Source organism: Urocitellus parryii, chromosome 4 (genome assembly GCF_045843805.1).
Source record: "Urocitellus parryii isolate mUroPar1 chromosome 4, mUroPar1.hap1, whole genome shotgun sequence".
Taxonomy (NCBI): Eukaryota; Metazoa; Chordata; class Mammalia; order Rodentia; family Sciuridae; genus Urocitellus; species Urocitellus parryii.
The window spans coordinates 65,881,176-66,013,421 of NC_135534.1; the positions used below are offsets into that span (position 1 = coordinate 65,881,176).

The 132,246-nt window shown below is 52.1% G+C and overlaps 2 protein-coding genes and 1 non-coding gene across 7 annotated transcripts; all 3 read right to left on the reverse strand.

The window, feature by feature from the left end:
• Positions 1-5,105: 5,105 nt before the first annotated feature.
• Positions 5,106-12,389, reverse strand: Klhl35 (kelch like family member 35). Its single transcript, XM_026387357.2, has 6 exons — positions 11,503-12,389; positions 10,269-10,453; positions 9,414-9,532; positions 7,753-7,941; positions 6,151-6,339; positions 5,106-5,294 (listed from the first exon to the last, which is right to left on the reverse strand). The coding sequence occupies exons 1-6, from the start codon at positions 12,387-12,389 to the stop codon at positions 5,106-5,108; spliced, it is 1,758 nt and encodes a 585-aa protein (XP_026243142.1).
• Positions 12,390-17,441: 5,052 nt separating this feature from the next.
• Positions 17,442-99,416, reverse strand: Gdpd5 (glycerophosphodiester phosphodiesterase domain containing 5). Of its 5 annotated transcripts, none has more exons than XM_026387331.2 (18): positions 98,619-99,416; positions 69,322-69,391; positions 56,919-57,093; positions 43,080-43,183; positions 40,016-40,109; positions 39,333-39,392; positions 33,232-33,330; positions 32,842-32,935; positions 32,338-32,483; positions 26,737-26,819; positions 25,517-25,667; positions 24,827-25,045; positions 24,169-24,326; positions 23,732-23,879; positions 22,386-22,468; positions 21,820-21,834; positions 19,608-19,720; positions 17,442-18,435 (listed from the first exon to the last, which is right to left on the reverse strand). In XM_026387331.2, the coding sequence occupies exons 3-18, from the start codon at positions 57,033-57,035 to the stop codon at positions 18,287-18,289; spliced, it is 1,833 nt and encodes a 610-aa protein (XP_026243116.1). In that variant the 5' UTR covers positions 57,036-57,093; positions 69,322-69,391; positions 98,619-99,416; the 3' UTR covers positions 17,442-18,286. The 5 variants fall into 5 exon arrangements, with proteins under 5 accessions (XP_026243116.1, XP_026243117.1, XP_026243118.1 ...); XM_026387332.2 differs by lacking the exon at positions 98,619-99,416 and adding an exon at positions 87,019-87,040; XM_026387333.2 differs by lacking the exon at positions 21,820-21,834.
• Trnaa-ugc (transfer RNA alanine (anticodon UGC)) lies at positions 72,654-72,727 on the reverse strand. The gene has a single exon. It is a non-coding gene; the product is annotated as a tRNA-Ala (tRNA).
• Positions 99,417-132,246: the final 32,830 nt, after the last annotated feature.

Genomic DNA, 132,246 nt, shown 5'->3' on the forward strand with positions numbered 1-132,246 from the left:
ACTAATGCAGTATATATCTTAGGAGGATGGCAGTTTCTCTTAGGCATTGAAAATATTTAGGATATCAAAATTTTCATTTCTGATTTGAGAACAAGTCACATGAAATCTTAGGTTAGGAATGAGACTTATCAACAGCCTAACCTGGCTAGGTGCAGCTGGGCCTTTGTTCACTGAGCAGGGAGAATACTATGATAGATTTATTTCACTCTCCCTGGTGGGCCATCCACTGTCCTGAGCAAACTGCTCCTTAGCCCTTTGTGTGGTGAGCCAAAGAGCTAAATCTTTGCATCCAAAATTGCCTAGAGAGGACAGAGCTCCCTGGTCTTGTTTAAGGATGTTTTCCTTTTAAAAGGAGAGAATAGGCACAATGATAGGGCTGCTTTCCTCCTTGGTGGTTCAAAGGAAATGGATTGCTGACTCTATGGTTTTTCCCTCAACATACCAGGAAAGGTGGTCATCATTGTTCACTGTTTTGGTGCAATGGACACCCCCATTTATGTTTTAAGTCATTTTACAAATGATTTACAGAACTAAGAGTGATAGTAAAAAATAATTGCAAGGTTTAACAGACATTCAAATACTCAAAACTATTCAAATCTTAACAAATACAGCATACTTTTGAATATACTAGAAATTACTGGACCTTTTAAATGGATGAATTTTATGGTATGTGAAATATATTTCCTTAAGGCTTTCGTTCATAAATATATATCTATGTGAAGATACATGTGTGCGCATGTAAATTAAAACAGATAATTTCATGTATTCCTTGTCTTTGGAGATAAAATGAGCACTGTCCCTTAAATGCAATGAAGTAGTCTGCCATGCATGAAACTGGAACATATTCATCTTGTAACTACTGATTTCAGATTCCAAATACATCTCTAATAGGCTCTGATTTATCATTGTTTTTTTTTTTTAAAGGACAACAAAGGAATTGTCATGTTAGGTTTCTTTTCTTTTTTTAAAGAGAGAGTGAGAGAGAATTTTTTAATATTTTTTAGTTTTCGGCGGACACAACATCTTTGTTTGTATGTGGTGCTGAGGATCGAACCCGGGTCGCATGCATGCCAAGCGAGCGTGCTACCGCTTGAGCCACATCCCCAGCCCCTTATCATTGCTTTCACTGTTTTGTGTTTGCACTTGTATCCTCAGCATATTATACTTTGAAATTTTTGATGGCTCATAGTTTTATTGAAATGGCAACCATTTTCTTTATTCCCTAATTATAAAACATTTTTTAGACTTAAAAAGGCCAATTGTAATGATCAATCCATAGTTTTAAAAAATATCTAACTAGGTACAAGGCACATGCCAATAATCCCAGTAAGTTGGGAGCTTGTGGCAGGAGGATTGTTAAATTGGAGGGCCAGCCTCAGCAATTAGCAAGACTGTGTCTCAAAATATAAAAAGGGTTGGGGTTGAAGCTCAATGGTACAGCACCCCTGGGTTCCATCCCCAGTATTAAAAACAAAATTCTCTATCCCATCTGTTTCCCTCTAGTCACCTTGGGCACAACTGCTTTCAGCCTTTCTCTGCCTATGAATTGTACCTAGTAAATTATGATGCATAGTAACTGTAAAGAAGAAAAAATATTGTCACACCACTTTTTGGCAAAACAGGATGGACCAGGTTTTTGTTACAAAAAGAGCAATAAAATCTTCCTATTATGAATAAACTGGATGAAAATACCATTTTTTGTGTGTTTAGAAATAATTCATTCATTACCAAAATGAATCTAAGAAATATTTTTGTTTATGTGAATATTGCACCACCATTCTGGAGTGCTGCTATGTGTCTAATTCGTTTTCTGATTTATATGATGTCCTCTCTCAATTTTCTTCTCCTTTTTCATTATGACTAGAAAAATAAGAAATCCTGAATTATCAGTTGATGTTTCTGGACTTCTAAAAGATGATACAACACTTTGGGAAACACAATAAGGAAACTGAAGGATGATATGATAGTGATGATTTCATTTTTACTATTGCATCTTCCTTCTAGGTAATACCATCATCCTTCCATTATTATCTTAGTCTTGTCTAGCATAATTTGGATTAAATCATATGAAATAATTTTTACAATGATGAAATAGTCTTTCATGGTATAAGAGTGTCAAAATCTTGATGTGTTTTAAATTTATAAAAATCCTATGAATCTATGGTAATTGCAAGATAAATTGAGCTGCATTCTATATTTAAAAAAATTTTTTTTTTAGTTGTAGATGGACACGATACCTTTATTTATTTATTTTTATGTGGTGTTAAGGATCAAACCCAGTGCCTCACACGTGCTAGGTAAGCTCTCTACCACTGAGCCACAGTCCCAGCCCCATTCTATTTTTTTTTTTAATATTTATTTTTTAGTTTTCAGCAGACACAACATCTTTTGTTTTTGTTTGTGGTGTTGAGGATCGAACCCTGGCCGAACGCATGCCAGGTGAGCATGCTACCTCTTGAGCCACATCCCCATTCTATTTTTTACATATAAGTTTGGTTATTGTTCTTTAAAAGACTACTAAGAAAGAATAACATAAAATATCAATTATAAATTGCTAGAACTCAACAACTAGATTTGGGTCTGGGGGTTCTATTAAGCCTCTGTTCTCAACTGGGAGAGCATGTTAAACCTGCATGGCTGCTGGGTGTGTTGGTGCATGTCTGCAATCCCAGCTACTCCCACTTACCTGGGAGGCTGAGGCAGGAAGATTGTAAGTTCTAGGCCAGACTGGGCAATTTAGTAACACCCTGTCTCAAAAAAAATGGGCTGGGGATGTAGCTCAGTGGCAGAGCACCCCTGGGTTCAATCTCTAGTACTGCAAAAGCAAAACAAAATACTCTGCATGGCTAAGGGGTCTATCTATGCTTAAGATTTTCATGGTCTTCCTAGAGAATGGTAACAGGCTCTCTCATTCAAGAGTCAGCCTTGGATACAAAGGGCAGGGAAATCGGAGCCAAGGAGATTCTCTGTATGATCTCTAGCTAACCAATAAGTCCTAGGAGATTAGAACACTTGGTGTGTTCCCTTCTGATTATTTTCTGGTGAGCCTCACTCTTTAAGGGCTTAAACCCTCATCCAGTTAGAGGCTCAAGGGCAGACAATATCCTATCAGACCAGGATTTCTCGGGTGGAATTGATGGTAGTTTCTACTTCTTTCTATACAACTGTGGTGTGCTTAACAAGATTGTTTCCTTAGCAGAGCCTGGGTGAGGCAGCATGGAGAGCAGCCTTTGGAGAAGGCTGGGCCCAGGTTTGAATCCTCACTCTGCCACTGTTTACCATCCCAGTAACCTTAAGTAAGTCACTTCATAATTTGTGTGTGTGTGTGTGTGTGTGTGTGTGTGTGTGTGGTGCTGGGGGCCTAATCCAAGGCCTTGTGCATGCTAGGCAAGTACTCTACCACTGAGCTATACCCTCAACCCCACTTGACAATTCTGTTTCCTCATTTGTGAGGATAGAGGCAGATGGTGATAGTGCCTACCTCAAAGGTATAACGTACAAATCCAGGAAATTTGATTGAGTGTATTTTGTAAGTGGCCTTGTTTCAGGCACTGAGGGATAGAGGTGAAGCTCACAACAGGCCTTAGGGCCTCCTCTGGGTGTGTTTTAGGAACTTAGAGATGTCACATAAAAAGCCTGGGTTATATGCTAGATGATAAAAGAGGGGCAACAGATATGGAACACAAGAAGAGAGTGGGTAACTCGGGTGTAGGGTATCAGGTGTGCCTAGGCACACAAAATAGGAAAGAACATTGGCACTGGGGACAAAATGGTGAGCATGGAAGAAATGAGGCACTCTGCCTGGCACAGAAAATATCCAACTCGGGTAAGATGCTCTTTTTGAAAGAGTTTGCCCTGGATGTCCTTTTTCCTGGATAGGTAAATAATGTGGTACCTTCTTAGTTTTGTTCTGTTACTCATGGGGTGGGATAGGCAGGGTTGGTGGGTCTGGGCTTCCCCTCCCCTCCCCCTGCTGCCATTATCAGTTGTGTCCAGATGGTCACAGGCTCCCTAATCTGGGATAATCGGTGGGTCACAGCCCAGCTGGGACCTGGGTCTTTGTGTCTGGCTATGATGTGCCAGCCCCAGCTGGAAAGACTGCAGACAGGCCCTGGGGCTCTGGAAGATGGGGAGGGCAGGGGGTCTGGCCCTGTTCTGGAGGGAGATATGAGGAACAGATGATAACTCCTCTTCAAAAGGCAATCTGAGCATAAATAAGGGGGCTTCTGCAGATGGGCCTGGCCAGGGCCTCCAGCCTTGGGCTTAGCTTCAAAATCTGCCTGGTTTGTTTTGTTCCCTCTCTATTAAGCACACCCCGACCTACCCAGCAGTTTTGTCACTGCCCCTAGAGCCTCAGGCCACACCATGTGTTTATAATGGCATCAGGAACTTGTGCCTAATATTGATGTTGGGGATCTGGCAGGTCCAGGTGCACAGCCAGGCTGGCTGGGTTCTCAGGCCTGTGACTCTGGTGCCCTTCATCCTTCATGAAATATTTCATACTTTTAGAAAATGTCCAGTGCTGTTTTGAAGGTAAATGAGGTAATGAGTGTTTTATGGGCGGAATAGGTATCCCTCTAAAGTTCATAATGGAACCCAATACCTAACGTATTGTGAGGTTTGGCCTTTGGGGAACTCATGAAGTCACTTGAGACTAGTGCCTTTTTGAAGGGAGATGCTTTGCCCACTTCCATTAGGTGAGGTCACAGTAAGAAAGCGCCATCTGTGAAGCAGAACCCTCACCAGACACTAAGTCTGCTGGTGCCTTGATCCTGAACTTCCCTACACAACTGTGAAAAATAAATTTCTATTGTTTACAAGTTGCTTAGTCTAAGGTTATTTTGATACAGCAGCTCGATGGATTAAGATGGTATAAAAGTGCTTTGAAAACAATAAAAGCAGGGCGCAGATGTTAGGGATTGCATCTCCAGGCCATGGAGGCTCACTTTGGAATACACACACACCAACCTTTGAATGAGGTTTTATTTTCACAAGAAAAGGGGGCAGTAAGTTAAAGGGCCATTGACGTTGGAGGTTCCAGGAGGGGAGAGTGGTATGCCTGAGTTCTCCCTGCCTGTTCCTGGCTCAGGCAGTCCCAATCTGAATCACCTGCCCAGGCTCTGAACAATAGTAACACAGCCATGGGAGCTGGTACAGCGCTGCAGGGATGGCTGGGCCTCCACCTGCCCACTGCTGGGGTCAAAGGTGAAGACCCTATCGGTGCTTTCCCCATGATCATCCCGCCCGCCGAGGATGTGGACCTTCCCATCACACACAGTCAAGCCACAGCTCTCCTGGATGGACAAAGAGAGACAGTCAACTCTGGGGTCCAGCCTGGGGCTCCCTACTACAATCCTAGCTGACCAGACCAGATAATAGAAACTTTCCCTACAAACGTAGGGAGGTAGAAATTAGAGTTCAGGCTCTGGCTTGACCCTTCTTAAATGAGGCATAATCAGGTCATCTGCTCTGGGCCTTAAGTTTCCTCATCTGCAAAGGGTGAAGAATAATAGTACTTTCTTCATAGGGTACTCTTCCATAGTTAATGGGAATAAGTATGTAAAGCATTGTACATAGTGCCTTAGGAGGCATAGGCAATATTGCCTGGGATATAGTAAATACACCGGGAATGATAATCACACCACCAACACCTAAGAAGCCAGAAATCTGGTTCTTAGGAATGCTGAAGGTCAGGATTGGCAGGGACCACCAGTCCAACCACACCTCCCCATAGTCTCTGGAGTCTCTGGAAGGAGATAGAAAGTCCAGGAGACAAGGAACTATAGGCACCAGAGTAGCTGACCTGGACCTCCTGTTTGTGGTACTACTGGAGCAAGTAACTTAGCAGAATCCTCCCCCACTTCCCACTGCACAACATGTTGTCAGCTGGTGGCCTTTGGGGGTAGGAAAAAACACACTGAAGGGTCATTGAGATCAACCCTTCACTCAAAGATACAGCACTTGCAGTTCTAGGCATTGCCTTAATATGTCCTAATCGGTGGCCTTGGCCTCTCTAAGGCCAGCTGCCTCATCTGTGAAAGTTTGATCATTACTGGGAGGACAGAGCTAGAGAATCATGTACCATGTAAGATCCACTTTCCTGAATGGACCATTGATTGCCAGGGCCCAGGCTAGGGATCCTCCACTTACCACGGGACTGGGAAGGACAGCAGCCTCCCCCCAGACATCTGTGCCAGGGTCATAGGTGAAGATTTTGCTCAGGAGGCCCCCCACCACATAGATGGTATCCTCAAGGGAGACAGCTTCAAGACACCGCTGGGAGAAAGGCGCTGGTGACCGCAGGCTCCACTGGCCCTCCTTGGGGTCAAAGCACTGTACCTGAGGGGCAGGAAAGCAGTGGTGGTGAAGCTTATCTCCAAGTGCCCCATTGCCTGTGTCCTGCCACTTCGTTCCCCAGGGATACTCAGCACACCACCAATATCAACCAGGCTTGGGCTAGTGTCTGGAATGTAGAGACCTACTGTCCCTGCTATCAGCCTAGTTCTGCTTTCTATGTTCTATCCCCGATCCCTGGATGCCCTTTGTCAAAAGCCTCCTCATCTTTCAAGGTCCAGCTCAAATGTCACCCACTCCTAAAGCCCTTCCGGGTGTTTCCTGCCTCCTCCACCAAAGGAACAGTATCTTTAATGGAGGAGAAATTAGGTCCTAATGAGATTAATCATCTGAGCCCAATATCAAGCTGGGAGAGGTTCATGTCCTAGCTGAAGGTACTATCCATGTTCCTCCTTTTTCCTCAACAGAGATTTGTCCCTGGTTGTATACATTGTCAATCCTCTTTCATGGTGCTCTGGGTGTTCCAGCTAACGCACCTTGCAGCCTGCTGCTACAGGCCTTTCAGGGGTGCACACCTGTAGCTGGCTGCCTGTTTACCATTACTATCTTTCCTCAGTTGTATCCTTGGAGGCCTCCCAGAATAGCCTTTAATAAATGAGTGCTACATGAGAAGGTGTGGAATGGCACCAACCACTACTGGTGTCCCCTATTCCACTCCAGGAAGGTTTGTTGGAGAAATGGGGTCCTGGGAATTAGGAGGAGTGAGGGTTCCTAATTTGGAAAAAATTTGGGTACCAGGACCACAAGCTTGTGAGGCCATCAGGGGAGGGAGGGAGCAGCCATGAAAAGATAAGTTTTTATTCACAAAAAAACTAAAAGCTATAATAGATTAGTAGACTATAGTTCATCCACCCAGGGAATGTTACAGACACTGAAATGATGGCCATTAAGTTCTAAGCATGTGGAAAGTGCTTTTACTTAAACTAGAAAGCAGAATGCAAAATTTTACAGTTAAGAACATAAAACTAATACAGAAAAGCAAAAGTCAATTTGTGGAAACCTGGAAAGCAATATACCAAAATATTTGTAGTACTTATGCTTAGGTGGTGGGGCTGTTACCTTTCCTTCTAGACTTTCAATGAATGTATTTTTGGAGAGGGATGGTGAAAAAACTTCAATCCTACCCCTGCCCTCACTTAATTTTTAAATCTATGAGACCCATATGGATGGGATCAGCCCGAATACTCAAGTCCAGGTGTGCTGCTGGTGTGACACTCGGGTCATTTCTCTGAATTCATTGCCGTGCCTGAAATCTTAGGCTGACTCCTGGGCTGCTGATGTGATTGAGAAAATGGACCAGCACACGCAAACACCCAAGTTTACGGCTGACGCACAGTAAGCACCGCTGATTCCCTATAACTTCTAATGCCCCTTCCACGCCCCTAGATCTGCACCCACCTTGTCGGTATTGAAGCCATCCTGCCCAGCGCCCCCGATAACGTAGAGACGACCAGCACAGGTCGCCACCGCCGCAGAGCTCACCGCCTCTGGCAGGGGCGCGGCCGCGGTCCAGGTGTTAAAGAAAGGGTCATAGCGCTCCATGCTGCGCAGGCGCCGAAGGCCATCGAAACCACCCACCGCGAACAGCTGTAGGTGAGAACATCAGCGGCGGCGTCTGGAGTCAGGGCCATTGGCGAATCTGCGGCTCCACCGCTTTAGTCTGAGTGGGCAACTGTCACCACCCCAGCTTCCAAATAAACATGGGCAAATCTTAAGCACAGACACCACCTGGGCATCTTTCACCCAGTTAGGGAACTTCGCTGAGATGCTTCCTCTCCTTAATGAGGCTGGTCTCTAAAATGACTAATGAATGCAGATTACAAATACCTGATGCTTACTAATAACAGCTAGAGTATTACCACCTCCACTTAATTGATGCTAAAAAGCACTTCTGTGCCGGGCTTGGTGGCGCACCCCTGTAATACCGGCGGCTAGGGAAGCTGAGACAGGAGGGTCACAGCAATGACCAGGCGCTAAGCAACTCAGACCCTGTCTCCAAATAAAATACAAAATAGGGCTGGAGAATGTGGCTTAGTGGCATCCCTGGGTTCAACCCCTGGTGCCAAATAAATAGATTTTTTTCCTTCCTTCCTTTTGGTACTGGAGATTGAACTCAGGGGCACTCAACCACTGATCAAAATCCCCAGCCCTTTCTTATATTTTATTTAGAGACAGGGTCTTCTGAGTTGATTAAGGCCTTGATATGTTGCTGAGGCTGGCTTTGAACTCCCGATCTTCCTGCCTCATCCTCCAAACTATTGGGATCACAAGCGTGCACTGCTGAACCCAGCATTTCTGTGTTTTTGATTTCAGGATGTAGTTTATAAAGATAATTGGCAGAATTTTTTTCTTTTTTTCTTTCTTTTTTTTTTTTTTTTTTTTTTGTGCTGGGGATTGAATCCAGGGGCACTTTTATCACTGAGCTACAAACACAGTCCTCAAAAAAAAAAAAAAAAAAAAAAAGGGAGAGAGGGCTAGGGTTGTAGCTCAATGGTAGAGTGCTTGCCTCTCACATGTGAGGTACTCACTGGGTTCAATCCTCAGCACCACATAAAAATAAATTAATTAACTAAAATGTATTGTGTCCATCTACAACTATACACACATACATACACACACACACACACACTATATATATATATATATATATATATATATATATAATTATAATTATACTTTGAGACAGGATCTCCCTAAGTTGCTGAAGATCTCCCTGAATTACTGAGGCTAACCTAAACTTGCAATCCTCCTGCCTTAGCCTCCCAAGTTGCAAGGATTACAGGCATGCACTACCAACACCCAACTAGAAGTTTTTGTCTTAAGTGGAAGAGTCAAGTTTCAAACCTGGACTGTTTGGCCCCACAGCTCACACCTTTGATCACTAGCCTGCATTATTACAGTAATGGCTATTATTGTTAGCATTAGTATTATTATGTGATCCCTTTCCTTTCTTGGACCTCAGATCCCTTCTTACTTCTGGAGGTTCATAGAGAGCCTTCCCCCAGATGGTTCACATCTGTGTCTTGGGTCCCACGGTAATAATCACATTGTATGCCTACCTGACCCTGCACAGCTGCCATCTTGTGCCTCCACCTCCCCTTGTGCAGCGAGGCTACTTTGATCCAGGTGTGCAGATGGGAGCTAAACATCCACATATCACGGCTGTTGATATGACCCCCTAGGGAGAAATAAGCAACCGTTGCCTCCAGGCCCTCTTGCTATCCCCAGCACCCCCCAAAAAACAGAAACACAGACGCCCAAAGGAAGGGTTAAGGATAGAAAGTAGAAAGGACATCCTCTGAGCCATTGTAAGACCCTCTGATCCCAGACTGCTTTGAATGAAGAGAAGATCTTGAGTTAGGGCTCTTGAGGAACAGAATAAGGAAGAAAGAGATAATCTTCACTGGGTACCTTGGGTGCTTTGTACTCAGGGAAGCAAATGTCGGAGTGGGGACTCTAGGCAAGGGTAGGAGTTTCAGGAATGTTCTGGAGACCAGGGGAAAGCACAGCCATCTGCACAGGGATGGGGGAAGGGGTAGAGGGTAAGGCAGTAATCCTACATCACTTCTGCTTTCACCTTCATGATTTCATTTCTATTCTCAACCCTCCATGAGAAGCAGGAATTATGATACCTAGTTTCCTTAAGCAAACTCATGAGACGTGGGAGTTCAGGAATGACCTGCTGAATGCCTCATGTTCTGGCTCCCAAGCCCAGCACTTATGCTGCTGAAGGACACCACTAGCTACACCAGTGTGTCCCCCTGCTAGACTACATACCTCTTCTGCCAATATCTGTAGGTTCTATCAGGCAAAGTCCCGCCCCTGTCTCCCAACTGGAGGGGAAAAATAAAGGGGCGGTGTACAGGAGGCTCTGAGCCAATTCTGTAGGGCTCCTGCTGTGGCCCCGCCCTCACCAGAAACGTAGACGTCATTGCGAAGAGCACAGGCCGCAAACTCTGAGCGCGTGTAGCCAGGCAGGCTGGGCAGTGGGGTCCAGCGCTGGCTCTCTGGGTGGTATGCATCGGTGAAAGGTAGCTTCAGGAGACCCTTGCGGTCACAACCACCAATGACCACGATCACTTCAGCCAGGTCCATGAATCTGGCGTGGGGATAAACCCAAGGCCTGTTGACCAGCAACCAAGGTGTAGCCCTTTCTCACCCTCTTGCTGACCACACTACAGTACTTCTGCCCTTCCATACCTAAATACCCACCTCTCCAGGGACCCCACTGAACGCCATCACTGCCAACCTTCCCTTTGGTTACCAATGGGAAAAGGTCACGAATTTTATTCTGTTCACTTCTGAGTTACAGAAAAAAAAAGAAACTTTAAAAAGTCCTTCCCCATAAAAATCACCTCGTTTAATCATTATGACTATGGTAGGAGGTAGGGATTACTACCCCTTTTACAGGGGAGGAAACAGGATCACAGGCTACAGCTTGCTCAAAGCCAGATCCCATTTCGTCTGAGACGAATCCATCCTCTTCACACTTTTCTGGCTTCCATCCCCCAAGCCATCCGGTAATTCCTTTGAATAGGACTGCTCACTCTTTCAGCAAAGCAACCCTTCCCCGAACCCCTCCACCCTTCAGGCTTCTGATCTCACCAGATTTTCCAAACCCTTAACTCAGCGGTTTCCTTATTCCTTTGACAGTTAAGAATTATTTCTGCCCCAGTAAGGCCCTGGCCTTACTGTTAAGAGATTTAGTGGGTAAAAGTGTCATCCCCTTCTTTTGTCCTTGAGGTGACAGATTATCTTGGACTACTCCACCCTTAGTCTCCTGGTCTGGCATTCTGGGGATTGGGGTAAAACCCTTATTTAACTCTCCATGTCTCCGCCCATTTATATCAATCGCTAGTCACTGGGCTCCTAGAGAGCAAGGGTTGTTTCCAAAGCACTCAGAGTTATAGATGATCTGCAAGAAAAAGAGTGTGTTCCAGGACGACCTCTGTGCCTCTCCCAACTGCTCTGTTATCTCCTGGAGGGCAGTATTCTGGGCACTAGGCCTATGAAATGTTGCACGAATGACTGAATTTCATTCAAGACGCACGACTAAGTGAATTAAGTAATGGTGAAAGAATGAGTGGGTAGTTGAAGAACTCGGAACTAGCGGAGGGTGGGAGGAAGGGAAGCGGCGGCCGGCCGTACCTCCGCGGCCGGGCCCGCAGCGCGCCGGCCTCTCGGCCCAGGATGAAGCTGGCGCGGGCCTCGAGCAGCAGAGGACGGCACTCGCCGCAGGCCTGCAGCAACTCATCAGCTTCCACTTTCTCCAGGAAGTAGGCGGGCGCCAGCAGCGGGAGACGCACGTGCTCCAGCAGGCGCCGCAGCTGCCCGCGGCGGGCGGGCGCGTCGTGCCGCACCCAGCGCATGGCTGCCTCGAATACCGCCTCTTCTCGTGCCACTCCCAGCGCGGGGTCCGCCAGCAGCGCCGCCACTTCGTCGGGTGCCAGCTCCAGGAAGTCAGCGTGGCGTGCCACCTCGGAGAAGGCTTGGCGCAGCACGCGGCCGCAGCGCTCTGCCAGAGAGGCGAGCGAGAAAGCGGCGGCTACTCGGCGCAGCGCCAGGCTGTTGTGGGCGCGCAGGCGGCCCTCGAGGAAGCGAGCGCAGACCTCGCGCAGGCCCACCACTCCCAGCCGCTCGGCCAGCGCCAGCACGGCGGCCGCCTCCTCCTCGGCGCGCAGCCGCACGCCCGCGCCGTAGACGTAGTCGAGCACCACGGCTAGCGCCGCAGCCGCTGCCCTGCCTGTCGGCCCGCTGCCAGGCTCCTCGGGTGACATCTGTACCACGGGCACCACGGCGAGGCAGCGCTCAGGTCGACCGGCCCCGAACAGGCTGCGAAAGTAGGCGCTGCCCGCGCTGAGCGCGGCACGGTGACAGGGGAAGTCGCGGCCACCGGCGCGCAGAACCACGTCGGTGAGGATGCCATTTCGCCGATACGCGTTGAGGGTCTGCAGGACGCGCTGCGCGTGGCAGGACGCTTTGCACGGCGCCTCGCAGCCCCTCTCGGAATCCTGCGGCCCGGGGGCCTCCCGCATCCTGCAGGGTGGAGAACACAGCGTCGGGAAATTTTCCTGCGAGGCTGGCTTAGGATCAGGAGGCACTACTCGCGACCCAAACCAGCCACTTATTCTTTAGTTCGCTCACTGGTTTACTCTTGCACGCACAAACGTAACGTGTGCTTGGATTCATTCAGACGCTCTTCTAACCAGACTCGTGGCTCTAATCTAGCCTCTGCCCTATCCGTACCACCTCCTCCCGTCACCCACTAAAGCCATATTGCCCTTTTTTCTTCAGACTTGCTAAGCTTTTTTCTATCAGTCTCCGCAGGAGGCAGATGGCAGGCTCTCAAATAGGGTAATTTGTGGAGAGTCCAATAAAGGAACGGTTTACAAAAACCTAAGCAGTATTTAGGGATAGAACAGTGCCACGGGGTTACCAGCAGTAGGGAATCTTCATCACCAAGGTCTGAAGGAGGGAGGGTTCCAGGAACATGGACAAAATATCTCTATAAGGACGGTTCCATGACAGGAGCTGCAGTATTTGATTAAGGGTTTCAGGATACCCTAGGGACCCCAGTGTGTGCGTACGAATGTGCACACAGGTGCGCAATAATTATCTCCCTTTCTCCAACTTTGCTGCTGCTCTCCCGTAGGTGTAGGTACTTCCTGTTGACCAAACTCTGATTATATTAATTTAATGTCTGCCCCACCCTCACAGCACAGCATCATGCTATAGTAAGTGCTTAGACCTGTTCAAAGTCGAGTGAATGTAATGAAACAAGTATTTATTCAGAGACTTCCCAGAGGTCACAGTTTGGCAGAGGTCCCCTGGGGGAAGTATGAAGAATCTAGGGAGCTCACAGAATGGGTAGTAAACTCAATTTGAGGGGATTCAGGGGAAGTGTTCCTGAGGGGTCCTTCAAACTGAGAAGGCTGGGTAGAATTAGTGAAGCCAAAGGAGTAAGGGGAAGGTACCTACTGTTGTGGGGAAGTGGAGAGAACCTGGCTCTAGCGCTCTGACCTGGATTGGGTAAGTTGTGAGCACTCAGAGGGAACCTCCCCTTCAGAGATTTGCTGCTAGGAGCAAAGGAGGGGTTAGGGTTAGGGTTGTTTGGAAGAGCTGCACTCCACAGACTGAAGAGCTGTTCCCCACTGGTTAGGGTTTGGACCTTATGAGCATACAGCCCCTGCTTGCACCCCTCTAGGGTGGGGAGCACACCTTTATGTCTTATTCCAGGGAAGCTCAGCTCTGCACTCGACCCCTTGCCTCTCTCTCCATTTCTCCTGATCTCAACTGCTGTGCCACCTCTAGAGGTGAGATCTTGCCTGGTGTCAGCCTGGTTGGCTGGGCGGTGGACTCCCTACGGTAGCTTCACAGAAAGTAAGCTTCCCGGTGGACAAGGAAGTTAACTATATTTGCCCAAGTAGAGCAGGCGGAGCCCTGACTGGCTCTGTAGAGGCTCTGCATGCCTAGCTACTCTGCCACTGGCCAGGGTGGGGGTGTGACTTGGAGCAGCCAGAGACCATCAGAGGGAGGTAAGGCAGGTCATTCCAGTGTGTTGCCCTCAGTGTATCCTAAGCCAGCCCAGGATGAAGCCACACCTGGAGGTCAGCCTCATCAGGAAGAGGAGGGACTTCTCCCCCCTGAGATGTCCCAGGGCTGGAGGGGCTCCCTGAGAGGAGGGAAGAGGTTCTGTCCTGGGAAGTGCACGTGTACTTTTTCATTCTACTGTCCACCACTCTAGGTACTGTGAACTATGGACACAGGGACTTGTGACCCAGTTTCCATCCTGAGGATTCCCAGTCTAGAGCTTGGGGGGCTCCACCCAGTTGGAATATGGAAGGTAGGGCTTCCCAGGTAGGGCTTCGTCAGCATTCTTCCATGGGGCAGTAAGCCCTGGCTAAGGTTGTGACGCAGACTGAGGCCCCACCTGTGGAAGTCGGCTCAACATGCCAACGTCCCTCTCTGTCACCCCCACACTCACTCACATGTACACAGCTCAGACTTCTGATACCACTACCACACAATCAGTCAGCCCTGCATCCTGAGCCTTGCCCAGGGCTACCTGGCACTTACCTGGCCACTCCCTCTCCCAGAGGCTCCGAAGCTGATGCTTTCACGAGGACCACTCCTGATTGTACCTGCTGCCTACACCCCAGCAGCCAGGCTCCAATGTCCCTCCCTGCCGCTCTGCCCAGACTCCCACTCAGGCTCAGCTGCTGGAGGACAAAGGGGCTGGACACCAGCAGGAGAGGAGGAGGGGAGGGGGAGGGGGAGGGGTGGACGCTGGGCTTTTGTTCCACTCTTGGACCAGCCCCAGGAGGGGAGGGGGTGGGAGTAAGAGTGGGATTGACTGTGTGTGCAACTCTGGGATCTGGTATGCCTGGGATTGGGAGTGACCTGTGCTGGCCTTGTCCCCTGTGTGTGTGTGTGTGTGTGTGTGTATGTGTGGTGTGCCCCAGGTAGGCGAGGTGGTTGTCAACGTGTTGGTGTTCCAGTGTACCTATGTGTGAATGTGGGAGTGCATGACTATAGCTTGAGGTGGTGTGGACTTGTGGATGGATGACCACACTGCTGCAGAAGTGACCAAGAATGTGACTGCCACAGATGTGGATTGAGGTTTCTGTCCTTCTGCCTCTGTGTGACTATGCTGTATCCATGTCCCTGCTTGATGGCAGACGTCATTGTGGGACTTTGCCTGACTATCTCAGTATCTGTGTCTTTTTGTTCATTTTTATGTATGTCATGAGTGTCTCAGACTTGTGTGTGTTATGGGCCTATATATATCCATGGTGTGTCTGTGTGTGTGACAGGGGTCTGTATAGCATGTGGTCCTGTGCCTGTCTGGTGTGGTATGAGTGGGGGATAGGCCCCTTGGAGGGGGCTCAGTGGGGTAGGGCATGGTGTTACTGGGCAGGCTGAGTTGGGTGGAGAGGGGCTGACTTGGCCTCCTGGAGCCAAGGAAAGGGATTCCACAGGCTGGTTCTGGATGATTTGTTGCCTCTACAAAGGCCCACAGAGCCTGACATCCAGGGGTTGCCCTCTTGGAAGGGGACAGCAATTTGGGGAGAAGATTGCTTTGATAAGAATCTGGGTAGACCCTGGGCACCTGGGACCTGGTCTGTTGTGATGGTTGTGACCCTGATTAGCACTGCCCACCTCTTGGCCTGGCTCTTCATCTCAGCAGGCAGGATACACAAGATTCCTGCTCTGCCTATCATTATTGGGTTGCTTAGAAGAAGGTGAGTGAAAGCCCTTAGAGAGGCCAGGTGTGATGAGACCCTGATCCAGGCAGAGCAGGCTCAGACAGAATGGGGGCACTCACGGTGATCTTGACCAAGTGTGTGTCCTGAGGCTTGGCTAGAGTCTGTTCTGAGGACCTGCTCCAGGGAATGGCGAACTGCCCTTATATCGCAAAAAAAAAAAAAAAAAAAAAAAAAAAAAGATTTCCTGTGTGACTATTATTTAAAGAATGTGAGATATTTGGGGGTCTTCATATCTCTTCTTGGGAAGAAGAGACTGGGGGTTCACAGAGGGGCCTGGAGAAGGTGGAAAGTGGGCTCAGACAGGATGAGGCTCCAACTTCTGAGGTCAGAAGGAAGAAAGGAGTGGTTTACAGGGGACAGCCAGAGGTCTCGGGCCCCTTCTCTGTTTCCTTGTGAAGTAGGTTGCGAGGCTGTTCTCTACAGAGAAGGGGAGGCCATGGAGGGTTCCAGGAAGGTAGGTTTCCCAGGTTATATAAGAGGAATCAGGGTGGACCATGGCTGCAGGCTTAGATGGAGAGAAGCCAGGCTGTCTGCCCATCTAAGGTAGGACCGCCCTCCAACCTCCATTATTTGGGGTGAAAGGGTGACAGCTGGACTGGCCCTGGATTGGAGGATGGGGTATGGGCTGGCTGTTCCAGTTGGGACCCCAGCCCCCTCCATCCCCACTTTCCTCTCCTAAGATTCCAGGATGTCTTAAGGTTCCCAAGTGTGGCCAGTGGGCCAGGGGGAACTGACTAGATAGGGAAGGACTGGTGTGAAAGTTTTATTCTCTTTCCTATGTGGGCCTGACAGAGGTTGGAGAGAAGGCATAACATGGTGGGGGGTGTGCATTTTGGGTAGGGCAATGCCCCCAACCCCAACACTGGCCCAGCAGTTTCACTTGCTGCCTGTGTCCAGAGAAGAGGCTGGAGCTGACCCTTGCCCCAGGAAGAAGCATTTGCCAGATATTCAGTAGCAAGGGAAAGAGGGATAGTCCTAGAGATTAACACGAGGGGTCAACATTTGGAAGGGACTCTTTTCTTTTCCCTCAAGAAGGTGCCAGAAACTTTGAGGCCCCAAGAATTCCATCTACCCTTGTCTGGAGATGAGACACATTCCTTGGCTCCCGGGAAGTGTGGCATTGGCTTCAGGCAGGCTAGAGCTGGGGTTCAGCCTCACCCTTTCCCCTTGGGACACACCCAAGTCATACAGACCCCTGGGACAAACTCAGAGTTGAAGATCTGCCCTGACTCCACAGTGGACCCCTCCCTGCAGAGAGCACACACCCCAAATATTGAAGAACAGGAAGGGACATATGTGGTCCCCGGGCTGCGTTTTAATTTTTGGCCCAGGTGTTCCCATTATGCTAGGCATAGGGGTGCGCCTGCCTCAGGAAGGTCCAAAGCCCTGAGAACTCAAAGCCACCCCCTGTCATGGGGCAGAGGCCTGGTGAGGGCTTGTTCTTCTATAGGGGAGCTCAGAGTGCCTCCATATGGCTGAGGGACCAGCTGTCCCACTCCCCAGCCCTGCATTTAACTACCTGTCCCCCTCTGTTATGGAAGGCGATGTGGGTTGGAGCCAGTCTCCGTGTGGGACACTGGCTCTGCCTGTTCTAAGCTATATGGCCTTAGACAATTGCTTTACCTCTGGGGCCAGGGCTGTTAAGGACACCTGGCATCATGACTGACAGGGTAGGGGCTCAGCCATCCTGCCACCATCCCAGAGTTACTGAGAACATTTCTTCCTCAAATCACAGGGCCAGAACTGAGCCCCAAACCCAGTATGCTCTGTCCCCACCCTCCTGCTGACAACTCACAGACAGCACACATTAAGATGGCAGCTTTAATCATCCTGGAAGAGGCCCTCAGGCTCCCTCCACTGCAGGCCTACTGGCCACATGTCCACATTTCATCATGCTCAGAACACTTTTCCTAAGGGGTCTTTGCCCTGTGGCCACAGTGGGGGAACATGAGGTTGTATTAGTCTGTAGATCTCCTGGGCCTCAGGGCCACTTCTTCCCCAGAGGCCTGTTGGACAGTTGGGTGTGAGATAGACCAGCCCTAAGCCTGTACTTCTGGCTATCTCCAGCTCCTCTTAGGGGACATAGTTCAAGCCCTCTGGTGGGGCAGGGGCTGGTGGTGGTGGTGGGAGGCTAGTTGGGAAGGAGGATGTATCTGGATCACAGCCACCGGCTTTCCTCCCTGGGCAGAAATTCCTTGTGCTTTGAGACAGACATGGAGAGCAGAGCTGCCAGGGGCCAGGGGTAAAAGCTAGCCCAGGTCTTCAAGGCAGGATAAAAATGGAGAAGTCAGTTGCCCATGGCGTGGACAGGTAGACAGACACAGGTGGGCAATCACATCCTCGTTGCCACCATCCAGTGACCCATCAAAGCTTTCTGGCTGGGATGTGAGAGAGGCCTGTGAGAGCAGGACCAGGCCCCAGACCCCACACTTCCCAGAAGGAGCCCCAGGCCTGCAGGGGCATCTGAAAGGCTGGAATCCTGGCCCAGCTGGGCCTCAGGGGAGAGGAAACACCCTCCAAGAGAGGTCATGGTGACAAGGGGCCAGGCCCCAAGTACAGGCTGCGGAGCCAGCTCCCGGAGCTCTCGGTCCAACACGCTTCTGCCAGCTCTCCTGGGCTCTCCTGTTTTCTATGTCAGGTACAGGCCCAGACAGACAGGTCTTCTGCTAACGCCCACCCCGGTCTGTAAGGGTCTTGGTATGGCTGCCGCCCCCTCGGGAGCCCGCAGGCGTGGCAGTGCTGTTGGCATATGTGTCGTAGCTGCTGTCTGAACATACGGAGAGCTCATCGGAGACCTCCACGCCATCGCTGATCTCTGTTGGGCCAGAGGGAGACAGAATGTGAGTGGGGAGGACAGGGTGAGGATGGTGACAGGTGGGGTGGGAAGGGTGGCCTGCAGCAATTCCTAGTGGGGCCCTTAGAGACCCGGTGCAGCTGCTGGGTTCCAGCTGGCATGGAGCCTGGCATTCAAGGCCCTCCTGGTCTGCTGAACGCTCTGGCCTTGTCTCAGTATCTTATCCCCTGGAACTCTCCCCTCCAGCCACAGGAAGCCACCTGTGCCCTCTTGAGTTTGGCACTCTTAGTCTCCAGGGGATCTTTGTACATATTGGCCCCTCTCTTGGGAGGGCCAATGTCCCTGTGGACACTTCCTTTTCCTAAACTCTGACTCAAGGTCTTCTCAGCTGTGTTGTGTCCCCCTTGTGGAAGCTTCCTCTGAGTCCCCCAGGGAGGGATGGGCCTCTTCATGGACAGCCCCTGCTTCCTTTGGCCCTACCACATTTGGTGTGAGTTCTAGGACCCGACTAAGCAGAGTGGCTCCCGAACATCTGTGCTGTAGAGATGGCAGAATGCAGGGCACAGATGGGTTCAGGGAAGGTCTGCTGAGTGGAGCTCAGCCCAGAAGAATGCTTTCTGGTTCCTGGTGCCCAGGCAAAGTGTTCCCACACTGCCCCTACCAGGATCACCCTCCACCCACTGCCCGGGTACTCTCTACCGTCCTCCACACTCCAGCTACATCATCACACCAAAACCTTCCTTGCTGCCCCAGGGAGCTCTGACCCCACTCTCCTCAGCACCCGCATTGGGAGAGCTCCAGCAACCCTCTATTTTCCATGTCTGTCCATACAGCTGCCTGGGCTTGCCAACAGGGGCTAGCAACGAGTAGGGTAAAATCATTATTTGTGCGCCTGTATGTGAACTAGGGGAAGGAAGATGGACCTTCAAACAGGCCCCTCCCCGCCCGCACATCGCCCTTGCCCAACAACTGTGGTGTGAAAGGGAGCCACAGGATCCCGAGCTGCCTGCCTGTGGAGGTGTGTGTGTTTCCGTGTGTGCCTCTGTATGTGTGTGCCTCTGTATGTGTGCAGGTGTAAACCCAAGTGGGCTATGTACACCTGTCTGTGTCCCTACGTACATGCGCTGTGTGACATTGCTTGTAGGTGTGAGCCCCCGCCCAGGGACTGCTTCGCCTGTCTTCAGGCTGTTTACCTGAGAAGATGAGCTTCTCCTTCATGATGCTGACATCCCGGCTGGTCCGGCGCACTGCAGCACTCAGCATGATCTGCTCAGGGTTGTAGCTCCGGATGCCACCCAGGCGCCACCTGCAGAAATGGTCCCATGGGCATCAGGTCCTTCCCCACCCCTTCCTGCAGCACAGACCCTGCCACTTCCAGAGCCTCTCTGGATGTGGCTTGAGAAACCGGCAAGACTCATGTCCCACTGGACAAATAGGGAAACAGGTCCAGAGAGGGGCAGGGTGGGGACTTGTGTCAGAGTCTACTGGTTCTCGGCCAGGGCTCTCCTGCCTCCCTTTACCTCCAGAACCCTAAACTGGCAACCCGGCCCATAAAGATGGTTGGTTAGTTCTGTCTCAGGTGCCTCCAGTTATGCACCTGGCTCTTTGGGACAATCTCAGGGAGGAAGGAGCTTAGCAGGCATGACGTGCACAGGAGTCCACATCAATGTCAGGAAGTCCCAGCTGATGCCTCCCACAGCTCCACCATCATGACAGGCCCAGGGAAGCCAGAAGGAAACCCGGAAATGAAGGGAAGGGAAGGGCAGCAGGGTAATAGGACTGCTCACAAGTGATCTTCACAGGTCTGGGAGGCAAGGGCGTTAGAGCGACTTGGGGTGGGGGTGTCTGCTGCTCTGCTCCAGCAACCCTAAAGGGAGGGGCAGGCTGGAGCATGAATCCTCCTGAAGGCTGGGAGGGGCAGGGTGGTGGACACACTGACCTAGGGTGGGCTGGGAGGTGGGCGTGCATAAGACACGCAGGGACCAAGAGAGAGTGGGGAGGACTCCGTCTCCTGGGCCCAGCCCTGGACACTGCCTTCGCTGTAGTAGTCCCTCCAAACTAACCCCGAATCCCTGGCCTCCCTTGGATGTTTCCTAGGATTTAGGCAGAAGGATTCCTGACCTCCCCACCCGACCCCACCAAATGGAGCTAAAGGGCAGCTTGGAAACAAGCACCCAAACTTCTAGGGGACCAAAGCCTGCTTGGGTGGGTGGAAGGAACCAAGACTCCACAAGAAATCAATTGTGAGTTTCTGGATGGGGTCAGCACAGCAGAAATGGACAGACGGATGGGTGGACAGAGCAGACAGACAAGGAGAAAGCAGGAGGCAGAGGGGAAGGCACCTGCCCCCTGGCTGGGCTGGCTGCCCTGCAAATCCTCGGGGGTAGAGATGGCACCTCTTATCCAGCAGTGGGCCCCCAGCGCCAATCTCAGTGCCTGCCTAGCGGGTGCTAGACAAGGACTCGTTGAGTGAATGAACAGAAGAATGAGGCCCACAGGGAAATGATCTTTTCCCCCTGCCTCATCCCCCAGGTCGCCTTCTCCATGATGCTGCCCGTGACCCTCCAGGGACAATGACACTGTCCTGGTTGTATCTGAAGGACCCAGCACAACACTGGGCAGTATCGTGAGTGTCTACTGCCTCTGTGGACAGAGGAAGGATCAACTGGCTAAATGTCCCTCCCCCAGTCCCATAGCCAGAGGGCAGGTTCTCCTCCTAAAAACGCTGGTCAGTAAAGGTACCTGACCCAGGAGGGCCCAAGGCAGTTGATCAAGGGATACCTAAGACAAAGTGCTCATCTTAGAAATTAACATTAAAACCCAGCAAGAAGGTATCAGGCTACGGTCTCTGCAGCTAGTTGCATCTAGGACAGGAAGACGTTGTGGGGCTCCTCCCAGGGGAAGGGGAGAGGCGATGTCAGGGAGAGGAGTGGCAGTGGGGGTCAGAGACAGAGGAGGGAAGAAGGGATGGGAGAAACACAGAGTAAAGAGCGTGACGGAGGGAGGAGGAAGCCCAGAGAGGCAGGAACTTGGGGTCTGCACTGGGCAGGTGGCGAAGGCCCCCATAAGGTCTGGACTAGGGGGATAGGGGTGCTCAGGGACCCCCTCCCTGAGGGAGACACGTTGGTGCTGAGAGACAGGGTCAGGGACCTGTCAAGGAAACACTGGTCCCCACTGGCAGAAACTGCAGTGAGAACAGAGAGCAGGGGGACACACAAGGCAAGATGGGAAGAGCAGGGAGGGGGCCTGGGGAGAGAAGGAGGGGTGCGGCTTCAGGCAGGGGGTGTGTTGGCGAGGGTGACCCAGGCCCAGAGCTTGGTGCACGGCAGCTTTTCAGACAGAACTAGAGAAGGGACTGGCAAGTAGGGAGAAAGAGGAACAGGAGGAGGAGCACACTAGAATTACCTGATCAAGTGATAGCTGTGAGGTGCCAGAGTGCAGCAGAGGGGGGGAGGGGAGAGAGGAGGGACATGCGGCCGGATCAGAGCAGGATGGGACAGAGAGAGAACGTCAGTCAAGAATAAAACCCAGCCCCTTGGTTCCTGGCTGGGCTGGGCCCCCAGGTGGGCCCTAAACCCTCCCCTGGGCCCCACCCCACCCACATCCCAGCTGCCGCCCTGAGGGGTAGGTGGGGAGGCTTTCCACGGGCACAGGCGAGGGCTCGGTGCTGCTGGGAACCTGTGCCCCGGCTAACAGGGGCAGGCAAGCCGCAGAGGGCCGAGGTGGCCAAAGTCCACACAGCGATTCAGGACAGAGCTTGGCTCTGGGCTCCTAGCTGGGCGCTCATTCCAGAAGGCACCCAGCCTCTGCTGGAAGAAGGCAAGGCTGGGGGACCCCGGGGACTCCCATCTTCTCTCCTGGTCAGGCTTCCCGGTTGGCCTGCGGAGGGCTCAGGGTAGGTTCACCTGGCTGGGTGGGGGCTGGGCCTGTCAAGGGGTGGGAAGGCCGTGGAAGTGTCAGCGCCTACTCACTTCTGAAGCACGAAGATGCCAACGATGAGGGTGAAGGAGATCAGGTCGGCGGTGACCCACATGAGACAGTACTCGTCCGGGGGCTGTGGACAGATGGCCCGAGGCCAGCTTCCAGTCATGGCCCATCCAGACCGAGGGTCCATGGGCTGGAGGACCCCACGTGACCATCAGGGAGGGTAAGGAGGACCTTGAGGGGGATGGAGGCTTATGATTTTACTTTGTAGGAGTGGGCTCTGCGTACTGTGGGCCTCAGTGTGAGAGTGTGAGAGAGAGTGTGTGTGTGTGTGTGAGAGTGTGTGCGCGCATACTCAGGGTAGAAGTGATGGATGTTAAACCTGGAGGGTCCGTGGCTCAAAGCAAGAACCAAATGATGAAACAAGAGTACCGTATGTCTTAACATATGTGCATATGAATGTAAAGGTGTGATACAACTGGCCGGTGAGCTGTGAACCTGTGGACAGGTGTGTAGCACCTGTGTGGGGTAGGAGTATGCTTCACTGCATGAGGACTGGAGGGCAGAGAGCAGGGGCTTCCCCCCAGGGAACACTGAGGGGCTGGGAAAGGCAAGGCCCTGTGTGTAGCCTCAGGCTCCTGGGTCTCAGGCAAGCTGGGAGGGGTGAGCTTGTCACCCGCCCTGGTAGTGAGTGGTTTTGTGCCAACTCGGGAGGTTTTAAAGGATGAAAGGCAGGTGAGAGCTGGAGAGCAGGTATTTAGGGACCTGGAGGCTGCCTTGGGTTCTAATGTGCAGGCCATGGCCCGGATCCCCATTTCCTCCTCTTCTCGAGGGCTGCTTCTTGCTTCGTTCTCTCTCCCTCATGAGTCCATCCTAACTCAGATGTAACTTGCTGACGATGCCACCCCCGAGGCCATAAGGAGCCCTGTGTCTGCCTTTCATGTCCTCAGGGAGGCAGCACAGGGACTGGAACTCAGTCGGTGGGTGCTCAGCCCATCAGCTCGACACCATTTGATTCACTATTTTCAAGGAAGACTTTTTACATTCCTAATTCTTGTCCTATTGTTCTTTTCCCTCATTTTAAAATCAAATATAATGAACACACTCCAAACGAAAACTCCAAGTAGCTATTTGCTTTTTGAGGGCCCCTACGTGATGTGCTCCCCCCTGTGAGTAGGGCCCAGAGTCCTCGAGCGCCTTAGTGCAGCCCCAGAGGCGAGGTAAATTCTCCTCTTGCCTCAAGCCTGCATCCACATCAGGGACACCTCCAGCCCTGAGACCTCCCCAGGGACAGCCCCGAGCACAGAGCTTGCCGAGTGGTAGGAGTAGACCACAGGCAGCTCTCTACACCGACCCCAGGTGTCCTCTGCCCCCCCAACAGTCTCCAACTCACCATGATCCAGAGTGGGGAAGGCACCTGGGACAGGGTATGGGAGTTGTCAGAGGTGACAGATGGGACCCCAGCGCACCACAGCAGGGAGAAGAGCCACGGTGCATTGACAGTGTAGAGGTTCACACTCAGGTTCCAGGATGCGTAGTCCCTGGGCAGGGACAGAGTTTGGTTGGTTCCGGGCACTGGCTGCTTCTCCCTGTGGGAAGCCTGTAAAATGTGCTCCCTTCACAGCCTCATGCCACCAACTTTCCATGGAGGAAGGAATGCCCATACCAGGGCCCAGCTCCCAGTCCAACCCAGCTCTGCTTGCTGCTCACAACATCTCTGAACCACGTGTGCAGAACCTCTGTGTGCCCTGCCCTCTGTCCAGCAGTGAGAGGAGGTGGTCAAGACTAGGGGAGACTCAGTCCCACCCCTGGGCCAGGTGGGGCAAGCACCTGAGCTCCTGGCGGGACACCTGAGTGTAGCGCAGGTTCAGCCGCTGTATGTGGCCTCTCCGCAGACTGGCGACAGCCTCCTTGGAGCCTGACGTTTGCTGGAATCCAGGAGCCACCTTCCGCACGAGGGGCCTTTGCCTGTTTGGCAGCCACATGACCTATAGGCAAGAGCAGGGGCAGCCTCAGGGTTTTCTTCTGCAAACCCTGGGTAAGAAGACCTACCTCACTAGAGCATGAAGAAGGTTAAAATGATGACCACTTAAGTGTGATGGTTATCAGGGGACACTTGGTCCCAGCCATGGCTGTAAGCCCTCTGGCTGCAACTCTGGATTGCTGTCATGTCAAGATGGAGAACCCAAACACACATCACTCTGCTGTCACAAACTGGTGTTGATTTCTCTGGTCCCTCATCATTGCACCACAGTGACCTGGGCAGCCCTTCACTGACGTAACTGGAGATCCTGGACCCACTCCTGCCCACTGAACATCTGAAAGGACTTTCTGATTCCCTTCTGCTCCCTGCGAGGACCCTGGCAAGGAGGCAAGGGGCCTAAGACCCCATTTTACAAATGTGAAACCTGAAGTCTAGAGGGGACAGGTGAGTTGAAGTTGGAGCAGGGCTGGGCCAGGGCTGGTTAGGGTGGCTGCAGGGCCTCACCTGGTGCTGTGGGAAGCCAGACCGAAGCAGGGCCTCCAGCGTGACATTGAGGAAGCTGCTGTGGTAGGGGTGCTCCCGGGGCGGGTCGCGGAGGTTGAGGAGCAGCGTGGCGTTGCCCTTGGCCAGCTCCAGCAGCTCTTCCAGGCTGCAGATGGACTGGTTCTGGGCCTCCCTGAGGTCGGAGGGTGACAGGGAGCTGGCCGTCCAGAAGGGGTCAGTCTGGCAGAGACAGGGACACACATGGTTCTGTCACCTGCCATTTCGGGCCTCTGCCTGCTTTCCTAGCAACCAAGTGTGGAGAACCCTGGGCTTGGGGAGTCCGCTGGTGTCCGTCAGGTGAAGTGGTGCTGTGGCCTCCCAGAGCCCCCCTCCCTTACCCTGTACCCAACTCCGCTTCCAGAGGGAATGGTTTTCCCAGAGCACCTCCCACCCCAGCCCATTCTCCTCTAGCCTCTCAGACAGGACAACCGACCTCCCTCCAGAGTGTCCCAGAGTGAACCGTTCTGCTGTCAGCACCCCCATCAGCTGGTCCCAGCCAGGGAGGCAGGTCCAGATCAAGCAGTGACAACCATGAGGTCTGGCTGCTGCGGAACCCGGAGAGGCCACTAACCAGCCTGGCCTCGTGACCCGAGTTGATGGCCACCTGCCTCTCTCACTGTGTGGGATCCCTGTCTAGGACTGGGGTCTGACCTTCAGGAACCACTGCCCGGCGTTGAGCCTCTGCAGGACGGTCCAGTTGAGCATGGAGGCGGGCCTTCGGGCGAGCTCCGGGAATGCCTGCTCCACGTTGGTGGTGCGCCGCAGCGTGGTGTCGTGCATGAGGAAGGGCACACCGTCCAGGCTGTGGGGAGGGGGCACCGAGTCACCACCCAACCAAGTCACCTGCCATCCACAATCAGCCCCTCACACACTGCTCCCAACCACCATGGGGCCTGGACTGGCTCTGCCCCTCTCTGGGCCTCAGACTCCCTACCTGAATAGTGGACAGGGGGCTGGTAGGTGACCCTGAAGGGCCAATACCCTCCACTCTGTGTGCGGGTCAGGTGGGGTGAGAACTGCCAGGGAGGGAGGGTAGGAAAAGGCTGGGACCATTATCATCCGTGAAGATAGGTGCTAGGTCACTCGATAATGGAGAAACTGAGACAAGGAGAGGAAAGTGTCTAGTTCAAGGTTGACTGCCAGGAAGTAGTAGAACATGTCTTGGGACCAGGTCCATTGATCATAATGAGAACAGTGCAAATGTAGGCCTCTTTTACGAATCTCACCCCATCTCCACCTTACCTCCCCGACCAGGGCTGCCAAGAGCTAACCCAGTGCACCTGTGCCCTGCCCCGACTCCTCAAGGCGTGTCACCACCACATGCTAGAAACATATGATAAATAGTTTTACAATGTCCACTCTGGGAATGGTGACCTCACATATATGGTGTCCTTGTTATGACCAGTATGACTCTATATGGCAGCCCCGCCCATCTCCCCCTCTCAGAGGTGATCTCTATTATAAGATTGGGGTGGATTCCTCCTCCCCTTTATACTAATACATATTTCAATATCTATAGCTATAAAATGTACCTATCACCTTTGTGTGGTCCCTTAAAATATAACTGGCATCACAGTAATAATATTGTCTCCCCCCCCCCAGCTAACTTCCCTTATCTGAGCGTTTGAGCCCTCCCATGAAGCCGAGACAGAGCTGGCTTCTCTTCAGGTGGATCTGTGCCTCCAGGTCCTTACCCTTCACTCTGCCTGACCAAGAGAGTCTGCTCTCTTCTCTCTTATACCCTGGAGTTTGGCACAAGATTCACTGGCATGGAAAGGGTGCCTCCCTGCTGCAGATGATCCCAGCCTCGACACTCCCATCTCCAGAGACCCTGTGGATGAGAGGTGCCCTCCTCCCTTCCCGACACCTACCTGACAGTGACGTCAGCCTGGAGCCCATACAGCTTCTGCTCTAGTGCCTTCCGGAAGGACATCAGCGTGTGCTCTGGGGCCAACTAGAGAGGAAGGCATGGTGAGAAGAGGGCCAGGATTCAAATGATGTCCCCCTCCCCAGCCAAAGAAAGGCCTTGTGTTGGGAGGCTGGGGCAGGTCTGGTTATAATTTTGGCCCCTCCCTGGAGCAGCTGTGTGACCCTGGGTGCCCACTCAGCTTCTCTGAAGTTCAGTCTCATCCTCCTTAAGTCATGTCCACCTTGCAGGTTTTTTTGGGGAGGGGCAGACATGATGGTTAGGGTGGGTGTATATAAACGTCTGACAGACAGCTAGCACCTAATAAATAGTAGCTTTCATCATGAGATTATCCTTACTGTGTCCCAGGCACTGAGCTAGACACTGGAGGCAGGAAACCTTTCCCATAGTCTGGTAGTTCTTTGGTAGCCTTGGGGAAAGGCAGAATGCCTTGTTCCCTCTTGGTTATATCCTGAGCTCAGTCCAGATGAAGATTTGGAGGAAAAGGAGGGGCCTGAGGTGACAGTTTCATTGGAGTGATGAAATATCATGTCCTCTTCCTCCCTGGGTCGCTCGTTACATGGATTAAAAGCCCCTAGCAGGTTGCCTGATCCAGAGAAGGTGCTTAAATGGCAACTGTACAGCATGAGTCAGAAGATCCTAGTTCTAGCCTTGACTTTGCATTAACTAGCTTTACGACCTTGGGTACATTTCTCCCTCCTTGGGGCTCTTTCCCCAGTGGCCCCTTGAGGAGATGCTCTGCTCTATGAGGGTCCTTAGGCTGGGAGAGTTGGGGTTCTAAGTCTCCCTTCCTGATTCCATGTAGTCTGAGGACACTGTCATACCCCCTTTCTGCCACTGGGGGTCAGCACCAAACCAGGGATTCCTCTAAGACCTGGTGCAAGTGGTGTGGGCAGAGGGAGGGAGAGAGGAAGGAGACACACGGAGAGGTAGCTGATCTAAGCCCACCTTATGTCCCTCTGGCCATGCTCTGCTCCAACACATTGCTCTCTTCTGGAGGGCAGCCTGGCACCAGAGAGCCAGGGAATGGCAAGGAAAGGCTTTGAAGCTGACCAAGAGGGAAGAAATGCCATCCCTAGTGGGGCCTCAGTTTTGCTTTGTTTTGGTTTTTGGTAGTCGAGATTGAACCCAGGGGTACCCTGCCAGCGATCTACATCTGCATCCCTTTTTATTTTTTTAAGACAGGATCTCATTGAGCTTCCCAGGCTGGCCTCCTCCTGCCTCAGCCTCCTGAGTCACCGGGATTACAGGTGAGCCACCACCATGCCCAAGGGCCTCAGTTTCTTTAGCTATAAAATGGGCTCATGCTATCAACCTCATAGGTGGAATAGCACATCAGAGACCCTAGGCCAGAGCCTGGTGCACAGTAGAAATTCTGTAATATGAGTACCTTTCTTTACCTTTTGTCCAGCCTGGGGAACATGCCACCTGTTCTCCCAGTCCAGTGGGCATTGTGAGTCCTCATCCCCAGAGCAGGGTGGTGGAGGCCCCCACCCATCTCTCCTTCCACCAGGGACCATGCAAGAGGTGTAGACTCCCTTGCACACGGGCTGTGCCTGAGAAGGTGGACAGGAAGTAGCCTAGAAAGGGCTGTGAAGACCCTGAGGAGAGGGCAGATGAAGAGTCTGCACTGTTAAGTTCTCCCTAGGTTAGGTGCTGGCCTCCTAGAGCAAGGCATGGAAACCTGTCCTCCCTTGCCAGGGCTCCAGGATGACCTCCCCAAGTATGCAGGGCTTCTGGGATAATTTTTTTTTTTTCTTTTTGTGGTGCTGGAGGTTGAACCTAGGGCCCTTTGGATGCCAGTCAAACATTCAGCATACCACTGAACATCCCCAGCCAATTTATGTTTTATTTTGAGACAAGTTCTTGCTAGATTGTCTAAGCTCGCCTGCAACTTGCAATCCTCCTGCCTCAGCCTCCTCAGTAGCTGAGATTACAGGTGTATGCCACCACACTCATCCCTGCGGTGAATTCATAATCCCTCTCTCAGAGCTCCTACCTGCCTCAGGCAAGTCCAAGTGGAGCTCTGTCAGGACGGTGCATGTGGGTGGGGTGGAAAGTTGTTTCACTTAGTGAACAGGAAACTGTGCTTGAGAGTCCCAGCTTTGGATCTAGTCAAACCAAATAAGAAAGTCCACCTAGGAACAGCACATCTGGGACACACAGACACAGCCTCTCAGGCAGGAGGTGCACTCAGCTTACGACAGTCAGAACCCACGGATAATCAATTACCTGAGGACCCATGGACAGATCCACATGCATTTGCAGGGACACAGAGGGGACCTTGGCTGGGCCTTCTCAAACACCACTAAAAGTTGGTTTTGTAGAGATAAAGAGCAGAACAGTGGTTATTAGAGGCTGGGGTTTAATAGTGGTTATTAGAGGCTGGAGGGGAGAGGTTTACAGGTACAAGGTTAAAGTCAGATAGGAGAAGCTAGTTGTGGAGTTCCACAGCATATAGTGTGATTATAGTTAATGAGAATTTGCTGTGCGTTTCAGGTCAGAAGAGAGGATTTCTATTGTTCCCAACACAATGAAATGCTAAATATTTGAGGTGATAGATATGCTAATTACCCTGATTTGATCACTATGCCTTGTATACATGTATGAAAATAAAACACCAGTGTCTCATAAATATGCATAATTCTTGTATATTAATTAAAATTAATTAGTTGATTGGTTATAAAATAAACACTACAAGGATGAAATCAGCCAGATGTACAAAGTGAAAAATTCTAAGGATAAATGAATATCTTCAACAAATAAATGGCATAAGGGAAAAAGGGATGGCTACTACTATAGACTAAAAGGTACTCAGGGGTTAGTGTGGACATCATTTAGGTCCTGATTTTTTTGGTGGTGGGGGATTGAATTCAGTGGTATTACATCACTGAGAAATATTCCTGTTTTTATTTATTTATTTTTTTAATTTTGAGACAGGATCTCTCTAAATTGCTCAGGGTGGCCTTGAACTTGTGAACTTTCTGCCTCAGCCTCCCAATTATGGACATGTGCCACTGTGTCTGGTAGTCCCGAATTTTATTTAATTAATTTATTGATTGATTGATTTTTGGTACTAGAGATTGAATCCAGGGGTATTTAACACTGAGCCACTTTCCCAGCCTTTTTTATTTTGAGACAGGGCCTTGCTAAGTTGCTTAAGGACTCATTTAGTTGAGGGGTTGGGCTTGAACCTGCTATCCTTCTGCCTCAGTTTCCAGAGCCTCTGGGATTACAGGTGTGCACCACCATGGCCAGCCTCAACTTTAATAACTGAACTATAGATACTTTTTGAGACAACAAAAGAAAATTGATTTGATATTAGATATGAAGGAATTATTGCTAATTTGGTTGGATATAATAACAGCACTGTGGTTATATTTTTTTAAAGTTCTTATGGATCAGAAATACATCCTGAAATAAGACGTAACATGATGTCTAGGATTTGCTTTACTACTACAGAACAAAAAAGTATGGGGACCAATGAAGCAAGAGTGGCAAAATGTCACTAACTATTGAAGGTGGTATTGGATTCATAATGTGGTTCTTCATTACATGATACTTTATATTGCTTTTTTCATGTCTGTGTGTTTGGAATTTTTTCTACTAAAGAAAACAATTACCAAAGACGGTGGAATGAGATGGACATCATTCCCCTAGGTACACGCATGACTGCACATATGGTGTGACACTAATTGTTTACAATCAGAGAAATGTAAATTTGTGCTGCAATTGTGTGAAATGAATCAAAATGCATCCTGCTGTCATATATACCTAATTAAGATAAATAAACTAATTTTGAAAAAAAAAAAGAAAAGAAAAGAACTACCAGGCATGGTGGTGCATGCCTATAATCCCTGCTACTCAAGCAGTCGAGGCTGGAGACTCACAAATTTGAGGCCAGCCTTAGCAAACTGCCTCAAAAAAAAAAAAAAAAAAGGGGTGGGGTGGGGCGGTGTAGCTTTGTGGTATTCAATATCAGAAAAAAAGAAAAAAAAATGAAAACCGCCCTTTCTGGGTCATCCCCTCCTTGCCCCTCCACTGTTCTTTTCCTCTGGCCTCCAGAGCAAGTGTGACAGGTCACCCACCCCCACGAGGGCCTGTCTGCCTGGCAAGGGAGTGCTTCTGACCTCTCCTCACAAGACCCAGCAACATGGGCATCCCTAACTCAGGCTCCAAGGGGGTGAATGACCTGCCCTCCCCTACCCCCAAGAAAACAAGCAGAATGTGGCTTGATGGGAGAGTACCATGGTCCAACTCAGGAACACAGTCCTCTGTGATTTTTTTAAATTAATTTTTAAATTTTATTTTTTAATTACTGGTGATTGAACCCAGGGGTGCTTTAATACTCTCTCCAGTCCATTTTTATTTTGAGACAGGGTTTCGCTAAATTGTTCAGGCTGGCCTTGAACATGTGTCTCTTGCCTCAGCCTCCCAAGTAGCAGGAATTGCAGATGTGGGTCATTGCTCCCAGCTGAGTATTATCTAGAAAATAATACCTATCTCATACAGTAGGAGAGGACTTTCAGGGGAATTCAGAGCTCCATCAAACCCAGGGCCTCGTGCATACTAGGCACTGACCCATATCCCCAGCCCATATACACATGCTTTTAAAACAATGACTTGTGGAGGCCCCTTTAACTCTCCTGAAATCCAATGGCACAGTGGAATGGCTTGGTGGGAGAGTACCAGGGTCTCAACAGACACCAAGCTCTCAGGAAGTCCCCAAACGCCCCCTGCGGGTGGGGGCTGGTATTGCCTCAGTTGAGAAGGTTCAAGTCTTCCAGGGGGTGAGGAGACCTTGGTCCAAAGGGGGCTTCTTACTTTCTTCTTACTTTCAGCCTCCCAAGTAGCCTGTCTGGGCACTACATCTAACAGCTGCCCTCTGACCCGGCAGGCACGCTCACTATCTCCATGGCACAGTATGGGGGAGCAGGAACAGAGAAGATGGAAACCCCAGGCTCCCACAGCTGGCCAGGGCTGGGCCTGGCTTCCTGCCCAGACAGCATGGCTCTGGAACTCTCAACCTCATTACTCCTGCAGAGGTGTGGGGCACCTTAGTGGCAAAATAGGGTTCGACTTTGATTTCATCCTCTCTTTCCAATTCAGTCTGCTCCAACAGCCTTCCCTTCCATGGTGGGCTCTGAGCTGCCCCTCAGCTTTGCTGCCCCCCAGCTGGTGGGTTCTCCTGCTGCCTGGTTATAGCCCCAGGCCCCTCACCCAGCAGCTTTCTTCTGGGCTTTTCTAACCTGAAAATTGGCAGTGCTGTGCCTGGGCCTAAAACCTCCTGCATCTCTGCAGGACCCTCAGAATAAAAGTGAAATCTTTTTAGTAAGATGCCTTCAGGGCTCTTCAGGATCTGGGCCCACACCGGCTCTTCTGGCCTTTGCCAGAGCCTTCCCCACACACCTCCCCCAAAGAGCTAAGCATCGTTCCTATTATTAGATTGCATATATCATATCCATTTCCCAACAGGTTCTTCCTCTGGAATGGCAGCTGCACTCACCCCTCACCCAGTCTCTTAGGACCCTAAGATGGCACTCACCATTGGGGCCCCACGGTGGCCGATGAGGGCAGGCTTGGGGCCCAGGTCTTTTTTCTCCATGATGCAGGGAGAGGAGATGGTAAGAGGGGCCAGGTAGAGGGCAAAGACCACAGCGAAGAAGGTACAGAGAATGGTCACCTGGGAAGCTGCAGACACAGGCCATGAGCACCTCATGGTTGGGAGCACCTTCTCCCAACAAGGAACCCTCGGTAGCCAGGGGCGGATGTAGGAGCCCAGCATTCTGAGAGGTAGAGCCCATTCCTGCTGGGAAGTCACATACACACATGAGCTCGCACTCATGTGCATGCACGTGCACTTGGAGGAAAGATATAGTTCAAGGCTGACAGAGCCATATTTTTTGGTGGAGTCTGTAGGCCTCTCTGAACCAGGACCCCCCCCCTTTGATCACAAGGGCCCCTGCTCAGCTCAGGCTACACAGGTGGAGTCCAGTGGGGGAAGCCCAACCTGGCCTAGGTGTCATGTCAGTGGGGAGGCAGTACTCACAGGACCGCTCTGCGCGGGCGAACTGTCCGGCCACGATCCAGGAGAGTGCAGTGATGGCAGCCAGGGCCCCCATGTGCAGAAATGGTGCTGTTCCCTGTGTGTGTGAAGAGGAGGAGGGCCCTGGGACTCCCAGACATGCCCAAGTCCTCAAGTTGCAAGCAAGCTGATAGCCCACCTTTAACCCACAAAGTCAGTACCCTGTCTCTGTTTACCTGATAAGGACACTGGGAATCCAGAGACCCTGGCTTACAGTATCCTCCCCACCTCTGACCTGCTGTGTGACCCAAATCAAATTTGCACCAACTTTGGGCCATGCTATGGAGAAACAGAAGACAAAAAGGCACTGCTCATTGCAAAGGGTCCTGGTGGAGCACCCTCTCACACCCTTACCTGCAGGGAGATCAGCAGCACTTCCCATTCGTCCTCCCACAGCTGGGCCACGGCTGACATGGCTACCACAGTGGAGGCCAGGATGACCACCAGCCCAATCTGGAAGGAGGAAGCATCAGACAGAGTGTCAGAGCAGGTGGTGGGCTCCAGGGTGTCTGAGAGGAAGGGTGGAGAGAGAACCTAGGGACACGCGGGAAGAAATAGAGAAAACAGGGGAGCTGGAGGAAGCAAGATAGAAGGGAAGGAAAGAGATGGCATGGGCTGAGGGGCAGTTGGGGAAGGCAGAGAGAGAGGACAGCCAGACCCTGCAAGGAAGGGACAGGCAGAAAGAAGGAGGGTGGAGAAAAGGAGACTGGAAGCACTTGGCCAGCAGGGCCTCCCTGCGGGCCACCCGGCCTCCCAGCAAGCTCAGAGGGACGGTGGCATCCAGTGCAGATGGGATGAGGAAACTGCCTGCTCCAGGCCACAGGGACAGGGCCTGGTGTGCAGCCTAGTCCCACGCACAGGACTAGGCTCCCAGTGGCACAGCTGGCAGGGCAAGCACCAGCTCCTTCACCAAGGCCCACCAACCCCAGGGTCCCAGCTCTGGCAGCTTCTAATGTGGGAGGGGTCTGCCCTCCAGGGAGCTTCTCCAGAAAGTGAGGAGCATGGCTCTGACAGAGGACAAGGACAACTTCAGGGGACAGAGATTTTTGAGGATGGATGGCATCTGGAACCCCCAAACTAAGTGCCACTAAGCTCAGGTTTCCTGCTTCTCAGCCCCCAGTGCTACCCTCCATTGAGCCCTGGACTTTGCTGCCCATCCAGCCCCCTGTGCGCTAGGCCTGCTTCGTAGCCCAGTCACACCTCCTCTGCGGCCTCCCACTGCCCAGTGCTCGGCATGCTGCTCTCTGGCTTGTCAGATTCGTGGCCCACACGCCACCTGGCCTCTCTGCCTCCCTCAAGCCCTCTTCTCCCTCAGCAATGTCCTCCCGCCTTTTTCCTCCTGCCAGGCCCTCTGTCCTCACAGCAGCGCCCTGAGAACCTCTAGCAGCTGAGCAAGGGCTGCGCGGCCTTTCTAGACCTGAGGCAGGGACAGCGGCCTCTTGTTTTGCTCCCTGCCAGGCAGGGAAGAGGAATTCTTGCCCGGGATTAACTTTTCCTTTGGAGACTTGTCATTTCAGCCCATTGGCCTGGAAAAAATAGGTCCTCTCCTAAGAAACAGTAACAAGTCAAACAGGTAAAGGCCTTTATGGGTTGTGACATGCCTCTTCTGGGACAAAGGAAGAAGGTGTGCCTGGGTCTGCCTGCAGCGGGACTCGGGGTGTCCTCCCCTGTATTCTGACACCCCGGGTGAGGCCTTGTCATTTCCTACCGGGGGAGCGGGCTCTACTCGCTTGGTCTCACAGCTTCAGAGGTGGATCCAGATACAAACCCCTCTGCCTGTGCTCATTCTCGGAGTTCAGGCTGCTGTGGGGAGGGCTGGGAGTTGAGGGGGAATCGGAGGAGCTCCTAACCATCCTGAGAAGCCCCTCCCTCCACACCCAGGCTGTCCACTCGAGGCACACATCTGCCCCCTTGTGGCCTTGGGAGAGACTGGCATCCCGGAAGGGTGGTTTCTGAGAGCATCTCATTACAATTAGTAACTATTGGTGGAAATACAGGCAATGAAACTGACTCCTCATAATCCTAATACAATTAAAAATCCGACCACCTCTGGGTTTTACAGATGCTGCAGCAGCAGCTACAAGCTCAGCAGCTGTGCTGAACATTCAGCGTGGATCTCCCTCTCTGATGCGTCCTTAAGCCATGGTAATAGCACCAACTCACAACAATGTGAGCCCTGGGCCTTAAGGCTGGCTAGGAAGGATGACTCCCCCGCTGGTGGCCTGGAGACAGACTGAGAGAGTGGTCTTGGATTTCTGTCCTGCTGGGGCTGTGGTCTGTGATGGCAATGAGGGTGGAGGCTGCGGCAGTGCGCTCCTTCATCCCAGAGGGTTGCCTGGGTGCTGGGACCCAGCCCTGCAGAGGGGCAATGGGTTGACCTCTTGGGGGTGCCTGGCCTCTGGGTTCTGGGATCCCAATGGCAGACAGTTGGCTCAAGGTGAGAGCCACACCCAAGTCCCACTCCTGGGTCAAATCCTGGTTCTTCTGCTCTTCATAAATCTTGCCTAAGCTGAGATGTGGGGACAGTGAGTGCCTACCTGGGAGAGTTTGGGGAAGATAAATGAGGAAATGCCAGCATCGAGAGGAAATGCTTCCTGGATGTTAGTAGGATCATTTTAAGTGACAGCAACTGAACAGGATGATTGTGAGGAAGGAATGAAACTCTGTGTGGAGAGTGCCTGATGCATGCAGGAAGTGCCTAATTTTATGTGCCAATGGTTAGTGCTGTTATGATGAACACAGTGCCTAGCGTATAGGAGGTTCTCAATGAATGTTCCTTTCTTAAGCCACAGCTGGAGGGATAGAGGCAGGACACCAGGCAGAACTGTGGAGCCTGGGTTAGCTATTGGAGAAAATCCTGAATTCACTGGCAATGTGGATGGTGTGGAGAGAGTGGTCAGCAAGCTGAGGGATGTGGGGATGTGGGCAGACACACCAGCCCAGCTGCTCTGGGGCTCTACGGTTCCCAGTGTTCCTCTCTGGCCTCAAGTTGGGTCACTGACAGAACCCTCCTCTGTAGGCTGTGGCTGAATCCCCTGTGGCAGGAGGAGACGGGCTGGGGAAGGAGGAGCTGCCTTTGGCACCCCATAGCGGTGGCATCCCAAGGAAAGGGCCTTGTGTTTACTGCCAAGCCCCCAAGAACACTTCAACCTTCCCCACACCTTCTGGGCTCCTGGGAGGGAGTTCTGGGAGACAGGAACTCTGGGCAGACTTGGGAGGAGGAGGAAGGTCCCCAGGGGATCCTTGATTCTCTCACAATACCAGGTGTTGAATAGATGGCTCCCTCCCCACCCAGTCCCTGAGCACTTCTGTCCTTCCTTCCTCAGGATCCAGGGGAAACCCAGATTCAAAATATAGGTCATGATTAAAACATAGCAGGGCTGGGGATGCAGTCCAGTGGTAGATGCCTGGCATGCACAAGGCCCTGGCTCCATCCCCAGTATTACAAAAACAAAACAATACCATAAAACTCAAGTCCTCAAAGCAACATGATAATAAGTAAAAAGTTCAGAAATATATCAGATTGTATAAAAATATATGGTTTATGATCAAAGTGGCATCTCAGATTAGAGGGGAAAGGCAGGCTTGCTCAGAGAAGACAGCTGGGAACACTGGGAAACCGTCTAAAAAGAACTAAGTAAGATCACACCATGCCCCGAAATAACCTCCAAATGATAAAAAAAAAATTTAAATGTTAAAAAAAGTGAAAACATAATTACCAAGTGATACCACAGAGAAATTTTATATAATCTCAGAGTGAGAAAGATCTAAGTCTGACACAAAACCCAGGAGCCATAAAAAGAGATGACAGATCTAAGTACTTAGGAAAAAAAAAAAACCCAAACCAAAAAACCTTGTGGCACAAAGACACTGAACAAAGTCTAAAGATAAATGATAAACTAGGAAAAATCATCTGCAGCCAAAGGGCTAATCACCCAAATCTATAAAGAACTCCTGCAAATTAATAAGTAAAAAGCAAATTTCATAGCAAAAAAGGCAAAACACCAAGAGACAGCAGATAGAGAAAACACACGTGACTCAAGCTGCTGAAAAGTGCTGACTCTAACTCATCCCAAGGGAAATGCAAACTATAGTTAGGTTTCAGTTTTCGCCAATCAGATCGGCAAAGGTCAAGAAATCAGCTCACATCTGTGGGTTAGGGGTGTTTTTGTGGGCCTGGCCATACATTGCCAAGAAAGTCTGAATTAATGGCACTTGGCAACTAGGCCACTTGGCAAGATCAAGATTATGAAAGTAGACATTCTTTACCCAGAAATTCCTCTCCTGGGTCATTGCCACACTGCCTGGGTTGTGGACTGAAAAGCAGCTGGGTTAGCGACTAGGGCCATCAACAGGGGCCTGGCATGGATACCTAGGGAACTTGGGAATGCCCAGAGCAGGGAGCAGGAGAAAGTGATGGCCCCAAAGGTCTACTCTTAATGTCCCTAACAGGAGTGCCAAGCATGTTGTCAAGGGTCAGGACAGAGGGTGTTGTGTTTAAAGAGAAAGAAAAACAAAATGTACATGTATGTTTGTGCTTAAAATATCTCTGGAAAAAAAGAAATTTTCATTGTGTACTTTTTTGTGTCATGAGTTTTGAACCACATCAATGCATTATGTGGTCAAAAATAAATTAAAACAAAAACAAAAGACAGCTTTCTTAGAATACAATGACAGAATTGTGAAAAAATAGAATACATATGGAAAACTTCCAGCACCTGCTCAAAAGCCCTGAGCCCTCCCCCTGGTGAGGCAGTCCCTGGAAAGCCCCTCCTCATGCCAAGATCCCACAGAGAGGATGGAGGGGAGAAGGGAGAGGACGGCACGCCTGGCCCCCAGGGTGGGCACCCATGCAGAGATAGCACTGATGTGCTGGCTCAGTGGCTCTATAGGCCTCTCCACCAGGATCAAGCCGATGTGACCTGTCCTGCTGAGAGGCAGGCTTGGCCCCAGGAGGTGACCACAGCATGTGCCAGCCCCACCCAGGGTACCAGCTGGTGCAGTTCTTTCAAGTGTTAATTTTGCAGCCAGGAGAAGAAAATGCCTCACAGAGGGGGCTGCGGAAGCTCAGAGGAGAGGAGAGCTCCGATAGAGTCACCAGCCTCAGAAAGGTGGGACGGGCCCAGGGGCTGCTCACTGCTCTAAACCCCTGCAAGACCAGCTATGCTACAGGTGTAGTTGCTGGCTCCAGACCCTGTCATTAACCAACCTTGACCCCCACCCCTTCCCACACTGCTCACAGGCCCGAGCTCTCAGCTCTCTTCCTCTTCCTGGCCCCCCTTCTAGCTGGAAGTGAGCCCTTTCACTTGGAGTCACTCTGGACCCATCTCATGGGCTTATGGCTGTTTCTGAACACTTTAGCTCCTTCCTAAGTGGTGTGCCCACTCTGAACCAGGTTCTGGGAAGAGATGACCTAGCCTTCCCTCCATGGCCCAGGGGCTGTCTGGATCAGGTTTGCACCACACCTGGGCACCTACTCAGGCAGAGTGGGCATCAGAAACCCAGGGAATTGCACCAAGCATTCACGTGTGATGTGCAGGCTAAGGTTCTAGGTGGTGTGAAGCCTGCCTGCTCTGGGTCCAGCCCTGAGTGGGGTGCTGGGGTGGGGAGATGGTCAATCCCAGTTCCAGTCTGCAAGGAGCACTAGACCTGCAGGGAGCACCAAGGAGTGGGTTGGGGTGGGCAAGCCAGATGGAAATTGACAACACGGATGTTCTGAAATGTAGCAGGGGAAATCACAGGGACTGGGGAGCCCTAGGACAGAAGACTGGGTGTGTAGGGACCAGTAACAAGGAAGGAGTCAAGAGACAGGGAGCAAGGAGGTAAAAGAGGAGAAAAGGCAGGTGGGAGGGCTGGAGGGTCAGAGATGTCTCACACAGTAGGAGCTGAGGGTGACCGGCCCAGGTCAGGAGCAGGGAGGCATTGGCTGGGTGGGTGGGAAAGTAGGGGAGTTGAGGTCATCCTGGGATCCCTGGGAGTGATGGAAATGACTTCGCCTGACCAGAGTTTTATAAAGAACTCACTGAAGAACGAAGAGGAGGTGAGACTTGAGACAGAGTCAGTGGGTGGGCTGGACGGCCATAGGAGCTCTGACACTGACCGCCCTCCCCCACTGCTGTGCTGGTTCAATCGAGGCAAGAGGGCTGGAATCCTGGACCTTCCACTTACGCACTGGGCGACATTGGGCAAGTGACTTAACCCCTCTGTACCTCATTTCTTCCAACTGGGACATGGGATGTTGTCAGAGCAACCTCCTAGGCTCCCTGTGTGGGCTGCAGGCAGAATAAGGGCCCAGCTCTGAGAATCCCGCCTGACCCACAGCAAGGGCTCCCTGTGAGCCAGTGGAGCGGCTGCATCTGTGATCCAGGGTAGGGATGGGGGACCCAGGCTTTTCCTCCGCTGCCCTGGCCTCCAACCTTCCCTCCCCGCTCCTGGCCCAGCAGAGGCAGGCTTACCTTGTGCAGCCAGTGCAGGTTCATCTGCTGCCCCACGGCAATGTGACATAGCGCCAGCACCTGAGGAGAGGCCCGCAGGGTGGCAGTTAGGCTGGTGCCTGACCTGGCCTGACCCAGGGCAGGGTCAGCCAACCCTTCCTACAGGCGATAGGAATGCCCAGCCCAGCCCTGTCCAAGCCTGGCCTCCTTCCAGATTATTCTAGGACTCCAGGCCCCTCCCCTTGGATTTTTCCCTGAAGCAGCCACTGGGCCCTGCTGCACTTGGACTGCCCAACTTAATTCATCAAATATTTTGGGAGTCCCAGGCCCTAGGATTCTGAGACAGATTTGAGTCTTGGCCCTAAGAACTCCCAGACCAGAATGGGGTCCACATGAATCTCTGACACTGGGATACTGGGAGCAGGAACCTAATGTGGAGTTCCTGGAAGAGGAAGTCTGCAGTGGACAGCAGGGTGGCTCTCACTGGGCTGGGGCAGGACAGACATTCTAGGATGGGCAGCTGAAAGAGACTGGCAAAACAGATGACCTTTCTCCTTGGGGGACCCAGGTCTCAGAAGTGCAGCCACCTGAGGGACCCTGAGCAAAGCCAGCTTCCCCCTTTAAACCAAGGCAGGCCTAGCACCAACCAAGTGTCCCTGCCTACTAGAAGCAGGGGACCAGCCCTCTGAGACAGCCCTGTGTACCAGGAGGCCTGCGATGTATGTGAAGGCAGCAGCTGTGGTCACGAGGATGGGCACAGACCAGTCACTCCAGTAGCCCATGCGGTTGTAGAGGTACCTGCCAGGAGGAGAAGGGGCAGGGGTCAGACCTCCACAGGGCCACTGCCCGGCTCAGGAACCAAAATGATCTCAGGTCTTCCACAGCCACAGCTGGGTGGCCCACAGGCTGGTCCAGCGGCCAGGCCCTGCTCGCCCTATAGTGGCACTCAGCGTTTCCCTCGTCATTAGAACATGACTAATGCTCTTCAGCTTCTTGGTCTCCTGGTGTCCACCAAGGGGGACCAAGACACATAAAGAACAATTCCCCGCAATTCTACTGTCCAGAAATAACTGTCACCAAGACTGCAGGATTTTCTTCCTGTGGATCCCCCACACCTATGTATTTGAATAGCGAAGCTGGGCCCTGGGCACACAGGAGCACCCACAGCAGGAGGCTTTGGGCACCATGGACATGCTGGCTCCAGTTCCCACTCTGCCTCTGAAGCGCTAATGGGACCTTGAAGTGACAGGCTTCTCTGCCATTGGTTGTAACACTCAACCCCACCCCAGTGTTAAAATGTGAAAATGTGGGGTCTCAGAGATGATGAAATGTAATTCCTGACTCCTCTGGGCCTTAGTCCCCGATCTGTAGGACAGATAAGAGCAGCGTGCCCTTTGGAGGGTTCTGAGAGGAGGAAAAGAGGCGAGGCACATGGTGAGCACTCAACAGACTCTTCTCAGCACAGTGTTTACTGCTGTCTGCAAAAGTGCTGAGGAAATGTGATTTTTAAAAACAGCCATGTGGTCCTCTATTGAATCCATGTGCCATATATAGCCAACTTCCTAGAATGGCACTTCATCGTTTCCACTGATTCACTATTACAAATTAGCACAAAAATGAAAAAATTGTGCATATCTTTTTGTATTTCTGGCTATGCCCTTAGGACAGATCCCCACCAGAAGGATTATAAAGTCCAGGGAATGAGCTTCTTAAGGCTCTCCGCAGCTTAGCCGCTCTCAGAACGATGGAACTGCTCACGTCCTCACTGTACAACTAGGAGAGCTGAGGCCCAAAGGAGGCAGCAACTTGCTCAGGGTTATTAGAGAGCCAACATCAGCACCAGGCCGGTTCAGCCTGCTGTCACCTTGGGCCTTGGAAGGGGGCAGGTAGGGGACACCAGGAGGACCCAGAGGAAGACCTACTACCTGGAAGATCATGAGCACAGTCATCTTGCTGCTCAGTTGGGGAAACTGAGGCAGGGCTTCCCCTGTAACTGTTCCTGAAAGATATTCTGGTCCTAAGTGTCTCAAATTCAACCACTTTGGGGCTCTCTAGGACACCACAGTTCAGTCCCACTTGGTGAGCACGGGCCTCCTTGGGTCTTGCTCACAATCTCTTACTACACGAACTAACCCCAAAAGCTCGTAAGACCATGAGGACTGAGTCAGGATCTCCTGAACCTTGGTACCCAGCCTCCAAGACCCTGGGGTGACAGGCAAAGAGCTGCAGCTCCCAGGCACTCCACAGTCCCCGGCGGCCTTTCCTTGCAGTCTCCCACCAAGGCAGGCAGGTATCCTCGGCTGAGTCTGCCAGGAACAGGGAGCTCTCTCTGTGAAGAGTGGATGGCTCCGTGGACAACATGACAGTTAAGCCCAAGTCCTGTGCCAGATCCACCCGCATCTCACATATGACCTTGCAAGGGCCCTTTCATCTCTCTGGGTCTATCTCCTCAGACTGTCCTCAAATATGTGTTTTTGTCACTGACAGGTCATATGACCATGAATGTGTCCCCTCCTTCTTTGGGCCTCAGTCTCCCCATCTGTGCTTGGTACACCCTCTGATCTCCTAGGTCAGCAGAAATATCCAGGGTCTGCCACTGAGGCCCAGGAGGAAATGTTCACAATGGTACTCATGCTTTGGATACCTGAGCAGACGAATAATTGATTTATGGAATTTAATAAAGACCAGAGGCCACCTCTGGGACCCAGCTAGGGCTCTGGCTCATCTTTCTGGGCTGCTGTGGAGAAGGAGTGAGACCTCAGCACGTCCTTTATTGTGCTCATTAATAACAGGGGCACAGGCTGAGGCTGTACAGAGGAAAGGGGACAGCCAGATTCCACGGTCCATGAACGGAGTCTCAGATCCCCACAGAATCCCAGAAGCATGGCCCATCAAAGGAAGCCCACAGCCCTCACACAGCACCCTCCAGCTGGAGACCTGGTCTCCCGGGAGGCAGCCTCCCACACCCACCCTCCCATTTTACCTCAGATCAACCCAGTGCCTTCCAGGGGAGGACTGGGGGCGAGAAGAGACAGTACCCCTTCTGCACCCAGGTACCTGCCTCAGACAGCCCTGCCTTTGGACCTGAGGTACCCACGAAGGAGACTGAGCTGTCCCCAGACCATAGCCATGGCCAGCCATGCCCAGGGCTGGCTCGGAGAGTTAGGAGGTCTGGGGTTGGGGCTTCTCCTCCGCTGAGGCCTTGGTCTCTCTGGGCCTCGGAGTTCTTGTCTAAAAAGGAGATGACCAGAGGCCCGGCCCAGGCTGAGTGCTGTGCCCATCTTCCGCTCCTCTTTTCCCTGCACAGCCCCGGGAAGGGTGTCCTGTAGCCCGCATGGTGTGCTTCCACTCCTGCCTCCATTGATCTTTCAGGTGCCCCTCGTGCCTCCTCAGGCAGGCCATGCAGGATGAGTCACCCACATGAACACCAAAGGTCTGAGGGCCAGCACTGAGTTCCATGGGCTCAGTCCCCGCTGTCCTTGAAGGCTGTTCCTGTGCCCTCCCAAGGTCCCAGTGGGAATGCCCTCAGGGCAGGGGTCTCCTTTCCTCTCCATCTTTCTTGCCAGCCTGGGATGTACACCACGCCCCCTTCTCTCCCAACCTCACTGAGGCCCTGCAGGCGGGCAGGACAGAGGCTCCTGGGGTGGGCCTTGCTCAAGGCCACAGGAAGGACAGGTGTCAGAGCCCTCAGATCCAACCTGGGAGAGAGGCTCAAACTGGAGCCCCCAGGTCCCAGCCACTGATGCCCAGGACCCAGCCCCCACTCACCAGTTGAACTCGTCGTAGTCATTGTGGACTTCCCACCAGAAGTACAGCCAGGTGAGCGTGAGGCCAAAGGTGAAGGTGAGGAGCAGGAACCAGAGGCGCTCCCACTGCAAGGGCAGAGGAGGAGAGGGGTCAAGTGCGGGTCCAGGATTAGTGCCCTCTTGGTACTGGTGAGGAATGAAGGCTGAGAGGGGAAAGGACCTGTCCAACGTCACAGGGACCAAAGTCACAAATGAGTGGGGAACAAGGAGCAGCGTCCACCCCAGAGCTGTGGTCTTTCTGCTGCAGACTAAGGTCAGTGTGTGTGGGTCTCCTGTCCTGGCAAATGGTCCCCAGAAGCAAAGTCTCGTCTGCCCTCAAGCCTTCACACTGGCCAGTGACTTGCAGTCTGTGAAGTCGCATCCCTCATTTATTTTGTCCTCAGACATGCTTACAAAGCAGGTCCTCTTCTCCACTTCTACCCCATGCTTCTGATAACAACACTGAAACCCAGAAAGGCCAAGTGATTTTGATTTGTCCAAGTCACACAGCAAGTTAGCAGAGGATTAGGGACCAGGGCCCCAGAACTAGGGCCCCAGTCTCTAGGCTTTAAAGAAGTAAGTATAAAGTTCCACCTCCTCTTCTGGGCACTGATGCTTCAGGGCCTGGCGAGGCTGTCTCCAGTCCAGAGTGGCGGTGGAGGGTATGCTGACCACCACTGCTGCTTCCAGAGGTTTTGGCTCAGAGGTGCTTCTGCCTGGGCCTTATTCCTTTCTTTTCTCTATACCCCAGTCTCAGAAGCACAAGCTAGGAACATCCTGCATAAGGGGGCGATGACTGCCAAGGTCATCAAATAAATCAGTAGCCTTTTGGGGGAGGTCAACGTAATGAGGGAACAGAGACCACCTCCCTTCCTGGGCACGGAGTGGTGGAGGCATCCTTTCCTTCACCTGGGCACCACCTCGCCCTTGCCAGGCTCCCCACTGCCCTGACCCCTCCTGAAATGACAGCCAGCTCGAAGCTATGGTTCCAACTGGTCCCACTTTAACACCCTTGACCTCTCTACCTTCACTCCCACCAGTTCCCTCAGCCAGGAAGGGCCACTCTCCCTAAGCTTGTTCTGCCAAAATTCCTGTTCTTTTTTTTTTTTTTTCTTTTTGGTACCGGGGATTGAACTCAGGGGCACTTGCCCACTGAGCCACATCCTCAGCCCTATTTTTTTTTAAAATTTTATTTAGAGACAGGATCTCATTGAGTTGCTTAGCGGCCTCACCATTGCTGAGGCTGGCTTTGAACTCTTGATCCTCCTGTCTCACCCTCCCTAACCACTGGGATTACAGACGTGCACCACTGTACCCAGCCCTGTTCACCTTTGAATCAGTTCAAATGTCACCTTCTCTGGAAAGCCTTCCTGGGCTCTGCCTTAGCACCCTTACACCATTTCTCTGCTCCACAGCAATAGGGTCCCTCTGATTTTGTTTGGTTTTTGGTACTGAGGATTGAACCCAGGGGATTTTACCACTGAGACACATCCCTAGTCCTTTTTATTTATTTACTTTTAATGTTGAGAAAGGGTCTCACTAAGTTGCTGAGGCTGGCCTTGAACTTGTGATCCTCCTGCCTCAGCCTCCCAGGCTGCTGGGATTAAGGTGTACAATGCTGCACCTGGCAGCATCCCTCTGTTTTTAAACTTGTACTCTTTGCATCCTGACCTGCTCAAGTGGCCATTCCCCAGATGACATGGTTCCAACAAGATGGAGACGGAGTCTGCCTCCACTCCATCAGCATTTATGCCTGAGCAGGAAGCTGCAAGGGGAGGAAAAGTCCAGAACATTGCTCACCTTTGCTGCCCAGGGACACCTCAGTGGGGGCATTAACTACAGCATCTGGAGCCAGACTGCCTGGGACTTCAAATCCCTATCTACCATTAATAAGCTGTGTAACTAACCTTGGGCGTGTTACTCAACCTCTCTGTGCCTGCTTCTTCCTCTGTGAAATGAACTTAAGAGCAATCAAATCATGAGGTCGATTTGAGAATTAAATGAGCTAATACAAGTCAAGTACTCAGAACGATGGCTGGCAAACAGAGGGCACTCGCCATTAGCATACCATAAGCACCCGGGCCTCTCTCCAGCATGCAGGAGAAGCCATCTTCCTGGGTCATCTGTGACTTGGTACACACTAGCAGCTCCCCCCACCCCATGAGTCACACAAGTTGGTGACCCATGTCTGGGTAAGCAGCCGCCACCACTCATTGTCACGTGCAGAGCCAGGCTGCTTTGCTTAACCCCCCCCCCCTTGATTTAAAACAGAGACGAAGGTGACCATACTCTAAAACCCAATCCTCCCAGCAGGTCTGGGGTGGGGATAACTTCTCAGAGTAGGTTGCTTGTGCCTGCCCACCTGGGCATACACTGGCATGAGCCCCAGCTCCAGGCATGGCAAACCCAGGATAGGAACGGAGAAAACCTGGTGAGAAGCAGAGCAGGCCACGTGCCCTCCTGGGGGACTGAGGCCCATGTCAGGGAACCACTAGGACAGTCTGGGTGGTAGCTCCGTGCTGCTTCCCGTCGTGGCCAGGCTATGGGTCTGGCCCGCACCACCAGGGCTAGGCCTCTCCACCTCCTCCACCCTGGCTGGCCCAGCACCTCCGTCTAGTCCTTCTCAGAGTCTCTGCTGTTGCCTCAAATTCTTATTTGTTCATAACAGACCCCATTTCCTGCAGGGTCCAGCTGGCAGCTCTCAGGCCAGTCTTAGTGTCTGGGGCTCCCACAAAGGGAGCTGTGACCCCAGCCTCATTCCCTTCTGGTGTGTCACGCCCCAGCTCCAACTCCCTGCTGCCTGAGCTCTTCCGCAGACTCTGAGGCCAGGCCAACCTCTGCACCTGCAGCCCCACGCGTGCTGACCTGCTGCAGTTCCCAGCAGGCCCTGTGGAGCCCACAGCTTTACGTGAGCCACATCCTCCAGGGAAGGCAGCCTTTCCCTCCTCAGTGAGACCCCTCCTCCCCGAGGGCATCCCTGTCCTATAGGGTGAATCCCAGCTGGCGCCCCACCACCCTCACACCAACCTCGGCGTCAGCAGAACCTGCAGGTCTGTGATTCTGTGTGTGGCTCTGCCCTCGGGATGTGAGCACACTGAGGAGCTGGGTGTCCTCATATCCCCAGGTGGTGGAGGAACTCAAGAAAGACTTGATAATGAACCGGTAGGTTCCTTTTCTCCCACCCTGGTGTGATATGCTCATCCAGGAGAGATTTCATTGGGGCTTGACCACCCTGCCCCACCCACCAGAGGAGCGCTCAGTCCTGGACGGACTGAGCTGGCGGTGCCGGGTGCCCATCTGTCTCCAGGGCTTGCTCTCCTGCAGCAGCAGCGAGCTCTGCACTGCACTTCGAGCAGTGGCCAAGGCCCCAGGTGACGAGAAGCCACAGCTTAGGATGGCACAAGTGTCCTGAAGGTCGAAATAGTAGAGCACCTGCTGCAGGTACTAGGAAGACATCCGGCAGCAAGGTGTGAGAAGGACCCAGGGTGACACCGACAGGTAGCCCGGAAGACCACAAGCATTGCAGGGGTCAGGTGGCCCCCAGAGGTCTTGTGCTCCATGACACGACCAGATCCTTACTTTGAGCCAGAACAGGACAAGAATGGGGGACTGCATCCCTGCCCCTAGAAACTGACCAGGGTGTCAGGCATAGAGCCTACAGGTACGTGAGGCACCCAGGCATGGCAGGGACCGGGACAGGGCCTCGGCAACAAGGAACTAGGAACTCCATTTTCAGGACAGGGGCTTGAGTGAGGGTTGGGGGGTCTGGGGACTACAGGCCTGGGAGCTGGGAGCTGGAGGCCAGCTGGCTACAGGGGGCCCTGGGAGGAGGATGAAGAGGGCCAGGCAGTGGAGGGGGAGGGGCGGGTGTGCGCTGAGAACAATCAGAGGAAAAAACTACATGACAGCAGTTGGAAGGAAGGGGAAGGCAGGGACTGGAGGAAGCGGCCTGTGTGCAGCTCCACTGATAAAGAGGTTCCAAATGGCACTAATGGTCCTTGTCAGGGTGCATTATGGAGGAAAAAGGCCTGTGCTGCTGTACCATTAACAAGCCAATCTGGCCCTGCTCCCGGAGGATGGCAGCAGGGATCACTGCCCCAACTGGCCTCCTGAGGCCGCTGCTATGCAGAGGGATAGCACTTCTCCACCTCCCGGTCTCCCACAGCCTGCACAGGGTCAGGGAAGGATGCCCACACATGGCTGAACACTTTGTGCTCTGCCCCACTCCAAGAAGCATGGGGTTTCCACACAGGTGCAGATTCATGATGACAATTTTTGACAAATGGCAGGCAGGTGGCAGAAGGGGTGCCTTTTTTTCTTCATTTGCACAAGGGCTTAGTGTGGGCAAGTGGAGGTCAGAGAGGTCACCAAGTGGGGGAAGAGTGGGGAACTCTGGATTCCTGACAGAAGCAGCCCTGAACTGCTTCCCTCAAACCTACCCTTACCCTGGGGACCCCATATGGCCATCCCAGGCCCAGCGTGGCTTCACCCTTCCCTTTCTCTGGGTTATACCCTGGGTCCAAACTCTGCTCTTTCCTGCTCCCAAAGACCTGCCCTCCTGGAGCATCCTGCTCTGGCTCTTGGTACCTACCAATTTGACCTTACACAACATCATTGTGGAAAGGGCCTGACCTCTGAAGGCCAGGCTCTGCCACGTGGGCCAGTCATTTAGCCCTCTGAGCCTTGACTTTTTCACCTATAAAATGGGAATCATAACTGCTGCCATAGAGGGGTGCTGTTAAATGAGCTATTGTACTTCAACTGGCGTACAGTATGCACATACTAAAGGTCACTTCACTGAAGTTTGGGCTCCTTTGGGGCAGGGATGCCTGGGATATCTCTGGGTCCAGCATCACGCTGGAGCACAAGGGGGCACTCAGATATGGTGGGAATAACTGAAGAAGGGACTGTGTCTCAGGGATGCTCAGGGCCACTGGAGGACAAGGCCATCATTCAAGCCCCAGACTTATTCTCAGGCCAGGGGCCCAGGGAAGCAAGGGCAGGAACTCCCGTGACACAAGCCTCCTCTCCTTCCTTTCAGCGCCCTGGTAGCCGCCAGGGAGCAGGACAAAGGCTGAGCCAGGCACAGCTGACCTAGCCGGAGCTGCCCCCTCATGGGGTCAGCCACCCCCTCATGGGGTCAGCAACTCCCCAGCTCACCCAGGCTACAGCGGGAATGTGCTGGAGGTGGCTGCATATGGGGCAGCCAGAAGAAGCCCGGCTTGGTCAGGAGAGAACCCTGGGTGTAGGTGGGTAGGATGCTGTAGCCCTGCTCCGAGGGACGAGGCTGAGGCCCAGTGGCTGTTAGAGAATCCCAGAGGCCTGACTCCCAGAGGCTGCGGCATTTAGTCCAAATCACTGGCTCACCTCTTCCCACTCTTGCCCTGACCCTCCAGGAGATGAGACCCCCCAGGAGATGAGACCCCCCATCACGATCCTGCCACAGTGGACCAGTTTACAGAAGGCCACAGCTCCTCCACTCTGCCTCCTGCTGATAGTCACATCCTCTCCTCACCCCTCCCCATCTCTGTCCCTCCCACTCCTGAGGTCTCTGCATAATAATCAGCAAAAGGAGATTATCAGCAGCAAGGCTCACAGAGTCACCGAGCTCAACTGCAGTGGCAGACCCCAATCCAAGCAGGAAATGAGGGCTCTGTTGCCGGGGAGGGACAGCCCTTCCACTGCTGGCTGCCATTCACTACGGGTGCCTGCCTGCTCCGTACCACTGCCCCAGGCCAGGATGCCCACAGCTGCCCTGCTGCTGCTGGGGACACCATAGGAGATACAGCACCTCCCCCGAGTCCCCAAACAGAATCCAGAGCCTGAACTCTGTAGTCCGGACAGAGCCAGGACAGGAGCTGCCAAGGCCACCCTGGCAACATCACAGACTCTCAGAATCAAGACACTCAGAGCCAACGCTGTCCTGCTCAATGCTGTTCCCCTGCCCGTACCCTCCCCAGGCCAGAGGCGCTCTCTCTGGAGATGGGGGCTCAGCCTATTCCTGCTCCAGTAGCTCCAGGGACAGAGCTCCTTTGGGGGACAGCCTCGTCCTCTGACCAAAAGCTCTTACTTCTATGACTCCCAGGCTGACAGGGAAAGGGGGACTTGGTAGCCAAGCAACACTGGGTTTGAATCCAGGGCTGGCCACAGCTGAGTGACCTTGGAGAAGATGTTCACCTTCTCTGAACCTCAGCTTCCTGCTCGGGGAACTGGGACAGCAGCCATGGCGTGCTGTGCAGAGCTGTGAGGGCTCACTTGAGGCATTGGGCCCCTGGCCAGGCAGGGGGATCATTTCCCTTCCCTCCTCCCTGCCCTGAGTGGAGCTGAAACCTGCCAGCTCCTGAGGGTCCCTGATACCATAGAGACCAAATCCAGCCAAAGGGCAAGAAATCCTTGGGTCAAATGGCCAAGGCATGGGGGACTATAACGCAGAGCTGGGCTTTAGTCTGGGCCCTTCTCCCCACTGGCTACGTGGCTGTGGGCCAAGCACTCAGCACCTCAGACCTCAGCTTCCTCCTCTGTTCACAGTGATGACATCACCACCACCTCACAGGAGGCGGCTGGGCCCAGCTATTACAGATGTAAGCCGCGCATCGCCAGATCCACCATCGTTCCTATAATTATCATTTGGCGTCTGACAGCCCTTTAATTATGTGAAGACAGTGATCGAGTCTTCTCCCTCCCCCTGCCTGAGCTCCACCAAAGTTTTCTCCTGCTGCTGAGGACAGCAAGCCTGATCACCTGCCCCCAGCAGGGGTGGGCGCCAGGGGCAGCCAGAGCAGGTCAGGCCGGCACTGAGGAAGAAGAGGCCCTAGCCGGTAGCCTGGCTGTGCCTGTCCCAGGCTGCGCCCTTGCCTGCAGAGGACAGAGCCCCTAGGACCTCTTCACTGCACTGTGGGTTAGCATTCCCCATCTCTTCCTCCCTGAAGGTCTGCAAAAGCAGGTTATGAAATTGAGGAAACTGAGGCCCAGAGAGAGGAAGCAACTGGCCCAAGGTCACAAAGGGCAAATGTAATGGGTACAGCCGGAATTCACCCGCCGGGTCTAGGTGCCTCCTCCATCCCCAACTGTCTCAAAGCAACGAGGAGCAGCAGGCCATGTAATTATCCTTGTCTGGCCACAGAGGAAATAAGTTCAGAGGGTCAGGGCCTTGCCCAAGGTCACACTGCAAGTCACAGTCAGTGCCAGGGGGACCCTGGAATTTCAGAGTTTCAGAGTTAGACAAGATTTCAGGAGATTTCGTCATCTTGCCTCTTCCCCAAAAGGTCCAACTAAGAAATGAAAAAACAGATCTGAAAATAGAACAGCCTAGAAACACGGACACAGGATGAGTATGTCAGTAAATCAGTGCAGAAATGGCCGAGAATTCAGCAGACTGTGTTGGGACACATGAACCTGCACTTGGTGAAAAATCCAAGTTGACCCCTACCTCATGCCAAAGCTCAGGGCCCTGTCATCTCCTCCTACACTCTCCACTTACCCCAAATGCACGGAGCCCTCTCTGCACCAGCCTGATGGGCTTTGGCTACTTGGAGCTAAATCAGGCCACCCTGAGCAACCTGCAGTGATGACTGAGCAGAAAACAGGTGACTCCAATCCTGGGGATAAGTGAGAGTGGGAAAAGTAAGGCTGCTCAGGGGTGCAGAGGCCCCCTTTAATTCTTTTAGTACTGGGGACTGAACCCAGGAGTGCTCTACCATGAGCTACATCCTCAGTTCTTTTTATTTTTATTATTATTATTTCTTTTCCAATTTTGAGATAGGGTCTCACTAAGTTGCCCTGGCTGGCCTAGAACTTGTGGCCCTCCTGCCTCAGCCTCCTGAATCACTGGGATTATAGGCGTGCGATTCTGCTCCAGGCAAAAAATACACTTTAATCCATCTGGAATTTATCTTGGTGTGAGGTAAGAGGCAGGGATCTAATTTTACTTTCGTCACATGGATGCTTCAGCTGTCCCTACACCACCATGACACTTGGGATAACAGCCATATCGGTTTCCCACAGGGTAAATTCCCACAGGGTAAATTTGAGGAGGTGTTCAGATTATGTCTAGGTTTCCCTCTCTGTCCTGAGGTCCTGCCCCTGCGAGCTGGCTCTGCCTGGTTCAGCTCCCTCTGCTGAGCCAGCCCCCAGGGCCTCCCCAGTGGTCCCAGCTCCCAGCAGTGCTGAGGGACTGGGAGATAGAGCTCATGGGGTGCCGACACCCAAATCTGCCCACATGCAGGCCAAATCTGGGGCTCCTGCCACTGTCAGGCTATTTCACACTCACCAAATTCCAAATGCGGGAATGGACACAAGGGAAAGGCCTGGGAGATGCTGGCTGGGTAGGTGCGGGGAGCTCCTGGGTGGGGGGGGGGGAAGGGCAGGCTCTGGCAGGACTGCCCTGGCCCTGACCCAGGAGATTTGGGGGAGGGTGCTGAGAGCCATTGCCAAGTAGGAATGACTCATGGCATGACCCAGGTCATTTGCAGTGACATTGCATATAAGGTGACCTTGCTCAAGGACCAGGGCGGATCAGGGTTTAGGGCGCTCCTTGAGTTTAGGGCGCTCCTTGGGTTTAGGGCAGTTCCAGGTTTAAGGTGTATCCTGCTGGGAATAGGGTGTATCCTGCTGCCTCTAGGCACCCGCTCCTTGAGTTCCCGTTGAGTTCTCGCGGGATTCAGAGAGTATTTGGGATTCAGAGCCTGGTGGAGAGCGTGGATTTTGCCCAGAACCTGTGTGTAGAGTGCCGGTGACAGTTCGAGAATAAAGAGTTGCTGTTTGAATCTACAAGGTGTGAGTGGCTTGTGATTTTGTGCCCAGCCAGACTGTGGCAGGAGGGCGCAGCCCAGGCAGGTTTGAGATATATTGCAGCATCAGGGCCAAGCTGGGAAAGGGATTATTAGAATCCCCACCCCCCCAGCCAGCTCCTGGCAGCCTAAGAAGCTGGATTTATTTCCCGGGGCTACAGAATGCCAGGCAATTAGGCCTCTGTCTGCCCTGGTTTCTGCTGGGGGGCATTCAGAGCAACTCACCAACCAGGAGCTCTGGTCCCTCCCCACCCATGCCTTGGGTGGCATCAGCCCCCGGGAGATATGCACAGGCACAGAAGAACCAGGAAGGGGCTTCAAGGGAGGACCCTCCAAAGAGCTTCAGAGGGCCCTGCCCAGGTCCAGGGTGGAGGCTGCAGCCCCTGTGACACCCACCCATTCTCCCTAAAGCACATTCACAGAGGGTCACCCATGAGCCGCTTCCCCTGGGTGTGGCGAAGCCATGACAGGTGCTGCCAGTATGTTCTGAGAGGATCTAAGTGGGATGTGGGGTTCCAAAGGCCAGTGACAGCACGGCTTGCAGCCACAAGCCCTCAGCTCCCAGTGAAGTATCAACTCCATTTTCTCCTCCTTATTGCAACCCTGCCACTGCTACCACCCCATTTCCGTGGGGGAGTAAAACCCAGAGCTCCTCCTTCACCCCTGCTGGGTCCCTTTCTCTACAGCACCAGAGAAGAGAATGACACCCCTCAAAAGTTTGTAGGGAGGGTGGGTCATCCGCAAAGTTGGAAGATGGTCTCTTCTTACCTAAGACCAAAGGCACAGCCACATCAGTCATCTAATGGGACCCCCAGGGCATGGATTTGTACCACTGGATTTTAACCTGCAAGCAAGGTGAAGCCCAGGAGTGTCTACCCCTTGCCTGGATGGGTCTCAGATAGAGGCAGGGCGGAGATCAGGCTCAGCTCCCTCAGCCAGCAGCACCTAGTTGCATCTGGCTGAATCCAACCTCGTGCTAGAGCCCACTTCCAGATGGCTTCCCTGCCAAGCTGCCCAGGGTTCCTGAGTGCATCCTCACCCCGACACACCCACAGGGCTGGGAGCTGGTGGCCAGCTGGGAAACTCCTCTCCTCTTCCCTCTTGACCACCAACCCCAGCTCTAAGGGTGACCCTGGAAGTTCCACCACTGAGGCGGCAACCTCCATTGCCAACCACAGCCAGGGGCCTGGGAAGCAGGTTAGGAGTGCAGTGTGCACCTGTCCACACAGGTGTGCCTGCCTCCTCCAGATCACCGACACCAGAGGACTCACCACGGGGCCTCTCCCACCCGAGACAGTAGCACAGCCCTGAGCAGCTTCTCGTTTGTTGTCATCCCATCGTCTGTCCTTCTTTCTAGTCATTCCCTGGGCAAACCAGGAGGGAGCAGGCCCAGGCCCTGCCCTCATAACAACCCTGCAGGACACAGAGAATCAGTCCTCAAGGCCAGCACAGGCCCAGGGTGCTGTGTGAGGGAGAAGGGAAGGAGGGGAGGGAGGGGAAGGAGAGCTGGCTTGATTTTGGTGGAGGGGGTGGGGGGCATGTACCTGGAGTCAAGAGGCCCAGAGGAGACAGGAGCGCATTCCAAGCAGTGGGAGGGGCAGGAACCAAGACATGGCGCTGTTATCTGGGAATAGGAAAAGGCTGGGTGGCTGGGTGGAGGGGTGGGAGGATGTGGGGTGGACTCCTCTGCAGGGCAGGAGGGGCCCCTCACAGCCCACCATGGGGGGGGGCACGGGTGGGGCAAGGTCACTTCCACTCATTGGCAACCCCCCTCCCGGGCACAGCATGGGAGGAAACTCTGGAAATGGCTGCAATGGGGGGCTGGGGGGGATGGGAGTCATGCTCAGAGGTCTCCTTCTCTCAATCTCTTGATCACACCGTCTACAGGACTCTGGGTCCCTCCCCTTGCCTATTCCCTCAAGCACCCCCCAGGCCCCAGCCCACTCTCACTCACGGGCCCTAGCAGCACCCTCCGGGTTCATGCACAGAGGTCCTCAGTGCCCCGCTAGGCTGAAGTCCAGGGTGCTTGGCACGGCCCCAACACACCCCACTCTGGTGAGGGGGGCTCACTAAGCTGCAGCTCAGCCAACTCTCCTGGGTTCACCAATGGTCACCTGGATGGTCTGGCTGTGTCAGTTCACATCTGCTCCCTGACAGTCTGAGGGCCCCAGGAGGGAGGGGGAACCAGGTCTGATGCACCTATCAGACTCCAGAGCAGGTACCAGCTCTGTTCATTGACTAAGTGACCAGCGCATCCCAGACAAACCTATTTGTTGTGGAATAGGGCAGGGGACAGAGGCCAGGGGTCTAAGCAGAGGTTAGCGTTTAGGTTGTGCCTTTCATCCTGCAGCCCTGTCTGTAAGAAGGAAGGGATCAATTAAGGTCATAACAGCCATCAAAGGCACATGTACTGTTGAGGTGCAAGAGAGCTGACAACTATAATCTGTTCTTTCAGAGTCTCTGGCTGGGAAGTTCCTCCAGGTATCTGACCTATATCCCTGCCACTGCAGGGAAGCTGGTTTTGCCACTGTGCTGACTCCCGAAGACACAGTCTTCAGGGGGCCCATTGGGTACAGCCTGAGAACAGTCTTCTGTCCTATCACGTCCCTAATTGGTAGTATTAGAGTAATGAGTCACAGACAACAACCAATTAATTATCCTCAGTTATAAAAAGCTTTGCTTCCCCTTCCTGGCTGTCAGTGAGCTGGCCTCCTGCTGCCAAGGCTGCTCCATGCTCTCTGCGCAGGGGGCAGGAGAGGAGGTCACTTCACCTCTGAGGTCCCCCATTTCCTGTTTCTGTATTTGTCCAGTGTGTGTCCTGGGAAGGGGCAGCATGAGCACAGCTTGAGGAGGAGGGACAGCGGGGCCTGGGGCCGGCAGGAAGGATGCAGAGGGCTCCACCCCGGCTCCACGGGGCACCCCTGCAGGATGCAGGCCATGCCGAGGGTCCCAGCCTGGCAGCAGAGGACACTCCCCGCATGTCCCAGGGCTCCTCAGGCAACTCCTCGCTCCCCTGCTATTCCCCATCCTCTTTATTTGGGGTGGCCAGTGGGGGAAACCAGGGATTGAACTCAGGAGCACTCAGCCACTGAGCCGCATCCCCAGCCCTATTTTGTATTTTATTTAGGGACAGGGTCTCACTGAGTTGCTTAGGGCCTGGCTTGCTGAGGCTGGCTTTGAACTTACAATCCTCCTGCCTCAGCCTCCCAAGCTGCTGGGATGACAGGGGTGCACCACTGCCCAGCTCCCCCGTCCTCTCCTTCCCTTGAGCCTTCACTCAGACACACATCCTGGAGGCACTGGGCTCCCCAGGAGGGGAAGGTGCATGGTGCTCATGGAGGCTCTTCTCCTCAGGCAGTTCTCCTCTCCCTTCCCAGCACTTCCCAGGTCACAGAGGCCTCTATACGTTCAGCAAAATTCACGGAGCCCCTCCTCTGCACCTCCTGTCACTGTGCCAGCCTGGCCTGGGCTTCCTGTGGCTCCTTCAGCCTTGGCCCTGTCCCTGGAGCCCCAGAGCCTGCCCCACTCCAGCTCCCACGAGCAGCCTCGAGCCCCTTCCTCCACCCAGAACCCTGTGCCAGCCACATCCAAGACCCACCATGTTCTGACTCCAGATAGGCTGGCCTGGGCCACCAAGGGGCACACCATGTCCTGGGAGAGCACCTCCCTCTAGGACTGCACTGGTGGCCAAGGGGCTTGGAGCTCAGCCGTCCTCTGTCTCCGGGTTGCCCTGGCTGTCTTTCCACCCCTATCTCTATAGCTGTCAGATCAACCCCCGGGGCCAGTGCTGGGCTCTTCCTGGAAGTGGGACTGTGGGACTCTGGTCTAGTCATTCCCTCCCTGGCTTGTTTCACAGGCCTGCTGAGAGGAACAGAGATGGTGTGTGTCGGCACAGCGCTGCCCAGAGCCAGTCGTTCCCCATCCCTCATCCCCCATTGCTGGCCATGAGCAGGGTGTTGTCACCTCTAGTTCCCAGGTGAGGCAGCTCATGGGGGAAAGGCCTCCTAGGCTGGGGCCTGGAGGGGGGGGGGCGGGGGCTCCCGTCCCAGGACTGCAGGGGACTGCTGTGAGGCCCTGAACAGCCTCTCTGTTGCCTTGGTCTGGCCACGTTGTCTTCTCTGTCCTGGGAATGGGGACATGGGCAAGGAACCTGGCCTGGTGGCTACTCTGGTGGTCCCTTGCTTTTCATGGATTGGGAGTTACGAACTCAGACTCCTGTCTCAGTGTCCCTTACCAGCATAGGCAGAAGAGGGCAACGGGCAGACGAGATAGCCTGACCTCTGCCTCCAGACAGCCCGCTGACTTGGCCTCCAACCTGGGCGGCAGCCTGCCTAGGCACTGAGGCTTGCCTGGGGCTGCCTGAATTACCAGGCTGGCTTCTTTGTTCAGACAGGCAGGAGGGAGGAGGAGAGCTGTTCTCCAGGCAGCAAAGCTTTTAGATAAACACCACACAGGAATTGGGTTCCTTCAGAGAAGAAACCAGATCCAACTGCTGATAGCGCCCCGGGGACAGGAGCGAGGGGTCTAGCCTGGGAAGCCTGGCACTGAGGGGGCCTTCTTTATCTGGCTCAGCACCTGCTGCCAGATCTAGCAGGCCAGGGGCTCAGGTGACTGGGCCCTGGTGCCAGACCCGGGCCCTGGCAACTCCCAGGCTCCAGAATGGCTGGGCCCACCTCCTCAGCCTCCTGCCACTGCCCACTTCTAGACCTGCCAGGGCTCCAAGCTGGGAACTTTTTCTCTTGGGGTGACTTTGCCCTCTGTAGACCCTTCCTTCCCAGACCTCGGGAGCAGCCCAGCCCCCATGCCATCAGAGGAAAGTTAACAACTAGCCACATCAGGGCAGCTGAGCACCTGCCGGTCCACCTGGATAGGTGGGTTCAGGAATTACTACAAGCCCAATTCACAGAGGAAGAAACAAACCCAGAAAGGTCATTGACCTGTCCAGAGCCCCCCAGGAGAGAGACAGCGAACGCCCCATCTCCCTGGGTCCTGGGCTGGCTGGGTCTCTCTCATGGCGTCCCAGGGTGGCTCACCGGTGTGGTGTCATCATGAGAGCGCTGGTAGCGCTTCCAGCGGCAGCCGTAGATGCCGGTGAGGCAGGAGAGGCACAGCTGGGGCTCGTAGTACTGCAGCGGCTGGTGTCTCACCATGCTCGTGCCCGCCGCCCTGGCGCCCAGCCCTCAAGCACCCATGGAGGCCCGGGCGGTCCTGTGGGAGGAAGCACAGGGCTGTGAGGCTGGGCCGAGGAGATGGGCTCAACACTGGAAGCGTCATCATAGCCGAGGTGGTGGTGGGGGGCAGCCTCTGGTCAAGCCCTGAAGTGGGTCCTGTCCGCCTGGAGTCCAGTCCCCAAACCTGTCCCTGCCATCCACTCACGACCTCATCCTGCCTCCTCCTTCTCCTGCCAACCCCTCCCGTATCCTGCACCCCTGCCCAGAATGCTGCTCTTTCCTCTGCCTGGGAGGCTCTGCCCTTAGAAACCTGCAAACCCGTGTGGCTTCCTCTTTCCCTTCCTCTCTAAAGGTTTTGGTCAAATGTCTTCTTTCAATGAGACTTCCGCAGATGACTTACTACAGAACTGGAACCTCTTCCTGTATTCCCTAAGCTCCCTCCCACATTCTCTGTTTTACTTTCTCAATCATTTTTTTTTTTTTTTGCACCAGGGATTGAACTCAGGGCTGCTTTACCACTAAGCCCCGTCCCAGCCCTTAGTGTTTTAAATTTTAAAACACTAAGTTGCTTAGGGCCTGGCTAAGTTGTTTGAGGCTGGCCTCAAACTTACAATCCTCCTGCATCAGCCTCCCCCATAGGGGCTGGGGTGATAGACGTGCACCACCACACCCGGAGCAACCATATTCTTAAATTTCCTTGCTTATTTTGTTTCTTGTCTGCCTACCCCATTATAAGTTTCACGAAGGCAGGATTTGTGTCTATTTTATTCCCTGCTCTAGCCCCCGTAACTGGAACTGTGCCTAGCAATAGTAGACTTTCAAAATAAACACTCTCAAATACATTATCATAATAGCTGACATGCACTGAACACTAACATACAGCAGGCCCTGTGTACATCCACTGTTCCACCTGGTTGTCACAATAAGCTGAAGTGGCAGGTAGTGTCCTAAACCCATTTGACAGTTGAACAGATGAGGCTCAGAAAGTAAAAGGGGAATGCCTGGTGGATGTAGGAATCTGCTCTAGTGCCCCAAGGTGTTCATTCTCCAGGCCCAGGGGCCCAGCCTGGCGGGGCCTGTGGGAGGCTGGTGGAGCAATGGAACGGTTTTTATTTTTTATTTTGATACTGGGGATTGAACCCAGGGCACTTAACCGCTGAGCCATATCCTCAGCCCTTTTTTGTACTTTATTTAGAGACAACAGAGTCTCACTGAGTTGCTTAGGGCCTTGCTAAGTTGCTGAGGCTGGCCTTGAACTCTCAATCCTCCTGCCTCAACCTCCCAAGCAGCTGGGATTCCAGGTGTGCACCACCGTGCGCCGCAATGGCAAATATCTTGAGAGCTGAACTGCTACTGCCCCAGCCTGCTTGGCACCCCGGGGATACCTGAAGGGGTCTTGGCTTCTGGAGGCCAGTGTTGGTCAAGTGTGACCAGTGAAATTGGCTTGAGGCACCTCATCCCAAGTCTCAACCATCATGTGGTAGTTGTTATTGACAGTTCCACCCTTGGTCTGTGAGACTTCAGAATTCCAAGCCATGTATTCTGATCCAGGCCCTATCTTAGGCCAGGGAGACAGTGGGTAGAGGACAGGCCCGGTGGCGGCACAGCCAGGTGCTGTTCCAGGAGGCTGCCTTGTGTTAGTGCAGTCAGCAATCCTAGGAAGGAAGTATCATTGCTGTTTTTTTCTTTTTTTAATATTTACTTTTTAATTATAGGTGGACACAATATATTTTATTTTTCTATGGTGCTGAGGATGCACCCAGTGCCTCACACATGCCAGGCGGGTGCTCTACCTCAGAGCCACAGCCAGCCCTCATCGCTGTTTCTTTACTGAGATAGAATTCACATACTGTAAGAGCCACCCTTTCACATTGTACAAGTCTGTGTTGGTCACCTTCAATTTTTCCTATAGTCACAAAATTGTGCAACCATCCCACCACCCAATTCCAAAACACTTCCATCATCGCCATCAAGCCGCATACTATTAGTAGTCAGGTCCCCCTACTCACCCCAGCTCACCTCTGGACCCTGAAACTACTTTGTCTCCATGAACTTGCTTATTCTAGAGACTTCAGACAGATTCACGTAACATGTGACCTTTCATGTGTGGCTCACTTCGTGTGATGTTTTCAAGGTCATCACAACGTCATTCCTTTTTATGGCTGAATAATATTCAAGTGTATGGATATTCCAAATTTTGTTATTATTTTTTAATATTTATTTTTTGTTGTAGTTGGACACAATACCTTTATTTCACTTATTTATCTTTATGTGGTGCTGAGGATCAAACCCAGGGTCCCGCATGTGCGAGGCGAGCACTCTATCGCTGAGCCACAACCCCAGCCCACATTTTGTTACTCTTTTTAATCAGTAGATGGACAACTTGGTTTGTCACTGCTTTTTTGTTGCTATAAATAACACTGCCATGAATGTGGTTTTGTGTAGATATATGTTCTCATTTCTCTTTAGAAATAGATTAGGGATAGATTAGCTGGGTCCTGGGTCAGATGATAAATCTTAGGTTTAACTTTTTTTTTTTTTTTTTTTGTACAGGGTGTTTTACCTCTGAGCTACATCTCCAGGGCTTTTTTAAAATTTTTGATGTATAATTTAAGTTGCTGAGGCTGGCCTTAAACTGAAAATCCTCCTGACTGAGCCTCCTGAGTCACTGGGATTGTAGGCGTGCATCTGTGTGCCTGGCTTTCATTTAATATTTTGAGAAAGTGCCAAACTACTCTTCATAGTGGCACCACCATTTTATATTCCCAAAATATTATCATTGCCATCCTCATTTTACAGATGAGAAATCTGAAGCACAGAAAGATTTAGCTACTTACCAAAGGTCACATAGCAGAGCCCAGAACTCACACCCAGGCAGTCTGGCTGCAAGGGCCTTTCATTAAGCCTAGAGTTAGCAAACTAACCCAGAGGCCACCAAACCCCACCTGCTGCCTTGTTTTATACAGCTCAGAAAGCTAAGAATGTTTATTTTTAATTATTTTTAAAATATTGTTTTAGTTGTAGGTAGACACAGTATCTTTATTCATTTATTTTTATGTGGTGCCTAGCTAGTGTCTCACACGTGCTAGGCTCCACTACTGAGCCATATCCCCAGCCCCCTAAGAATGGTTTTTACATTTTTAAATAGTTGGGGAACAAAATCAAAACAAGAATATCTTGTGAGACATGAAAATTAGATGAAAGTCAAATTTCAGTGTCCATAAATAAAGCTTTATTGGACACAGCCACACTCAGTCATTTATGGATTATTGTCTGTGGCTGCTTTAACTATAACTGCAGAGTTAAGTTGTTGCCACAGAGACCATATGGCCAGCAAAGCCCAAAATACTCACTGTCGGGCCCTTCGGAGGGAACATTTGCAGACTCCTGCACCAGGCTCCACTGTTCCTGGGCCAGCGTTGTAAGTGCCACAGGCGACAGGCACGTGGTGGGGGAGAGAGGGGCTGTGGGCACTTGCCGCGTGCAGGAAGGGTCAGGGCCTGCTTTCTGAGGAAGGGCCGAGCTGTGGCCGTAAGATGAGCTCCTAAGATGCCTGTCTCCAAGTGCCTGCCGCCGGGTGCCCCTTGGGGAACACTGGGCTTTGGGCCTACTCACTACTTCTTCCTCTGGGCCTCTCCAGGGCCTCTGCCTATCTCCTCCTCCCACCCCCAACCCCACCACCATGCTAACCTCAACCTAGGGATTACAGTCTCCGGTCCCCAGGGGAAGATGCATTAGAGCTTTTGCTGGGAATACTGAACGACCATGAGCCTCTTAATTGCTGGGAATTGTCTGCTGCAGCCTCTGTCCCAGGGGCTCTTGGAGAGGCATGTGGAATATGGTGCTGCTGTGGGGACTTCCCTGAGCCCAGGGCCCGGTGGGCAGCATGGGGTAGGGATGATTGCCTTTGCCTTGGCTTTGTTGGAGAAACACATAGGGGTAGGCAGAAAGGGGTCTGAGTAGCACAGCAGTGACCAAAGCTCAGCAAGTGGCGTTCTGGGAGCAGGAACCCACAGCCATGTCCCCAGTCCTTTTCCAGCATCCCTGACCATGGGCCTGATGCCCACAGGTCCTCTGCTGCCCCTTCCCAGTCACCTCCTTACAACCCACAGGGGAATGGAAATTCCGCTTCAATCTGGAAAAGAGGGAAATGGAACAGCACACATCTCGCCTTGGCCCAGGGCTCAGTGGATGACTGCTGGGGTGACTCTTCTCTCTCCTGAGTGGGTGTGCGTCCTGCCATGCTGGTGGGACTCCCCTGGGAGACAGACCTCCCCTCTTTCCTCTGTGTGTTCTCCCAGCAGGGACAGCTTGTCCACTCCCACAGCTGCAGTTATCAGACCCTGCCAAGGTCACCCGGTCTCCGCCTCTGATAGAGATGGCCAGTGGCTGTTTCCGAGAGTGACACCCAGGCTCCTGCAGATCCACTCTGCGCGGTGACCTCCTCGCCATCCCCAGCCGGCTTCTCACACCCCTCCGGGCCCTCTTCTCACCATCCTCAGCCACTCCCCTGGTTCAGGCCTCTTCTTTCCCCTGGTGTCCCTGGAGTGGGCCCTGTCCCTCCATTAGGACCTCCCTGCTGAAACCAGAGTGAACTTTTTCACCAGCCACGTGACCAGGATCTGGCCCCTGCCGCTCCTCCTGCCTGGCCTCTCCAGAGCTTTCAGTCCCTTGTCTAGTTACCTCTTCCTGATCCTTTGAGTCTCAGGTCAGATGTCTCTTCCTCTGGAGAGCCTCTCCTGAGCCCCAGCTTGGTGAGAGCCCTCCCATAGCCCTGCATATCCCCCCACTCTTACCCGGGCACACCACATATACACCATTGACATGCCTATCTCCTCCATGGGATGGCCAGGTTATCCCATGTCCCCAGTGACTGGCACAGGGCTGTGAGAAGAGAAGACACTAAGGGCTCCCTGGATTCTGCTTCAGGGGGAACCCAGAAATTCTGCTCACAGATGTGCAGTTCAGACACTGGGCAGCAGACACTCAAACAAGCTCTCGGAGTCAGCAAGCTTCCCACCGGTCCCCAGCCATCAACACACCTCCCCTTCCTGCTAGGCTAATGACATTCCATAGCATCAACAGATCTCTCAAAGCCACCTCCCAGGACTGCTGATACCAGCCAAGTTCCTGAGAAATCCCTTGCCAATAGCTCCTGCTGGCTATGGGACAAAAGAAAGCCCCTCCCCAGCACAAAGTCCTGTTTTCTGTCTGAATTTCTGGCCCCTGCCCTGAACTTCCATGGTCTCCTGTTTGCACAGGGAAAGACCTTCCCCGAGTCACGCCTGAGAGGCAGCCAATGCCCACATGCAGCCGAAGCAGGATGTTGAGGCTGAGCCCCCACATCCAGGGTCCTCTGCCATCCCAACATCCCAGAATGTGCCTGACCTTTATCCCAGCTCCGCCAGGCTGTGAGGCCCTTACTTTCCCAGACCCTGTTGCCTGCTGTTTTTCCTGAGAGCAGACAGAGTTTCAGGCCAGGTGTGAGGGCCTGGGTTCTACCTGGTCTCCCTCAGACAGGCCACCAGCTCTCTCTGAGCCTTGGGCGGGGCACGTGGAAGTGCCTGAGTCTGCAATCAAACCTGATGAATCTGAACAACTTGAAGGAATCTTAAAAACATTATGCCAAGTGAAGGATGCTAGTTATAAAGGGCTAAAATTATATGATTCCAGAAAAGTCCAGAATAGGCAAATATAGACAGAAAGTAGACTAGTGAATGCCAGGGCCGGGAGTGTGAGGGAGGAACGGGGGTGGGGAGACTGATAACGGGTGTATGGAGTTTCTTTTTAGAGTGATGGAAATGTTCTGCAATTAGATAGTGGGGACAGCTGTAGGACTCTTTGAATACACGAAAACCCACTGAATTGTGCACTTCAGAAGTGAGTTGTATGGTGTGTGGATTTTATCTGGGTAAAACTGTTTAAGTGCTCAGATCTGGAAGTCACCAGAAGACTATCTGCTCTAGTGTGAAGGTGCTGCAAGGCTGATGGCCGCTGTACCAGAAAGAACGATGGCCTGGGGTCCTTGGCTACAGCTGGGCCCCCTTCATTCCTACCCTGGCTGGTGCCTCCAGGGCCTCAGATTCCAGGAATTGCTCTGTTCCCTTCCAAGGAAATCTTCTGCTTAAATTACTCTGAATTATTTCTTGTTGTTTGCAACCCAAACGCTCAACTGGTACAAGGACATTCACTGTGTTCCCAGTTCTTAGCAGATTTTAAGCACTCAATAAAAGTGTTCCCAAAATGGTGGACCCAGCATCCGCACAGTGGCATTACTGCCAATCACAGTGATTGCAGCTTGCTGTGCTGTCGCTCGCTTGTGGGGTGTATGGTGGGGACCTGGAGGACGGGGGACTTGCTGGTGTATATTACTTTCAGATGACAATCTTTCCAAGTGTAGGACCGTGGCCCTGTCCTACAGATCAAAAATAAGGGCTTGGGAGAATAGATGACTCAGCTGTGGCCCATCCACACAATGCAGTGTTATTCCAGGATAAAAAGAAATGAGCTCTCAAATCCCAAAAAGACCCAGAGGAAATACGGAAGCATATTGCTAAGTGACAGAAGCCAATCTGTAAAGGCCACATACTGTGTGATTCTAACTATATGACATTCTAGAAAAGAGGCACACAGAGGCAGCAAGATCAGGGGTTGCCAGGGGCTCAGGGGGAGGGAGGGAGAAGTAGGTTGAACTGGGGGTTTTAGGGCAGTTAAGCTGTTCTGTATGACCCAGAATAGGTGTCCTTACACATGTGTCAAACCCCATGGAATGTGCAACACGGAAGTGAGCCCTAGTGTAAACTATGGACTTGGGCTAGTAATGACTTAACAGTATCAACTGAAGCCAATGTACCACATGGATACAAAATGTGAAAACAGAGGAGAGTCGGGGGAGGGGAAGAGGGTACTTGGGAACTCTGTATTTCCCAGTGAACTTTTCTATAAAACAAAAAGTCTATTAATTAATCTCTCTCTCTCTCATACACACACACACATATACACACCACACATATATATAACACACACACATACACATATACACACCACACATATATAACACACACACACAAACACGCACACGTGTGTATGTGCAAAAAGTGATTTGCCTGAGGCCGAAGGGCTAATCATGGAGAAGGGAAGATTTGAACCCAGGGCCGGTGACTCTGAAGGGCAGACTTCTCTTGGCACCAGCAGAGGGAGGTCTACCCACATTTCCACCCCCTTCCGCATCTGCCAGCTGCAGCATCTGTGGAACAGTGGACTGCGCTTCAGAGGGCAGAGCTTAGTGTTTTGGTTGGCAGCGGGGAGTTCAGGCAGGGAGTGAGGCCAGGAACCCAGAAGGAAAGAGGAAAACCCCTGAGGGGTGCCAGGGCTGGGGGAGGTGGAGGCCTGACCTTCTCCTGCAGCCTGCCGGGGGGCAGGGGGAGGAGGGAAGCAAGCAAAGGAAATCCTCCCTCCTCCCTGGCCTTGGCTCCCCTCCCTGGGGCCTCAACCCCAGCCCAGCCCCAGGCCTAAAGGTCTGAGGCTGAGCTCAGTCCCCAAAGGCTGGGTTGACCTGCAGGCTGGGTGACCCCCAAAGCCTCAGGCCTTTGCTGTCCCACCCATATATGGGGACCTTGAACACCTCCAGAGATCTCCAAGGGCCTTTCTAGCATGGTCTCTAAAACCTATTAGCCACCTGCTCTCTCCACATCCCCAAGAGCAAGGCAGAGAGGTGGGAGTGTTCAAGGACAGAAGGACATGTCCCACAGTCCTTCCTGCTCCTAGGGCAAAATCACTGGGAGTCCTGGCAGTGAATTGCCCTCCTGGGGCCTGGTTCAAAGCTTAATGAGGGGGCTGGGGATGTGGCTCAAGCGGTAACGCGCTCGTCTGGCATGCATGCGGCCCGGGTTCGATCCTCAGCACCACATACCAACAAAGATGTTGTGTCTGCCGAGAACTAAAAAATAAATATTAAAAATTCTCTCTATCTCTCTCTCTCCTCTCTCACTCTCTCTTTAAAAAAAAAAAAAAAAAAAAGCTTAATGAGGGTGCACAGCAAGATTAGCTGCCTGCTCAGTCTGCCCCCCAAGGGCCTCTGCCATCTTTGGTAGTGACCAAGGGGTCCTGGATAAACATACTCAGAAATGACCCAAACTTCACCTAGAACAACCCCTCAGTGCCACAGGGTCAGGGCCACAGAGACTTCTTCACACAGAGCTTGGGGAGCATGGCTAGGGCCCCTGTGTGGTCCTCGTTGCTGATCATCCAACCCTTGTTCCCACCCAGTGTGCCAGTGGGAGCCCCTCTGCCTGTCCTCAACCCCCACCTCAAGGCAGGGAGCCCCTCTCCTGGAAGCCTTCCCTGATGGGCCAGGTCTCCTCTGGACCCCAGAACTCTGAGTGTCCTTGGGTTGCAGTACTGGCCTATGCGTGGAGACTGCTGGAGAAGGTGGGATCTAAGCAGAACTCAGAAGGAAGGAAGGACACTCCAGGTGCAGGGACAGTACAGAGTAAGCCTGAAAGGCCAAGAGGGAGTGATCGGGGATCCTAGAGCAGGATCCCCAGCTCTGGCCTGCAAGTTAGGCCCCGGCTGGGCTCCATGCAGTGGTGCTGGTAGGCTCTGCTGCCCTCCAGGGACCCAGGACAGCAAGACGCCCCCCAAACAGTTCACCAACCAGGCCATTTTCCAAAACACAAACCCAAACCTCCAAAGCAAATCTTTGGCCCCAGTGCCAGGGCTGGAGGTTGGGGGATAGCACTGATTCTGGGACTCCCCTCTCCCTGGGGTTGATAAAAAGTCCACCCGGAGAACTCTGGGGCTAACCAATCCCAGGCCCACACTACTGCTCTCCAGCCTTCTGTGGTTAGCTCTTCGGCCACGCTTAGAAATTTCATATGTTCCTAGTGCTGGCATCGTTTGATGGCTCTAATCAAGACATCTAGGCTGTCATCATCTCACTGCGTGACCTTAGGTAAGTTCCTTCACCACTCTGTGCCTCAGAGAAAACCGTAGATTCTAATGAATTTGGCAGAGAAGGTGGCCAGACCTAGGATAGGAAGAGAGTCTAAGTACCCAAAGCAGCTGCAGTGTGGAGGGGGGGGGGGCTGGAGAAGGAGTGAAGGAGGATTCCGGGCTAAGGGTAGAAGGGCTGGGAGGGGAAACCGCCAGGTGGGACCCGCCCTCATCACACCTGCTCATTGTTTGGGGGAAAGTTACTCTGAGAGCTGGGAGCCCGAGCTCTCAAAGAATCAATCATGCCATAATTAGGGTCATTATGAATCTTACACAATGATGTCAGGGCCTCCTATTTACCCAACACTTCTGTCCCAAGAGACCTCGATTGCTCTTTCTCTGGGAGAAAGGCTGGAAGCCAAGGATCTTACTCCTGTGTGGCTCTCCAGTTCTCCCACCCTCCTGGCTGGCCTCCCTAGGAAATGGTCCCCCAGCAGGAAGGGGCAGTGTCCTCCCTGAAACTATGCATTCAGGGGACCATCTGTCCTGTCCCTCCAGCTCTTTTGCTCTCTTACTGTGAATTTCAGGGGCCTCCTGCCTCCCCTGGAGCTGAGGGGTTCACTGAAAATCAGATGTGGACCTCTCTTCTTTGCAGGGAGACAGCCTCACTGTAGCAACAGCGGCTACAGTCAAGAGCACACTCACAGTGCTTACAGTTTACAAAGAGCTTCCACAGCTGTCCGGCCATTGAAGTGTCACACCAACTCCCAGGCCATCAACAAGATCCCCACCTCACTCACAGACAAGGAAGCAGAGGATGCTGGAGGCAGGACTCACCCAGCACCAAGCTGAGGATCAGGTCCCTTAGGTAAGGCCCTTAGGTAAGGACACAGACCTGAATGTGTGGGACACACCTGGGCAGAGGCCAGGCTCAGACCTCTCTGATTCCAGTCAGCTTCGGCTGAGTAGTCATCAAGAATGACCTGACCTCACAGAGAGCAGAGCTGAGCATCTCAGAGCTCAAACTCCCAAGCACCCCAAACCAGTTTTAGAATTACATCACCCAAGTCCGTACTCTCAAGAAATCCTGGAATAATCCAGTTGGGGTCTTAAGACTATTAAGCCACAAAATGTCAGCCTGAACAAAGTCCTAGAGCCACTCTCTCTAGCCTCCTCTCCCTGGTGGTGGCCCCAGCCTTCCAGTGGGGCCACAGGTGTGTGCACTCCCAGCAAGGCTCTGCAGGACCTCTAGGTTCTCTCTAAGCCTCCAGGATTGTAGGGAGGCCTCCTGCCCACCTCCCCCACTGGCACTGACAGGTTCCCCCTGGCCCAGGTGGAGCCAGCAAACAGGCCTAAGTTCACGCTCAGGCCTCATGGGGAGCCCCAGGGCCTAGGGAGCACTCTCACCATCCTCCACCCCTCTAGTTGATTCCAGGGGCCTTCCCCAGGAGCCTCAGTCATAGGGCCTGAGGTGACTTTTTCTGATGCTTCTCCCTGGGCCCAAGAGAAGGGGGGCCCCCTCCCAATGGGGAAGGGGAGGAGGAAGCTGAGTCTAGCAGGGCCTTGCACCAGGGCCTTGTCTCTGCCTGGTGTTTACCCCTGCAGGATGGGGCTAGTGATTTATTTTATTTACTTATGTAAACTAGCAGAGTTGCTATACAAACAGGCTTCCCAAGCAGGCCCGGGAAGGAGGTCCTACCATCTAAGCAATCCTTTCACTTCCTTCCCTGACACCTACCTCTCCAGCCTGCCCTCCCGCTGGCCCTCCTCCTAGTCTGTGCTCCAAGGACACCAGGCTACACAGCTGTCCCACCTCCACGCCTGTGCTCAGGCTGGGCAAGCTGCCAGGAAAGCCCTCCCCGACCCCAACCAAATCTTGTCCATCTGAACTAATGGACCCTGTGCAAGGCTTAGTCTGATTGCCCCTAGAGGTCCCGGGTGTCCTCCCTCCGCACTCATCATCTGACAGAGCTCTTGAGAACACTCACAGGCCTTAGCACTTGGTAATCATCAGCACCCTGGCTGCCCTGCCCCCAGGTTCAGAGCTTTTCCAGGCTGAGGCTTCTTATTCAAGGTGGCCAAGATTTTCTGAAGACCTATAGTGTCTGTTGCCCTGTGCCCAGTGATGGGGACAAAAGATACCCCTGCCACCCCCCACCCTGTCCCCGGTCCACTTTCAGCTAGAGGAGTCTGGTATAGGGGGTCTGTGTCTCCTGCATTGGGCCTAGCACCAAGGAAGTGCCTATGTGCTTGACGGTTAGAAAACCTGGTGAAACATGCAAAGGAAGGAAAGAAGGAATTAATCAGAGCTGTGTAAACCACACGACTGCAGAACCACTCCTGAGCCTGAGCTGAAGTCCGCCTTTGAATAATAATTAGGCTTTTTCCAATTTACAGGAGAAAAAAAATAAGTTACTAAAAAAAGTCTCAGGTACTTTTCTCCCACAAATTTTTCTTAAACCTCTGATATCTGTACATTTCTGCACCAGATCTAGTGCAAATGACCTCAGGTTTAGCATAGGATCCTAATTTCATCCCTGTCATTAACACTGCTCTTCTTCACAGTATTCTGCAAAAAGCAGAAGTCTCTGCTTCTAGGCATGTCTCAGGACCCAGAATCTAAATTTTTCTTCACCTCTTTCAAATGACTTCTTTCTTTGGTGAACCAGAGAAAACCGACCTTACTCAAGTGCTGAAGAAGAAAATCCCAGGAGCTGGCCAGCCCACCTTGAAGGTCCAAGCCAATTCCATGACTCAGGGCCTCCAGTGCTACCGCTTGCCATTCATTCCTTTGGCCGAAGCACTGTTTTCTTTAGGGTTCTAAATTAAATTTAAATTCTCTCTTAAAACACAAACCTTCCCTGGAATTAGGAGCCCATTAAACCCCAAATTGGAGGTCAAAGAAATTTAGTTACCACTTGACTCCAGAGAGGCAGTGAATCCCAGGGCTTTGAACAGACCATCCCGCTGGGAAGGAGACTCACCTGGCTCTACCACGCGCCTAACTGAGCAAATCCTTATACCTCTCTGCCTCACTTTCCTCTTTTATAATGGGGGATCATGACACCAACCCTGTGGGCTTTTATAAGGACTAAATGAACTATTACATGGAAAGCCCTTAGACAAGTGCCTGGTACATATGCATTGTCCCAAGCAAGAGACCCCCACCCAGAGCTGTGGGTCTTATAAAATGGGTCCATAGTTCCCACTCCTCCTGTTTTTCCATAACTGTTCTTCCCCTTCAGGAGAGGCAGGCATCCCATAGAAGCCGGTTTCCACCTCCTTTCTCTCTTCTTCCTTCATTTCTTTTTTCTTTACCCAAAAGACATACCAGTGGCTGCTAGCTGAGCTCCTGAGGGTGTCCTGTCCAGGGAGGTGGAGATGTCACTTCACTGGAACACCTAAGGGGACAAGGGGACAAAAACAGTGAGATCCTTCATCACTCTGCCCTGCCTTCTACCCTGCACACCCTGCCCTTAAGGAGTCCCTAGCCTGGGCCCACCCTGTGCTAGATGTAGAGTCCAGTGATGGGTCACGCTGGTCCCTGCCCTGGGGAAGCCATGATTCTGGTGGCTTATCTAGTCCTGGCCCATGGGACCTGGAGCATGCAATTCTTTTTCCACACATGCTTTTTCCACAAACCAACCAACCAACCCCAAATCCAGACAGCATGCTTCTCAAACCACCTGTGCCCCTCTGCAGGGCCCACAGAAGCAGGACCCAAAGCCCAGCCACCCTGGGGGCAGAGGCCCTCTTCTGCTGCCAGGGACCTGCTTCTCTGAGGTAGCTGCCAGACCAGCTGTTCTTCCAAAGCAGCCGAAGGGGGGAGGGCCGGTGGGCTGGAGGCGGGATCTGGGGCACCGCAATTATGTGCCTGAGTGACTCATGCATCACCTTCCCCCTCCCTGAGCTCCCGCAGCCAGCAGGGCAGCCCCCTGCCCAGGAACTGCGGGGAGAGATGGTAGTCTCAGGACATGGGGAGAAGGGGGGAGGGGAAGGGGCTTGGGGTCAGCACTGCAGGCTTCAGAGGTGCTGCTACTTTGCCTATTTGGGGACACTGAAACTGGCAAAGCCAAGGCCTTCCTATGTTACCCAGAGAGGCAGAAGCAGAGCCAGGGCTGGGACCCAGGGCCATGGTGTCTCAGCCTAGTGCCCTGCCCTAGGCCTGTGTCAACATGAGAACTTTCCCCAACCCAATCAGACTCTGGAAGCAAAAAGCACACCTCTGACTTAGCTTCATACCAGGCACCCAAAGTTGGGCTCAGAAACAGCTTAGACAGACCCCAGAGCACCTTAGCCCTACCTCTGCACCTCCAGTGCCCAGGTTTTCCACCATGCCTGGAATCCCTACACTTCATTTACGAAAACACACTTGTTTCCTTTATTCCCACAATGATCCTAAGGCCTAAGTGACAGGAGAATATAAATAGACTATGGCTTCTCAAACTTCAGTGTGCACACAAACCACCGGGGATCTTGCTAAGCTGCAGTCTGACTCAGTAGTTCCAGGCTGGGACCTGAGAGTCTCCATTTCTGACGTGCTCCCAGATGATACCAATTCTGCAGGTCCATAGACCACAATTGAGCAGCGAAGATATTATTGAGAGCATGATTCTAGGGTCACACTGCCCAAGTTAGAATCTTGACTTTCATGGTGTGAACTTGAGCAAGTTACTTCACCCCTCTGCATCAATCTCCTTATGTACAAAATCATAATAATAAACCTACTCCATGGGGCTGATGTGAGGATTAAATTAGCTAACGTGTGAAACACTTACTTAAAGTTTACTTAAATTTTAAAGCAGAGGTTCTTAGAGGTAGGCAGACCTCACAAGGTGGTGAAGTTAGAATTCAAACCCAAATCTCTCTTTCTGTCTCTTGTCTCTCTCTCTCTCTTTCTTTTGTACTGGGGATTGAACCCAGGAATGTTCTACTGCTGGGCTACCGCCCCAGCCCTTTTGATTTCTTATGTTGAGACAGGGTCTCCCTACATTTTCAGGGCTATTGAACTTAGGCTCCTCTTGCCTCAGCCTCCTGAGTAGCTGAGATTCTAGCTGTGTGCCATCAGGCCTGGCTTACACCCAAATGTCTTAATGTAAACCCTGGCACATCAAGCTGCACAAAAATGTCACAGCCAGCAAGTCCTACACCCATTGGATAGACATGGACACTGAAGCCCAGAGAAGGGCAGGGTTGATGTCCATGTCTCCTAGCCTGGTGCTCTTTCTGCCACACCTCACTGTCCTGTAAGGAAGAGAAAGTATCACCGAGTCTCCCTGAGTGGTACCAGCTCTGCTGTCAGCCCCACCTGTGAGAGCCCCTGCGCACAGGCTGGGTGACGCAGAACGATCCAATCCCTGTCTTCCATTTCCCATCTCCTACCTCCAGCCTGGGTCAGGGCTCAGTCTCAGGGTCACCCAGCTGGGGTCCAGTCACAGAGTGACATGCTGAGGCCTGGCTCCATCCCAACCTTGACTCCCCAGCACAGGGCCAATGGGAGCCTGTGAGTCACTTGAAGGAAGTGCTTGGCCCCAAACAGGAAGTGGCCCTTTAAGCTGAACACCACCACCCCCACCCCCCCACCCCCCCCCACCCCCGTCCCAGGATGGCCCTAGGACCCTGGGACAGGAAGTAGAAGTTGATGAAAGAAGGAAAGCTGATGGGACACAGCAATACCTGTTCAGATTTTACCAGAAACTCAAATGTGGCCTGCAACCTCTGCTTTGGGACACCTGGCCTGGGGACTTTCCTGCTGTGGCCTGGTAGTGATCTCAGGCGCATCAGTGCCCTTCTCCAAACCTCTGTAGGATCATGGGCTGCACTAAAAGCCTCCTGTGGCCTGGCGTTCTACAAAGAGATGAAGCACTGGTGCAAGAGCATTGGTGCAGGTTGTTTAAATGAATGAACAAACACACCTGAATGAAATGGCTGAATAAAGACACCTCAACTCCAGCGGCAGCACAGGACCCATCTTTTATCTGGTGCTAGTTGTATGATAGATGGTTTCTCATTGGCCAGAAGACCCACTCCCTGGACCACCCTTAGATGGGGAAAGGAGCCCCCCCCCCAGCCCCACAGGTCACAAAGGCACACACGTCTAAAGAACGCACACAGGAGTCCTGTCACGCGACACCCACGTGACCTGTAATCCTAAACATTTGCTTTCCTGACACCACTCAGGCCCCAGCCGAACTCTTCTCCATTTCTTGAACCTGAACAACAAAAGGTGATTCTGTCCAGATGCCAGGAAGGTCATTTGCTGAGGGGGGTGGATGCTGCCTCAGAGGCGAGGGAAGGTGGAGGTGCACGGAGGGGCAAAAAGAGTCAGAGGGAAGACAAATTAACTTGTCAACTCCTGTCTCTCTGACAGTGACGTGCAGTAGCTTCTTGCATAACCAAGTATCAGTTTTCCAGTAATGCTGAGCATCCTTTTTTTTTTTTTTTTTTTTTGGCATTTCTTCCTGTTCCATTTTGTGGTTCTGAAAGTACTCATGAATTAGTGTGGTATTCACAAAAAACGCACGTGTTGGCTGAGGAATCTCTTACAGTATTTAACAATTCCTATTGTTCCAACATAACATAAAACGTGATGCTAGTTCTTTAATTTGGCAATGAGATGGACATTGAACACAACTATGAATAGTCTCTCTCTCTTTTTTTGTGTGTGTGATGCTGGGGATTGAACCCAGGGCCTTCTGCATGCAAGGCAAACACTCTACCAACTGAGCCACATCTGCATGTTAGGCAAGTATTCTGCTGCTAAGCTCCACCACTGGCCCTCAACTTTATATACTTTGAAATATAATCATATTTTACTTCTAGCCCTTTAGGTTATTGCCATTAATAGAGCACAAATAATAGGAAAATCTTGATTATAACAATATAATTAGTGATTTTGATAAAATGAAGATAATACATGTTATAAAATAAGTAATCATAAATTATAAGTCTTAATATTTATCCAAATAACCCCAGCTCATCAATAAACCAAGCAGAGTTGGGCAACAATTGCCAGTGTCTCGGCTGGCACAGAATCAGGAGGCACCACACAGCTTTGTAGGTTCAAACAGCAATTCTTTATTCCCCATCTCACACCAGCCTCCACACACGCTCAGGGGAAATTCTCTATCTCCCGCACAATACACGTCCTAAATACTTTTTCTCCACTAGAACTCAGCGGGAACTCAGGCAGCAGGCACGCCCTACTCCCAGCAGCAATAATCTTCAACCTCTAACTTCCCTAAAACTCCTTTTGCCTTAAACCGGGAACACCCTAAGGAGCGGGATACTTCCTCAAACCTGATCAGCTCTAAACCCGGATCCGCCTTGGTCCTTGAGCAAGGTCACCTTACATGCAATGTCAACAGCGAAATCCATTTAACATGGGGTACGCTGGCAAGGATATTTTGAAGCGTCATTCCTACTTGACAATGGCCCTCAGCAAACAATAACTTCAGACATCCTTGATATTTTGTCACTTCAGAAGGCCGAGGCAGGAGGATTTTGAGTTCAAGGCCAGGCTCAGCAACTTAATGTGACCCTACCTCTAAATAAAATATCTAAAAAAGGGCTGGGGATGTGGCTCAGTGGTTAAGTGCCCTTTGGTTCAATTCCTAGTACAACAAACATCAAAAACACTATACCTTTATGCATGTGGTTCAATTTACATTATGAAGGTATGTTTTTCAAGGTGAGAAGGTCACACTTGTTTTATTTAATAGATTTAATAGGCTGTCACTCAGCTCTGTTCCTCCCATGGCAGGGGGTGCTTCACTGCAGGGGGTGGGCAGAGGCGGGATGGAGTTTTAGTTCCTGGAATTCATACACTAGCTCCCCCCCCCCGCCCCCCCCGCCCCCCCCCGCCCCCTGGCCTGTCTAGCTGATCACAGGTGGAGTGACCAACACACATTCCTTGAGCTCCCATGCACCCAGTGAATGGATGGGGCTCGGATGGGGGGGCCCAAGGTTTAGTGGTGTAGACAAAGATGACAGAGGCCAGGGGAGTCCTTACTGGTGGGTCAGTTGGCATAGGGCTGGAGCCCCCTGGGGGTGAGCAGACTTGTTTCCCCGGTACCCCCACCTCCAGCCCAGCAGGGACCTGACCCTTTAGACCAGTTCCTCCTCTGGGGTCACTACCCCATGTCCACCCTCACCCCTGGGCCTGTAGGTTCCCAGCTTTGCAGTGGATGGGACATTAGCCCATCTGAACACAGAGCCCTCACCCAGCAGCTGCCCCTAGTGCTGACCAGGTGAGCCACTAGGGACACAGCAATGAGGACTTTTGGCTCAGTTCACCCTCACATGGTGAAGCATTTAATGAACCCAGGCAAAAAGGGGCCAGGACTGGGGGCTAGGGCAGAGCTGAGAAATGTCAAGGTGCTCACTTAACCAGCCACTTGCCTGGGAGCAGGCCCTCACCCTCTCGCCTCCATCCTTTTGCTGTGTGGTCACGGGCAAATCACCTGACTTCTCTGGACATCAGCTTTGTCACACAGGGATCAGCATCATGAAATTGCCTCACTTTAGGTGAGCAAATTACAGCTCTGGTTAGGAACATGGGGCACTGAGGCTCAGAAAAGGGAGGTGACCTAGCCCTAGCAGGTCACCTAGCAGGTCATAGAATCTGGACTGGTATTCACGTCTCTCATGGTCTATAGGGATAGATCCTCAGGGGCCTGACATCTCTTGTGATGTCTGTCATGAGGGACAGAGGAAGAGTTAGGGAGGATACCATCCAGGCTGACCCAGGCAGGCTGACATCAGCGGTTAAAGTCACATTGTCAGATCCTAGGATTTAGTCAAAACAGCCTGAAAGGACAATTTCTGTTTGTTCTTTCCTGGGACATGCTGACCAACACGAGTTCCCCCAAGTGACACGGAGCACCTTCTAGGGACAAAGTCCAGAAAAAGACACAGTGGTATGGGCTGGCAACAAAAGCCAAATTCAATTCAGGAGGGGCTGGGCCACAGGGCCTCCATTTCCTGCTGGTGTTCAGATCTGTTAGTCTGGACAGACTAACCTCTGCCTGTCCCACCTCCTACCTCGAGGGCAGCGCTGGCATTCTGCCTCTAGAAGGTGAGCGAGAGGAGACCTGGGGCTGGAGAGCAGCAGGAGCGCCACACAGCTCTCAGGAGGTGCTACCCCAGCCCTGGGCTCCCCCGCTGGCACATACCTTGCTAAGAGCTGCCACTTACTGGTGCCAGGTTCTGGGCACTCAGCACCCTGCGAGCTTCATCTCACATAATCCACACGTTAATCCCCTGAAGCTGACTCTGTGTGCTCCACCCATATCCCCTGGGACCCTTTTACTACTGGGGGGCACATGGGATTGTATGGTCCCTCCCAACAACCAGCACCCAGCTGTGTGTATGTGTGTGTGTGGGTGGGGGGGTGTCCAGATGCCCCTGGACTGCTGAAATCCCTTTACCAAGGTCATGGCCAGCTCCCAAGGTGGCCCTTCACCAGTGACTGACTAGGTGGGCTGTAAGTGCCCCAGCATCCTTGCCACAGGAGGGCCAGCCCTGGGGTGTGGTGGACACTGTCCCCTGAACTTCTCTACCAGACTAAGCTGCAGTTCCCTATGTGGAGTTGGCCGACATCGCCTCCTGCCTCTCCTCCTCCTTTCTCTGCTTTCTACTTTCCCTGTTCCCTTAGGGTGTCTTCCGGAAAACTTCCCAATAAGTCACTCTCACACAGCTCCTGCCTTGGGACCTACTGATCAGACCAACCTTAGCACCTGGAGGTGCAGCCATTAATTCTTCCATTGTGCAAACTGAGACTCTGAGTCGAAAAGTTCTGCTGCCTTCTAGGCAGGGAAACTTGAAGTCCACCAGATATGCTGGCTCTTTTTCTCACCAGCCCAGCCCCTCTGTCCACCACCTGCATCATCTGAGCTTCTACCTTACCACTGTCCCCTCCTGGTCCTTTAGGCTAACTTTATTTCTTTTTATTTATTTATTTATTTTTTTACTGGAAGGAAAGAAGGAGAATCTGTGGAAGATCCAGGGAGAATGACTAAGTTCTCGGATTCCTCTGACTGGCTCAGACCCTGTTTTGGTCAATCCTTGTGAATCAGGGCGGGTCTGGCGTTCTGGGAATGCAGGGAGACTTGAAACCGATTTCATGAAAACAAGTTGTAAAAACACGAGCCGGCCACTCCAAGTGGCCGGCTGATGGGCTTGGCTCCACTGTGCAGGCAGGGCTGAGCAAGCTTGCCAGAGGGAACACACAGCAGGAAAGACTCAGGCCAGACCCGGAGGAAGAACTTCCCAGTAATTGGGAGCTAGGCCCAGGAGTGGGGTTGGGTGTGGCCTCTTTGGAAGCAGACAAATCCATGTCCTGACTTCTCAGGCTTTCCTCCTTTGAAGTGTCCATGCAGCAACCAACCAGGCAACCTACTGGGCCTCCCAGCCGGAGGCTCAGCTCCTGACCTGAATGGGTTGATGAGGATGTGCTGAGTCTGTGGGGTTCCCAGGATCCTCCCCACACTCCAATGTAGTTACTACCACTTTGCGGACCTGAAGACAGACAGGGGCCCTGGAGCCTGGCCGTGCAGCGCTCAGAGCATGATGAGGGCTGCCACCATGGGCACCTCCTCCCCATCACAACTATCCCTGAGAGAGAGCCACCCCCACCACTGCAGACCCTGCTGCAGAGGGCCAGGGCAGTGTTTATGGACGACTCTCCCTTCCTCCCTCCCGCACAGTCCCTCTGCTCTCCGCAGGCCACCTCCCAGTCAGCAATAAACAGGCCCAAGTCCCGCCTGGTCCATTTCCCTCCACCCCTCTCCAGCCAAACTGCTTTTCTTTCCTCCTGAACTTCTAAAGAGTTTTCTGCACTTCCTCCCCGCCAGAGGGCTAAGCCCACCACCCTCTGTTTCCACCAAGTCACCAGCAACATCCACATGGGAAAATCCGCCAGATCCTGCTCAGTCCTCAGCTGACACTGGACCTGGCCCTCCTTCTGGAAACATTCTCCTTCCCTGGCTTCCTGACACCCATTGCCTGGTTTTCTCCTGCTCCCCACTGCCTCCCCAGCCCCTGCGCTCCTCTCTGCCCAGGCTGCCCAGGCTGCCCAGGCTGCCCAGGCTGTACGCCATGCCCCCTGCCTCCTCCTGCCCCGGGCCTCCTCCTGCTCCCTGCCTCCTGCCCCCGCCTCCTCCTGCTTCATACTTTCCTTGGGCCCTGTCAGCCACCCCCCCCCCCACCACCGGTTCAGTCACATCTCCCCTGGATGTCCTACAGGAGCCTCACACCCACAGTGGCCAAGTAGGAGCTCATCCCCTTCCCTGAAGCCTGTCTCCACCATTTCACTCTTCTCGGGGCACCTCCATCCTCCCTGTTCTCCAGCCTCCTTCCACGTCCTCAAACCCCCAAGTTCCATTGGGACCGCAGGTCCTTCTCCTGTTCCCCACTCCTCTCCCTTGTGTCCCCTCAAATGTCCCTGGAGTCTGAGCTCTGGTTTCCTCTGCACCACGCCTTCCCTGACTCCCACAGACTCGGCCTTCGTCTGTCTTCCTGTGCCCGCACAGCCCCCAGTCCACATTCCTGCTAGTGTTCAGTGGCACATCAGATGCCCAGGTTGGCTCTGGAAAGCAGGGGCAGCTGTTTACTGTGACCTGGGCCTTGGCATCTAGCGTAAGCTCTCTCAAATCTGGGAATTTGTATTTCTGCTGGATTTGCTCCTTTGGTGAAGTCTGGATCTTCCCTCAGCCTCTGGCCTCTGGCCTCCCAGGGCAAGGGCTGTGTCCTTCCTCTGATCCTCCTAGGGCTGGTGTGCTTAGTCACATGTAGAGGCTCCTAACCTGCTTGCCATTTACAAGGAGCTGTCCCGTGGGGCCCAGAGAGAGCCAATGGGCTCAACACACACACACACACACACACACAGCACAGTTACAGACACAGGTGGTACAAGCACACAGGCTCACAGAGGTACATGCGGATGTGCAGAGATGGGCCTGTGGGGATTTGAGCATCTAGGAAACGATATGAACTTGGGCCACTGACTCACTTGGAGTTTCCAGCTCCAGGAGTACAGACTGGCATGGCTAGGGCTCAGGCTGGCTCCCTGGCTGCAGAACTGGGCCTTGGAGAGGACCAACAGCCCTGGGTGGACCAGCCAAGTCTGTTTGGACCCTAAGGCTGTAGGCAGAGTGGGAGGACTATAGGAGGGAGAGGATGAGGGGTGCAAGGGCTGTTATCTCCATGGATGGGGCTGGGAGCAGAAGGGGAAGCCAGTGGGTGTCCTGGGGTCTGCCAGTGGCCCTGAGGCTGGCTGCCAGGCTCCCCAGGGCCCCCTGTCTCGGCAGTACCCTCTCTTACAATAGAGCCAATGTGAGCAGAGAAGAATCACAAAGTATTCAGTCTTTTGGATGGAGAGGGCAGCAAGCTGGGTGTGCATATCACATTTAGAACTGAAACAAACAACCAAAGGGAAACTCCCAGTGTGATCCCCATCAGGCCTGCCCCCTCCTTACCACACCCAGGTCCAGACCTCCCTCCATCTGCTGAGTCCACCTCGCAGGGCTTCCCCATGGTAGCTCACCAGGTCCTTCATCTCTCTAAGAAACAGCCAAGAGCTCCCTGGAACCTACAGGATCAGGTACAAACCCCATGTGCAATGCTCTTCTCTACCTGGCCTCAGCACACCTTTCCAATCTCCCCCTCTCCCTCAGGACAGCCCCGCCACTTGGAGTTCTATCTTGCTCCAGGGACTCCACTCTATTCTATACCTTTGTACAACTAATTGCTGCTGCATGGAAGACCTCCCACTTTTCTGGGCTTGGTAAACTCCTATAGACTCCTCAATACCAGATGGAAAATGCTGTTGTTCTGTAGATTGGCTTTGGCAGTGGCATTCAGGTCTTCAAATCAGTACCATAAGCAAATTGCATATGGTCAAATTCATCCTTGGCTATATATAGCTACCACTTATACGCAATGCCTAGGCATTGTTCTAGGCATTTCCTGTTTTGACTCACATAGCCCTCAAGACTATAGCAGATTATATTTTCAAAGAGATCTGCAGCAGGACCTCCCATCCCCCATGCCCTTTTTGTTGTTGTTGTTGCTGTGCATGTGAAGCAAACATTCTACCAACTGAGCTGTAACCCCAGCCCCCCGCCCCAAGCTCTTCTTGCAGTCTACTGCTGACATCTTCCCAGAAGAGGCAGGGTTTACCTACCACAACTTGAATCTAGGAGGATTTGAGAATAGTGGATTAAGTGGCACTATGAGATTTCTGAGACCAGGCCACCAAAAGTGATGTGGCTCCTGTGTCTTTCACTGGGATGTTCCTGCTGGAGCCCCCCCAGCCACCACATAGGCACTGCTCAGAGGCTGCCATGCCATGGGAGAGCCAACCCAACCACACTTAGGGAGAAAGGAAGCCCTGAGACTGCAGGGAAAGCAAGATAGGCCACCAATCCCCGCTGCCCAGGTCCTCGCTGCTCATACCATCTGACTGTGAGACCACGAGCCAGAGCCACTGTCTTAAATCCTTGACCCTCAGAAACTGAGAAAATGAGAGGTTTGTTCTTATATAAAGTTACTAAGTTTTAGGGTGATATGTTATGTGAGGATAATAATTGGAACAAGTGTAAAGTAGAAACCATTGCTCTCCCCACTTTAGAGAAGAATGTGAGGCACAGAGGGGTTAAACCATTACCCAAGGTCAAAGAAGTAATACCTGGCAGAGCCAGGATGTGAACCCCACCAGTTAAGTCCCAGAATCCTCTCTTCTCTGCTATGCCACACTGTCTCAAAGGTCTGGCTGGTCCTTCAGTCCAAGGCAGGCCTCAGGGTGTGGTTGCTGAAGAAATGACCACGGGAAGGGATCAGTAAATGAATGACTGAATGAGTAAAAGCAGAGGAAGCACCCAGGTGCAAGGCCAGGACCGTGGGCAAGCTTGCACCATGCAAATGAGCCTGAGGTGAGCCCTGTCCACAGCCCTGGGGGGAGTCAGAGATCAGAGGAGACTTGCAGGTGTCACAGGCTCTGTTCCCCATAGGGATTCTCCTGAGATGCTCCTCGCCCTGCCCCTGCCTCCCGGAATCCTGATACTTGCAAGATTATATGCAAGTCCCTGGGGAGCCAATCCTTCCTACAGACAAGGTCTGTGGATCCTGGGGAGTAGGGGAGGGCTGGAGACCTGGGTTTAGTACCATGGCCAATGACTGGCTGTGTGAACTTGGATAAGTCCCTGCCCCTTTCTGGGCCCAAGTTCTCTCCTGTTTCAATATACTGAGACTCCCAAGGCATTACACCAGCATCACAGATAGGGCTATAGGTGAGATGTGGGTATGGGGGTCCTATAACCCATAGACAAAAGGGACCATCCCTAGAAGGAAAGCAGGTAATGGGAACAAATCCTGCCACAGTGAACTTGCTGTGTGCCGGGCCTTTCTGCAGGCACAGATGCTGTTCCTTGCAGCCACCCCACAGGGCAGGCAGCCAGTAAGGAGGGATTTAGACAAATAGCAAAGGTGATGCTGGATGTGGGGTCCAACCCAGACCCATTCACTTCAAAACTCCCATTCTTGCCACATCAGCTAAAGGGAAATAACCAAAGTGTCCATTAACAGGTGGGTGGACAGACACAATATGGTGTAGCCACACAGTGGAATGCTGCTCTGCTTCAAAGGGGAAGGAAAGCCTGGTACTTGGTGTAACATGGATGAATCCACAGGGCGTTATGCTAAGTGAAATGAGTCAGGCCCAACACTGTAGGGGCCTAGAGTGGTCACACAGAAACAGAAAGTGGAAAGGGGGAGTTCCAGTTTTGTATGATGAAAATGCTCTGGAGGTCAGGGCTGAGGAGGAGCTCGGGTAGAGCCCTTGTCTAGAATGTGTGAGGTCTACACTGCAAAGAAAAAATAAAGCCCCAGAGAGGCACTGCACAGCAGTGTGAATATAGTCAACACTACCAAGCTGTCCACTTAAAGTGACTAAGATGATAAAGTTTATGTTGTGTTTTTAACATTAAATAAAATTTTAAAAACACTCCCACCCTTGGGATAAATAGGGAGCTTAGTCCCCAAAGGGGACTAGGGAAGAGGGTTTGGAAGCTTTGTGCAGACAGACCAGTGGAGTTGGGCAGGTTTGACTGAGCACAGATGGGCCCAGGGTGCTACAGGCAGAGGCTTGTATCTCTAGCCCCTGCCTCCCTGCTGGGATCAGCTGACTCCTACCCGCTGAGCCCTCCAGATCTCCACCCAAAAGCAATGCTCCCCAGGGAGCAGGCATTGGCTTGGAAGGAAGGAGGGATTTCTTGAACACCAACATAGGCTCACAGGCCCATGACCTTGGATCACTCTGTCTTTCTGGGGACTCAGTCTTCCCATGTGTACAGCCATAGGGTGGCCTAGGATTCTTAGTGTCCTTCCAGTTCTCACACTGGCAAATAACCTCTGAGGTTGGGGGAGGGGGCGGGGAGGTATTAGGGACTGTGGACAGGAAGGACCAGGATACTCCCAGGTCAGAAAATCAGGGATCTTTGCCTTTGGCCTCATAATCTGCCCCAAGCAGCTTCTGTCCACTTCACAGAAGGGACTCTGAGACCCAAGAGGGTTTGGTTTAATTCAAACTCAAGAAACATGGGCATATACCTGCTATTTTTGTGACAGGGCCACAATTCCTGTCCCCAGCCCAGTGTGATATCTCCATGCTGCCCAAAGTGAAAAAGAGTCTAACATAAGTTAAAATATGATTCACTGCTGTCATTGACCAAATCCTTCATGCTCAGGGCTCTCTCCAAGAATTCTGACCCTCACCCCTTCCCAGGACTCTCAGGAATCCCTATTTTCTCCCCCAGATGGGACGGGATGGGAAAATTCTTGGTTCTAGCCCCAGTTATACCAAATAGTATCTGGGTCTGTATCCTCATCTGCACCACAGGGACAAGAACCCTTCCCTGTGGCCTCTTGGGAGGATTAAATGAGGCTAGAGCCCCAAACCCTGAGCCTAGGGTTTGGCATACAATAGGCGCTCAATAGCAGTCTTCACCATCAGCCATTCTCTCCTTTCAGACAAAACCATTTTCATTGATCTATTTGTTCTGTTCAAAGGCAGATTTGTTTGTTTGAATTTGTCCCAGAAGAGATTCTCCCCCAGGACAATTGGAGCCACTCCCCAGTGGGCCCCAGGGAGGAGGAGGAAGAGCCCTGCTTGATGGAAAAAGGGAAAATCATTATCCCCTGGGACAGGAGTGAAATCCCCAGGAAGCGTGGCCTCCACCCATCCACCCAGGAGGACCCAGGGTGGCCCCAGATCCTGCTTAATAAGCTCCCAGGGGCCCAGCGGGATGCGATGGGGCTGCTACTTAAATCGCACAAAGCCTTCTATTCTTAGCTGAGCAAGGGCCTGGTTTCCTCCCAGCCCCGCAGCAGCACCAACCAGCCCAGGGAGCCAATGGTAGAACCTGGGTTTAGTCAGGACCACTGGAGTGGGGACAGCCCTATGACCCATGGGAGGGTCTCCAGGATGTACAGGGGTCAGCAGAGAGGCTGCCTGGGCTGGACAGAGTTTTGAGTCAAATAAACCCCAAGGTCACGTCCAACTCTTCATTTCTAAAGGTCCCACAGTCCATTGATTGCTTCCGTGATTTGGGAATAGAAAAGAGTCCATGGTTCCAGAAGAGCAAGGTTCCAAGAGGTTAGGCCCTAGTGTGTGCGCCTCACCCCAGTGCCCACCTCACTTCCCATGCCATACGAGGCTGAGGATGACCAGCTCTTCCCAGCCGTGGGGTCCCCCCAGGGGAGCAGTCCGGCAGACTCAGCACTGAGGTCAGCCATGCTCCCCTGGCCTCACCTCACCTGCAGTCTGCTGGGGAGCCTCTGGGTACTGCAGGATAAAGGGAGAGAAGTGGAATGGGCCAAAGCTGTCCCACAGCCCACTACCCCAGGCACTGCTGGGCAGGGTTCCATATGCAGTGTCTGCTCTACACCAGCAGGGCCAGCACACCCCTGTCAGTCAAGCTCTGAGTGCCTAGGAAACCCATCCAAGGTCATGGACTAGAGCTCTGAGGAGCTGAGTGAAAACCCCAAGCCACTGCTTCATAACCCACTCCTCCCCACATGCTGCTTCGCTTCTGGCCGCAGCTTCCTGGGACCAACTCCTCCAGCACCCTGTTTTAGAGGGGAAAACAGGGAGAGAGAAAGGTCAGGTTTCAAGGGCACACAGGGAATTGGTGGCAAAGCCAAGCAGAATTTTGCCCAGGTTGGGGGATACTGATTGCCCCTATCATCGAGCTGAGTCCCCACCATTGATTTTTCTCTGGATTCTTCCTTTACACCTGCCCGGAACTGGGGCTCCCAGGGCAGGACTTTTCCTACTCCCTTAGTCCCCAACACAGCAACTGCTCCACGAGGTCATCTAAGGGACAAGCTAAGAATCAGAGAATAGGACAGTGGGTCACAGCCTCATTCCCAAGGCTGACTGGCTGAGCACACACATAGCCTAGCAAGGGCTAACGGTGACACATACCAGGGACACTCACGGGAGCGCTTGTCAGGAGCACTCAGAGGCCAATTAATCAGCTGTCCCATTAAGGAAAGTAAATGAGGCTCCACTCCCCTGGTCCTCACAGAGCCTGGCAGTCACAGGACTTAGAACTCAGCCTCAGCTGCCTGAGCCCTTGGCTTGTACCCTGGGCATCCGCCCCAGACCCCACCCCACCCCATGCACCTAACTATCTATCAGTTGCTGCTTTTTTTTCCCAATAGGGTTGTAAAATTTATTTCTCATCTGAACCTCACAACAACCCTGAGTTTGGTGTGTGTTCCCTCAGTTTTATGGGGTCAAGGGAACTACGAACTCACCCAAGGCACCTGGTTAGCATGGCAGGGAGGGGACACACACTCAGGAATGCCTGGCTTCATGGTCTTTCCTGGTGCCTGAGGAAGGTAAGGACCCCAGGGTAATTTGCAGATCGTTGGCTGCGACAGGTGTGAGAGGGCCTCTAAGCTGCGCTGACCGTTTCCTGGAGCCAAGCAGAAATGCCCTCCCTCTTGCTTAGAGGGACACAGATCAAGTATCTAAAAACATCCAGTTTCTTTGCTCTGGCCTAGAGCTGAGTCTCCCCTGCGGATTGGTGGCCCATCATGCACCCAGCGAGGAGGCCTCACCGTCAGCACCTTACAGAAACCATCCGAGGCTCAGAAGGGCCAAGTCACAAAGCCAAGGCCGCATAGGTACAGGAGCAGAACTGAGAAGGAAGCCAGTGCGTTCCTGCTTGGCCTCTTTAAAAGACGGATGGTGGGCTGAGGGTGCCACTCAGTGCAGAGCTCTTGCCTGGCATGGCAGAGGGCTGGGAGGGAGCCCCAGCATCTGGTGGGGGGGAGGAGGGGGAAAATAAGGCAGGGAAGAGTTGGAGGGGGGCTCTTTTTTCAGAAAGCTGCCCAAGTTTGTCCTGATATTCCACTGTATCCTTCTCCATGCCTGCCAGACACACACACACACACACACGCCAGCCCAAGCAGAGGGAACATCTGTGCTGCCCCGGGGCCAACCTCACCAGCTGTCTGCCCCTATCCTGCCCTGATGGGGCCAGAACACCATCTGGGAGCTGCTCAGGCACAAGGGCATTGAGAGGGACCCTAGGAACTCTGGGGGAAGGGATGCTGGCACATCCAGCCCTGTTCCCCCAGCATCGCATCCTGAGCCCGGGGGCTTTGATCAAGTTTTCTGCTAGACAGGCTGTAGGCCCCCCAGAGTGGGTGCCCCAGGCCCTGCTGAAATAAAACAGCATCCACACCAGACACCAAGCTGCCCTGATTGACACTTCCTATCCTGAGAACAGGGCAGCAGAGGAGATAGAGGGGTAATTGTTTTGTTCTGTCCCTCAGGTCTCAGGGCCACCAACCCCAAGGGTCCACCTCCCACCAGCTACCTAAGGACACAGAGTCCCTGGTTTGTAGGTTGTTGGACCCAGTCTAGGTGCTAAAGAGACAGGCTGCGGGAGTCCCTGACATGTGTTTCCCACCCTTTCCAGGAGACTGAGACCCAGCACTCTGGGCTGCATCTGGGGAGGGGACAGTACTAGTTCCTGGGTCCAGGAGATGGGCGGGACTGTGGGGTTTCTCTTCCTATTCCAGGTAACACAGACACTGGGCTAAGGCTCTCAGCCTCTGAGTGCAACTTGTACATAATTCACAGGCTCCTATTGCCGTGGCCTGGATAAAACCTACCCAGCAGGAGGAGCCTATGCGGGGAAAGGCAAGCCATCGCCAAGAATCACTTCTGGAAAGGGCGATGAGTAGACCAGAGGCCTGGGGATGAATGGAAAGTGGACAAATAAATGCTATGGATGACAAGAACTGTTCACAAGCATGTCAGTTTGCCCTCCGTGTCCACAAACTGTCCAATTGAATCGTGTGGAAGTTACCATTGTTCCCATTTTACAGAGGAGGAAACTGAGGATCAGAGCTAGTAACTTGCCTGTTTTCATACAACAGAATTTCCTGCCCTATACCAAGCTGCTGTATGCAAACCACCCTCAACCCCAGCCTGGCACAACTCTTCACCACCTCTCTACCCTGCTTCCACCCATATGGAGGCTGGGACCTGAGAAGAGCCTTCAGTGAGTCTACAGGGTGGTCCATCTGAGCTCAGGGCACCAACTGCTGAAGGAGAGAGCACAGGAATGAATTCCACTGGCAGCAAGAGACGTCCCCGCCAGGGGGCTGCTGACCCTGCCCAGCGGGAGCAGCCCAGAAAACCTCAAGGCGGGGGGGGGGGGAGAGGCAATCGGGTCTCCCCTGCACCCACCCAGAATTCCCAAGAGCCATTTGGAGATGGAAGGGATGTGCCAGGGACCTTGCCAGACCACAAGTGAGAGGAGCCCAAGGTCCAGAGAAGGGAAGGATTATCTAAGTCCTGTCAGTCCACAAACACCTACTGGGCACCAGCCAGGTGCTTGGGATGAATGTCACATGGTCCTGGTCCCCAAGACACTCCCAGTCAGGTGGGCACCTGCTCAGCTGGTGTTTGGACTCCCACGATCTGCCCCAGTGACTTCTCTAGCCCCACCTCCAATGGCTCCCTTTTACCTCCTTCTGCCCCGTCATCTAGTGTCCCTCATGGTGTCACCACACATTGCTACCTCTACACCTTTGCTCTAGTTGTTGCTGTCCCTTCCCAGCTGGCCAGAGCCTGTGTCCCACCCACCTCTCCTCCTTGCTGGCCACATTCCCTAGCTCCTGCCCCGCCTGCCGGCGCTCCCTCCTCTGGGCCTCCCCACACTCTTGACCTCTTACAACATCTGTGCACTCTGCTCATGGTGACCCCTCTGCCCCTGGGAAGACCTGGCACTCAGCGCTGCTCCACTTAGTTGAGTCAATGTGTCACCCACCCACCTACTGCCACGACTCAGAACAATGAAAAGAATCACTTTTTCCTTTTAAGGCTTCTATTTGTCTTTCTTTAAAAACCTTAGTGGGCACGGTGAAATGAAGTGGAAGGCTCTGAGACGCGTCTTGGCATTTCCCAGAGCTGGCTCTGTGCCTGGTGCACAGTAGATGCCTGAGATATGTTTGCTAGGTGAAGAATAAAAACATATCCCCCTTCCTTTTGCCCCTGATGCTCAAGTCCCACCATTATTCCAGATCCTCTTCTGGGGCTAAACAGTGTTCCTCAGACGTTCTTCAAAATGCAAATGGTCCTGGCCGGGAACCTACCTTGGGCTGGGGGCTTCCCTGTGCAAAGCATCAAAGCAAGAGTTTTTCCATCCACTTGTCCCAAGTCCCTAGCCCTGCTCTGTGACAAAGGAGGTACACATTCCAATAAGCATGGGGGGGCTGGCTGTGCACTGCTGTCTGAGGCAGTTCCCTGACCCAAATCAACACGTTAAAGGACCTGAGAAGGCATGTTCTGAGTTATGTAACCCAGCAGTTTCTGAATCTGTATGTCAGCATGGATTCTAGAGCCTGTTACTGTCCCTTGGAACTAGAGCTCCCCAGAGCAGGGTTTGGGAAGTGTACACTAGTGGGGGGACCTGACCACGCAGGATCCACTACAGGACAAGGTACGTACACTGAAGGGGACTTGTGCTGGCCAAGGCCATTCTTCTTTGCATTGACCGTTTCATGGAGGTAGATGGTCTGATCTCAGCCAACAACAATCCTTGGTGACAGACACAGAAAGGAAGGGGATATGGTGCAGCTTGCAAATGGAGCACAGAAAGGAGAAGGTGACAGGCCAGGCTGGGGGTGAATGATCCCCAATTGCAATTCTGTGCTCACGGTTAGCCATTGGGTAGGGGACTTCATCCTGCTGAGCTTTGCTTTCATTGTCTGTAAAGTGGGGATAAGGCTCTTCTTAAGGTTGCTGTGATTCACGGTGGTGACGTGAACAGAGACAGAGTTATCAACTGTGACGTCCTGAGCCAGCATTCACTATGTGCACCATTATTCCCTGTGTGTGCTGCCAGGAGGGGGTGGGCAGATCCTGATCAATCACAAGCCTCTGCAGAGGTCCTCTGTCAGGAAGTCCCAGCAGGGCCCAGGCTCACCGGTGGCTCGTAGCTAGGTATGAATGAATGAAGGAACAAACAAACAAACCAGTGAGCTGAAATGAGGTCAACTGTCTCATTTCTCAGTCCCCACCTGGTAGAAGTGACAAATTAGGAAGGACACACACAAGCAGGAGGGGAGAAGAAAGAGGTGCTGGGCTGCTGGAGTCAGGTCCAGTGGGTAGTAGAGGGAAGGGACAGGGTGGGAGGAGCTGAAAGAAAGTGACCAATCTTTTTTTTTTTTTTTTTTTTTTTGGAAAACAAGGTTTCCACCTAAACTATTAGACTGCTTTGGCTGGTATAGGGAGCAGAGGACAGCTCCAGGGCCTGACACCCACTTAGCTTCCTAAGTGGAAAACTGCTTCCTGTGTTTATACCATTCAACATACTCATGCTCAGGACAAACGTCTTTAAAGTGCTGACTTTGTGCCTGGCAAGGGACTGTTAGGCAGTGGGGACCTGAGGTCACTGCAGACGACATCATGCATGAAAGATTCTGGATCAACGAGGCATCTGGTCACTTGAGGATGAGAGGGAGGGAGGAGATGCAGAAAAAATTCCACAGACAGGAAGTCTGGAGGACTAACCTAAATCGCTGCCTCAGGCAAGCTTTCTTCCTTCTCCTGGGCTCCATCTTCCCATTTATAAAGTGAGGTGGATGATAAAAGTTATAAAAACTACTCCACAGCACCAGCTACCCGGCCAGCGGTCACAGATATTCTCTCACCTAATGCTACAGCCAGCAAGGCAGCGATTGCTAACTATTTGTTGTGGGGTGGATTGTCCCTTTCACAGATGAGCAAACTGAGGCTCAGCTGGTGTCTAACTTGCCTGAGGTCCAAGGGTTGTGGGCATCCGAATGTAACCTGGGTGTGTCTGATTCCAGAGCGCCCCTCTCCTGCCCTCCCAAACAATCCCACACTGCCTCCCCACAGATGGCTGAGGATTCAGTGACATCACAGATATCAAAGGGCTTTGTTAAACTAGTATGTGTCCAAAGGCAACAAAAAATAAGTCTTGATTCCTCCATGAAACCCAACACTGAAGTTCAGAAGAACACTTAGAATGTGCCAAGCCCAGAACCCCTGGGCTCCTGATCCTTCAACCTCCTGCATTCTTTGGCCAACTGCCTCTCAGGGAAAGGGATCTGCAGTCCCAGGGGCCTGAGCTGACTCCACGCAGCCCTCAGAGCAGGGCTCTTCCCGAGGCCCACCAGGCCCCTCTTGCCCAGGAAGACCACTCGTCTCACCATCACCTGTCTCTCCTGTGCTCCACGCTACCAGGGGCTTAAAGGGCACCTCCTGGCCCAGGTGCCACAAAATCACTCCAGGATCCCTCACCATCCACCACTGACAGGCTGTGAGACCTCAGGCCAATCATCTCACCTCTCTGGGTCTCTGATTTGCTACCTGCTAAATGAGGGATTCAAGCAGATCACACATGGAACAGGTCTACACCAAGGAGAGACTCAAACGAACCTAACCTTCAACAGCTGACTTAGCTAGGTAAGTAAGCAGAGGAATACAGGCTCTCCAAAGGCCTGGTCTGAGAAAGGAAGTGCTATCCCCCCAAGGAATCCCCACTCTAATTGTGAACTTGTGACCTGCCCTTGGGGACTGGTCCTCAGGAGCCCCTTGTCAGAGAGGTAGACACAGAACCTACCAGCGGCCACCAGCAGGACCCTCATCTTCTGTCTTCCCAGGGTGGCTGGAGTCTGAGCAGAGGAGAGGTAGGAAAGAGAGCCCAGACATCCCCTATGCCCACGGTGGCCCAGAGAGGTTGCTAACTAGCCTCAGGCCACAAAGCAAGGCAGAAAGTACCAGGATGCAGGCCTTCTAGGTCCAGCTCAGGCTGTCTCCACTGCCCCAGAGCCACCCTTTCAAGAGCATGGGTCAAGCAAAGAGAGGAAGAACAGAGTGAACAGTTAGGATGCCGCACCCATGCACGCTCTGCCCTGGTCAGGATGCTGTGGTCATTGACAGCTAGGACCCTAAGCTCCCAGGTGAAAACCAACACCTGGTTGCTCCTTTTTCTGTCTCATTCACTACAGATACTAACAAGGTATATTTGGATGAAGGATAGGCTCAGTCTGCCTCTGCAGAATCTGAAATAAGAAGAAAAGGGTTTCAGTTACAGCATAATGGACTTCGGTTAGATGCAAGAAAGAACTTCCAAGAGAAGCATTAAGAATGGACAGCAGACAGAGAAGGGGAGCAGGATGCATGTGGGTGTAGCACTTTCTCTAAAATATAAGACGCATTCTTCAGCCTGGCAGGAGAGTGTTGCTCCCGCCATCTCACAGGTAAGCAGCTGAGACTCAGCTAGGCTGCATGACTCGCCCAGTGTCTTCTGAGCTCTGCTCAAAAGAGGCAGAGCTGGGATTCAAAGCCAGGACTGTGACTCCAAGGGCCACACACCTTCCTCCTCAGGCCTCTCTGGGGACTCAGACAATGCCCAGGGGTGAGCTGTGGGGAAACTAGGAGCTCGCAGGAGCTGGCTGCAGAGGCTGTGTGTTTTAGGCCGCCTGGCTGTGCCCCATGGACACTATCCCAAGGGCCTCCCGGTGCTTTCCATGCAAAGTGCCCAAGCACATCTCCTGTCCTTCCCCCAGCTGGGCCTCCTCTGAGTCCAGGCTCAGTTTTGCGCCAGGATGCTGCCTACTACCTGCTTGGCAGGAGCCCCTGTGAGCCCCACACCCGACAGCAGATTGCCCATTCCAGGGCCCTGCAGATTGCCCCAGGCCTGCCAGCCCCACACTGCATCTGGTGGCCTTCACAGGCTCCCAGGGGTCCCTTGAGCTCAGGTGGAATGACCCACTCTGGGAGCCAGAGGCCAACACTGGCCCAGGGGTGCGGTAAAGCAGGGCCAGCTGCCTAGTTCTGCGCAGGCTCTGGACTGGACAGGTTGCCGAGGGCTCTGTGCACCTGAGCACACCTGCCACTAGCCAGCCCGTGGCCTTGGCCCACTCCAGAGATACGACTGTCCCTGCCGGGACCACCCCAGAAGCCACCTGCAGCCTGATTTGGGGGAGGAGGCAGAGAGAGAGAGATGGGTGCCCCTCCCAAACTCTTCTCGCTGAGAGGGCTGTGGCAGGTGGAAGGCTGAGATTCTTCTGGGCGGGGGCTGAGACCCCATGGTCTTCAGGTGGCAGCATCCGTGGGCTCTGTGGCTTGCACTGACAGGGTGAGGAGTGGCTTCAGCACGCCTCTCCAGGCCCCGCCCCACCCTGCCTGACCTCTGAGGGCCGCACTGGGCTCTGTGCTGCTGGCCTTGGGGAGCTCAGGCCACAGGAAGCAAGCGGACTACAGGGAGGGAAAAGGAAGTGGAGGTCCAGTGCCCTGTCGGGTCCTCAGGGTTGAGTGGGTTGCTCTACAGAAGGTCCCAGACCCTGTTCCTACAGCTGACCACTTCTTCCCTTCTCCTTCAAACCCTGGCGGTGACACTGATGGTCCCAGCTGCTGTGAGCCCTTGGGGCTGCACTCTCCTTTCTGGGCCCCACACCTCTCTTGCTGGACCAGAGGAGACCAAGCCCTGCCACCAATGATTGCTTTTGTAGTCTTCCCCCCAGCGGCCCTCAGGGCCTCCTCACAGAACAAATTACAGAAGCACAGCTGGAGGGGACGCTCGGGCTCACCTGTGCAGCCTGCCCTGCCTCAGCCTGGGCGTCCCTGAGAACCCGAGAATGAGGAGCAGGAACCGGCCAGAGAAGGAGGACCCCCCAGAGCACACTCCCTGCCTGTTTTGAGACTGAGTATACAGCAGGCACTGTGCTTTACACTCCGAGATTCTCATTCGCTTCTCACACAAGGTCGTATGTTTAATAGGACCAGGGGTTGAACCCAGGGCACTCCACCAGAGTCACAACCCCAGTCCTTTTTATTGTTTACTTGGAGACATGGTCTTGCAAAATTGCCCAGGCTGGCCTAGAATTCGCCATTCTCCTGCCTCAGCCTCCTGAATGGCTCAGATTGTAGGTATAAATTATGCACTTTACAGAACAGACAAAATGACGTGCCCAGGGTCATCCTGCCAGTAAGTGACAAAGCCAGGATTCAAATGCGAGCTCTTCGGCCTCTGAAGTCCCCCAGGTTGGCAATACACTAAGCTACTATGTGCAAGCGGCTCAGGACAGAGGAGACCAACTTCAGTGGGGTCCACCACCAGGAGGGCTGGTGCAGTAGCTCCAGTGTCCCCAGACGCCCTCCCCTAGGAGGAACAAAAAAGCCCTCTGACATTCTTTAGTTCCCCAGGTGGAACAAGGCCCGAAGCAGGCAGTGCAGTCGGGTATCCGGGTTGGAAAAACAAGGAGATTCATACAAGGCCTCATTGTTACAGAACCTGACACTTTGACCATTAAAACAAAACCAAGCAAAACAAAATGTTGCTGCCTTGTCTTATCCCTTAGAGAGAAGGGGGACGGTGGGAAGTCACCAAGGCAGGGGACCCATCCCTTTCCCCAGCCAGCCCTAATCTCGGAAACCCAGCTAAGGTGGCTGGGGCGGGAGCCCGGGGTCTGTGTCTAGCCTGCTTCTGCCCCTGCTCCTGTGGCCTGGCTCCGCACACCCTTGAGGTGTCAGACACTGCGTTTCCCATGTGTGGCCTCATTTCAGACAGAGATTACTGTTATTCCCATTTTTTCAGAGGAGGACACTGAGGCTTGAAGAAGACACCCCCTACCTTACACCTTTTTTAGGTAAGAAGGGACTTATTTTCCTGACCCCATTTTATAGAGAGCCAGGATTCAGGCAAAATACAAGGGTGTCCTCCAGGTCCACACTCAGCCACAACAAAGGCAGGATGGGGAGCTCTGACCTTAGGGCTGGCCTCTGGGGTGCACTCTTTTAAGATACTTGAGGGGTCTGGTTCCCTTGTCAGTGGGACAGAACTTTCTCTTTGAGCCTCCTGGGTGGGAGGGTGAGATGAATTCTCCCTGGGGTTGTTTTCTAAGAGTCCACTTGTTTCAAAACTAAACAGCTGCAGGATGGATGCTGGGAGACCCCCTCAGCTTGCTGGTGTGCCTTGGGAGCAAGATGCAGATAAAAGAACTCAGCGCGGGCCTGTGGCTTCTTTTCTGTGGACAGTTTGGTTCCCAGCCCGGGAAGAGCTTGGTGTCTCAGGCCTGCGGCCCACGCTTCTTCCGCAGGTGCCTTTTGGCCTTCCCCACGCCCTCAGAGCTGAATGTCAGGGGCAGGGTGGCAGCGTGGGTGGTGGGGACAGAGAGCCTATGCAGCCCAGCTTCCTGGGGTTGGCCCCAGCCACCCGCTTGCCCTTGGAGAGGAGCCTGGGTCCCCTTGGATACTGCTCAGGGTGTAGACGTCGAAGCGGCTTTGGGAGCACCACCTCCGTGAAGCCCATCCTGGCTCCCTCAGCTCTGGGCAACCCAGATCTTGGCCTGCCTTGTCACATTCTGTGTTGTCATTGCTTCTGTCCTCCCTTCCTACTGGGCTGTTCATTCATTCATTCCACAGAGCAGCTGCCCTTGGTCTGGGATTCATTCCAATGCCTTCCTGAGCACCTGTTCTCTCAGCTCCTCGCTAGGTGCTGGGGACAGATAATAAGGGCCAGCCTGCCTGAGTGTTTATTATGTGCTGGGCTCTTTTTTGTGCTTTACGTGTACAATCCATTTAACCTACTCCACAACAACCCTGTGAAGTAGATTCTGAGATCAAGCCCCATTTTTCAGATGTGGTAACTGAGGCCCAGAGAGGTTTAATCACTTGCCCAAGTCACCTGAGCCCTACCCTTTACCATCAAGGATGTTACCAGTGGGCCGGCCCCTGCCTCGGGATCTCAGCACTCTCCACAGTTTGGAAGTTTTGTGTCTGTGTGTTTGCCTGTCTACAGACTCTCCAACCATGTCACACTGAGGTTGGATGTGTGTGTAGGGGGGACGGTCAAAAGAAGGCTGCCTCCCTGTAGGGAAGGACTCACTCTGCTCAGCACTGCTAGCTGGCTAGATCCCTGGCTGCTCCTTCCAACTGGGTCATTTCTGTTTCTAAGGCCTAGGAAGAAAACCCAGGTCATTGGACATCCTGTTTTGCTCCCTGCCCTTGGCCAGGCTTGGGGTCCCTCCCAGGCTGACAGTTGCCTGCTCCCGCACTGCTCACTGGGAAGTCACTGGGAACAGCAACTCTGCAAGTCCCAACTGACCCTCAGTAGCCCTCTGAAGGGAAGTCCTCCCTGCCACCTGCCACACCCTCCCTCCTGACTGTACTTGCTGGACTCTTTAGTCAGTTTCTCACTGAGTCACTTGTTCACAAGGCCACCGAGAGGATGGGCGAGGGGGACGCTGATCAAATGCCTGCCTAGGTACCAGGCCTCAATGAGTACCCCCCTCTCCCTTCACCTCATTAAACCTCAACACTGTTATTACCAACTCCATTTTACAGGTAAGAAAACAGGTGCAAAGTTAAACAACTGGTCCCAGGGCAGCTTGCATGGCCTCCCTGACCTGGGGGTGGCCACCTGTGCCAGGCACATTGCCAGGCACTTGGGGGACGAGGTGGCTGGCAAGGATGGCAAATCCATGCAGACCACAGGCAGCGAGCAGAGGGGTGGTGTCCACCTGCTAGAAAGGAGTCCTGGGGCCTTCTCAGAGGAGGTAGCCTCAGGCCTGGAGGATCTTGCTGCTCTTGCCCGGCCACCCCAACAGGAGAAAGAGCAGCTGTGGCCCACAAAGCTCTGGTGCCCAGTGTATACTCGCTGCTGCCCTGGAGGCGGCAGAGGGAGGAGAAGCCAGCTGCCCTGCCAATGACCCCACTGCAGCCAGGCCAGCCTGCCCCCAGTCCTGCCAACCTGGCCTGGCCCAGCCGGCTCCCAATCACAGCTAATGACCATGCTGCCTGCAGCCCAGGACACCACCCTCTTTTGGGTGACCACAGTTCCTTCTGGCCCAGACAGCAGCCAGGCCAAAAATCACAGCTGCTTGTCACACCACATCCTCTACCCTGTGCTGTGGTCTCCTCCTCCTTCTGCCAGGATCACAGAGGACACTGCAGAAATCTAGAGAGGTAAGGCCCTTGGACACCGCCAGCTCACCATACATGTGGGCAAAGAGAACCGCACGGAGGGGCTGAGTCACCGCAGGTCACACAGCCAGCGGCTGCAGAGCCCAGGCCAAAGGTTCCTTCCTGGGCCCCACGCTCAGTCTCACACTGCCCTTCCTTAGCCTTGGAAGAAGGCTCCTGTCCAGGTTCTTCACATGCAAAGAATGCTTTCGAGGTACTGAGTGGAGTTGAGGAGACAGGGCATCTAAAAGCTGGCTGTTCAGTGACAGAGGCACCGATTTCTAATTCAAACAGTTGCAGCCCTAACTCCCTACTTCCTGTCAAGCTGTGTGACCTTGGGTAAAAAAAATGTATCTCTCTGAGGCTCAGATTCTGGGGCATAACAGTAGCTACCTCCAGCATTAGTGTGAATGAGAGTGTCCATAAAGTCTTAGCACATTGTCTGGCTTATAATAATTATTCAAGGATATTAGCTATTGTTAATGTCATCACCATAGTATTATTAAATGTGCTGACCCATTTTATAAACCGTCAAATGCCATGGATGGTAGGTATTATGTATTCCTGTGAAGTGTTAAAATTCAGAGGGGTGTACCCACAGGGTTGGACAATCTAGGAATGTTTCTAGGGGAATTTATGACCCAAGTTGGACCTGGACAGATGGGGACATAAGTGAAGAAGAGGCAGGGCTGGTGGTTCTGATGGGAGGCACCCCCACAAGCAAAGAGGCAGCAATGGGGGCACAGGTGGTGCATGCAGGAGACACTGGTGAGCAATGAGCCCCAGGTCCATGCAGTGGCTCCCACGGGCAAGGACTTGAATGCCACACCTGGAAGTCTGGTCTTCACCTTACAAAGGAAGCACAGGGAGCCCAGAGGGGTTCTAACACTCCAGGGCCCTCCCAGCTGATCATTCGCCCCTTGCTTTGCCCCTCGCTATCCCCACAAACCCAGCATCACTACCCCGGGTTCTCCCCACCTCTCTGCCTGCCATCCCATCCCATCTCTTCTATTGCAGGCCTGCCCTGTGGTCCACATGGACAGTGAAGCACCAGTTTATTGAGTATATTTCATGCCCTGGGTTCTACGCAGGTGACCCTAAGGTCACCCATAACAACCCTCCATTTCAAGAGAGGGAAACAGCCTGGCAGGGCCAGGTGTCTTGCCCACAGTCTGACAGTGAGTAGGTGGCAGAGTCAGGATTCAGCCTTGATGACGGGACCCCCAACTGATGCAGTAAGTTACCTCTAGCTCCAGCCCAACCATCTATGACCTCAGAGAAGCCTGCCCATTACTCTAGTCCCTAGGACCTCCCTTCTCCCTTGACAACCTCTCCCCCTGTACCCTCACCCTTAATGCCACCCCCATATCTCTTTGGAATAAGAGGCCCACAGTTGGATCCTAGATCTGCTAGCTTGGCTCTTACTATTGCCTGTGGGTCCATCTGGCCCTCCAACAGGAGAATCGGGTTGATAATAGGTCACTTCTGCTGTTCTAGTCTATTCCATCCCCCACTCTAATACAGTCATAGCCAAGACTAATAGCATAAATAGGAGCCTCTTGCCTCTTCTGGTGGGGTTCAGAAGCTCAGCTGAACACAAAGCTATTTCCCTGAGCCTGCCTCCCAGGGGTGGGAGCTATAAATTATTCACTGCACTTTGTGCCTAGGGAGGCCAGACAATGGGCCAAGGAATGGACACCAGCTCCCCGTTCCCCATGGGAAGGTATCATCAGAACCCAGAGCCCCTTGCCAGTAACCCCAAGCAGATTCCAGAAGCTATGAGACTATGGAAGATGGCAGAGGACAATCTAATCTATATAGGAAGCCCGAGCTGAGCAAATTCAGGACTCTGCGGCTTCAACAATAGCCTGAATTGTAATCTAAGGCAAGTCTGAGAATTATCCCAGACTTCCTGGTCAAAATTCAAGCTTCCTTTTCTTCATAGGGAAGGAAATAGATATTTGGTCAGGCATTGAATATTGGTATCTCATTCAGTCCTCACAATGACCTGGTAAGGAGATGTTCTACTTTTACAGAGAAGCAGCTGGGGCTCAGGGCATGAAGAGATTTGCCCAGTGAGTGTGAGACAGAGTAAGTTCACCTGCCTGGTCTTACTTACCACCGTCTGCTCTCACCAGTTTAGGCTGCCATTTAGCCCATCTGGGTAACTTCCAGATCACTGGATAGATAGCTGATGCTCAAATAACTCCTGAAACAAACTCAAAGGCCCTAGGTGAGTGGTTTTACCTCTTTGAGCCTCAGTTTCCATACAAGGTAGCCATTAATAACAAGCCCCTTCTTGGTAAACACGACAAACTCCTTATGGATAGTTTTCTGATGTGATTGCCTTATCACAGATAACACAGAGCCTGCTTGACCCCACTTTAGAGCTGAGGCACCAGGAGATGCCCCAACCCTGCTGCGCCTCACTCCAGATTCCAGGCTTTCTCCACCACCCCATGAAATGAGATCACAGGTGTGAAATTATTCCATCAAAGAAGAGCTTTGTTTAGATGCAGGGATTATTATGAGGACTTGAATCCTCAGACAGAGGAGGGAGTAGGGGGAATCCCAAGCCCCTTAGTCACCTTTTGGGTTCCCCTAGTCCCTCTAACCCCGGAGATGAGCTTCTAGTCTTCACTAACCTGTTCCACCTCCCAGGGGCTTTCCAAGGTGGTTTCCCCCTTGACTCCAGGGAGCTGGGTACAGCAGGGGTTAAGTAGTCCCAGCCAAGGCTACGGGTCCAGACCAAGGCCATATGCCCTCTTCTTCCTCACCTAGAACAAGAGCCCAAGAGTCCATGCCAAGGGCTTCTGTCCTGTATCCACCTGGCCCCCAAGGACAGCAGGAGCCCCTGCCTTGGACTCAAGACACCTAGGACTATGCCCACAGCCCTGGCAGCTTCATCCTTAAGATCTTAAACAAGCCCTCTCTTCCTGGGTCAGAGGTGTCCTACGAGTTCCCCTGCCCAAGAGAGACTGAGGTCAGGTTTTCCATCTGGGCCAGAGGCTGTGGGGTTTCCGGCATGTCTCAGGCCCCTGCACTACCACAGAGACTCTCACAGCAGCCTCAAACATGGTCACACTGACCTCAAATCAGGACTGGAGAAAACCCCAGCCACGCCCCCAGAAGTTGCAAACTGAGGAGGGGAGTGGACACTTTGAGGGACGCTTGGGAAAGCCTTCTCAAGTGGAACTTCTGGGTCAACCGCTCACTGACTTTATGATCTGGGGAATGATCCTAAGCACCTCCTCAGCAGTCCTCATTAGTAGGGTGAAGGACATGAGCTGGGTGAGTGCTGAGGGGCCACATCTCCAGTTTCTGCAGGACTGACTTGGGGACCTCCACAGTGAGTTCGCCATCAGATAAGCAGAATCCCAGGAAATCCAGCGTGTCTTGGAGACCCCAGAATCTGGCAGGTAGGTGTAAGGAGCCGTTTCTCTACCCTGGGCCCCACGGAAAGCTTTGAAACTGGGAAGCCCCCCACCTTTGCCTTCAACTCTGGGAGGTGAGATGTCCAAGGAGTTGGAGGCCAGGAGAAGCCACCTCCTTAGCCTCAAGATCAGTGGCCCTGCATTGGGCCCCCCCACCTCCCACCGGCAGCTATTCACTTCCTTTCTTCTCCGACTTTGCTCTGCTTTTTTAAATTTTTTTCTTAAAAATTTAGGTGGATGCAATATCTTTATTTTATTTTTATGTGGTACTGGGGATTGAACCCAGTGCCCCATGCATGCTAGGCAAGCACTCTACCACCAAACCACATCTCAGCCCCTCTTTGCTCTTCTTTTTTTACCCTCTCCTTCATCCCCAGCTTAATGAGAGTAGAGAACTTCAGCTCTGTCTAGCCTCAGTTTCTCCATCTGTCAGCACCCATAACAATACATAGTACTTTCTATCTCACGAGGTAGCAGTACGCCTGAAGTAAGAGACCATTTGTGCAAGGGCGGGGCGCGAACCTGCACACAATGGGAGCTAAATAAGTGCTCGTTTTCTCCCTTCTCGCTCCTTCTCCCAGCTAGTTCCAGCCTCTGCCAGTGCCCCCTCCACGCCCTTAGTCTCTAGTCCAGCCGCGAAGGGTCTGGACCGCTCCCGCCGCGCATCCGGGGCTCTCTCACCTGCAGCCTAGGCTCTCGCCGGCAGCCACGGCAGAGGGGGTCTGTGTTCCTTTCGGGGCAAGCGCTTGGAGCGGAAGGAAGGTGGCAGCTTCGACTCGCAGAACGAGCCCAGTGGTTCAGTCTGACTGTCCTGCCGACCTGGGACCCCTCGCGGGGCGCTGCACCCTGGCCAGGCTTCCCGGGAGCTCGCACGGTTCCAAGTCTGAGGCAGTCGATCAGAGGCAGCTGAAGGTTTGGTTCTCCGGGAGCCGGAGGGTGGGGACGTCCGAACTCCTTTGCACTGCAGTCGGAGGCTGGGGCCACCTTGCGCTAACCCCTGGGCGAAAGGCTGGGGGCTCCGACACACACTGAGAGAAAGACTGGGAATGACCCCGCAACGATGGACGCGAATGTGGAGCCTGGGCTGTCCGGTCCCGGCGCTCCGGGTCAGGGCCGAGACTTGGGCGTCCCGGGAATCCGCTTCGGACCTTGGGGCTGGGAGAGTCCGGGCGCGGAACCCAGGGCTGGGTCGGGAAGGGCAGGGCAGGGCAGGGCAGGCGCCGCCTGGGAGACGCGGCGGCCGGAGCCCCGCAGGGAAGTCTTCCGAGGTCCGGGCGCAGCTCGCTCTGCAAAACGGGGCGGACCTCAGCGCGACGGCGGACTCCTGAGCTCCTGGCAGCGGCTCCACTTCCTCCTCTTCTCCTGCTCGCTCGCCGCTCGCTTAGCCCCGCGCCGCAGCCGCCGCCGCTGCCACTGCCGCTGTCATCCTGGCCACCCACCCCCACCGGAGCTTCAGCCCGAGTCGTGCCGAGCCGAGCCGAGCCCAGCTGAGGCAGCACCGCCCAGCGCCCGAGTACCCGCGAGCGCGGCCCCGCCCTTATAGGGCGGAGCCAACCGAGGCCCCGCCTTTCACAAGCCGTGGCCGGGGCAGGGCGCGCGCCTGCTCTCCTCTTTGGGCCCGTGCACCGTCGCGAGCCGGAGCCAATCAGAGAAGGGGTAAAGGGCGGAGCTCTGCGGAACGTGGACTCTACCTCCGAGAAGGCGGGGCAGACAATGGAGAGGTGCGGCTGCTGAGAGGACAATGGATGGGTTGGGGGTTCTTAAAGAGCCAAGCTGGGAAGGGGGGTAACCTGGGGACCCGGATGGAAGGAGAGGCGAGGTGGTCTGAATTGTCTGGGACCGGTGCATGAAGTCTGCAGTGGGAGGCGCGGGGGTGTCATGGGGAAGGAACACGGGTGGGTAGGTAAAGCAGGGGAGAGGCAGGATGGCGGCCAGGTGGGATACCGGTGGCCAGGATGGCCACCAGGTCACCGCGAACCCGAGGGTGAGGCGACCCTGCCCTCCTTTTGCCCATCCCTAGCTTTTAGGGCTCAGTGCGCACAGAAGAGTTAAGTGCTGTGGAATGTTCAGATTTGAAGAAGCGGTGAAAAATAAGTTTTTGAAAATGAAGAGCGGATCTCTCTTCCACACTTCCCCTTTCCCAGCGTTCATCGCCGGGAGGAACGTCGTTGTTAGTTTTAAAAATATGAAGTCAAAAGCAGAGGTGTGTGAGGACAACACTCCTCGAGTCGTGATGTGTCTGTCTGTCGTCTGCTCACGCACCTCCCCATTCCAGCGCCTTGGATGCAGGAGTTGTGTCTAATGCCTCTGAGTCCCCCACGCCCTGCGCTGGGCCCGGCACAGAGCACGCGTTGGAGGGGTTTGCTGTATGAATGAATGTTGAATGTGCACGGGGGCGATGTGAAAGCCATTAATTGGCCCAGGAAGTGGAGGAATGGAGGTGGCACAATACAGCTTCTTTTAAGCTTCACACCAAGCGAGAACCAGTAAGAACCCCATTTCACTGCTAAGGACTCAAGTACAGAGTCCAAGTGATGCTCCCCAGATCCCACAACTGGCAAAGGATTCTAACCACCCGTCAGTACCACATTCCAGGGCAAAGCTGTGTGGTTTTGAAAGATTACTTTATCTTTCTGAACCTCTGGTTCTTTTAAAAGAATTAAGATGCTGAGACTTGGCAGGGTTACAAGTGAGGGAGCAAGCTTTAGAGGATGGAGAGAAGGGATTCCCACCAGGGGAAACAGCTTGTGCAAAGGTGTGGAGTCTGAAAGAACACCTCTGGGGACCCCTGGACTATTCTGGTTAGCAGAGGGTTCCCTGAGGGAGGGAGGGGCAGGCTGAGGCCAGAAGGGATTAGTCAGGAACCCACATAGCTCTAGGCAGGTGAAGGAGAACTTTGTTAAAGAGCCCAGAAAAGTAAAGAATGGCTGGAGCTGCCAGTGAGAGGGCAGTAGAATCCATGGGGAGAGGAATGTGGAGAGGCAGAGGGGTACAGACAAGGGGGTTCAGACTTCATTCTGAGAGCCACAAACTCCTGGGATTTTCCTTATGATCCTGAGCCCTGCAGGATAATGCTGAGGTTCAAGCCTTCAAGATCCATGTGTTGGGATTCCCTGTTTGTCAGAGGGGAGCCCTGGGAAAATCTTAAACCAGGCATTGATATGGGAAGGATGAGTTTGATAGGAAAGCAGATAGCGTGGAAATACTTCTAACCTCCCAAGAAGCTTATGTTGTAGGGTCTGCCTGAAGAAGAGACAGTGTCTGCCAAGGCCTAGCTGGAGGCTGCCTAGTCCCCTCTGTAGAGTACACCAGCCAAGGCCTTGGTTGGAAGAACAAGGAAGAGCGTGGGCTGGAGGCTGAAGTCCAGGCTAGAGGTGGAGTAAGGGGCCCTTTGTCAGGCCCAGGGACTGGGAGGTTGGCCCCAGGAAGCTCAGACTAGTCACGGGGCCTGAGGTCTGGTAGGAGGCAATTTTGCCTTATGTGTCAAAGTTGGTAATGTTGCTAAGAAACCTTCTTCCTTCAGCTCTTGCTTGGAACCTTCTCTAGCTTCAAGTTGCTGGTATGATCAAGCTTTGAATCCCTAGCCTGGCATTCCAGCCTCATCTCCCCACCTCTTCCACCCTCCGCACACACACTTCTCTCAGCTCCATCAACGAACATCTCCATGGACTTCCTCCAATGTGGTTGCTCCTGCTGGTTCCCTAGTCTGGGGTCCTGACTTTTTAATTTCTGCTTTCCTGCTGGGTTGAAGGGAAGAAACTGGAGGCCAAATGGTCACCTGTCCTCTTTGCGGTGGCATCCTCAGAGACTAGCATGGAGTCCGGTGCATAGCAGGTGCTTAGTAAATAATTATGGAATGTTCCATCTCTCATGTCAGAGTCACCTCCTCTGAGAAGTCTTCCTGAACTCCTCCAGGTAGTTTGTGTTTGTTCTGGCTCCCTTGGCTTGAAGGTTCTGTAATTATGTATGTTCATGTCTACTTCCTGCCACTGGGATAGGAGCACCTCAGAAGAAGTGTGACCCCACCCACCGGCCTCCCAGCCCAGTGTCTGGCAGCCCTCAAGAGATCTCAGTATTGGGAAGTGAATGAATGAGATTCTCAGAGAAAAGCTGTCTGGATGCCCCCGTTGCCTCAGCCGTGCCAGATGAACAGAGTCAGAATGAAAAGGAGCTTTTCAGAGCGGACCCTCTATGACCCCTGAGGCCTGCCCAGGGGTTACCAAGAGGTGACCAGTATACAGGTCTCCAACGCCCACACTTGCCCTCTGGATAACCTTCAGAGAAGAGGGAGTCTTCGGAATTGGTGGAATCTGGCCTTTCTGTTGCCAGGGAGGCCCACCCAGCAGAACAGCTCCAGAATTAGGGTGGCTTGTCTAGGAGGGCGCAGGCGCTCAGGATCCATGAGCCTGGAGGCTAATAGGAAACAGTAGCCTTTTCTGCCTGTGCCCCACTGCTCCCAAAAACCTCTGCCCTCTCCATGCCTCACACCAGAGGCAGCTCACAGCCAGGCTGCAGCCTGTGCATCAAGCCCACTGTGAAGAGCAGCCCTTCCCTCCTCAACAGCCCAGCTCTCTCTCTCAGGCCTGCATTTACTAGTAATTTTGCATTATTTTTCTTAATAGGCCACTGAAGCAATTCAGAAAGGTCTTTCCACAAGATCTGCTTCCAGCCCAACCATGCGGTGCATGCATGAGGGGTAGGCCCAGCGCTAGGTGGTAGCAGGGCGTAGCTGGTAAATGTGCCCCCCCCAGCCCCCGTAGCTGTCTCTTTGACAGGATTATTTGGCTAGAGTGAGCTCATCAGCCCTCACAGGACGTGGTGCCCTCTCACCTCTCTGTCCTGGCTCTGCCAGCCTGGAGTCCTTCCCCACTTTCCCCTGCCTGCTTGTGCCCCATGCAGCCAGTGGGACTTTCTTCATCCCTCCAGGCCCACCCACGATCTGCTCCTCTGAGAAGCCTGCCCTGTTCTAGTGGGCAGTACGGTATCCTCCTGTGGAGCCTGTGACACTGAAGGGTCTTATCTCTTGGAACTCTGATCCCCTTGCATCTGAGCCATTGCAGGTCGGTTTTCCCATTTGATGATGAGCTTTTAAAGGACAGGGATTTGATTTCTCTCTGCACAAGGGTTGTACATCTCAGGCCCTACTCGCTGTTTCCTGAGCTGGACCAAGTCTTATACCAGACATCAGGAACTCAGAGGTGGGACAGTCAGGAGCCCCCAGCTCCGCCCTGCTGCCACCTAGCACTGTGCCTACCTGTGACACGTTTTCCATGAGGAGGGGTCCAAAGCTGATCTCATGAAGAGGCCATCCAGGGCTGTCTGTATGGGCATGGCTGTCTTCATGGACATTGGTGCCAGGTGCTTTGTGAACACAGCGGCTGCCAGTTCAGCTGGGGCAGGGCAGAGCAAGAGCAGCTTCACAGGGGAGGTGACACTTGGTTTGGTATCTAAGGATAAACAGAACTTGCCAAGATGAGGGATGAGCCTTCTCGGCAGAAGAGACATCAATCACACAAAGACATGAACGAGGGCACTGTCGAGTGACTGGTAGAGGGAGGTGCATTTGGGGAACAGAAACAATACCAGAAGGAGAACTGAGGCTGCACAATGGAGCAGTTTGGGCACATACGCTAGAGCCATGTGCCCTGGGTTCAAATCCTGACACTGGACCCTCTCATCTCTTGGTGCCTCAGTTTCCTCATCTGTATAGTGAGGATTATACAAGGTCTTGCCTTATAAGAACTTTATAAGGCTTAAGTTCATTTTTTGTTAAATGCTTGGGTCATGTTGATATGGGATAAGCTGTGCATGCCTCATCAGGGGCAGGCGAGGCTGTCTTGTGTGGGTCTTGGGTTTGGACTTCATTTTGAGGACACTGGAAGCAACAGAGAGGAGCTGAGGGGAGTAAGAGGCTCGGCTTGGGTCCAGCCTCACTTCTCCACCCACACACATTAAAGGGCCTCCCGAGGGTCCCCTGCCTTCCCTCCATCTCCCATGCCTTCTGGTGTTCCCAGGGGCCCTTTGGCCACAATCCATGTATTGTGGAACTGCAGGGGCTGTGGCCACCCCCACCTGACATACCCAGGGAAAGCTTTATGGCCTAATTTATTGCCAAAGGCCCTGATCCTGAACACCTGGATGAGTGTCCTAGTTCAGGCCTTGACTTAAACACTAATGGATCCAGTTAAGAGGGTAAGTTAAGTGGGAACAGACCAGGGAATGAAGGGCACAGGGAGGTAAAGATGCTTGCTTGGGGTTGGAGAGCAATCTGGTTGGAGGGCACTGTGGAGTGTGATGCTGTGGGTTGGGAACCAGACACTTCCTGGCCTAGCCACCTCCCTCTGTATGCCTCTGCTTCCTCAATGATAAAATCAAGATGAAAGTTGTGGCAGCTCCAGGGAAGGGACGTGGCCCACCAAGGATGAAGCAGGAAAACCAATGTGGAAGGGGGAGCACCAGAGGAGGACCCCTTGAGGCAGAGAGGAGAGGGCAGTGTGGCAAGAGGTTAATAAGGGCCAGGAGGACAGGGACGAAATGTCTGGAATGGGCAGTTGATACCATGGGTGACTGGGAGATGGGTGTGGATGGAGAAGGAGGCTGGAGCAGAGGAGCACTTATTGATGGTGGAGAGCCCTTTCCAGGGCAGCTGACAAATGACTGGGCACTTGAGTGGCAGCAGAGGTGGAGGCAGAGTTGGAGGATTTGGGTGGAGTTTGAAGGACTTAAAGCTGAAAGCTATGTGCAGAGGGAGGCCAGGGCAGGAGACTGACACAGTCCCAAGAAGAGGTAGCACTTCTGGGAGGCCTGAGAACTACAGGGGTGCAGGGGCAGATGAGGGAGATCCACATGGCCCCTTCTTATTTGGTAGGAGGGTTGGGTCACTTTGGAAAGGGTCTGTGTCAAGCTAATAAAAGATGATACTTGGCTCCTCTTCTCATTCTCTGATAGTATCCTGATCAGAATCCAATCTTGAAAGGATGGGACCTTCATTTCCTTTCTGACCCCAGATCCTGGGGGTTTCCTCCCCTGCAGCTAGTCAGGGGAAATGTGAGCAATCATAGCTCCACGCCTACCCTTTTCCAGCACCTTTGTATGCTCACCGCAGGAGGTGTCTACTTTGTCCCCTTCACTGTCAATTTCAGGAGATTAACTTGAAAGATTACTCCCATGAAGTCCTGGGAGATTAACTTCTGTGTTCCCAGCCCAGAGCATGGATCACACCCAACAGGGGCTCAGTGCCTTTACTGTGGAAAGGCAAAGGGTGCTTTCATTTGGCTGCCTCTGCTGCCCCCTGCTGCCTGATTCTGGTTAGGTCAGAATAATACTAAGAAGGCTACAGCTGGCTGGGTTTCTGGCTCAGTGGTAGAGTGCTTGCCTAGCATGTGTGAGGCACTGGATTAGATCCTCACCACCACAGAAAAAGAAAAAGAAAAATAATAAAGGTTCTCTTCTTTAAAAAAAGAATGCTAGAACACTCCTCTCCAATCTTCGGTTTCAGTACCCCTTTTCATACCTCCAAATTATTGAGAACTTAGAAGAACTTCTGCTTACCAGTTTATACCTATTGATACTTACATTACTTAAATTAAAATGGATACATTTAAAAATATTTACATAATTAAAATAACAAAAAGTTACTAGTAAGTATTAATATAATGTATTTTTTAAAAAATAAATTCTCCAAAACAAAACAAAAAAATTAACGAAAAACAGTGCTTAGTTTAATAGAAGACTGATGGATTCTCAGCTGCTTCTGCATTCAATCTGATGCACTGTTGTTTGAAGTTTATGAAAAAATCAGGCTTGCACAGATTTGTAGTTGGAAAAGGGATACTTTAATGGCCTTTTGAAATAGTTACGTCCATTCCTCTTGATACTAGCCAACTGGACAAGTGGTAGTTTCTTGAAGGTTAGTTGGAATTACTCTAAAATCCCATCCATGAAACTTGCATGCTCAGTTACATTAAAATCACACTTTGAGGGGAACTTTAAATGTATCTTTTACCTAGATATGCTGTGGTAACTTCATACATCAGCCTTTTTGGGGAAAAATGGCTCACTAAGTTACGCAGATCTTCCAAATATTGAGAAATTTCAATACACAACATTTCTTTACAAATTACATTTATTAACATCACCACTGATCTCATTGGAGAAGTTTTTAAGTATTAGGAGCCTATCAGGCTCACAGTGGCAAACAGTGGCAATTTTTACTTGAAAGCTTGAAATTTTAAAAAAATATTTTTTTAGTTGTCGATGGACACAATACTTTTATTTTGTTTTATTTATTTTTATGTGGTACTGAGGATCAAACCCAGGGCCTCACACGTGCAAGGCAAGCATTCTACCACTGAGCCATAACCCCAGCCCAAAAGCTTGAATTCTGTCATTAGTAATAAATGCTATCAGTTTGCCTAGAAACATGACAGACGTACTGTATTCATTTTTGAGAGAATGTCTGTTAGATACTCAAGTTTGCGTAACAATAATTCATCTGTTAGTATTTCTTTCCAGTAAAATTGGTGTTCCATGAAAAGAAAAGTGGCCAGTTTACCTCACAGTTCAACTAATTGTGCCAAAGCTTTTCCTGAAGACAGTCATCATACACCTTTGTGGCAGAGGTGCTTTATGATATTCTTCACGTTGTCACACAGAATATTAAAAAGACCTGTGGGACCGGGAGTGTAGCTCCGTGTAAAGCACTTGCCTAGCACAAGTGAGACCCTCAGTTCCATCCCCAATGCCACAGAAGGAGATAAGGAAGGAAAGAAAAAAAAAAAGACATATTCAAGGGGCAATGTATAATGAGTTGAGTAATTTTGATGGCCTCGTCAGGCTTTCCCACGTGCCCTGCTGTTGGCAGTTTCCCACAGGGTTGGGGCAGTGAAGCTAGGTGACTTCTGGTATAACTGGGGCCACTGCTCTGATCTGTGCCTAGGTCCCAGCAGTTTTCCCCACCTTTGCTCTTACACCATCAGGGAAATGTCAAAGCCAGTGAGAAAGGAAAATGATAACTTGGTACCATTTTGGAAAAAAGCTTTGACCCACAGAGTCTGATGTCTCTGCAGTAGTGTCCGAGCAAGCATTTTGCCATTTTAAAAAAAATGAATTGTGCCAAAATCGACATAACCCTTTTTAAGTGTCCAGTTCAGTGCACTCAACATTAAGTACATTCACGTGACGCTACCAGCGCCACCATTCATTTCCAGAACTTTCTTTATCTTTCAGAATTGAAACTCTGTACCCACTGAATAAAACTCTTCATTCTTCCCTCCCACAAGTTCTTGGGAACCACAGTTCTAATTCCTGTCTCTGAATATTTTTTAACTCTAGATACCTCATGTAAGAAGAATCCTGCAGGATTTGCTCTGTTGGGATGGGCTATTTCACTTAGCATGATGTCCTCAAGGTTCATCAAAGTTGTAGCATGTGCCAGAATTTCCATTTTTTAGGTCTATAAACACATTTTCATTGTCCATTCATCTCAATAGACACCTGGGCTTTCTCCATCTCTTGGCTCTTGTGAATAGTGCTGCCATGAACATGGCTGTGCAAATATTCCTTAGAGACTCAGCTTTCGATTCTTTAGCTGTATTTGCCCCAAAGTGAAATTGCTGCATCTTATGGGCAATTCTACTTTTAAAATTTTCAAGGACTCACTTACTGCTTTCCATAGTACCATTTTACATTCCCACCAGCAGTGCACAGAGACCCAGTTTCTCTACCACCTGCCCAACAAATAGTTTTTATTTTTTGGATAGTATCCACCCTAATGAATGTGAAGAGATGTGTTTTTGTTTTGTTTTGTTTTGTTGAGTACTGGGAATTAAATCAGGGTACTCAACTACTGAGCCACATCCCCATCCCTATTTTGTACTTTATTTAGAGACAGGGTCTCACTGAGTTGCTTAGTGTCTCACTAAATTGTTGAGGCTGGCTTTGAACTTGCAATCCCCCTGCCTTAGCCTCCCGAGCTGCTGGGATTACAGGCCTGGGGAGATGGTGTTTTAATTTGCATTTCTCTAATGATTAGTGATGTTGGGCATCTTTTCATGTGCTTGTTTGGCCTTCTGTGTATCTTCTTTGGAGAAATGTCTATGCATGTTCTCTGCCCATTTTTGAATAGTTTTGTGTTGTTGTTGCTGTTGTTGTTATCAACAAGCATTTCACTCCTATACTCATAATAACTCTAGGTAACATTACTGTTCCTGTTCACAGATAAGGAAACAGAGGTGCAGATAGTCAGTAGTTTGCCTGAAGTCACACAGTTGGTGAACAATAGATCTCTATGCAAAGGGCTGGTGTTCTTTTTCACTGTGTCATTTTGTCAAAGAACAGAAGGGTATCCCTTATCTCCAGGAGCAGCTGGGCAGGGAACAGGAAGAGGAGAGCTGAGTGGACAACATCTTGCCTCTTATGTCACTTAAGAGGCAATCATGGGTGCTGTTTAGGGCGAAAATTAGAAACACCCAACCATCTATCGCCATGGTAATGGCAGTACTAACCTGGTGGCTTCCCATAGCAACTCAACTCAAGGAATCTTTGCTGAGCTCCCAATTCCTCCCTGACCTGGGCTGGCATTGAGATTTGGAATGGACTAGACCCTGTCCTCTGAGGAGTGTTCAATTTAGTTCGGGAGACAGACCTGTCGCATCATAATCATACCTTTACCAAAGGAAATTTCATAAGCTCCAAATTCCACCTGCTGTTTCCAACAGGCTTCTCTTCTGATTCCAGTTAGTTAGTTAGTTAGTTAGTGCTCTTTGATTTCTAACAGAATCCTGAGTTGAACTACTTTCAGCAGGAAGGGAAGTGAATGGAGGGATGTGGGGGAGTCTCCCAAGCTCCAAGGGCAGGATGCAGTGAGCCTCAGGGTGAGAACCAAACTGAGTTATCAAACAGGCCCAAGATGGGTACTATCATGGTCCCCCCACTCAAAAAGAAACTGGGGTTTCATCTCTGTCCTGGAAGTTCCAAAATCCCTGTAAGAAAATCTTTGACCCTGGCAGGCACTGGTCCTCATCCCTCGTCACCAGGGCACAGAGTGAATGACATGGGGATTGTGCTTGCCAACATGTGGAGGAAGGGGCAGTGGTAACACTTAGGAAAGGGTGCTTGGCAGACAATCCACCTGGCGCCCCCACACTGGCCAGTGATCAAGGCACAAACATGTCTTTTGTACAATTATAATGAGGTTTTCAATATCGTAGAATTATAGTTCTATTCAACGTTAATTCATATGTATTTCTAAGCAGTAATAAAATCCACACATTCATAACTTGTGAACTTTTGTGATCACATCTCTTACCTTGGCATACTGGTCAGCTAAAAATGCTGTATGACAGATAACTGAGAACCTCCTGCTTTGTAAACACTATTTCTTTTTCTTGTCTCAGGCCTGCAGCTGGAGTGACAGGGAAGGCTCTGCTTGGGACCACTTGTTGGGCCAGGTCTATTCCACATGCTTTTGGGATCAGTGGCTCCCCCAGAGCATTTTTCTCCCCCTGAGGGTGGTGGAAACTCCAGGGGCTGTGCAGAGACACGCGTTCCTCTCAATATCTGGGCTCACCAGTCACTGCACATTCTCTTCTGCCCACATCCCACCTGCCAGCACAACCAAAGTCACAAAACCAATTCCTGTCTCAGTGGATCATGCAAGTCTACCCTCAGGGGACTGTGGCAGTAGATGAAGAAGAACTGAGATTGATATGGCCCACCACGCTTGGTTGTGGCTTCCGCCACTGTAAATATGCAAAGTTGGTGGCCACCAGGCCACCCGGGTGCTCTCCACTGTCGTGGCTTTTCCCTTTCTCTAGCCCAGGCCTCTCTCCCAAGGCCCAGAGCCACATTTCCAGCTTTCTCTGGATGACCCACAGGCCTCTCTAAACTTGTTGTGTCCCAAACTAAACTCATTGCTTCCTCCCTCAACTGCTCCAGATTCTAGTCTCTGTGACAGGCCCCATAGCCATCTGGTCACCCAGGCCAGCGCTTTGGGGCCATCCTTGACTTTGGTCCCCGTGCCCAGTCAGTCACAGATTCGAGTTTCCTCCTCCTAAACATGGAAAACCTTTTCTCTCCACTCTCTGACCTGGTGGCTCCCATAGTCACCTCCCCAGACTGGGCCCATCACCTCAGCCCCCACATTGTTCTCCTGCCTCCTCCGTCCCCCTGTCCAGCCACAGATCTGGTCACACCATTCTCTCGATTGAAACTCTCAGGCAGCTCCCTTCTGTTAGGCCCCTGGCAGCACATACATGACCTGGTACATGGAGGTCAACCTGGAAGACACAGCTCCAGAGTCCCCTCCTCCAGGAAGCTTCCCTTCCCCTGGGAAATGGTCTGCCATGGTGACAGGAGAGAGGGAAGGAAGCATGAAGTAGGGAGAGTCCCAGGCTGCAGTACAGCTGGAGGGCCTCAGCCAGCCTGGAGAGGCCCAGCAAGAACTGCCTGGAGAGGAGAGGCCCACAACGTGGCGGAGCCTGCTTCTCCCGCCATGCTGAGCCACGGCCTGGGCAGTGGGTCCAGAGGTGTCGAAGCCGGAGGCCGCTGCTGCCCACGCCCTGTCCTGCACTCTCCTCCAGGGAAGGGGTGAGCGGCAGGGCTCTGCTGCTTGGCAGGTGGCTTAAGCCGCTGACACATTTCACACTGAAGGCTGGCCAGAGGGAGTAATTTGCCCCAAATCACCCACTGGTAAACAAATAAGTAAACCTATGCTGTTCTGGCCCTGGGGCTGGATTCTTCTCTCCACTGTTGACTCAGAGCCCAGCTGGACTAGGAGAAAGGTGGCAGAGTGGCAAGGTGGGACTTCTGGATGGGGCCCAGGCACCACCTCCTCACAGAACCCTCCAGGGCCCCGACACTGTCCTCTGTCTCTTCACCGTGGCACCTGTGGGTTCTGTGATTGACAGCTTGTGTCTGCTCCTCCCGGTCCACATTCCAGCATCATGATAGGCACACTGTTCATCGTCACCTCCCTTCTCTACTGCTCTCTCTGGGTACCCAGTGCTTCCCGCAGGGAGGACACTGTGTTCACTTAATCGTGGTTTCCTTCCTTCCTTTGTTCTTTAAATGAATTTATACTTGGTGATTATTTTAACTTAGTGAATACAGCCACAAAAAAATCTCTGCCTTCACGTAATTGGCCTTTTAGTGGGGGGAGGTAGAAAATGAGAGAAAGCAAATGGTTTATTAGATGGGATGCATGTTAATGGTAGGGAACAGAGAGCAGCACAGACAGGTGAACAGGGGACGTCTGTGAGGACCTTTGCCATTTAGATAGAGTGGACAGGGAAGACAACTTCTGAGTAAAAATCTGAAGCTACCAACAGGTGCCAGGGTGCTGATGTGGCATGTCCCTGGTGGGCTCAGCCAGGGGGCCATGGCTGGAATGGAGGGGATGGGGAGGTAAAAGACGCATCTACAAGGTCGTGCTGCCCAGATGGTGGAGGGGGTGCAGAAAGTCGACTTGCTCCAGCTGACTCGAGAAGGCACTGCAGAATTCTCAGAAGAGTGTTGTGATTGGCCTTGGGAGTTAGAGGAAGGGAGATGGGCAGAAGCTGGGAGATGGAGAGCAGCCGTCTGAGGAGAGGGGAGGGGGCTCTGATTGCAGTAACAGCAAAGTGGCAGGTGGTCCGATTCTGGAATGTCTTTTGGAGGTAGAATTTTCTGATGGATCACATGTAGGTGGTGAGAAAGAGCGGAGTCCCAGATGACCTCAAATTTTTGGCCTGAAAGATGACATCACCTGTGATCAGAGAAAGAAGACAGGAGGCATAGGTTTGGGGGAGCAAACCAGAATTCAGGTTTGAACATGTCCATTTTCAGATGTTCCTCAGACATCCAAGTTGGGCATTTGTCAGTTGTACAATCCAAGGGTCTTGAAAAGGTCCAGAGAGAAATGCAAATGGATGGGATTGTCAAGGCCATGGTGATGTAAGAGAAGAGGAGACCAGACACTGAGCTCTGGGGCCCTATGTCAGGGAAGGAGGAAGAACCAGCCACAGAGACTGAGAGGAGCTTCAAGAGGTAGGAGGGCAGCACTGAGGCTGTGTGGTGTCCTGCACGTCAAGGGAGGGGGCACCCAGGGAGGGGCCAGCCCGCAGCTGACCGGTGAGAGGAAGATGGAGAATCCACCACCGGATTTAGCATCAGGGGGGCCTCAGTGACCTTGGTTTCAGTGGAAAGGCAGAGATGGAGTGTTGGTTAGAGGAAGGTTAGAAAAAAGCCGTCAGAGAGAGATACAGACCATTCTTCTAAGTTTTAATATGAAAAGGAAAGAAAGAGGTTGAAGAGTAAAATAGAGGTTTTTATAAGATAGAGAGATGTGTATGCTGGTGGAAAAGGTTGAGATGAGGACGATCCAGGGGGAGCAAGGTATTGTGACTGTGGGAGTCATGACCTTGGGTAGGCCGAGGTGCAATCCAGTGCATAAGGGACGGGCATGGAGGCTTTATCCACAGGGGTGGGAGAAAAAGCAGCCGGAGGGTGCACAGGTGCAGGGGTCAGTAGCTGTGGCCCTGGAACCTGTGGGAGTTCTTTTCCAGTGGCTTCAACTTTTTCAGTGAATCAGGAAGCAAGACCACCAGCTAGCTGGGCATCTGGTATACTCCCACAATTGCAGCTACTTGGGAGGCTGAGGCAGGAGGATCACAAGTTTGAGGCCAGTCTCAGCAACTTAGCAAGACCCTGTCTCAAAATAAAAAATAAAAAGGACTAGGGAGGAAATTCAGTGATCAAGTGCCCCTTGGTTCAATCCCAGTGCCAGAAAGAAGGAAAAGAAGAAAAAGAGGAGGAAGAAGAAGAGAAAGGGGAGGAGAAGGAGGAGGGGAGGAGGCAGGGGGAGGAGGAGGAGGAGCAGCAGTAGCAGCAGCATTCACACTGTCTTGCACCCTTCTCTGGCTCTGGGACTAGAGTTATGATGAATGGAATATAAGCAGAAATGTTGTGTGTGAGTCTGGGAAGTGCCCTTGGAGAGAAGGGCGTGCACTTATTTGTCCTTCTTATATCTGCTGACTGGAAGACGGCTGTAATGGCTGGGGCTCTAGCTACCATCTTGTTCTTTGAAGACAAGAGCTATGTCCTAGGAATGGAGGAGCCATGAGCTGGAAGGAGCCTAAATGCTAAGGACTAAGGAAGCAGAGCCCCAGATCACCCTGGACCATTTCCATACTTCTAACTGAGTGAGAAACCCTCTTGTTTAAGCCACTGTTATTTAAGCCAGGACCTCTCACTGCCCCTAGGGGCACCCGGACCCTGAGCACCCACAACCTGCCATTTTCCAAGCATGTGTCTCCCCCATCCCTGGGAGTCTTGGGGCTTCTGTTGGAGGCCGGGCAGGGTTGAGGCCTTAAGGGAACAAGGCTCCTTGATGCCAGCGAGCAGGAAGAGCCGAGTTCCACCCTGATTTCACTTGGTCTCCACCTCAGGAGACAGCAGCCCTGTGCCTGCCTTGACTTTCCTTATCCCCGATTCTCAGATTCCTATGACCCCACGAAAAACAGAGTCCCTGTCTCCTGGGTCTGAGGCAGCCTGGCCTCCATCCAGCCTCCATCCAGCAAGGGGGAGGCCCGTCTCTGCACAGCAGGAGGGCCTCTGCGCTCAGAAAGGTGCCAGTCAGTCCGCCTCTCCCACCCTCCAGCCTGTGACCCTGGCCAGGTGAGTTCACCTTTGAGCCTTCGTTTCACATCTTAAAACGGGTGACAGTGCCTGCCCCTGAAGGCCCTACAGTGGACCCTGGGCAGAGGCGGGCTGTAGCTCTTGTTTCCACCCCTCCTGTGAGTCAGCACAGCAGGAACCCAGCCACGAGCCACTCCACAGCCACAAAGGGACTTTTCAAGGGGCCTCCAGTCGGACAGGGAGACGGGACACAAGACAACCTTAAAACTAGGTGAACTGTTCCAATGGGGAGGAGTGAGCATGGCAGGGCTGCCAGGAGGGAGGGGTACCACCCGGAGGAAGGCAGAGGTTGAGTGTAGACCTTGCTGGGAGGACCCAGGGGACAAAGGGAGAGCTCTTGTACAACTCTCCAAATCCAGGACTCTCTCCAACAGAGAGCTTGGGGCCCCTCCAGCTGACTGGAGTCTCAGCAGGGGCTCAGAGGCTGGGGCCTGACAAGTCTCAATGGAGCTCCCACAGAGCTGCCCCCACCAGCCCTGCCTTGCCCGCCCTTCCTGCTAAAAGGTTTTTGGTGTTTGTTTAGAGAGAATTATCATTCTGCTCTGAGCCTCCCTCCTTCCTATACATCAAATGAGGAAGTGTCAAAGAGAGCTGTTTGTTCAGAGCCTGGCACAGTGGTACATGCCTGTGATCCCAGTGACTTGGGAGGCTGAGGCAGGAGGGTCTCAAATTCAAAGCTAGTCTCAGCAACTTAGTCAGACTCTGTCTCAAAATAAAAAAAACTTTTAAAAGGGCTGGGGATGTGGCTCAGTGGTTAAGTGACCCCTGGATTCCATTGACAGAAAAGAGAGAGAGGGAGAGCTGTTCCAAGGGCCTGATAACTACACCTTGACTGTGGGGGACACAGCACCAGGCTGGGACCTCACGTGCCACAGAGGCCAGCAACCATGTGTGTGGTGGAGTGAGAGAGCCAGTGCTGCCCTGGGAGTAGCTGTCACTGCCAGGGCAGATGGGACATTGGGTGCCACAGGAGGGCCTAGGGACAGGAGCTGGCAGGGTGGTGGGAGACCCCAGGCACCTGTGCCCAAGAAGAGAAGCTGTCAGTGGAGGGGGCAAGGTTCTGTCCAGGAGAAGATCCCCAACAGGAAGTTCCCTGAAACCCCAGGGAATCTGTGAGTTAGTTGACTTTGGACATCCACCATGTCCCAGTGTCCCCAGGCCAGTTCACAAGTGTCAGGCAAGGGAGGGCTTTTCCTGCCCTCTCTCCTGCTCCGCATCCCACCCTGGGAAAGCCGTGAGGAGTAGCAGAGGCAGGGACAGAGGGAGAGCAAAGGTTTCTAGTTTTTGAGGCCAGCTCACCCCAGAGAAGGGGTGCCCCCTGCATTGGATGAGATATTACTTTGAAGTGGATTCTTAAAAAAAACAAGGAATGGGTGATTCTGAAGGAGTTCAAGATGTGCCCACTCAAAATGTGCTGAATTGGTCTATCCATCTTCATGCTGAAATCATTTGAGGAGCTGGAGCTTCAGAAAAATCCATGGTGCCTGTCTTTTTCTACCTACAACAAGCACACAGATTCTACGTGGAGGAGGAAAAGAGGATGGAAAATAGCCTTCCTCACCAGAGACTGGTACCCGGGGCTGCATCGAACCTGAGAACGCAAACTCTGAAGTGACTCTGACCCACCACCAGCTTCCACCTGCCCCTATCTCTTCCTAACAGTTCTAGAACTGCTACCTGCTGTAGTTTGGATTCTGAATGTCCCGAAAGGCCTACACGTTAAAGGCTTGGTCCCCAGGCCCAGGGTGGCTCTGTTGGGAGATAATAAAACCTTTAAGAGGTGGGGCCAGGGGGAGGTCCATAGGTTGTTTGAAGGGGATTGTGGGACCACCAGCCCCCTCCCTGCTCTTGTTTCCTGGTCACAAGATCATGGGTTTTGCTCTGCCATGATGATCTGCCTCACCACAGCCTCCAAAAAAGGGGGTCAACAAATCATATACTGGAACTTACAGAACTGTGAGCCAAAAGAAACCTTTTCTCTTTATAAGTTGATTATCTCAAGTGTTTGTTATAGTAATAGAAAGTTCACTAAATCCAAAACCCTAGTCCAGACACTCTTGTCCTATCCTTCTTTCATCATAAATGTACTGTTCTTCGTCTAAAAAGCATAAAAGCATCATACTTTTGGTCTTTCTTCAGACTTCACTGTCGTGTGAAGGCCTCCATGCACATGTAAAGTCAATATAACTCTGATGCTTTTCTCTTGTTAATCAGCTCTCGTATTAATTGGGTTCCTAGATCCAGCCCAAGAGCCTGTGTGAGAGCTGAGGAGGGTGGGAGAGGCTCTGTCCTCTGGGATTTCCATCATACATGAAGTTAGAGAGATGGGTGTAGTGGACTCTGTCCTGTCAGCCAGCCTCAGCCATGGTTTGGTTGTGCTGAACTTCTATCTGTGCCCCATCCCTTCCTCCCCATGTAATTTTGAATCAAATCTTCCAGAAAGAATAGAATGATTTCCTACTTGCCTCTGAAATTTTAAAAATAGTCACTGAAATTGTTTTTTTTAAATATTTTTAGTTTTTTTTTTTTTTTTAATGTGGTGCTGAGAATCAAACCCAGTGCCTCACACATGCTAGGCAAGCGCTCTACCACTGAACCACAACCTCAGCCCATAGTCACTGAGATGTTTAAAAAGAGTCACAGTCCTCTCCTGTTTAATTAGGCACTCTATTAGCTTTTTGTCATTGTGACCAAAAACAACTTAAAGGATTAAGGATTTATTTTCACAGTTTCAGAGGTATCAATCCCTGGTGTGTGGCTTCACCACTCTGGACCTGGGGTGAGGCCAAGCATCATGGTGGAAGGGCACAGAGGAGGAGAGCTGCTCAGCTCAGGGCAGCTTGGAAGCAGAGGGAAGCTGGGATGGGGCTGGGGACGAGATGTAGTCCCCAGGGAATGCCTCAAAGTAAGCCACTGCCTTCAACTAGGTTCCATCTCCTGGTTTCCACCTCCTCCCAACAGCCCATCATCTATCAGTGGATTAATCCACTGCTGAGGTCAGAATCCTCATGATCCAGTCACTTCCCCAAAGCCTCACCTCTGAACATGGCTGCATTGGGGACCAAGCCTTGAACACGTGAGCCTCTGGGGGAGACATTCCAGATTCAAATCTTAACAGTAACTGAGAGTAAAGCACCTGAGATGAAAGCCTGGCAGAATCTGCAGAGATGTTCTATAGAAGGCCGGCTAGATGTCTACTTGTTTCATCATTGTGTTCCCCCACCCAAGATGGTGCCAGGCACATAAGAGGTGCTTAGCAAACCATTCTGCAGCCACTCTGCCTGCTCTCCTCTGTTGCCATCTTGGGCAGCAGCTCTTCCCAAGTCAGGCATTGACTAGGGCTGACACTCAGCTCTCCATCGGAGGCAGTAGGCAGGTGCTGTTCACAGTAGCCCCACCCTGGGGCATTGGTCAGAGGCAGGGTTATTTATGGGCTATAAGAGATAATCAGAGAAGCATCTAGCTCTATGCTCTGTGAGGCCAGCCACTGGTTGTCACAAGAGCTGTATAAGGAGATATGCAGAGAAAAGTTTTGAGCAGGAGGGTGACATTAAACTTTACTTTATTGTGTGGAAGGTGAAGTAGAAGTGGTGAGACTAGAGGCAGCCAGTCGGCAGGGCAGGGCTGCAATCTGGGGAGAAGGATGCGTTTTGACCCGCTTGGGGAGGAGCTGCAGCGTCTGCAGAAGAGAGTTTGCTGGAAAATCTGGAGGCACAGCTCAGCTGCTGCAGGTCCAACCCTCCTCCCCTGCCAGTGAGCTCTGGATCCTGAATGTTCCAGGTGGGACATAAATAGGGACCTTTGTAGGACTGGCTACATTTTGCAGAATCCAGTGCAAAGTAAAAAATGTAGTCTTTTGTGAAAAAAATTATTAAGATTTTCAAGATGGTGACAGGAGAGCATTAAGCCAAGAGCCATGTCTTTTATGTAGGGTTGCCAGATTTAGAAAGGAAGAAAATAGACACCCAGGCAGGGCGTGGTGGTGCACGTTTATAATCCCAGCGGTTCAGGAGGCTGAGGCAGGAGGATCATGAGTTCAAAGCCAGTCTTGGCAATTAAGTGAGGCACTAAGCAACTCAGCAAGATCCTGTCTCTAATAAAATACAAAATAGGGCTGGGGATGTGGCTCAGCGGTCGAGTGCCCCTGAGTTCAATCCCTGGTACCTGCCTTCCCCCCCAAAAAAAGAGGAAAAAGAAAATGGACACTGAGTTAAAATTGAATTTCAGATAAAAGAGGAATAATTTTTAAAATTTTTCTGTCTCATGCAATATTTGCAATAACTGTTTTTCATTATTTATCTGAAATTCAACTTTGGCAATGCTGTTTTCTCTGCCTGCCGTGCTAGGCCTGCCCCCTCCATTACCCGGCACTCCTGGGAGTGGCTCAGGTCTGGGGTACTAGGAGAAAGGTTCTCAAACTTTAGCAGGTATCCAGATCACCTGGAGGGCTTTTTAAAACTCAGATGACTGGGCTCCACCCCCAGAGTTTCTGAATCATAGGTCTAGGGTGGGGACCAATAATTTTCACTTCTAACAAGTTCTACGTTGTCACATCCACAGCCCAGTTGTGCCAGGACATGAAGATGCAGAGAGACCAAAGAAAGCACTTGAAGGTAAGAGTTATCCAGGTGGGGAAGAAGAGGAAGGCCTCATGAGATCTGTGCTTTATTGGAGAAAGCTTATAGAGGTCAGTGACTGCCCCAAGAAGGGTTCAGTGTCGACAGGCTGAACTGGTAGCACCTCCGACCCTTATGATGCTTCCCCAAGCAGAGCTGCCGTTCCTCATGGAGCTTTGCCCAGGGATAGCTGGTTGGATGAATGACACATATCCTCTCCACAGTGCTCCCATTTCTACACCAGTCCCCATTTTGAGAGGGGTTTTATATCTTAGGCTGCAGAAGCAGTGACATTAGCATTAACTTGCTTGGTTTGCTTGTATGGCCAACATCCGGAGGAGCCACTGTCCTGATCTACATGCAAGAAAGTAATTTTCTGTAGATAACACTGATTTGCCTTGGTTCCCAATGTGCACAAGAGAAAACCAGTGTCCCTCAAGATAATACGTATCTGGACCTTCCATCCCTGGCCTGCTCTCATTGTTCCCTTCACTTGGCTAGGTTTTTGGGAACCAGAAGGAATCATTCAAGGACACTGTGTCTTACTGTCCCTCTGTAAGAATGATACCCTAAGGTGATTCTGATGCCACTAGTCCTGGGACTAGATTCAACTATTGCTGCTCACAAAGTTCATTACCCTTGGAAGCCTCTGAAAGCAGCAGAAATGCATAATGACCTAAAGTTGGCCACCAGATGGCAGAAGCATCCACAACTCAGGTCTCAGCACCCGCCCACTGTCTTGGGTCTAGGTTGACACTTCTGCTATCCTTGCTCCGAATGGTGACTGTGCTTAGGGCCATAGGGATGAAAAAGACAGGGGTCAGACTCAGTCCCTGACCATGAGGCGTTCAGGGCTTGGAAAGGGGATAGATGTAACTGGCAATTACAACAGATGCTGAGACGAGAAAAGCCCAGGGACTGGGGGAACCCGGAGGAGGCTGGAGGAGGTGAGGGCAGGCTTCCTGGAGGAGCTGATAGCCACTGGTAAGAGACATCGACGTGGGGAAGAAGAGGAAGGGCTGGCTGGGCATAGGAATAAGTAAGTCCTGGGCACAGGGGTGCCCCCGCAGTGGTGCTGGGTAGAGGAGAGAACCGATGGGTAGAGTCGGGCCAGGCTGCCAGGATCCAGAAGGGCCTTGACACCAAGCTGGAAGTGTGGGCGGATTCCGAGGTTGAAGGGAGCCCGAGGAGGCTTTTAACTAGATGGTATGTTGGAATGATCCCGGGCCACAGTGTGGAGGAGGAGAGATGGGGACAGGAGGCTAGTCAACAAGGGTACAAGGGCCATGTGAAGAGGTGGCCAGGTGACAGCCATCTCTCATCCATTCATTCTTCCATCCACTTACTGCAGGCACACATGGAACACCTTCTCGGAGCCAGACCTTTGGTCGTGCCAGACGCGGGGACTTGGTGATGATGAAGATGACAGACGACTCCCAGCTTATGTGGGGAGTTTAGCTTGTGTCAGGGAAGGCTGCCACCCAACATCCAATGGCACCATGAGCCAGCCAGTTACAGCTGTGGTCTCTGAGAGATGCCAAGGAAGCCACATGGCAAGGTCTGGGCAGAGCTGGGGCTACGATGGGGAGTAGAAGCCATCTCCCAAGAGCACCCCTGACCTGGGCACCCCACCCAGCAAGCACAGTTGCCTCATTCAGCAGACCCTGGCGCCCTCCCTGCCACAGCCGAGAGCTAACAATATGACCATTGAGGGCTTCTACACCACCCCAGGTCCAGCTTTCCTGCCCTCATCCTCCCTCAGCCACACAATCCTGGCCTTCAGTGGGGAGGATAGAGCAGGATTATACTCAGGTACCAGAGGCTGGGCCCAGTCCTCTACCAGAGCAGTCTGGCCTGGGCCCAGGTGAATGCCCAGCCAGGCCCCTTCTTCAAACACCCTGGGCTCTTCTAAGATATGAAGAACCTGATGCTAGAAGCAGGGGAATGGAGGGGGTGATTTTGACTGCCAAGGGGATGCCCTGTAGGGCTGTTGTGATGCTCAGGGGTCCTGGAGCCTACCACATTTGTCTGCAGAGGTGAGGTTGGCCTCACAGAGGAGTTGATTAAAATCAAGGTAACCGGAACATTCCCCCCTAGAAGTCTGGCCTTCTTGCTGTTCCTAGAACACACCCAAGGGGAACCAGTCAGGGTGGAGCATGCCTGTGGCCCCACACTCTGGAGGCTGAGGTGGGAGGATTGCATGAGCTCAGGAGTTCAAGACTCACCTGAGCAACACAGTGAGGCCTGTCTCAAACCTGAACAACAAAGCAGAAACATGCCCGAGTCATTCCAGCCTTGTAATGTTTACACATCCAGCTCCCCTGCTTGGGGTGCTCACCTCCCACCACAAGGTCATTGCCAAGTTGGCTTATTTGGTGAGAGGGATAAAAATTCTCCAAAGATGTCATTGTCCTAATCCCTGACACGTGGGAACATGTAACCTTGCAGATGTGACTCAATTTGAGATCTTGAGACAGGGGGATTTTATTGGAGGCACAATGTCATCAGAAGGGTCCTTATAAGAGGGAGGCAGGGGTCAGAGTCAAATGGGATGTCTGAAGCCAAAGTTGGAGAGGGGAGACTTGGAGCTGCAGGGTTGCTGGCTTTGAGCTTGAAGGTGGAGGCGGGGAAGTACGTGAAGGAGCCCAAGGGCTGGAAAGGGCAAGCCTCCAGGAGGAAGTACCAACCCGTGCTAGTCTTTCGACTTCCAGCACCTTAAGCAATGCATTGGTGTTGTTTGAAGCCGCTCTGCAGTGATTTGTTGCAGCAGCCACAGGAAATGAAGGCAGCTTCTCACTCTGGAGATCTCAGGTCACTGATGTGAAGTGGTCCACCTCCTTCCCCCTGCCCCCGTTTCTTCTTGGTTTTTATGATTCTCTCCTGGCCAACGTGCGAGGCTGGAGCTCTGGCTCTGTTCACTCTTGGGTTCCAGATTGCTGGGTTTGTAGTGTGTTCTCAGTGAACATTTGTTGCATAGAAGAAAGAAGGAATAAATGAAGAACTTCCAAGGATTCTCTCATGTGCACACGGAGCAGCTTTTGGCTCCTCTGCCCCCTCCCTCCACATCGCCCAGGCTTTGTGGGGCGACTCGGAGGGAGGGTCAGGGGTCTTGGAGCTGCTGGAAAGGAGGGAGAGTTGTGTGAGGGGTGGAAGCAGGGGAGATGAATGACCATGCAGCTGCCTGGGGTGGAGGACACCTCATCTGACACAAAACTTGTGCTCACACTGCGCAGTTTACAGATCACCGCAAACCCAGTGTCTTCTTTGTATCCCTCAAAACAATCTGGGAAACAGGTTGAAACTTTTTTTCTTATTTTGTAGATGGGGCACTGAGGCTCTGGACAGCGATTTGTGGGGTGGGGTCATCGGGTGCCTCTCCGGTAAGAGTGGGACCTGGGGTGCCCAAAGGCTCTCCCCAGGACCTTATGTGCCAGTTCTACTTGTTGCTCGGGCTCCCAGCTTTGCCCCTGTTGTTCCCTCTGCCTGGCTTTCCTCTCCTCACCCTCTTTCAGGGGTGGTATTAAGAGATAGAGAGGTGTTTACCTCAAGTGTAAATTTAAAAACCTCAATAATCAAGGTAATAATATTTTCATATAAATTTTTTTTTGATACCAGGGATTGAACACAGGGGTGTTTGACTATTGAGCCACATTCCCAGTCCTTTTTATTTTTTGAGACAGGGTCTCATTAAGTTGCCTAGGGCCTCACTAAGTTGCTGAGGCTGACCTTGAACTTGTGATCTTTCTGTCTCAGCCTCTGGAGCCACTGGGATTACGTGTGTGAGCCACCATGCCTAGTTCATGTAAAATTTTTATTTTATTTTGGTACTGGGAATTGAACCTAGAGACTCTCTACCACTCAGCTACATCTCCAGTCCTTTGTTTTATTTTTTTAAATTTTAAGACAGGGTCTCACTAGTTGCTTAGGGCCTCCTTGCTATGTGCCCAGGCTGGCCTCAAACTTGTTATCTTCCTACATTAGCTTCTTGAATTGCTGGGATCACAGACTTACACCACCATGCCTGGCCTCATGTAATAATTTTTAAAAATCACAGTTAATGCAAACAAATCCATGATGTATAAAATACCTAATTTTAAATAAATATTGTTTAGTTTTCCTTTGCCTCAGGTTCTGATATGGCTGACACAATCCTGTTTTACTGGTCCTGTCCAGGACTCACTACACAATTTGAGGGGCCCTTCCTTTAAAACTTATTAAAAACTTCAAAATGGCAACAGCAACATGTTTAACCCTGTGGGAGGCCCAATAAGACCAAGCAGGTTGTGCACTCATGAAGTCTGCCCTGATCCTGTCTTTGGTTAAAATGTTGATATTTTGTTCATAATGGGATTTGGGGTTGATTTTTTTTAAAAAAAAAATACTGCATGAGCCAGGTGCAATGGCACATGCCTGTAATCCCAGCAGCTCGAGAGGCTGAGGCAGGAGGATCACAAGTTCAAAGCCAACCTCTGCAACATAGCAAGGCCCGCAACAACTCAGTGAGACCCTGTCTCTAAATAAAATACAAAAAAAGGGCTGGGGGTGTGGCTCAGTAGTTAAGTATCCCTGGTTTCAATTCCTGGTATCAAAAAAAAAAAAAAACTACATGAAAATATTATTGATTGATAGTGACTCCCAAGGTTTGGGGTGCCTCTGTTAGGTTGTGTGCCAAAGGCAAGCGCCTTGCCCTCCTCCCATAGGTCTTCTCTACTTAGTGTGAACTTTCCAGCCTCAGGTGACCTCATTTAGGAAGTCTTCCCTGACCCCCACCCAGCCCTGCACCAGGTCAGGAACTTCTGGGCTCCAGCTCTGCTCAGCTTCCTCCCCTGTCATTTCCCTGACTGGAGAAAGTGAGTTTGGTTTGCTTCTTGTTCCTAGCATGGGGATTGTCCCAGCATTGTGGCTCAGGATAAACTGGTTTTGAGTGATAATAAGTGACCTATTAGTGATGGAATTCTGTCCACATGAGGGCTTTGGGACAAGCAGCAGATCCTGGGTGACACACTAGTGGGTAACCCTTGAGCAAGTCTCCATCTCTGAAAGTGCCCAGTGGAAGCAGAGCCAGCTCCGCGGGCACCTGACCTATTTGTCCCCACCCCACCCATGGGAACCAGGACAGACACAGCCCCACTCTAGGTGGCAAGACAGACATCTGGCCAGGATGTGGGGACAGGTCCATGCTGTGGACCTCAGATGATGGTGCTGCCCACCCCAAGGCCTCTTGTGGACCTACTCACTGCACAAACCTTACTGAGTTCCACAAACCTCTGAGCCCAGCCCTGAGCTGAGTGTCCCTTCACCTTAGTCTCAATAGCCAGATTCCCTGGTTTGTTCCTGGGACCAGGAATTGATCCTTTCTAATTCTCAGTCCACCTCTGCCCATCTTCCAGGGCTGCAACCCTGTGTCTGGGAGCTTGGGCTAGCTGCCCATGGGCCTCACCTGTGCTCTGATCCAGCCCTTTAGACCCCCAACTGGGACTCCCTCGAACCTGGCCACCATTTGCCCAAATACTTAGAGGCCCTTGCCTGGGGCCTGGGCAAGGTTAACAAAGTAATCGACTTGTAGACTGTGCCCAAATGTGGGCAACTCCCAGAGTCCTTGGAAACACTGATGCCAGCATGAGCCTCCTAATCTCGTCTGGCTGTGATCCAGGAATCCAAGCAAAGAGACCTGGCTGGATCCAGACCTGTCATTCTCAGGTTGTTAGAGGCTCGGTGTCCTCAGGTGCAAACTGGGGGTTAAAATGCCTACCTTTCAGCAACGTGATGGGAACCTTTCTCTCAAGTTTTCTCTGGGGACTTAGCCTGGTTAGGTGTACCCCCGGGGGATCCCCTTCCCTTCACTACTTATCCACATTATCTGTCCCAGCTAAAGAGATGAAGAACCTGAGGCTCAGCAGGATCAGGGACTTTCCCAAAGTTATGCTCAGAGTCAGAGGTGAGCAGAGTAAAACCCTGTGGTGACTCAGCCAAGGCCAGATCTGTCGGGGGACAGGGCACTCTCCTCCCCTCCTGTTTCTCCAGCTGGCTCTGAGAAAGGCTGAGCCAGTGAGGAACATCTGCAGCACAGCATCAGCTGTGGGCTCCACCCCCATCGCAAACACACACACACACACACACACACACACACACACACACACACACAGGAGCTGAGGGCTCTTTTGGTGCTTCCATGAAAGGCGTGTTTCCCTCCTGAGTCAGAACAGACCCAGAACAGACGGCCTTTGGGTCTGACTGGGCTGCAGTCCCAGAGGCCAGCCAGCCTTGAGAGTCAGCCCCCACCCCCTGCTGGAACCGCTGGGCAGCGGCCAGCACAGCTGCATCCCTTCAGCAGGCTCCGCAATGATAGGCCCACGTTGCATCAGCTCGGCCTGTCTCTGCGCAGCTCCAGTCTCCACAGCCAATGAGGCCTGGCCGAGTATGCAGACCCCAGCACTGGCCCACCCCACCCGCCACTGAGTCACAGGAATCCTGCTGCTGAGGCCTGTCCCCCTCAGCACTCTCAGGAAGGGAGGAAGGGAAGAGGAGGGCCACTGCTCCATCGCATCCCTTGGCCTTTCCCCTGGGCCCTACCCACTCCCACAGCCCTGCTGGCTTCACCTTCCTTCCCCTCCTGGAGGAGCCGATTCCTTTGCCAAGGCCTTGCCTCTCCCCAGCTGCCGCCTTCCTACCTTCTCTACTTGCTCTGATCCATTACTGTCCCTGCCACGACTGCCACATTGTCATCTCCAGGCTGGCCTTCTGTCCCTAGTGCCAGACATGGGACACTACAGCCCCCTGGATTTTTTAATCTATGCACAAGGAAGCTCCCCAACTTCCACTGCCTTCCGCAGAGTCTTCAAGAGAGGGACCATTGCTACCTGCTCAGCTGGCAGATGCCAGACAGGCCTTCTTCCCTCCTCCGCCCAGACCTTCCCTATTCAATCCACAGCCGGGCCCTCCACAGCCCAGTGGTGTCTCTCCAGGTCTGGGCTCCAGCATCTTGCTCTGGGTTATTGTGACATCCTCCTCTCCAACTCCCCCTCACTCCCCACTAAGCAGGTCTGGTGGATGGGAAATCCCAGGTCTGGCCAGAAGGCCCTCAGCTCCAGCTCCAGTCTTCCCAGGGTGGTGGTGAGTTGGCCCAAGCCACAGGCTCCAACACCTCCTGGCACAGACTGCAGTTTCCCCAGCCCGCACTCAGGCATGGCACCCACAGGTTGGAGGATGACCTCCCACTGGATGTCCCTTTTCTATTTATTTTATCAATATTTAAAAACTGATTATTAAAGGAATTCAGAGAAACTAGCTACTCCAGAGGCTGAGGCAAAAGGATGGCAAGTTGGAGGCCAGCCTGGGCAACTTAGTGAGGCTCTGTCTCAAAATCAAAATAAAAAGCCTGGGAATATAGCACTTGCCTAGCATACCTGAGGCTCTGGGTTCAAACTCCAATACTAGGAAATTTTTTTTTCTTTTTTTTTTAAAGAGAGAGAGAGAGAGAGAGAGAGAGAGAGAATTTTTAAATATTTATTTTTTAGTTTTTCGGCGGACACAACATCTTTGTTTGTATGTAGTGCTGAGGATCCAACCCGGGCCGCATGCATGCCAGGCGAGTGTGCTACCGCTTGAGCCACATCTCCAGCCCCCAATTTTTTCTTTTTTTTAGAGAAGCACAGAAAAGATTTGATGTGTATTTTCATCTCTGAAGATAAACACTATTGATCCATTGAATATTTCTTTCTAGACTTTCTCTATGACTACTATACACACTGATACACATTTTATTAATTGTTTATAGTAAGCATTAAAAAGAAAACTAACCCAGGCCTTTAAACATCAGAAAAATTTTTTAATTAAATAGAAGTCACCCAATAAGCAGCATTGACATTTATGAAATGTGAACACTCTTCCAGACATCTGTAGCTCTGCACATAAAATTTGCAGAAAATGCTATTTTGTTTTTAATGCAACAATCCATTGAGCTCAGCCCTCTTTCTCTGCCTGAGGATTACAATAGCTCCTCCCCCTTTCTGATGTCTGCCAATATTCCCTCCCTTACTGACCTTGTCTTCAAAAAAGGCTCTGATGAACATTCTTGTACATGAATCTGTGCTCAAAACTAAAGAATCATTTCCCTAAGCTAGATTCTTAAACTTATTTTTTTTTTACAAAGAACACAAATCATTTCAAATTTTAAAAATAGGTAAATAGGGAATACATTCCTACAGTCCAGAAATTTATAACAGATGAAAAGAAAAGACTCTCACTCTGCCTTCCCTCCAGTTCTCCTGCTGCCCTGCAACCAGTGTTACCAGTTTCTCAGTGACCCTAGAGCCACCTGAGCTTACACATTCTTCCACATGCTGAAATAAACTCATTTCAGAACATAAAGAATTTCCTCGCCTGGCACAGTGGTGCACACCTATAATCCCAGTAACTCAGGAGGCTGAGGCAGGAGGATCACAAGTTCAAGGCCAGCCTCAGCAACTTAGCAAGGCCCTCAGCAATTTAACAAGATCCAGTCTCGGAAAAAAAAAAAAATTAAGAAAAGGGCTGGGGATGTAGCTCAGTGGTAAAGCAACCTTAGGGGTTTAAGGTTTTATTTTTATATAAAACCAAAAACAAACACCCCCACCAATTTCCTCACTTTTTGTTTTTCCCAGCTTCAAGGTATTTCCACTTGTATTTATGAATAGTTGTTTCCAATTTTTGCTATTATAGACAATGTGGCAGGAAATTATTCACTAAAGTGTTTTTATTTTTTTTAACTTTTTAAAAATTTCTTACATACATGACAATAGTAGAATGCATTACAATCATAATTATCCATTCACAATACTATTTTTCGTAACTCTATATAAAATATGTTCACTCCAAATTATGCCATTATACATGAGCATTATTATTATTATTATTATTTGCATTACAATTCTTAATACACCACTAAGGTGTTTTTAAAAGCTTGCATAAATACGCCTTTTATGTCCTGATTTCTCCTCTGACCAGGAATGTATGTGAAACCTTCTTCCTGTTTAAATTCAGATCCCTCGGATCTACCCAGACCCTGCTTATATCCCCGTGTTTCAGATGAGAAGGCCAAGATGCAGAGAGGCACATACTTTTCCTGGTCATGTTGTGAGTAGAGATGGAGACGGACCCTGTCCCAGACTTCCTGACTCCCAGGCTGAGTTCTTCCGGCTTGCCAGGTTGCCATCTCTACCTCCCAGGGAAGTCCTCAGTGTCATCCTGGCCCTCTGTTAGCGTCCCATGTACATGCAAGGTCAGGAATGAATGGAACGGTCAGGACAGTACTCAGAAGACAGAGCAGGAGAGGGCCACAGCAGCTTCCTTGTGTGGCGGGTTGGACCCATTGGGGAAGAGGTGAAGAGAGATGTGTGGAGAGGAGGTCTGACGTCATTCCAGGTGTTATTCCATCTGTGCTTCTCATCAGCCTTGAGAGCAGCAGTCCTGTTTACAGAGGGGGCGATTAGATCATGGGCACATAGCCAAGAAGTGGCAGAGCTGGGACAGGACTCCAGGTCTCCTGAGTGGGTGCTGCACTGAACTGAGCAGATTAGAGCTGGGCTGGGAGGTTGTCAGAGCTCAAGGTCCCTTTTTTGAGCACCAGAGATACAAGACAGAGGTGACAGCCCTGTGGACCACCTGAACATCACTGTTATCATGTGAAGAAGTCCCTGGGGGAGAGGACAGCTAGAAGGAAAGAGAAAGGGCAGGGTGGTATTTAATGACGCCTATCCCATCCTGGTCTTGCTTGATGCCTGAGCCCTTTCCTAGAATGGCCAGAGGAGGCCAGGGAGGCAGAGGCTGAGAAGAGGCAGGACTCCTGTGCCCTCGCACACATGACTATCAGGCACAGGGGCCACATGTGGTGCATTTGGATTGCTGGAGATGTATGTGTGCGCTCCTCACGGCCACGTGGACAAGCACAGCGTATCAGCGGGCCGGTAACCCTGGAGATCATGCGTGAAGGCAGTGGATTTCCTGTGGCTTCCCTAGGCACCAGAAAAATGCCGAGGGGTGGGGGTGGAGGCGGGCCTGCTCCAGGAGGAGGGATGAATCTGTGCCCGCCTCCTTACCCCCAGGGTGGCCTGTTGCCTCCCTCACTCCTACGTGGCAGCATGTAGGACAGTCCTTTTGGACAGAAGGCCCCACGCTCCATGAGAGGGAATCAGAGATTGCAGAGCGGCGTTTTCCTGACTCATGCCTTGGCCGAAGAACACACTTGGCTCTGGACAGCTGTCACGGAGGAGCAGCCTGGGGGTGGCCCTGCCTCCTCCAGGGACAGGATCACTAGAACTGGTTTTCAAAGCCTTTCTGGCCCAGCTTTATGCCACATAAAAAGGAAAAGGGTACTAAACCTCTCTCAACTAATGTTCTTAATTAAGACTGAGACATTAGCCAGGCCCATTGTTATGCTCCTGTAACCCCAGCAACTCCGGAAACCGAGGCAGAGGATGCTGGGCAGCACGTGGAAGGGCTGGGCACTTATATGACACGCTTGTTTCTGTCCTAAGAGTCCATGGGGTGAGGTCTGAGTGAATGTGGCCATGACTGTTTGCGTAGTCCCTGGCAGAACGGGAGCCTGCCTATCTCACTGGTCAGCTAGAGAGGGTGTGCAGGGAAAGAGGGCCCAGGGCGCAGACTCCATGGCCCAGCTCCATCTCTGATTTGCTATGTGACCTTGAGCAAATTCCTGCCCCACTCTTGGTCTCAGTTTTCCTCTCTGTAGAGTGTAAATGCAATTGGACTTGCTGGTCTTCTACTCCCTGCTGTCTGGGGACCTTTCCAGCTGGGCTCCTGTGTGTAGGGTAGTAGGAACAGATTTGCAGGCACTTGGAAGAATCCAGACACCAAAGAAATCCTTGAGTTTCTCTGCATTTCAGAATCCCCCCCCCCCCCTTCAAAGAGTGCTTTTTCCAGAAAGTACAGCCTGGAATGTGGGGGAAGGGCCACAGTCAGCCTCTGGGCTGGGCTCAGAGCTAAGAATAATGTGGCAAAGGCTCTTGACATTTTTTTGCTGATGCTGGAAATTTAAAGGAGCCGTGGCCTTTCTTTCCTCCAAAAGGCCATGCTTGGTGGGGCAGTAGACTTGGGTCGGCCACTGAGCATCACTCACTGGTGCTGGCTGGCTGTGTTTACCAAGTGCTGCTGCTGCTGCTGCTTCTTCTTCTTCTTCTTCTTCTTCTTCTTCTTCTTCTCTTTCTTCTTCTTCTTCTTCTTTTTTATTTTATTTTTTTATTTTTGTAGTTGTAGCTGGACAGAATGCCTTTATTTTATTTGTTTATTTTTATGTGGTGCTGAGGATAGAACCCAGTGCCTCACGCATGCTAGGCAAGCGCTCTGTCACTGAGCTATAGCCCCAGGCCCCAAGTGCTTCTTTTGTGCCATGCCCTGAGCTGGGACCTAAGGATTCAAGATGACAAGGGTGAGGCCCTGCTCTTCCAAAATCTTCAGGGACATTCATTCACTGACAATCCAGGATGATAACATTGAGATCATGTAGCATGATAAGCCATGGAGGAGGCTTCTGGCCTGGTCTGCGCTTCAGTATGGGTCTGGTGAGGCTGGCAGAGGGACTTCAGATACAGATCCCCCACCGGCCCCCACTTCAGCTTCCCTGTCTATAAATGAAGAGCCTCAGTCCCCTCTATTCCTCACCTTTTAGACATCTGGGTTTATTTAACAGCATGAGCCTCAGTTTACCCCTCTACAAAATGGAACAGTCATAGTACTCTCAGCTTTCCCCTCCAATGTTGGTGAGGTCTAAGGGCCTAAGAAAGCTGAGATATGGAAGTGTACAGAGGAAGAGAAGTCTTTTTTTTTTTTTTTTTTTTGGCAGTAACTGGGAATTGAACCCAGGGGTGCTCTACTACTGAGCTACATCCCTAATCTTTTTAAATTTTGAGACAGGATCTTGCTAAGTTGCTCACACTAGCCTCAAACAATCCTCCTGCCTCAACCTCCTGAGTTGCTGGGATTATAGAGGTATGTGTCACCATGCCTGATAGAAAGGAACTCTTGATGAGACTTTGACATTGGAATCTGCTAGAGACCAAGGCAAACCTCCACTAGCTTTGATGAGCCCTCTCTGTCCTTGTCTCAGTCCTTAGCTCACTGACGAAGTCATGAGCTCACCTGGGGCCGAGGTGAGGGTGAGGGTGGAGGATGGGGTCTGCTGGGAGATCCAGGCAGTGTCCTTATATAGAAGGATTTCTCCTTATAGGCAGACACAGTTTAAGCAGAACACACACAAGAATTAGGATAGCTACCCCAAAGAGATGGACACCACCCCAAGGATGAAAGCTTTTGTGAATCAAAAGGATCAGACCTGTCCTCCAAAAGAATACTGGGCTGTTCTAAAGGCCACAGGGTTCCCTGTAGAGAGAGGTACCAGGAACCTGACATTTTAGGATATAGCAGAGAAGACTTCTGCCTGGTACTTGTAGACAGGAGTCTATGCCATTTGACACGTTTTGCTGCTCAGAGTTTTTAATACTTTTATTTTAAGATCCTTTGAACCCTTAGCTGGGCTCCAAGATTCTATGTGGCTTCAAGTGTAAGATCATGTTGTATGGTGGTCTCTTTAGGATTCAAGTAATTGGTGATCCCTTGACCCTAATTCAGAGTCTGAAGCTTTTGAGATCTAAGATTTCCCATAGTCCCTGGAATCAGAAGACTGAATAGCATCAGCCAAACCTTGATCCAGACTGAGAAGCTAGTCTCCCCTTGCGAATGACTGAGGCCAGGGACCCAGAGGATGCATCTACTGGGTACTGGAATTCATTTGCTCTCCAGGATCTGACAAGGACCTGGAAGAAAGAAGGTGCTCAAACATTTTGCTGACTGAATGAATGAGTGACTAGTAGTGAGTGAAGACAGTCTCTATACTCTCTGTCCCTTTCTCTCCATACTGTGCCCATTAGTTATCTATCATTTCACTAGTGAAGAGGGTTGGGGTGGGGTCTACTAAACAATTTGTCTTACTGAGTTCTCTACTAACATGCACATACCCCTCACAATGGACATCCCCGAGGTCAGGGACTTTGTCCAGTGCCAGAACAATGAATACCCTAGGTTAACTCAGAGCTCAAGGTACTATCAGTTGTGGGAGGGTGGGGTGAGAAGGGTTGATAGTGAGACCTGGAGCCTGTGGGAAGGCATTGAGACAGGAGGGGTGCAGGGACAATGAACTGGAGATAGAAAAAGGGAAAGAGGGGAAAGAAGATGAAGAAATGACTTAGCACAATTTTTTTTTCATTACTGGGGATAGAACCCAGGGTCTCCAGGCAAGTGTCTTCCCACTGATCTACAACCCCAACCCTTTTTGTTTTTTTCTTAAAATTTGATAGAGTCTCATTAAGTTGGCCAGACTGGTCTTGAACTTGCCTTCCTCCTGTTTTAGCCTCCTGAGTACTTGAATGCTCCGATTAGCACCATATTTCAGTCAAGGACTGAGGAATGGAGAACTGGGGCTAGTTAGATGGTGATGGAGCAAACCTGAGGGGTAGCACAGAGTGTTGCACAAGGATGGGGAGTCAGAGCTGGAAAAAAGTGCAGCACCCCTAGAATTTCAGGGAAGGGGTGGTGGCAGAGATAATACAGAAAATCATGTGGTACAGTCCTTAGTGGACAGCCAGGGTTTTCCTTCTGTGTTCCTCTCCATGCCCAGCAGGACCACCTGATGTTCCCCAGCAGTCTCTGCCTTGATCACTCCAAGACCTGGACTTTCCAGGGTGAGGGGCAGGTACCTGGTCTGGTTCAAGCCCTCACTGTCTCAGAATGGCCACTGACATAAAGATCAGGGGAGGATGAAGATTTTAGGATCAACCCAGAACTGAAGGGCACTGACTCCTAAAGTCTGACTACCTTTCCTGGTGCAAAGAACAGGGCCCTGACTGAGGAGAAGCAGGGATTGGGGGACCCAATTAAGTTTCACCTTGAAAACAGTGAGAGTGGAGAGGGGCAATGGAAAGGGGTGCCAGAGAGAATGTGAGATCAGGAGCGGGTTGGCTTGCCTG

Coding starts and splice junctions, on each gene's coding strand:
- Klhl35 (XM_026387357.2), bottom strand. CDS start 12,389: ATGCGGGAGGCCCCCGGGCCGCAGGATTCCGAGAGGGGCTGCGAGGCG. Junction 7,942..9,413: donor TGGCAGCTGTGCAGGGTCAG/GTAGGCATACAA, acceptor TCTCACCTACAG/CTGTTCGCGGTGGGTGGTTT. Junction 6,340..7,752: donor ATGGCTTCAATACCGACAAG/GTGGGTGCAGAT, acceptor CCTGCCCCTCAG/GTACAGTGCTTTGACCCCAA.
- Gdpd5 (XM_026387331.2), bottom strand. CDS start 57,035: ATGGTGAGACACCAGCCGCTGCAGTACTACGAGCCCCAGCTGTGCCTC. Junction 43,184..56,918: donor CTCATGATGACACCACACCG/GTGAGCCACCCT, acceptor CTGCCCTTGCAG/TGGGAGCGCCTCTGGTTCCT. Junction 33,331..39,332: donor ACCTGCACTGGCTGCACAAG/GTAAGCCTGCCT, acceptor TCCTCCTTCCAG/ATTGGGCTGGTGGTCATCCT.